This window comes from Rhopilema esculentum, chromosome 9 (assembly GCF_057945365.1).
Source record: "Rhopilema esculentum isolate cy_ngs chromosome 9, ASM5794536v1, whole genome shotgun sequence".
Taxonomy (NCBI): Eukaryota; Metazoa; Cnidaria; class Scyphozoa; order Rhizostomeae; family Rhizostomatidae; genus Rhopilema; species Rhopilema esculentum.
Window position 1 is genome coordinate 2,113,521 of NC_142823.1, and position 103,232 is coordinate 2,216,752.

Genomic DNA, 103,232 nt, shown 5'->3' on the forward strand with positions numbered 1-103,232 from the left:
CATTGCAAAACTGTCCTGCGGGTGTTGAAAATTTACACGTGAATTCACATGGTTCTAAGTTGACCTTTGAAATTCAATGAAAACGCAAATAACAAGAGTTTAGGATTCATTGATGCATTTACAGGAACGCCAGAACGACCAAGGGGCAAGTGGGACAGGCTTGAGTTAAAGGGCTTTTGAAAAGATAATGCTCAGCTATTAACAATTCCACCGTAACTGTCATTTTCTTTCGATCTCTTGTCGGTATCTTAAAAAACGGCTAACTTTTGGCATAAGAACTTTCTTTACAAGTTTTGAGAAATGTCGTCATAAATAAGGCACTACAGTCGAGATTTCATATGAATCTCTTTGCTTTCCTACAAAAGGCCGGCGTCAAGAGCACTTCTATGAAAGGGGCACTTTAGCCCCCCTTGTACCTCCTATAAAAGTGCAACAGAGGCGGTTGTCTCCCCGCGCCCCCCCCCCCCCTCTGCGGCATTTATCAATAAGATATGAAGCCTGCTGATGTTTCAAAATACAAGCCTTTCGACTGCACCGAGTTTTCGAATTCTAGGTGCACTCGAGTTTTCGACATATCTTTTTTTGCCAGCTTTTCTATTTGACAGTCTAATTGAATTGTCATCTATTTTCTAAGATTACAAGTAATAGTTTCGTCAGCAGGGAGATAAAAAATTCAATTTTTATTTTTCTTCTAATTGAATAGGTATTTTGATCAGGTGTTTGTGCTTTTATTGACCTGCAGTAGATCCCCCTCGTTTTATATACCTCCCAACGTCTGCCGCTTCCAAAATGGGAGAGGGGGTATTTTTGCCCGAAATTTTGCTTATCTCCTTACAACGGACAGAAAACTGAATCCACGGTTTCCATATTTGAGTTTTCGTACCGATACCGTCAACTAAAGACTGCTACCAGAAGCTTGGCACGTCCATTGTGACAAGAATACTGTTCCTCCCAAGAATAAGCGGAATAAGTCAGGTTTTTGTATTGTCTATTTGCCTACGCAAGAACAACAATTGCAAAAATTCAGTAGCTGGGAGATTTGTTGCAAATACACAGTCAATTATATGTCTGAAACCATTATCCGGCAGAAGATAATAGCTTTGATTTATAAAACAGTTTTTAAGTGGTTTTAATTTACTTGATTCAAGTCAATATTTTCAAAATTAGTATAGGTTAGGGATACCTTAACATTGAATTGTTAGTTAAGCTAAAAAATGATCACTAATTCGAAGCGTTGTCAGATTAGAAATAAACATAATAACTGCATACAGAATATGACGTTTCACAAAAGGATTGGAGCCACTTCAACAGATACCGTGATGCTATGAAAAGCGCACGTATCTTCTCCTACTTTAACTTAGCATGTTGTCTTTGAGGGGAGAAATTTACAGTGTTTGACGATAAAATTACATTAACTTGAAATGTTGGGGCTGTAGAAATTCATTGATGTTTATACTTGACAATGATGTGTAAATTGTCAGCGATGTGTAAAAAGAACTTCTACAGTCTCAAAGCAAGACAAGAATAACCCTGCATCGTTAATGGGCCACCATTCAGAGCGGGATGGCGAAGAATCACGGCAATAATTAATTTCGGGTTTAGATTTTTATTGTTCTCTACAGAAAAACGAATTGGACTCCCTCATTCTTGGAATTTTCGCTGCCTCGATTTTTTTTTGTTAGACGGCTGGAGTCCAAAAACTGTGCCTAGGCCCATTCTGATTTTCAAAGTGTAGCAATACACTTTGGAGGGCAATATCACGATGTATGCAAAGATAGGCATGACTTACTGAGGACTTAGAAATAGTGGAATTGGTTTCTTTCCTGATCTAATGTAACTGATGCCATAGATTTTCTCGATTTGGTCGAGTTTCGAATGTTGGCATTTCAAAATTTTCTAAAGAAGCTTTGGATGGACCCCATATGGTGTACTATTCTGGTAAAGAGTACAGAAGTATCGTTACCTAGACTGAAATATGTGCCAAGCACATTTATCTTGTAGGACTTATCATTAACTTTAATCTAAAGTACGTACAGATATGCGGTCTGTGAGAAAGCACCGTACACATAGTCACAACGATAATGCATGTTCTTAGAAGGTCCAACGTTACTACAGCCAAAACCATCCTTACAACTCGTAACGCCGATGCCAATGGCGTAATCGTCTGGAAAGCATGTCGCTGTTCGATCGCCAATACAGCCTATTCGTGCTATATGTGTTGTTTTGGGTGGCTTTTCGTTGGGATCGCCCTTTTTAGCGTCGCAAACGTTCGCTAGATTCAAACCACACCAGCTCTGTCGTAATATCGACAGGTCGCAACTTTTCCCAACTGCTTTCATGAATGTTGCAAAAGTGTATTGTTCGTCGGGTACAACGCCGAACTGCGTTGAAAAAAGTTTCGCCAATGGCATGTTGCGACTGTGCGTGAATGGCGCACATCCTGTGTTGCGGCCCGTAAAGCAAACCAACAACACGTTGCTGTTGAGCAGTACGTAGCCCATATTCTTCATTGAGGTCGTCTTTGTGACGTCATAAGCTGTTTTGTCATTGAGAGTTTGGTTTGAAGCCCAGTTTTCCGAGATTGGTGACCAGTCAGTCTCCTGGCCTTTAATCCGGGCTACTAGGGTCCAGCCCCCGGCTAATCCGGGCCGTCGATCTTCATCTGTGCCTCCACCTTTGATGAATTCGCACCAGGTCTAGTTAAGATAAGAAAAACGCGTTTTAATGTGCCTCACGTCTGATTTACTACGGCAAATGTACGTCGCGATTTCGATACCGGTTGGCAGGCCGAACCCTAGTAACCCGCTTGGATCGCCGATATCAGAAGCTTCTTTGATTCACGCTACGAAATTGGTGTATGTATCAGCTTCTCATCTCACGGAGTTGATTTCGCAAATACGGTTGGAACCGGGTCATCATTCGCAATCGGCAATGGAAGAGTCATAAGGCCACCTTCCCGCACTATCTCGCAATAACAAGCACGTCTTCTATGTTTTTTATATGGAGGTTTTCTGTTCAATGCTACTTAGCCTGTTTTATGCCATGTCATAACAAAATATTTTCCTGCTCAGCCACGAAACTTAGTCACAAATCCGTGATAAATTAGAGGCCTTACTGCCACTACTAAACAGTTTATATTTACATCTATTACTACAGTAATTCTAACAAGTGCACTGTCGCCACTGGCCAGCTTGTTCCAAAGGTTTCCTTGCAATTTAGAGGAATAACCAATCAAACAAACTTATTTCTGTACACCTTAAAATTCTATGACCCACCTTAATGTTGTCTAAACTACCTTGAAGGACCTAATTTACAAAAATAAACGCGGTTTGTGCAAATGCCCCGTAAATCGATGAACAAGCCCAGTGCATACTAGCTGTCTTAGGCCCGACTCTTCCACAACCGTATCCATCAAAGCAGCTTGTTACTCCGAGCCCAAGAGCGAAGTCGGCTGGAGTACACGACTTTGTAAATGATCCGATGCAACCGATCCGAACAATATGATTTGTCGGATTTAGATTCGGATTAATGTCCTCTGGGTGGCATATATTTCCAAGGTTTAGGCCACACCACTCTTTCCTCAATTGCAACGTTTTGCTTTTGTCCGGTGAAGAGATTGTATCGCACTTTTTCCCAAATGCTGCCAACAGCTCTTTGAATTTCCATTTCTCGTCAACTATAACCCCAAACTCATTTGTAAACAAACTAGTCAAGTCCTGCCCTAAATTATGTGTGAAGATGGCGCAGAATTTGCTCGGCCCGTCATAGCACACCTTTATTGCATTGTTGACGACCGTAAACCAGCCGTGTGTCTTCATAGTCGAGCGGAGATTAATGTCCCAGGCCGTCTCCGGACGTATGACGCTTGTGTCGGCCCACGTGTTTGAGACTGCTGTGAAGTGGTTCTCGGTACCGTTGACTCGGGCTACTAGGGTCCAGCCACGTTTTCCTATCCGGTCGAAGTCGCAATACGTCTGCATAATGAAAATTCAGTGTGCTTTGATTTTTCCTAAGCTACTCGGTTATTGATACTAGAAGGGCTATTTATTATATCTCTTTATTGCTGCTATTTATCGATTGTATCAAAAGCACATTCGATATTTTATTGGCTTCAACTCGAGCAAAAGTACTAAAGAGCTTCCTAGCTTTTTATTTGTCGATAATTAGTATGTGACTATAGGCTTATCGAAAGTACTGTAGCCAAAGTGGGATGTGTGACGCTCTTCCCAACAGTTAACCAATAAGGGGATGGGTAAGATCCTTTTTTCATAGATTCATTACATTGCATTGCATTGACTGCACTGCCAATTTCATTTGACAAGTATTCTCTAGTGTTAAAAGGATAGTTCTCTAGAATTTTACAAATTTTCTCCGGTTTCGATATTTTTCCAAGGACCCGCTTCTTGCCTGCATACCAAAAGTACGTGAAGTGAATTTAGGTGGGCGTAGTCTAGCAAAAATTGATTGCCAACCGCTGTGCAAGTAAGGAGGCGATTTTCATTAGGCTCTTAAAAAATCGTAATTAACATTCCCTATTTTAGCCGTTGCAACGCTGATATTTGTGTGTTGGTGATTGTGAGCAAAATATGCATGCTGCCAATATTCAATTTCTTGGATTTATTTTTGTAATTTTATTGGAAGTTATTTCGAGAAATGGGGGTTGGTGTGTTGCTCTTTCTTTGAGAAACGTTCAGAATATGCATGTGCTAGCCCAGGTATGCTCCCCCGGAAAGTCTCAGAAACCTGTACCCTTGTTAGAGGAATAAATTTTGTCAGGCATCATGATGATTTGTTAATCGATCAAGACTAAGTCAGGTAGGCTTGTTAATAGAAACCGATCAAAGGGAACCAACCTTGAAGCGCACGCCATTTACCATCAACCAATACGCCCCACTTTTTGCATCTTTATTCTTCTCGTAGATCGACTGGCAGCTTGGCATCGGATTGCCTGGCCTGAAATTAAGAATAATTTCATTAATATAAAATAAATAATATAACATGATATAATATATTTATATACAAGTGACGTATTCTGGATGGGCACGTGTTTGCAACAAAGTTTTGGTCTTTTATTTGTTTCTCATACATTGATACTATTTTGTATTAGAATTAGACTCTATAATTAGAATGGAAGTTTTTCGCACCTTGCATCCAATGGAGTTCAGCCATAGGGAGAGGGAGATGAGCGGGGGTTCTGTCTAAAAATACAGTTTTCTTAAAAAACACCGATTTGAGGTTAACAAGTTCTCGTTTAAGATATCAAAGCTCAGTTTACGCTTTCAAAGTTCTGGTTACGCTATCAGGTAGGCCAATTTTTTCGACAATAGAAGACCTGATTGATGCTTTTGCAAGAGAGACAGGGGTTTATGATGGGGTTTCTCGGACGCAAAGCATCGCAATTCTATTACTGTGTCTGCCCTTTCGGATTTGTGCCATCAGAGACGTAAACATTGCGTTTGTATTGTAAATTTAACTGCAAAAAGATTTTCGCATTCCCATGGACAATCCTTTCTCTAAATCTTTTCAGGCCGTGGTTCCAAAATATTTCAGATACTTTTTACAGCAACTTTTCCTTACAAAAAGCTATACTTTTCCACCTCCTTTGCTCGTTATCCACTTATATGAATTTTTACGAAGATAATCTTTTTCATTTTAGCTAACCACTTGAAAAAATGATCCCTTTATTTCCAGCCTTCTCACTCTGAAGATGCACACTGAATTTGAAACAACCAGAGCTCCGTCCGTTACCTCCAGGGATTGCAAGAGGGGAGATATCTGGCGTGAGTGAAACCTCAATGGTATGTGTTCTTTAAAATTGTTTTAGTATCCATCTAACGTTTCAGTCCGTGGTCTGGGCAACCCCCCCCCTCCCCCTCTCACTGTGGCCAATTAATCAATAAATCGATTTACTTTGAGAAGTGTAATTTGATACTTACTCCCCCTTTTCTCCTGATGGCTTGATTTGAGAAGTAGGAGCTTGCTGTAAAAAGAAAGAAAACAATTTGTTAGCCGTGCCCAATGTATTTCCAGTATTTTACTAGTTTTTGTCCCATTTTTTATAAATTCAGTGACAGAACACTTAAAGACAGATTTGATCAGAGAAAACCTAGCTTTCAACAGTTGAGTTCTTAGTTGCATATCGCTTAACGGCCTTTAAAGCTCAATCTGCAAATGTGCCAGCTGCTAGGTTTGTTAAATGGGCGAGGGGTATCAACATGGATCGCAGCTGCATTGGAAAATGCCGATTGTTTAAGGGTATTTATTGTACGGGGGGCTACCAACTGGAAATACGAGGCACTCTCTCTGATCAAAATTGATTTACCTATCAAGATTAAACGTTGATATAAATAGTGATACTGATGGCATCTATGCTACCAGTATAACTATTCTGTTCATGTTCTGAATCTTCGCTTGGTTAAGATTCTTGTTAGTAGGGATTGACAAATGTATTAACAGAAAATTACAGGACGGCTCGGCCAGTTTTGGGTCCTGTTTCTTTTATTATTTTATCATGTTTCGTTGCATTTGATCGCCTTATGATTCGATGAACAAGTAATATGGTATATTTATCGTCTTCCGAAACCATCCGTTCCTTATTGTACTGGTAGAGACATAAGAATTAGTATTACAACGTATGGTATATTTGAATTTACGTATTTGTTATTTATCTATTGTCTGAAAAATGTGTAAAAGCTGCCGTTATTAATTTGCGCTTCCTTTTCTTTAACCCTTATCCTTAGAGCTCCTAAAAGTTTTTGAGTGCTTTTTTTTGACTTCATCTTTTAAAAGGATGAAATCTACTTTGCACGTAGAGACAAAGCTTTAATTTTATTTCAAAGCCAATTTTATAAACTGTTTCACCTGTTCAAAGTTTGTTAGAGAATAACCTAAGCGTTACAAAAGAACTGGATCTGAAATAACAATTAAGGATTTTGAGTTTTCATGATTTTATTTTAGTTAAAAGCATTCATTTTTACAAGTTTTTTTGTTATAAGTTTTCAGTGCAAAATTGTATACTGCCATTTTTTTCCAAAGTAAGGTTCTACAAGCCACAGAAACAGCATTTCCTCAAAACCAACATAATCGACTTCAACTTAGCTGCTCATAACAGCCCTGAATACATTCGAAAAAACTGGTTTGGCACTTTTGCCCAAAAGGTGGAAGGATTGAAGGATTTCAGGACACCGATAAAATATTGCGACGAAGGAAACTACATCTAACACTCACAAACCCTTTGTTAGGAAGAAATCAGAACCACTCTCCTTGATGTATCCTATGCTCGTTAGAGAGACAAATTCTGACGAATGACCTACCCCCGTCATTGCATGGACAGCATGCGCATTGAATTCAATTCTTTTTGTTCTTGGTTTTTGGCGCAAAGACGGGGGTAGTCTCATTAATATCAAGTCTTCAGTTTATCCATCTCCCCAACAACGAAGATAACTCATTGAGAAATTATTGTGATCTTTTTTTTCATGTTTCAAAACAGGTTACTCTCAAACGCCTCAATTTCACGACTTCCATTTTCTCGATGTTTTCAATTTTACTTAAGTATTAAACTACAGTGGTAACAAACAGTGGTTCTAAAGCCAATCATCACTGAATCACTGACCCAAGAAGCTCACTTTTACCAAGTCATTCACAACTAAATTTGCAAATTGCCTTTTTCTTCAATCATACTTCATTTTACAGGATTAAAAAAATTTAGGCAGATATGCTAAAAAGCTTTGATTTAAAAATAGATACAGCAAATAGTAATGTTATCGAAAAATTTTTGAAATTTGTCTTGGTAAAGGGTTAATGTTGTCAGCACGACAGCATTTTGAATGCAAACTTCTAGATTAAACTCCCGCATGATCCTATGGCCTTTTTAGAAAACTTTCGACGCTTTTCCTTTTTTTCCATCTATAAAATTGTACACTGGGCAGCTCTATTTCTATTCCTCGTGTAATGGATGCATTAAGTCATGGCTAGGCTTGCTATTTTTTAGTGTTTACTTCTTTTGGAAAAAGGTCCGTCCCTATACCAGAGATGGCAGAAGACCAAAATCTTGACATTCCTTTCTTTCATTTAGCTCTATTGTTTTTGCTTTACTTTTTAATACTTGTGATTCTTAAATCTTTATCTGAATTTGTATATCCCGAATGGATATTTTTATCAATTCATTCTTTATAATTCTTCCATCCATCGATTGAAAAGCTAATTTTAAGTTCAGGCCCTTTGTTCTTGATACATTCTTACAGTTATGAAATTTTGCAAGCTGCAATTAACAATTTTTGAAATAGAATCATATCTTTGATGCAATTATGTTTGTTTTAGAAATCATCCACCTTCTACTCTTGTTTTATTCACAGCAACTTAAGCTAAATGACATTTATAGGTTTCTCATAACCGCTCCATGACCCCTAACCCTTCTGTTCCTCCTAGGGTGCACTATTACCCTTTCTCTAATGCTGCCACTTTGGGCTTTTTCTTGACTAGCATTATGTGCACGTTTGTCAAGTACCTTTTTGCAAATTTTCTCTAGGTAGTCCACTCTTGATGTCAAACTGTCGATTTCATCTGGTGTACATGTGTAGGGCTGGTGAGTAACCTGCAAAAATTGTATAGAAGGAAAAGTTACACTCAAGCACATTCAAGTAATTGTTCATTATATAGTTCATTATATAGTGCACATTTATATAGTTCAACTTCTCACGTCTCACCTTCTCACCTTCTCCCCTTCTCACTTCTCACCTTCTCACTTCTCACATTATTCATAGTTTGAGTGCATTCGTTTTAATAGGCAAGACAGTAACATTGAGCGCAGGAGACATGGTAAAAATTCTCAATATTTATGTCCTGGATTGCAGTCCAATCAAGTAACTAATTACAATTGAATAGGTATTTTGGGCTTTCCGTCCATGTCGTAGAGGTACACCTTGCTGGCTTTACTACATTCAATATACTGTTGAATGCCACTGAGAGAAGACGACATATGGAGAAAAGAGTACTGAGGTATATCCTGGCTACGAAATAGACAAATCTACTGAACAATAGGCGATTTTATGTTTCCTTGTGCATAAGATATCAGTAGGGGAAAACAATATTTGCCTGGTTCTGGATATGTCACCGATATACTGGAACAGAACGGCACAAGGAGTAAAGTCGAAACTATGTTTTGTTATCGATGGCAGATGCAAAAACCATTGACTGAATCCCAAGCATGATAATGATCGAGAGATCATTTTGGCTGCATTTGGCTTACCTGTTCTTTGCCACTCTTATAGATCATTTCAAGAAGTACGTTAAGGGATGGTTCAAAAAAGGAAGTACTGATTTTAGGAATTCATTTTGTTGAGGCTTACAACACGAGTACACGTATCATATTGACCTTATTGAATTTATCATTTTAGAATGGGCTTTTGAAAGGGCAAAAGATAAACTCACCTCCTTCGCACAGGTTCCAGCCTCTCCTTTTGGTCCCTGTTGTAAGAGAGAAAATTGTACACGTTTGAAAACCTAGTTTACAAACATCAGACAACACAGGTGAAATTGTCACAGCAAAATATTAAATACTAGTTAGTTGAGAAACCTGCGGCCTCTTGCATCAGCCACTTTTTTACATGATGTCCGCAGGCTAGTTCAACTTGCAATATTTTTTCATCTGTATGCTTTTCCTTCCAACTTTAACCAAAGTGATAAATGAGCAAACTTGGAATTTGTCTTGTAAACGGCTTTTAGTCGATCAAAAGATACAAAGAGAATTCTAACATACCTTTGGACCTTGTGGGCCAACGGTTCCGGGTGGCCCAGTGTGTCCCTGAAAGATTGAAATTGAAGTCAGATGTAAAGAGCCTAAATTTTGTGATGATGATGTTTGGAATTTATAGATGACTTCTTTAATGGGGAATACTTTACAAAAACATAATGTGTAGTGAAAAGAAGTGACATCAAATAACTATTGTAACTACCCGTTTTACATTACAGTCACATTATTGTAATCAGAAAAACCAAAACTCAATGTACCGTCAAAGTGTTAATTGTACCATGTCTTTTTTCACTCCATATCTTGTTTAATTTATTTTTCCATTTAAGTTTTAAACATCCATGATTATGTTTTTGAATTACTTGTATTTGGATCAGTGAGTGAAATATTTATCTCAAATTGTTTTGTTGATATTCCAATCTTCAGCTATTCTTTGCTTCTTCGAGGTGTTTCGTCGTTTCCATATTTGGGAGAAGTACAAAATAAAATAATTTATTAATTTGTCCTTAAGTTATCGCTACATGTAATCGTTATCATCGTTGCTGCTGTTATTCTTGCTGTTGTTGTTGTTGTTGTAGTAGTGAATCAAGAATGAGTACTAAATGTTACCTTTTGTCCTTGTTTGCCATCTTTACCGTCTTTTCCTTTCAGATGAAGATGGAGGATGTTGTCACCTGGAAACGGGCTGTATAGTGCTTGAGCCTTGAGAAAGAAACGATTTTGCTTATATGCCATGCTTATAGCAATTAAGATGCAGTGCATCCCATTCAATGAGAAATATTAAGGTTTGTGCTCGTTTAAGATATGTTGTTTACTTATGTCTTTAAACATATTAGTTTTTATCCGATTCTTATGAAATGTCGCTATTATGGGAGTGGTGATGGGGTGATGGAAGGCAAGAGATAGAAAGAGTGTTATCAATGTATTTATATACAATGTTCTATTGCGAGCCATCTGATATGACATCTTTGTGCAACTTATAGTGATTAAATATATATGCATATGCATATTTGATCGAGTTGCACGTAAAAAATATATCGTTTACTAGAAGATTCAAATAGACAAGAGTAATGTACTCCCCCAAAGACAGTTTTGCTTGTTTTCGACCGTAACAAAGAACTTCTCTCTGGCATACACACCAGTACGAAGATTTTTTAGAGCTCCACTAAGTCAAAAGCTGGAAACGTATAGAAAATATTCGATTCTTTTTGCCGCATGTCCCTGTGCAAAAGCTCCTCTCGGGTATCCATAGCATCTTATACTAAGAAAGGAAAGGTAGGAACAAAATAAAGAAAAAGCATACCAGAGTAGTCAACTGAAGCTGTTGTCTGTTTGTCGCTCCGACTGAGTTTTCCGGCTTTTTGGCAAGATCAGCTATATCTAAACCTCTTGAGATACCATTCTCTTCTTTTACTGGTACAAGCATCAAACCCCCGTCCGGTGATTGTTGCAAAGTGAATCTTGAGTGACCGTTTTTGGTATTATCACCTTCTGTTTCAATTTGCAAACCGGGTTGATCGATTTTATCCTCGTCTTTCTTTTTATTTGCGAGAAATTGCGCCATCGTATTCCCAGTATTGTCTTCCTCTTTTTTCTCAACATTATTTTCTATTCCATGTTGTTTCAACATTTCTGCTAACTGACTAAGATTTATACCTTTGATGCTATCATTATTTTTATTGTTCTCTTCGCTCTCCGATTTTTGAGCGTTTGCGCCAGGTGATTGCGACGTTACTTCGCCATTTGGCGATATTTCGACAGTCTGATCTTTCGGTTTATCGTTGCTCTGTTCTTTTTGTTTTGCTAGCAGCGCCCCTACATCAAGATTAACTGTGTTACCATCTTTTCCACCTTTCATAGCATTAATTAGCGATTGAAGGTCGTTAAACTCCTGTGTTTTGACCGACGTGGATGATAACGTTTGCTGCTGTGGAGCAGCATTGCTCTCCTCATTGTTCGAATTTTTATTTTGTTTATTAGCATTGACTGCTGCGAGCAAGTCATTAAGATTTAGGCCTCTTTTATCGCCACAACAATTGTCTATGATTAATGTCGCAAGAAGAACAGCTAGTATTCTGTGCAATGCCTTCATTTGGATAGTTCTTTCGTCGTCCCTCAGCTAGGTAAAGGAGCAGATATTCAACTTAACATTTAGACGAACATTTTTGGATCCTAAAGTAAACAATTTTGGATCCTCAAACGAATAACTGCGAAAAGCCTTCGCTTTTACGCTGCTCTCTCTGAAACAACGCCTTGGCTTTAAACACCAAAGTCTTGCTGCTAGAGAACCTAGCTAAAATTTGGATGGCTAGATGCGCCTTTTTTGGTACGAATTTAACATTACTTTAAAGGTCGTATATGTATTGCCTGACAAGACGATCAAATGGTTAACAGCGTATGAAAGGCATGCGTTCAAATGGATTGTTTCTGTATGGGTTCTTAGTATAATCTTCAGTATTTTTACAAGCTGTATTCAGAAATTCACTTATCTTCTAATTAAATCTTGAATATTCAGAATTTTACATATCATCAGAATAAATTTATATGATAAACTTCGAAATGAACAGAAATCATAAAATTTTTATGTCATCTTCTCAAATCATGTATTCTTTAAATTTTAATTTTCCCATCTTCAAAGTTAGGGCTGGAATTTAATTCTTTCCGGTAGGACAATATCTCTTTTAACGACTTTCGACTTACCTCCTTTATTTCTGGTATTTAAAGAACAGTTTTTGCTGTGCATCTTTTAATGCTACACTATTTTTTGTTATTTTCGATTCAGAGTATTCATTATTACGATTAACAAATCTATTATTGTATTGATATATTTCAAATCAAATATCATTTTTAAAATTTGTTCGAAAAGATTCTCAGTACTCTAAAAAATGAAATACTAAGTTTTGGCGAATAATGCCATTGATGTTTTCGGTAAATTTTAAAGTTAATCGAACTGTTTAGAGGGCGATCTCCATATCTGAGATGAAAAATAAAGCTTCATTGAAGAATTTATCTTTGGTTTCCTGGAAAAATGCGGTTTCGTCCTTACTTTGTCGTTACGAAATTATCTTCAAGTAAGCAAAATAAATCATACCTCGCTAAAAGCATTGAATTTCTGATTATACCAGTATCACACGAGCATTTCGCTGTCATGTCCATTCCATAACGGATGTTTTACGATGAAAATTTCTATTCAGTAATGTTAGGCCGAAATGTGATGGAATCCTAGCAATGACTTCATGATCGCACTGTTATTCGACGCATCGTAACAGGTGGCGATATTCGTAACTATACGCCAGAGAAGCAGGCGCTTAAACATTGAAAATGTTGGGTTCCTTAGTATAAATACTGTTAGTGATTAGAACAGTGAAGCGATATATTGCTTGATACTAGCTTATAATCCCAAAAGTTAAGCGCAATCAGTATTGCGATAAAAAGTAACACATGATTTGCTAAAACGGAACTAAGCTTGATAATAACTAACGTCCCACGCAGCTGAAATGAAATCAATTGTTTTACATAACAAACTGTTAGATGCAAAAAAATTATTATCTATATTGAAAATATGAAATTTGATTTTATCCTTGGATTAAATTTTGTGATTTTGGGTGTCGAAAAACAGCAGGTTGTCCCCAATCAAAGTTGTATACTGGTGGGCATTTATTCAAATGAATGTTATACTTGTAAGAATATCACCGTATATTATCTTTTTATGTCAATAGAATTCTTGGCCATCACTGCAATTTCAAATCAGTCCCTTTTGCTATAGGAAAGTGTTAGTCTGAGTGACAAGTTGGCCCGTTGTAAAAATTGTCTTTGAGGCTGGGATTTCAAATTTCATTGTACGACCCTATTTCCTTACGATCTCTCAAATTATTAGGCTTTTTTATTAGTCAGAGTACAAGCTTGATATTGTCTTGCTAGTTTAATTAGGTTTAATGAAATTCAAAGAAAAAACATTCAGTGAGGTGGCGTAAATAGAAAAATTCATAGGAGAGGCAAAACACATAGATTTTCCGACAAAAATTTATCAAGACTTGATATTTTTAAAAATAACAGAACGACATCAGAACTGAAATTTTTATATTTTGAGATATTTTTATGTTTATTCAGCTTAACAATCTTTCTTGTCAAAATGTTATTCTGCGTTGAAAAAACAACCATGTTAAATTTCCGAAAAAATAGCAGTTAAGCTTCATGGCGAGGGGGGGGGGGGTTTGCAGTTACTGACTCCCATTTATCAACGCTACTGTTTCAGTCTTAAAGTTTTGCTTTAAGCGATTCCGGTTAACGTAATTTCAGGGTTATGATTTGCTGGAACATTTCCGATGTCCTCAATTTGCTTAAATCGTAATATCAACAAGAGACTCCAAACTACCAAGTTTCAAAAGGCCTTCATCTAGTCACAGAATTCTTTTTCCGAAATAATCTACCCTGTGTTGAAATTCATAGTTGGAGTCATTTCGACAAAATGCCTTTTACAAAAAAGTTTTAGACTACCAAACAAGCAGCCCACCTTTGCAATCACATTTGAATGTTTCATTTTTCCATTAGCATTTGTTCAAAACTTGACAAAGTGATAGATAATGAAAGCCAATTCGAAAAATCTTACTTGTGGGAGAAAGTTAAATTCTTTTTTTTGTTACTGCAAATTAGACCACCAGATAATTGTGAACATTTTGTTTAATTTAGAAGTGTAGTTGGCTTGTAATCCATGCATTTCTAGCAAGTGTTTTATACACAAAGTTTGCATCGCAAATTGTTTCTTAAATTTGATTCCAAGGTCCTATATTTATTGGAAATATTGGGAAACGGAGGTTGTGAGACAATTGTAAAGAAAATCCCTACTTTTTCATTGGTATACTACACAAATTTCTCGGAAACAAGAACCCTGCCCTGACATGACATATCTTGCCCTGACAATGTTAGTTTGTGCAGATTAACAGTATCGTTAAACTATCCATGCTCCTCCAATAATCCACTCGCCCTGCCAGACTTAGTAGCTCACGAAGCTGTGTGTTTTGTGTGTTTTGCTGTAACATTTTCATTTACCTTAAGGCCAGAACAAGATATTCGATATGGAGTTAATCGGAGCCAGATTTTCCTGTTGAGCCTCTTTTTACATAAGTTGCTTGGATATCAAAGACAGCAGCTTTCTCGATCTCGTGTGTATGGAACAAGTGATTCTGCCATCTGGCAACATCGTTTAGATAACCGAGAGTGTGCCAAAGTCTATTTCAACGACATGTTTCAGATAATTGGCACAGCCCTGTCGTCTTTACATCTAGCAGTTTTGAAATCGATCGACATAAAAACTAAAAAGCTGCTGTGGTGTAGACAAAAGTAATTCGTTTTTTCTCTTGGACTCCAATGGTAATTTTCCCATTGGCACGCGGTACTGATTAGAAAAACATACCGATGCTCACGTTTCTGACTGGCCTATTTTGAACGACAACTTAATTGATATTTTCCATCTTGTTCTTTCGGACCCTTGATCGGACGTTTTATCATTTGAGGAGTGTCAGACAAAAAAGCTTCAAGTATGCTGTAAAATGATGCTTTTTCAAAGCCATTTTCAAATTTCGTACCGCCAAAATTTGCTAGGATACGTTGTCTAAGACTGAATCAAATTGCTCATCAATAGAATTGTCCAATGATCGCGAACTAATTCAAGAATTTGTGATGGTTAAATTAAGGAAATGCGCCACAATTTACTTTTAGATTCATGTATTACTGACACTCGTGCAATTTGGACTACTGTTCTTTCTTCAAAGATGTTTTTTAGAAAATTTTTATTTTTATTTTTTCTCATTGTTTGAAGTCATCTCTTGATAAGGGTGAATGTTAATGAGGTCATGGAAACGAGGTGTTTTTGTTTGTTGTTGTTGCTGTTGTTGCCGTTGTTGTTGATGACAATGATGTAGACTTACTCTATGAGCCTCTATATCGCTCTTGCCTTACTTGACGGACGCTGCAACAGAGACTCATAATCTAAAGTACTCAAAAACTAGCAACTTAAATTTTGTCTCGTTCTCGTTTTAGTTTCAAAAATTTTCAAATCCATTCCCCTAATTTGTACATTTACACAACTCTTTCATTCACATGTAAGAATGTTAATTTGTTCTTATGGACGTATTGCTGTAAACAGCATAGTCTACATACCTTTCAAAATCTGAACAGTTGAAAACTTAACTAATAAACATTAAGCGTGAAAGTCTGAGTTGCAAATTAGAACCAACCTGTTTTACTCAAAAGCTCGTCGTTTGTGATATCAAAAGCACTTAATGACTGACCACTGGAAAAGTAATCGTTATTAATTTATCAATTTTGATACATTTTGAGCCCCGATAGAGATAGCGGGCTCTTGGCTCTTTGAGAAATGGTATAAAGTTTACCTGTTTCATGTAACAAAAGCAGACTGAGGAGACAGAACATTCATATATACGAAACTAGCATCTTTATTCTTGATTTATACTGTATATACAACTTTCTAAAGCTTGAAGTGTTCACAGAACTTCTTTTTAAAAGCAGTTTAAACGTAAAGTTAGGACTGCCGTCTGTAGGTGACACCAAATCACCTAATCTGTGAATGTTTAAAAAACAAACGTTTTACATATAGATCCGTCTATTTCCAGTAATTGAATCAATTACGTTAAAAATTGTGTGATAACTGATTAAACAATCTGTTAAGTTTAATTCTAACTATGCATTAAAATTAAGATCAAACAGCTGTCGTTGTTCCTTTACTTTTTGGGGAGACGAACGCGAAACGCCTTCTAATGCGAGTGGCAACCCACCATCCCGGTGTCAAACAATTACCCTCAAATACAACTATGTTGGAACCAAAATATATATAATCCTTACTTATTGTCTCCACACTCCTTACTTACTTACTTATTATTACTTATTTGGTGCAAAGGGTCATTATTTTCAAAAAATGTTGAAAAAAATTGTTGCTTTGTTTTTTTATTTTCTCTCGAATCGTAGGCACTTATCCTATACTCAGGAGCGTTACTGCAAAATTTCAAGGGCAAAGCCAATATTACGTTTTCACTCAAATATCTGATGGGGAATATTACAATAGAACAAACGAATTTCCAAAGAATATCTTGTCCCTTTTTTGCCTTGACCTTGCTGTCCTACCCAAGCTCTACAGATATATTGTTCTAAATTTCGCAAGTTGTAAATTATTTTTAGAGGTAGAAATAATTCATTTATAGAGATAGTATTGTTAGAAAAATTAAAGTGTTTTTACACATGCGAGCTGCTTTGTTTACACGCTGTCTCCTAACAAATAGAGCCCACAGTGGAGTAAAGAACAGGTTCTCCATTTTTTATAGCGATAAGTACTCTATGTAACAGATCACTAATGATCAGCAGAATGTCAATAAGCTCCGAGGCTTGTTGTTTCTCACTGTTAAAAACAGTTCTATGACAATTACTCTTAAAATTTAGCTCAATGTTTCTTGAAAATTCAAGATTATAGTTTTTTCTTGCTGTCCGCTAAATCTTGAAAAGCTTTTGAAGCTTCGTTGCAGTTAAGTTGTATGACGTCAGAAGCAACCTCTGCTGATTTCTTTACATTTTAAAATGTTTATTTTTTCGCTACCAGGCTTTACCCTATGCTAAAGTTAGGCCAGTTCTCACTGACTGGTCCCCAATCATTTTTTGTGCCGTTTATCTTTAAAGGGAAACCACTTTGCTGTTGTGAAGTTGACTTGTTTTTGTCCGAAGTATTTTGTCTTTTTGCCTGTCCCTTCAAATTTTTGTCTTTTCCTGGTAATTTTCTTTTATTCATTCCTTTTCCTTTGCCTTTTAAATCGGCAGTTTTGGTTTTGGATCCTGTCGCAGCCTTGCTTGCTAGTACACTAGCATCTTTCTTTGGTTTCACAGAGGCAGTGGCTGCCTTCTTTTGCTTATCTTTCACCACCTTTTCCAACTTTTTTGAATCTTTTGTCTCTTTCTTTTTCTTTTGCGATGTCAATGCTGTTTGGGCAGACGATGAATTACTTTTATCTGGTTTAGCAATTGCAGCTGGTATTTTCTCATTTAAGCTTTTAATATTTTTCCCTTTAGGCCCCTTAGTAGTGTTATCACTTGAGGTGCCCTTTGCAAAGCCAACACTTTTAGGCCCACTTGAAAACGTGGATATTTTCTGCACCTTATGTGTTGTGGTAAATCGTATACCACTCTTGGCTGCTGCTTTTGGTTTGCTGTTACTTGCTTTCTTTATATCACTTTTCTCTTTCTTTTGTACCTCTTGCTGCTTTGTTCCTTTCACCTTTGGGACAGCTGAAGTCATCCCCTTTAATGTCGGGTTTGCTTTTCTGGCTTTGGCTGTTGGCAATTTTCTGTTGTTCTTCTTTTTATATTCAACCACTTTCTTCGTTTCAACGTGTACTTTCTTTCTGTTATCACTCCCTTTCGATTTTATCTTTGAACTACCGGCTTCAGCCTTCGCAGCAACCTTTTTGTGTAGCGTGCTGCGTTTGGCAGCCAAATTCAACAGCAATCCTGCTCCAGCTTTTATGCTAGCACTATTCGAAAATGTCTTAACGGCTTTCTTCGGCGTCAGGTTGATACTAACTTCATTTGATTTCAAATTGAGCTGTCCAGATTTAATTTTCGACAGTAGAGAAGCTATACCATTTCCTTCGGTTGAATTTGTATCTTTTGGCGAACCTCTTTTTCCTTCGGTGTTTGATTGATTCCCAAAATGCTTTGCTCCCGTCTCGTTGATCATGTTCAATATGTAGTTCTCTATAGGCGACATCATATCTGAAACAGCAGCTGCCTTTGAAACACCAGGAATTCTTTCCGACCGGAATCCCTCGGTCACATTCGATTCTTTATTCAGTGGCACCACCGTTGAATTTACAGTACCGTTGGTTGGAACAGTGTTCGGTGATGTTGTGTTTTGGACGGGTGAACTACTAATATTTTGTCCTGTTGTGTTATTTCCGGCATTCTCCAATACAATTGCGCCGTTTGTTGTGACATTGGCTGTTCCGTTGCTGCTTTTAGGCCCCTCAACTGCGCCTGTTCCGCTGCTTGTGTTGTTTTTGCCTGCGGCATTTGTTCCGTAATTTCCAGTGCCATTTGCAATATTATGCTCATCGGTACCACTATTTTGCGTTGCATTTGTTCCAGCTGCTGTGTCATTCAACCCCTCTGTGTAATGCTTGGCTTTTAAACCTTTGCCAAATTGATCATGAAAGGTTTTATTCAAAAACCCGACTGTCAAGTTGAGCACATTATTGATACTGTCATTTGAGACATCCAAAGTGTTTTTGCTACTGTCTTCATCTATACCTGCAGTTTTATTGGCTTTACTTCCGTCACCTATGTTCCTTGCCCCCTCTTTGCCCTTAATGTTTTCTGCATACAACGCATTTCCTGGATTTGTGCCATTTCCAAGGTTTGAGATCTTCGCGCCCGAATCATGAAAAGTAGGCTCGTTTTGGGGCTCGGTGTCTTTTGACGGCTCGATATCTCCTACTTGCGTGGGTATCAATTGCCTTCCTTTTGCTTTGCCAAAGCCTTTCATAGGCCGAGAAACTTTGTTTCGCTTCATAAATACCTGTGGGAAGAAGATTGTTCGTACTTTCTTGCTCTTTTGCTTCTGCTTCAACTCATTCTCATATTCATCTTCCTTCTCAACATTCTTTTCATCTTTTGTCTTTTTTGTATCTTTTGCCTTCCCATTGTTTCCTTTATTGCTGTTATTATCTTTTGCTTCTTTTCTTGGTCCATGTACCTTTTGTAATGGCACCCTCTTTTTTAGAGGGAGGCTCTTTTGTGTCACTTTTGAGACTCTTTTCTTAGAAGTTGGGTGGTAATTCTTGGAAGTGCCCTTGTGCACGAAACTTGTGGGCTTCGCAGTCTTTGTTTGTTTTCCTTTCATTTTCTTGATCTGAGCACTTGCCACAACACTATTTTTTGCTGTTTTTACTTTTTTGTCTTTCACCGTATCCTTTTCATTAACTGCAGAATCATTACCTTGTGAACTTGCTTTTCCATTTTTTTTGTTTTTTTGCTTGCCTCCACTGTTTTTTTTGTCACTTATTTTCTTTGGATCTTTCACATTTTCTTCAGGAATAACCAAACCTATTCTTCTGAGCTTCTTCAATTCTGCATTTTCACCTTTGCCTACGATGACAACTTTAACTGGTTTGCCTGTTCGTTTTGAATTATTCTTCATTTTCCTAACGTTATCTGCTTTCGTCAACTGTTTTTCATCCTTCTTTGTGACATGTATTCCTTTCTTTTCTCTATCTTTGAATACTTTGCTCTTTGACTTATTCCTTTTATTTCGTTGCTTGTAATGTGTAGTAGTTGTACCTGTTGGATGCCACCGTTTTGCACTTGTTGGTAGTTTCGTACCTGCTTTGCTTGTAGGTTTTGATGAAGACGCAACCTTCTGTTTAGCAGCTGGCTTTGTTTTCGTTGCAGAGTTTTCTTGTTTCTTTGATCGCATTTTGTTGTCGGTTTTTAGAATTTTTCCTCTTGCAATTCCATTGACGCCTGCCGTTTTGTTTTGGCCCACAGTTTTCGACAACCTACTCTCATTTTCTTTGCTATCAATTTTCTTCATATTGTAAACTGCGCTCAAAACACTGTTGTTGTTGATGTGATGTCCCACAAGGTTCTTTACTAGCGCCTCTGATGTTGAATTCTCGATGCTTTGGTTTGATGCCTGGGGTTTCACATTGTAAGCGGCATGTAACGTATTCTGCTCATCAATATGATACTGCCCAACATTTTGAACTGTTATTTTTTCACCGCTTAACTTCTGATCATCTATTTTCTTAACATTGTACACTGCATGGAGGATGTTATCGGAATCAATTTTATGCTCTGCAACGTTGCCTTTTAGCAAATTTTCTGGCTCGTGTTTGACTTTGTGATTTGTCTTGTCATCACTAGTAGAAATGTGATGCTTAATATCTGTTGTCTCGGGCATTTTTTTCATTGTGCCAATATCTGGTTCAAAAACCCCCCTATCGTCGTGTTTCTTGCTTGTTTCATTTCTTACTGCAGTGCTATTTTCACCGGCTATGTCCCCTGTCGTATTCGCTGCACTAGCATTGATCGCAGTGAAGTTCTTATCGGTTGCTTTTGTATTTTGTTTACTGCTGTTGCTTATTTTCTCTATATTCTCATTTTTCTCTTTTGCAGATACACTGAGCGTTCCGTTTTGATCCGTACCCTGTTGAACTCCTTCCTTGTTGACGTTTGTCAGCGTGACAGATTTCGATTCCTTTGCATTTTTAGAATCAGTGAATGATGAAACGAGACTGGCCTCGGAATGATTTCCTTTCACAGAGGTGGTCTTCTCTCCTTTTTTGTTTTTAAACATACTATTGGTTATACCACTACGGCTTGACGCTTTATTGTCTTTAGCCTTGTTCTCTCTTGTCTTTCTCTGCAGTTTCTTAGAATTCTGTTTGCTCTTAGAACTCTTTTCCTTTCTGATGATTTTCTGCCCAACTCCACTAGCTATTGACTTTCTTGACTTGTACGGCACTTTCTCTGGTTTCTTCCTCTGTGTTTTCTTACCAGACCAAGCATTGACGCCTTTTCCATCTTTCATCACGCTAGGTTTATTTCTTGCCTCTGTTTTATTTGCTTTTTCCTTTTTTCCAGCATTACTGCTTATTTCCTTTTCTTTTTTATCGTGCACATTTAACTTGATAGGAGCTATATCAGACTTGAACGTGAGTTGAGAATTGACACTATTTTCAATAGAGAAATTCGATCCCTCTACTGCCCCCATTACCTTCCCAAGTTTCTTCTCCCAGGACCTTTTGCGACCTACTTCTTTTTTACCATGAATAGGTATTGAGCTACGCTTTTGTTCGTCTATGACGTCATCAACACTGAGTCTTGGCACAAACGATTTAAAGGTCATATGAGTAGAGACTCCGTTTTGTATAGTAACATTTGTTCCTTCTAAAGCTTTCCTCAGCTTCTGAAGAGTTTCAGATTTTTTTGCCTTTTCCTCTATTTTGAAGAATTCTTTTGCTTTCTCACTCTGATGATGATCATCTGCATCTAATTTTTTCACCATACTTTTTTTATTTGTCCCTTTCTTGATATTTTTTACCTCTTGTTGTGTTTGCTTGTGGTTAATTTCTGATTTCTTCTTCCCATTCTTGGTGATTTTGTTGTCAACAGAGTCTTTCTGTTTGTTTGAAGTTATAACGTTTTTAGTGATAGCCTTTGTCTTGTCCTTTACACTAGCGTTGTTTTTCATCCAGTCGACTTGATCGGAGCCAGAAATCTGTGATTCAGGTATAGTGCCCTCGTCTCCATGCAATGAAACCATAGTCAATGTTGTATTAAGAACTCTGTCCCCTGTATTGGGATCAACTGGCAGCAAGCTTGTTGTTGTCGTTGTTGATTGGTTTGACACTGGTGAACTCACAAAGAACTGTGGATTGCTCTGCGAAGGTGCATTAAGGGGCAGAGCTGCCAATGGCAGAGCGTTGTTCACTGAAAACGAAGCTGGAATCTGGTGGATGTTACCAAAAGCCGTTGACTGCTCGTTCGAAGGCCTTGGAAGCGTTGTGTTGGCTTTTGAATTCTGGATGTTCTGTGTGTTTTGCAATCCCACGGGGCTAATCGCTGCTCCCTGATTGGTTTGTGGAACAATATTCTGAGCCTGTTTTGACTCTTCTTGCTGATACCCTTTGTCTTTAGCCTCCTTTTCGTTTTTCGTAGCATTATCTTTGCTTAATGCCTCGTGATACTCATGATTATCCAATGTTGTCGTCTTGTTCTCGATGTATTGGTAACTTGCTTTAGAATTCAACACATTGCTGGTGCTATTCTTTTGATCTTTTTCTACTTCCTTCTGTTTACTTTCATTAGAAACAGTTTCATTTTTGCTCTGCTTTGTGTTATCAGTAACACCTGTACCTTTTCCTTCACCACTGTTAGTGGTGCCATTCGTCGCATTCATCGACTTTGCAGCGTTATCTAACTTTGCTTCGTTCTTATCTTCCTTTCCCTCTCCTTTTCCTTCGGACTTCTTTCCTTCGTCTTTCTTTTCTTCATTCACTTTTGTTTTATTCTTCTCTGCTGCCCCACTTCCATTGGTAATTTTGTCGCTCCCTTTTTTGTCCTTGCCTTCGGTGGCATCTTTTGTGTTGTTTCTCTCAGCATTTTCCTTCGCTTTAGATGTGTCATTTTTCTTGTCTTCTCCCTCAGTTTTTCCGATCTTTTCAACTTTCTTCTCGTTAACTTTAGCATCGCTCTTCTCGTCTTCTTTCTTTTCATTTTTTGTCTCCTTTGCTTCCTTGTCTTTCTCCGCGCTCTTCTTTTGCGGTGCCCCAGGGGCTTTATCTCTTGCCCATGGGATATCTCCCAGTAACCCAAAGGCAGAGTCATCAACCCAGCTTGTGTTGTCTTTCTCAGCATTGTTCAAACCAGGTTTGTTTTTGCCTTCTTCCAGAGTAGGTGAGGCGCCATTATTCTTTTGCCTCTCTTTTTCAAACTCCTCCAGTGTCTCTGGTTTCTTCAATTGTGACAGAGTCGGCTTAAGCAGTGTTGTTGCACGCTTGGTAACTGCAGGTGGAGGTGTCGGCTTGCTAGGTTGTCTCGTAACGACCAAACCCGGATTTACAGAAGCTGAATTTGGTTTCAAAGTTGGACCTGGTTTGACAGTGTTGCTGTCTTGCGGATTAGGCATGAACTGGTTAACGATATTTCCCGGTTTCATTTGACTACCTAGACCTGGATGATCGAAAGGCAAGCTAAGATCTTTCTCGGTAGCTACGTTTGTATGCCCAAGTGACGTAATCGGTGGCGAGCTTAGCTCGATCATTTTGTCGTGGGTCATCTCAGGAACTTGGGCTTGGTTGCCCGGCCCTGGTAACTTATTCAAACCCAGGTCCGGTTGTTCTACGATACTTACAGATGGATTTAGTGGTGCTGGTGCTTTGTTCGGAATGTTGTTTCCCGGAGCCAATGCCGGTTTACTTGCTTGGGCCGCTTGACTACCTGGTTTGGCTAAATTATTCAGGCCCAACTCAGGTTGTTCAAGATAACCATCTGATGGAATGGAGGGGGCTGATGCTTTATTTGGAAGGCTATTTCCAGGAGCCGAGCCACTTGTTACCGGCTTGTTGACCGCTGCAGTCTGTTCGTTGTTGTCACCAGTGTCTGCAAATAGGTCCTCTAGACTATCGCTGTTACTTTGCGCGGGTGCTTGTTTTGTAATTGGAACAGGCTTACTTTGTGCTATCTCCTTGCTGGGAGCATCATTTCCTGCAGCGGCAGTTTTTGCTGGGACTGGCTTATCATTAACCGCTTGATCAAGTTTTGTATTTTCAACTAGTTTTATTTTTTCCGCCTCTGGTTTTTTCGATTCCGGTTCTTTTACATTTTTAAATCCCGCATTATCACCAGGTTTTTGTGCAATAGCACCTGGGTTTACAAGCTTTCCCGATGCCGGTTCCTTCTCGGCGTTTAATGATGCAGCAATTGGCTGGACATTTGAAGTTTCAGCTGGCTTTTTTTCCTTCAAGTTTTCTGCGTTATCACTTTTCACCTTTTCAGCTGATGCAGCTTCTTTTGAAGTTGTTGCAGCATCGTTCTTTGACTTTGCAATCTCAGCTGTTCCTAATTTCCCTTCTCCTGCGCTGGGTTCCTGCTTGGCCTTCTCTACTTTAGGCGTATCCTTAGTAATTTCTTTACCAGCATCCTTGTTCTCTATTTTAGCATTATCTGTATCTTCCACCTTTTTAGCAGGTTTATTTTGGGCGACAGAGTTACCGGATGTTTCAGTAGTATTACGGTTTTGTGCTTCTTTCGGTGCGTTACTTGTAGCAGCGTCACCCTGTTTAACAGCCACCCCTGTTTTTGCATTCACATCGTCTCCACTTTTTGTCGCATTCTTCTCATCTTTTCCATCATTTGCAGTCTTGCTTGCTTCCACTGTATTATTTGAGTTGGAACTCTTCTCTTCTTCTTTTGCGGACTTTTTGCTTTCACTTTTGCCAGTACCAATCTCTGACGCGTTTGTTGTTTTGCTGGTATTTTCTTTGACAGGAGCTGCTGTTGAATTCGTCCCGCCATTTTTACCCTGTGTCCCATTATTGGCCTCTTTGGTACTATTTTTTGTACCATTTGAGCCATCTTTTGAGGGTGCTGTTGGTGACAAGAGGGCCTGGTTTGGTTCTTTTGCGGGGATCAGTGGCTGTGGTGCTGGTAGTGGAGGTAGTTTTAAATCTGAAGAATTCTTTACTGCTTCATCGGGTAGGATCTTCGTAACAGATTCGTATGGCCACATTCCATCCTTCAGTTGGTCAGGGTCCTCTGTTAAGAAAATAATTTTGTACATTAGTTTGATAATTACGATCCTCAATTTTTGAAGATGATACTTATTTACATGTTAAATTTATAAATTTAGCAATCCGCAAAGATTTTACAGTTAAGCTTCTTGTCTATTGCAAGACCCGACTCTCTACAGATGTTTTGTCTTAATATCTTGTGAGACAGTGTATGTTCTAGCAAAGACATAAGACGTAAGCCGTAGAAATACATTATACACAGTTTAAAAATAGTAACAATACTTTGATATTTTACTTTCAACTTGCATGGCCCAGGAAATATATTAACTCGATTAAGAGTAACAGACTAATGTTAGTATTGATATAAGTAATTAGTAAAGACATAAAGACACCATGTTGAGCTTCGCTTCACGACATCTCCAATTCTATAGCTGTATCCTGCATAGTCTCGTTAATTTTATACCCGGAACCCTAAAACTTTGTGTGCTCATTGACAATTCAAATAAAAGTGATTTTTCATTTGAACCATGGATTTCTCGTTCATATGGGTTTGTTAAAAGACCTGAAAAGCTTGATTCCACCCAATATCTTACCTGGTCCAGCAGCTAGACCAGTGTTATTCCCCATTGTTAAATGATCGCCAACCACAGGATGAACGATAACTTTTGGTCCCTGCTGACCAGGATCCGCTTCGATTCCCGGAGGCGGTCCAGAACTGCTAAGCGTTGCTTGCCCTTCCTTTTTTGGCTTCCATTCTTTTCCCGAATCCAGGTTTGGTTTTACATATTCTACATTCTTTTCACAGAAAAGCTGCAGACAAATGAGAGACAAATTCAGATGTCTTGAAGATGAGGCAGTAAGCTCAGCATGGTGTCGCAATCCTAGAGAATCCATACCAATCTAACCGAATCCAAGAAATCTTGATGATGAGACAAAAATCTAGTAAGTACCCGCTATGTAAAGAAAACCAACAATGTTTATTATCTTTTTATCAAAATTTGTAGGATTCAATTAGAAATCGATGGATCTCTGTTTTGCCCGTTAGCTCCGTAATTTCGTGAATAAATTTACCCGGACTTTTGGCATCTTCATCGTGATCACATTTTAAACAAGCACCTTCTTGCTGATCAATTGGATTTTCACACATAACCTAGCAATTGATAGAATATTGAGTCTCGTTATGGCAAGCAGAATGTGCTAAAAACAATTATCAAGAGATCTTTACATGCACCATGATCCGAGTTTTGATGCGAATTCAAAAAATTAACAATGAAATATCTTAGTTGTAAACTAACAAAAATGCCCTGTGAAAAAACGTTAGTATTTATATAAAACAAGAACTGATTACGAAATTTTATCTACAAATGAAATAAACAAATCCCTGTTACTATTGACTTTACTAGTACGATCAGTGTTACGGCTGCAAAAATATAGTTGTTATAGGAGTGAGTGGCTTTCACTTCACAATATGTTGCAGCCTTTTCTCTCAAAATATAAACATGACAAGTTCACGATAAGGCATGAAAAATATATTGATGATAGGTATGCCAAACTTTTTATATTTGCAAGCAACGAATATTTTTACAGTCTTTACGCAATAAATAAAAGATCTTTTTGTTTTTCATAAATGAGTTTTTTCCAACATAAAATCAAGCCTATGGAAAGCGTGTATATTGCTGGGTTCGGGATGCCGTGTTTGCAGAATTTAGCTTAAGAATTCAGCTTGAAACTTGGCACTATTCTAGACACCAAAACATGCGCAGCTCTGTCTACAGGACATCGAACACTCTGCACAAGACTGGTTAACAGAAATCGTCATCATTTCTTTGCTTTCATTTAAGTTTCTGCTACATGTAGAATATAGTGACTTACCAGCATCTTTTCTTTGTGGTCTGCAGTTTGTATCCAATAACTTCCAGACGGCAGCTTTGGGAATTTTGTGAACAAGTCTGAGCAGCTCATTGCTGGGTTTCCTGGGGAACTGAGATGAAAAAGAGGTACGTTATTTCTGCCATTGAGTGCAAGTTATGATATTTTCATGTTTAAAGTAAAATTTAGAATCTAAAATACTTGTGTGATATTTTGTAATAAAGTGTAATTAATATTGCTTTAAGATCAGGAATTGATGATATTCAGGACAGCAAGAGTAGATCAAATAGTTTAGCCCATATACTTAAAGATTTTCTTCAAATGACTCTTAAGGGTATGATAAGAACTATAACGGATATCAGTCCTGTGTTTACCGTGGATTTGAGAAAATACGCTTTCCTTAACCTGAAAACAGACTTACAAATTATCGATGTCAATAATATGTTTAATTTGAAATTTTTTTCTGAAAATTGTATCCAATATTTCTATTGATGATAATAGTTCATTTTCATCAATTATGTAAATGACTGTTTCGTCATGTTTGTCTAGAATCAATTAGTTTTGAAAGAAAACCTGAATCATTTTTCCATAGGTTCATGTAAAAGTTTACAAGGGAAATATCATGAAATATCTTTTAAAGTTTATAGCTTAATGTTCTCTTAAATTTGACATGGTTGTTATCAATACGTAAAAACTAGATACAATCTGTTGGCATTGTGTCACAATCATCAATTCCTGTGACACATGTTAAGAATGAAGTACAATTGCACCTTCCATATTCCCCATCATCTTCAGGCTCTTTCTTTGCCGTCTGGTCCCGTTTTGTGGCATTTTCCTCCACTTTATTTTTTCCTTTTTTATTCTTTATATCCTTAATTATTGATTTTTTACCACCAGTTACGGTTACATGTTCCTTCGCAGTGTCTTTGCCAATATCCTCCTTTGATTTACTTCCTGCTTTTTCATTACTTCCTGCTTTGACATTGATATGTGCTTTTTTCTCGGAAGCTGAGCTACTCTTTGATGTGATTTTCTTTAAAAGATCTTCTTTGGTTATTGATGCTCCTAAGTCCTTATTTGGAGCTTCTTTGTTGTCACTTGCTTCAGAACTTACTACCGGCACATCTTTCCCTACAGTATCTTCAGCAATCGTTGCCACTTCCTTTTGACTCTCAATATCTGTTTTCTTAGAACTGAGTTCAAGTTTTTTTATATTTCCAAGCAGGAAGTTCTCCAGCAAATGCAGCGTACCCGACTCGTCTGCTTTGCCTAATTTCGAACGTTTGAAAATTCCCTCTGTTGGCTCAACGATATGAAACAGAGAGCCATGTTCTGATTTGTGTCTCGGTATGATCGATTTTCGTCCACCAACATGTTCCTTTCCCAAGCAAAGTCCAACAAGGACCAGGCAAATGAAAGATAATAGCCTTTCCATTTCTAAATCTGCAAAATAAGGAAAGCATTTTTAAAAGCATTTTCATTTTATAATATGGTCCCTGGGCAACAACAATTGAACCGTTTCCCAGCAACAAATAAGACATGTTGTGACATGTAGCCTAATTTAGTTAAACGATTCATAGTTGGGAATGAAACTCAAAATTACAACACAAAAATATACAAATAGTTGCATTATTCATCCATTACTGTTGCAGCAGCTACCATTGGGTAAAGAATTCTTTCCTGAAAAATTTAATCTTTTTACAACTGTCAATGCGAACATTCTACATCAATTACAACAGTTTTCTAATGGATGCATTAGTAAAGGAACACGGAGTTGCAACCTTTTGACAATATACCCTCCAAATAGCGATTGCTACGTTCCTCAACACCCAATGTCCTTACAAAAGGCTGAAATACTGTTTTATCAAGATTATCGTGGTCTTGCCGATACATTTTCTGTAGGCAACAGACCTCAAGTTTGTTTTGTGAACCGAGAATACAATGGACATGTTAGAAAGTCTGCTGTAGAGCCATTTTGTCTATACCAGGGCCTATCGGTACAGCTAGGCTAGATGAAGAATTAGGCTGCCTGCCTTTTTCACGTTGGTGACAGTATCAAATCAACTACGGTCAAACTGCGAAGAAAACGTATGATTCTTGGAGACCCCAACAGTTTTCCCCTGCACAATGCTGCTAAAAACAATAATCTATACCTGGTAGCATTTAAACTCTGAAAACACCTCAGTAAACATTGATTTTATTGGAATAATGGATGATTCATGGATGATTATTGGAAATATTCTTAGCAAACATGCATTTTGGAGGCATTTTGCTTTTTCTGCAGCACGAGATGCCTTTGCTAATTGAGGCCATTGTGCACGCTTCATTGCATTTGAGCTTTGTCTAACCGCATAGTTAAGTTCGCAAAATAATATCAATTGCGAATAACTTACCTTTTTTAGTTGTCTTTCACAACATATCAATACTTTGTTATTCCGTTGCTAGCTTAACTTTTATTCTTGATGTATAATCTGTTTCAAAATTATCTTGGTCTTGAAAATCCACGCAATCCGCCTCGCGTCTTATTGTGCACTGATTCTCGAACAGGTGGCCTATACAACATCGCATGTCAAAGATCATTTTTAACCAATTCAAAATAGCACTGATTCTAATTCAAGTATCTATTAAACTGATTAGTGTCACTCGTATCAAATTATGAACCTGATATTTCTAGACAAACATCAATTAACGAAAGCCATTAGGTTGTCTGATTCTGCAACACTATGTGAAAACTGTGTCATGTAACCAGAGCATCTATTCTCATCCAAACTCTAGTTTGATTTTTGGGTTGATTTTTCAACCTTGGCACTATATCAACCCATCTTTCAGCCTTTCAACAAAACATTATCCGCAAAGATATTTATAAGTGCATTTTCGAAGACTGAATTTTCTTTCAAAGCAATCCTCAGAGATTTGCTGTAATTGCTTTTTAGAAAACTGGATTAGCTACAGAAATTTTACAGTGATGAATATGATTTCATTGAGCAAAGACAGGGAAAGCTAAACGTTTCTTTCGCTGTTTGAATTCACCGTTTCTTTTGCTGTTTGAATTTAACGCTGAAGACTATTTTCAGTGTTCTTGCACATTACTAACAAGGTGAAAGTTTGTTGCAAAGACTTCGAAGAATCTGGACGATGCAAAATATATTGAATAACGCAGGCTGTAAAAGGGAGGGTTGGTTGAATTGAGAAAACATGTTTTACAGGTTGATACTTCATGTCTGTCTTCTATTTCCTGACGCGTCAAGCAAAACTATAATATTTCCAAATCGGCTTGCTGGGCGGAAGTATGAAAGCTTTGTTTATGTGTTTCAAAAGCGCAGAGCCGTGCAAGCGATATGACAGCAGCGTAAGTAGCTAGGCCTCCGACGGATCATTGGGCAGGTCATTGAAGCATGACTAAACTTGTTCCGTTGATGGCCTTTTGTTGCCCTGTTTTATTTGCAACCAGGAAACAGCGCAGCATTTTTGATAATATGTTGCTGTTCTTATCACAACTATCACATTTAATTGCTGTTACGATGTGAAGTTTAGGCCTACTGCTTCCTGGCGATGAAAATAGCCAAGGCTTTGTATGCAGATGTCAGGGTGTTTTGAAGTATCGAATCTAAAGCACTAACAGCTGCAACAACAACATCAGCAAGAAGCAGAATATCAACGAGTAGGTAGGTAGGATACTTTCCTAAGATGATAAATCAAAGAGTTAATTGATTTTAGTCTTTTGTTCATCATTTGCAAAGATACTTTCATAGTCTTGTTGTTAAAATTCAGAAACACTTTAGGGAAAGTTTGCAATACTTCTTAAACAGAAGGCAGATTCTCTGAATTATAATTGGTTGAATTTATTTTCTTTGGAAATTCATTACCATGTTAGCTGGAATTGTTAATTAAACTCAAAAAGTAACAGTATTGTCTGAATCACTCTGCAAAGTTACCCAATCTCCTTCTACAGTCATTAATATAGTGTTCTTTTTGCATTGCCAGAGCGTATAAGTTAAAACTCCCTAAATTGTATCCCTCCAAAATTTTTATGGTTTGCTCATACCACTTTCATCTCTACAGATTTTAATGGTTATTTTTTCTATCTCATGTTTAAGGATTTTGTCTCAGCTATTTTTTTAATGCTTTACTTACACTAAAGCATTTTTTTATTCATAGGCCTCACTATGGCTTTGATCAGAAGGGAGGCTATGTTGACATGCGGATTGCTGATATGGTTCATTCATATGGCGACAAGTCAGAATGATGAATCTATTCATAGCTCGTCAAAACAGAAGGGTCGTCGCGTAAAAGCCTATTTTGGCGAGTAAGTATACACCGTCAAGTACCAAATTAAAATATCTTGAGGACAGTTAGACAGTGGCCTCACAATGGTTCAGTTGCTCCGTCACTAAAAACAAAATTGATGGGTAAAGTGCTATTTAATTGGAGAAGGAAGTAAGCTTGGTTTGACCATGAAAAAAAGTGCATATAAAAGTTGCGAGAGCACATGAAAAGTTAGGGGACAGAGTCATTGGCAACTGCTTTAATAGCCTAAGCAGTTGTCCACAGATTGGAAAACAAAGTATATCTTGAAATGCACTTATAAAGTCTTAACGGTGTGCCTTCTACTATCATCAGGATAATTTGTGCACGAATCCTTAGAGACAAATAAACAAAGAATACATAGCGTTTGCCCCAGTCGACAAAGACTGCCACATTTATGCACTGTGCAATATTGATAAATATTCTGTCCAGACAGAGGGCTGGGTCTAGTTTGTGAAAATAATTTATGCAATGAAACCATTGAAATATTCCTTGAAAAATCTTCAAAGAAATATTCACGTTCAAGTTTTGCAAGGTTGGAACCGTTGACAATCTCAGCTAATTACATAACTTTTGCAGAAAGGGTTGCAGAAATTACCACCATATCTTGGTGTAAACTGCGGACAGGATATTTATCATTATTGCACAATCCATAAATGTGGCAGCATTTGTAAACTGGGGCAAAGGCTAAAGAATACCATTCTAACTTACAGAACGAAGCAGTAATATTCACATCCAGTTGCATGATTCTTGAGCCTATCTGCAAACTGTCCTTCCAAGCAGCTGAGATCTCGTCACTGAAGCCTAATCTTGAAGGCTTCAGTGCCTCTTCTCAATAGCTACGATAATATTGCGAATATGATGTGTATATTTTTAGGTAACATTGTATTAATAACAGAACATAAGTTCCTCTAAAATACAATACGGTTCTCTTTAAAGTATAAGCTTTTTGTAATAATCTCTTCATAATATTTGTTCTATATGGATCTCTTCAGAGTATTAACTGTTTTATTATACTATATGTATCTCTGTGATATACAGGTTCTTCTACAATATATTATGGGCCTCTTATACCGTCTGAATACACTCATAATTTACAATAAGTGGATTATTCAAACTTTAAAAGGTTTTATTTCTAAATTCTATTACAGTCGGCAACACCCTGCGAAGAGTTGTGCCGATATCTTCAAGCAGATGCCTAACCTCCCAAGTGGTGCCTATTGGCTTGATGTGTATGACTGGACAAGGAATAAGACTATCCAAGAACGGGTAAGAAGCATTTATCAGCTTCTCTAAAGATAGTAACCCGGTGATTGAATTGAAGCTAATAGTTAGGAAGGACGACAGTCTCAGCAAGAATCCATTCTTCGTTTTAACAGCCCTGATTTTGATTTAGCATGATGTCGAGGGGATTTTTTGTCATGAGCTTCTTTCATCAGAGCTGTCGGTTTTGTTCAAGAAACATGAATGTCTCAGGCTTTTTGCAGCTTATCGTTTTAACTTTTATTCTTCATTTTTACTACTTGTATTGGCGATCCTCGTATCAGGTAAAATATCAACAAAAGTTATGTAATAAAGCAAGGCTCTTTAATAGCGCGTCAAAAATTAGGTCGCTTGTTCATCTTAGATTTTTGTCTTTTCTGTCACAGGCCTATAACGTGACAAATATAAATATTTTGATGTGTCATAGTAGATATGTCATAATAAAAGAACATCGATGCTATAAGAATAAAATTTTTACCTCGTCGAATTTTAAACTCTTTTTGTACAGTGACCAAATTTGAAAACGTTTTTTCCCCTCGTACTCTCCTCTCCTATCGAAATGTTGTCCTGCATTGATGTTTTTCTAAATACAAAGCTCATTTCAATTTCATTTCTAGCTAAAATTCGGATAGGCTTTTGCTATGTTTGACTACCTACTTAAAGCTATCAAGGCTGTTTTCGTATTACAGCGATACTGTTTTATTTCTTAATCGAAAACTGTTTTATTGTTAATAATTATAAATCATAAATTACCACAGATGTTTGGATAATTAAACCGTAAATAATATTGAATAACTAGAGAATGCTTCTTGCTTTTTAGCATTATTGTCAAAATACGCTTTCAAATGAGACTAAAACTGGATTGAAGCTAAAAGGTCAACAAGGTGCCATTGGTGTTGAGGATCTGTCATTGGGCGAGCCCCCTCCGGAGCCTTTCGACTGGGAGGAACTTACTGATGGAAACTGGCCATTGCCTGTGACACCTCCGACGGAAGAGGAGATGAAAGAAAGATTGAAACAAGCAGTAACGGATTATAAAGAAAAGCTTAAAAGCAAGAGTGAAGGAAATACAGGATCTAACATAATCTTGAATCGGACTAGCGTTGGTTATAATAGTTTACCAGAGTCTGGTAAAATCTCAAATGGGGTTACTAGTGGTTTTGTTGTTCAGAGTCCAGGTTCCATAGGCAAGTCTCAAGAGTTAGGCGGTGGGGCTATTGAACAAACCAGTGGAAATGTCGACGCGGTTGTATTTGAATCTAATCCTGCAATGGATTCTAATGAAACGGCCAGCAACTATACAGCAGATTTATCCAATGGGTTTAGCTATAATTATTCGACAGAAAGAAACGCGAGTACCACCCAGCAAGGAAGTAACAATATATCTATTGCTACGGTGGATAATGATACCATTGCTACGGTAGATAATAATACCAATGCTACTGAAAACAATGCAACGTTCAGGCAGAATCCTGGATATTCTTCGTATATCCCCGTTTACAATGGTTCAAATCTTTATTGGCAGAATAACGAGAGTGACAGCCGACTTAGTCTAGATATGAAAAGAGTAAACTCTTCAAGCGACAAACAACAAGATATTGGCAATTTCGAAGCCACGAACACAACTGTGTATTCGTATTATCCCTATAAAAGCCCAAATATTGAAGCCAACAATAGTGTTGAGTATTATCCATACAACAGTACCACTACAGTTGTAACTAATAATGCTAGTAATAATACTGCTGATTGGAACAAACAATACAATAGCACAGTTAATTACACACTGCCTGCATATAGTTCCTCATTAACCACAGCTAGTATGGAGTATCCAAGAAATGACAGTCTTTTGATAAACAATGCCTCAGATGGGGCTTCGAAAAGCTTCATAAACCAGAACTTTGAGCAGCAAAGTCAGTATTTACCAATGAATGTCTCAGGAATAGCTCTAAGTACCGGGTCGATTGTTTTTGAAGCCGAAGCCAATGGCACTACTGCTTCAAAAGCTGATAACTCAACCCTTGATTCTATATACCGAAATACGATAGAATCTTCTGCTTCGAAAGACAATGAAACTCACAGTTTGCCTCCATTGTTGGGCAACACTACTTCAGAGATCCAGCTCATAACTTCTTCTAACGGGTCCTTGTTTCAAAATACAAGCCGGAGTGAACCGTCCGAGTCTGGTAACTCAGAGACTTCAAATGGCAATGTTTCAGTCGCTGTCTATGGGAATAGCAACGCATCCGGTTATTCAACTCTAGGTAGCATCTCCACAGATTCACCTGCTAATTTTTTCTGGAATAATTCGAATTATTACTTAAATATGCAAAACTATTCCACAAATGAAGTAACCAACACACCCGAGAATGCTAATTATGTAACTCAGCAAGATTACCAAAATAAGACAAACGATGTGACAGTTGGTTATGCCTCAACACCTTTACAAAACAATAGCGGGAGTATTTCAAGTAATGCAGAAGGGCTTGGTGGTACTTACGAGTTGACAAGGGAACCAGACGTTTATATGTCTCAAAAACCAGAAGCGCCAAAGTTGGACCAAATGGTATATACAAATGAAGATACAAGGCGTTCAAGAAATGGAACTAGTACCTCTGTCGACCATGATGGAGGAAATATTGGTGCTTCTAGATTTATTGAGAAATCTCGTAATTCACAAGAGCAAGTCGTTTTATTTTATGGTGGTGCCAGTCAGAATAGGTCCGATAATGCGGAATTATTAAGTGGGACACTTTCGAAGATTCTAGCCGGTACTGTAAAACGAGGCAGTGTTAATGCAAGTTTGGAATCAAGAAAAGAGAATTCAACTACGGAGAAATACTTCAATAAATCCTTAAATAGCAGTGATGTAGTCGGTTTACAAAACGTTAGCAGCACAGCAAACGACCATGCATTGAATAGCAGTGAAGCACAGTCGAATGGAGATGCTGCTAAAAATTCTAGCAAGATTCTGCTAAAGAAGGGAAATGATTTTCTCAGTGCAATGAACGAGGTCGAACAACTGAATTCAAGTCTGAGTAACCTTACAAACAATCTGGATACTTTAGAGGAGCAGTTTCATCTTTTCAATAGTGGCATCAACCAAACCTTAACCAGCTTGAATGAGAGTATGCAGATTGCAAATAGTACTCTTACAGATGATTATTTACCAGTTGAGTATAGTCAATCGAGTTTTTCGCCAGAACAGAAAGAAACAGATTCAGACGACAAGCAAGATAGGAAAGTACGTTTGTTTATGATAAATTGGAGAAAAGTTGGTCCATTAGAAGAGAAAGCCTCAGATACTGCTTCTGAAATGGGAAAGACAGAGAGTTCAACACAAAATGAAGTAAGTGGATCCAAAGAGAAGACTGGTTTAGAGAAAGAGCCAAGTAGGAAAATCAAAGAGAGAGATGGGCTGTTTGTCAGGCCAGGTTTAAACAGAGGTGCGTGAAAGCTTTTTTGTAGTATTGGCGGCTATAAGATAGTGAGGGGAAGACATAATTTTTTCGATTATAAATGGCAATGGAAAGACATCATTTGATCTAGATACCGTTAAGAATATTCCTTATAAAGCTACTTGTCTAAAATAAGTTTCTCTGCAGGTAGTTTTACAAATTTGCCTGTTACGTTCAATTTTATATTTCCATGTCCATAAAGCCGTTAAATATTAAAGTTCTTTATAATATACGTAAACATAGCAAATTATTGACACATTGTATCCCTAAGTCAATAAAGAAACTATTATCTAAATTTCCCCTGGTAATTGAATTGATTTTCCAGGCTCTTGCACCACTAGCAAATCTAATCGAAAACTTGGTCCAAGACGTTATATAGTTGTCTTTCTATAATAAATGAATACGAACTCTAGTAATCTTGAAACACAGCCTGAAAACGTAAAGATACTCTGGCTACGAATGTATCTTGATGTAGTCAGCTACAATGCGTGAAATCGTTGTTCTTTGATCCTTTAGGGCTGCATTAAGAAAACTTTAGTGTATCTGTAACCATGTTTGTAGCAAAAATTTATTAGAAATTTGTTTTACGTTTGACGTCGCTTTGTTTTACGTTTGCCACTATAAATCCTACAGTAACAATATATATGCATCTTACAGTGGATACTGTGCCTTTTATGGCAGTAAATCTATTTTGGTTGTGCTTGATAGGTAAAAGCTTGTCTGATTAATTTTATGAAGATTTTCGCGTTTTCAGGCTCTATTCAAATGGCTGTGAATAAAGACGATATAAACGCAACAAAGCAGCGAGATTTACTTGGGGTGGCAAGAGTAAAGATATCAAAAGGCCCTTTGGCGTTGAAAACAACAGGAACTGCTGCCAGCAAAGGGCTAAATCGCACGGGAGACGCCACAAGCAAGCGGGCTTCAAATGCTATGCTTAGGAATGCAACCCGAGCTACTGGTGATGCTCACACCCTAGAATCACTTGACATTCGGGGAAATCCAGCAGATAAATTTCTCAATAACACAGATCCTGATGAGTTGAATCAAGGCTTATGGACAGCTGAAGCGATGAACTACGCAAAGAAAGCTGACGAAGATTTTGCCAAACAGCAAAAGTATATCGAAACTGGTGGAGATAACGCTTTCAATAAAGTTATAAAAGAACATAACAGATCTGGTGGCCAGAATATCTTGCGTGATCCAAGCCGAGCAGATGCTACAAAAGAGAAGATGAAAGAATTTTATGATAGAAATGACGAAATAGTCCTTGGCAAGGGCAAAAATGGTTTTGGCGGTTTGCAGAAAGTTGACACGGTAAAGAATAGTGAAAAGCCTCCAGGTCTTTACAAAGCAGCTAAACCTGGTAACAAGACAAGCGATGCAGAATCTAAGTTTAAGATGAGCAGTTCTACCAGCACAAGTACAGGAAGCGAGACAGGTACCAACACTTGGGCTCAGGTTGGAGTGGGAACAAAGGTTGATTCAAGTGCTGGCTCACAGGAAGACGTTACAGAAGACCCAAATTTGATTTCAAGTGTCGAGGAGGACAGTGGGACAGCTGACGACAATGATAGCTGGGAATGGAATGATGAAACTGAAGAGAATGAGTACCCCGGCTATAATCGTCCCCAAGGTCTTGGATTATGGTCAGACTCAGGTACGGGTACAGGGGTTGGCGTAAGTATTGGTGCGAATGCTGGTGCAAACGGGGGTTCTGACACATCATCAGAAACAGATGCTACAACAGATGTTGGTTTGCCAACAAAGTGGTCCGATTTTGGATTCAGCAATGGATTTGGGATGGGTATGGGCACCAATGCAGGCTCACAGTCAGGAGCGGAGACAATGACAGAAACTAGTGTGAATATCAACACGGATGTCAAGACAGATAGTCAGTCAAAGACCGGGTCACAAGCTGGGTCTAAGTCGTCCGGATCAAAATCGAAATATAAATGGAAATCGGGTCCGAAGTCAGGGCCACAGTTGGTACCACAACCAAAAGCCAGTAAAAATGTGTACGATAAAACAAGTTATTTAGTACCAGGAAAGCAAATCCAACCGAGCGCAGGCATGGGACATCTGTCCAATGCTCTGTCTTTAAAAGAGTTGTCACCATTCAAGGCAGCACCACAGTTGGGAATACAAACAAACACACAAGTCAGTGCAAAAGTTCAAACACATTCAAATGCACAAGCCCAGTCAGGTAGCAATGCGAAAGTTGGGTCTAAAGCAAAGAATACGTCACATCAGAGACTGCATAAAGCAAAGCAGCGTTTAAGCGCTATTGTTAATGAGCATAACAATAGATTAGCGTCTGACACAGAGAACAATCCTCTCAGAAAGATGAAACAGACGCAAAAAACGCCGATGCAACTGAAGATGGAAGAAATTGCGCACAAAACGAGAAACACGCCGCTCGGTTCTAAGCCTAAAAACAACAATGGGGGCGAGAGAGCGAGCCAGGCTTCTAGTGGGGGTGTTGACCCGAAAAAGACAGAAGCATCAGTTGATATTTACTATGAAGGAAGAAATAATGATGGAGTAGACATAAACGCTGGCATAAGCATCAGCGATGGACAGAGACTGAGAAAGCAAAAGGCAAATGGCAAAATGAATGAGCAGATAGTAGAATCGCCATACCTCTGGTATGAAAGGTACCCTTATGACATACCTAGCACTGCAGACATCAATAGGAGGCTGGACTCGCTCCCGTATGCGTATTACACTCCACAAATGAGAAGCCTCCAACGCAGGGTTAGAGCAGCCCGCCAGAAGAAGTTGTAGTTTATCGAAAAAATAACAGAACTCAAAAGTTTAAGATTATAACTTTATGGGTTGGATATCAGGGTTCTTGAAAAAGCGCTTATTGAAGAGAGTGGCTTTCAAAAGCTGTTATCTCTCAAGTAGATTTGAACTTCGCTCTCATTTAAAAATGTCGCAATATCTCAGTGCAAAATGATTTTTTCGAAACTTTACGAATATTTGCGGGGTCAAAAAAGCAATTCTGTATGGTGTGAATAACCATTTTAATTTTTATTTCAACACAATAACTTTTTAGCTGCATTTTATAACCTCTATTTTTATTTGAGAGGCGTTTATTCAAGGGGGCGCTTATTTATATAATAGCATCATATCTGTTCGCTAATTCGAGTAGGCACTGACACGATGATCTATATTTTGATTTCTAATCCTTCATTTTTAGCTGTTGTAATATTGGTCAAAGACAACTATACATACTGAACTTGGAGTTTTAATGTTATTTAAACTATCAGTAAGGTATATTTTTACGAGTTGCATTTGCATATAGCTACGTTTGGAATAAGATTAATGGTATGATTTTATTATAACTTATATTTCCTCTAAATCCCGTTCGAGGACAGGTTAATGACTCTTGCTGCTGAAACTCGGAGTAGCAACTTAGAGCCATTATTTTCTTTATACCTAAATCGTGTACTGCCCTGCCTGTGCGGTATCGAGAAGTTTTTGATAGACCGGTAAATAGTGATTTTCATTGATATGTTTTATATAGAGTTCTGAAGTTATGACGTCAAAATAGATACGTTAGAATTTTTAAATTTCGATACGGAAAGCAAAAAAGCATTATGAAATACCTCTAAATGTGTAAAAACAGTTTAATATGTCAGGAATTGACTGAGATATGGCTATATTAACACTGGCTCTTTCCTTATCAAATCTCTGTAATTTGGTGTCTGTTTATAACAGTAGTCCGTTAGCAAAATTTAAATCTTTCATTGGCGATATCTCAACTGATTGGCCGATTATCATCCAATAAGATATTCCATTGCGTTAAGAGTGCTAAACAACTGAACTATTTTGAAATTCTGATTACATGAGAATGACCGGTTCAATTCGGTAACAGTTCTGGTCACTAAAGGAGGCCCAAAACGGACTTCAGTACTTTTCCTACTTTAACCAGAGTTTCGGTCTGGTACAGTTTGAGACAGGATGCCGGAACGACCAAGGGGCAAAGGGGCAGGTTCCAGTAAAAGGGCATTTAAAAAAAATTCTACTATTTCTTTTGCAACTGTCATTTTATTTCGATATTCTGTAGTAGACCAGGCGGAGAATAGGGGAATGGTCGTCCGAGAGCGAAATTTATGGAACCATGTGCTTCTGGTCAATTCAAGGGTGCTGATTTCAAAAATCGATGTTGTCGAAGACCGGGAACCATCAGTCTCTTTTTCGTGTTTGAAGTCTCGTTTTGTAATCAACGAGAAAACAGTTTAAATTGAAATAAATTACAAGTTTAAGGTTGTATAAGCATATTTCTTGCGCATAAATGCTTAAAAGCCTCGTTTTTACAAGGAAATTGCATAATCTTAAGATTTTTATCCCTGAGTAGCATCTAAAAAGTCTAATACATCTTTTGATGGGACTGATTTTTGAATTGTCGTCCATAGGAACTTTTCAGCGGTAATCATTACTAACTAATGAATAAAACTAATTGAAAACTAGTGGATCATCTAAACATAGTTTTATCCTTTCAATGCTCCTCAAGATCCTCTTCTGAGTCACTGCACACGACATCTAAATGAAAAACTGTTTTTTACTTCAGTTTGTTTTAGTGAGAGCTCCCAAATATGTTCTTTGTAAAAAGAATCAACCTGACGAACGAATCCTCATTAATCCCAACCATGACATATTTACTAGGAAGCCTAGCTGAAACATCAACCATCAGCTAGTCTTAAAATCATGGCGACAGAGTTTCCAAGCAGAATACGAAGCCCCGTGTTTTCTTTACATGGCGGCCGAAGACTGAGATCTATGATCTCTTTTTGTCTTACGAACTTCTGCACAAACAACTTGTGTCAGAGAAGATTAACTCAGGATGTCTTTTACTTCTATAAAATGAACGACAAAGTATAACTAGAAATATAGTTATAGCAAGAAAAAGCGTGCAAGCCATGTAATGCTTTCTTTTTCTAGAGCTTTATGATGTCAATTATCTTCCTTTGTTTTCCAGTACCATTATCTATGAGAATCTTGGTTCCACCCAATTAATGGGACAAGAGAACTTTTAGAATGTCGGTTGTCACTGGCCCAATTTTTTAAAATTTTAATACTCTGAAATTTGTTTCAAGTGATCTCTGTCCGGCTAAAGAGTTTACTAAGATCTTTTTTAATTGCAAGCTGAAATTGATTAAACAATTTCTTTTCTTTCTTCGTTGATATGGAAGTGGTTGAAGTCATATAGCACCTTTATGTCGCATCATCTTTATATGCTGTTATCCTTGTATTTGTCAAAGACAGTCACAACCCTTGTGTACTTGTTTTGAATGGTAGCAGTATTTCGGTCTCCATTTGTCTCTTGGTAGATCTAGGTCAAACCAAACATTTTGCTTCAGCAAGTTCCAAATTGTACCTGTTCAATTTATCCGCACGTTATAGTTATTCGGAGCTAACATTGGTCACTTGTGCCAGTTTCATACAATTAAGCCCAAACAGTCCTTTTGATGGCACCATCTCCAGTACTGAGAGCCATTGACATAGGATACAATAGCGTTGTCTCGAGATCAGCACCTGCATCGTGCTTGTTCGAGTGCACAACTTTAAGGCCAAGAATGTCTCTCTTAAAATTGTTTTTCTCTTTCTTTAATCTTCAGCTTAATTTCACTGACGAACCCTTGAAGGTTGCAACAACATTGTTCCCATCCTTTTTGAAAATAGAAGGCAAGTTTTTTCGAGGGCACTGTCAGACTTAAACTCCTCTCAGGTCTCACAAAATAGAAGACAATTCCGACAACACTGTCAGATGTACCCAAGCACATTCGGAAGACCTCTGCTAAAGAGCTGGGCTTTGGAAGAAGAGGTACCTTTTCGAATCTGGTAAAATCACTTAAAAAGGTGATTTGGCTGCAGCAAGGTCTTTGCTAACAATAACACAGGATCTCAAAAATTCTTTAGAAAGAGCATCATCTCACTTTGATTCAATGCAACGTATGTATAGAGGTCAACTTATAATAGAAATGTTGGCAGTTTTGTTTTACAATGTGTTCTTTTTTCACTTATCACTTTAAAATTAAGAATCATATAACTTGACAGTACAGTTAATCAGCCTTGTACAGTAATTACAGTTTTAGACAAAATAGTGTGACAGAATCATAGTGTAGCAGAGCAGGAGCTCCTGTTCACTTTCTTTATTTGTACCAAGTCTAGTATTATATTTAACCCTGTCCAGACCGGGCTTTTGAGCTGCTATAAGACTAAGAAGGGGCTCATTCAGCCCCCTACCCTAAAATCGTTGTTCCTTGGTCTATTATGAGAAAAATCACCAAAGACATAGCAGAGGCTATGATGTATCATTTTTTAAAAAAAGTTGTCCAAAAAGAGAAAATGACGTCATAATTGTTCAAGACATAAAGACAAAAGTACATAAAAATGACGTCATAGTTAAAGTCATGTAAAACACGACTGAACTTTTGTACATAGAAAAAATACCATTCTTATTATGAATGTAAGAGGTAACAAGGATTCCATAAAATGATTATGAGATGAACCTGAGTTAAGTGCATCAAAAGATTCCTTAAATTTTGACCTTGACCACTGTGAAAAAAACAGCCATATTCCCCCCAATTGAATTCTTTTTAATTTTTTTTAAACAAATTCACACTTGATATTGATAAAAACTAAAAGTAAAAAAGCATCGTGCTAGTTGAGTCTACAAATGTGGAGCACTGCTTGATTATGTAAGTTGGGGGGGGCTGAATGAGCCCCCCCCCAGTCTGGATAGGGTTAAGTAAGAAGGGTATAAATAGTTCACATAGAAGTCAGAGGAAATGATTCTTTTTAGATCACTTGGATGAGCCTGGGTACACAACTGATTGAGAATGGACAAGCCGGGCAATGATAAAGCGAAGTTTGTCGTGTGTTTTATAGAAATCTAAGAAAATCTAAATTTTTAGTGCAGAAGTTCGAAAGACAAAAAAGAATCATAGATGTCAATCTCATGCCACCATGCAAAGAAAACCCAAGGCTTCATATTATGCATGCAATCTAAATCGCTATGTTTTTTTTTGGTAGTTTGGTGCTTCAGCTGTGCTTCCTAGAACAAAGATTATGGTTGGGATTAATGGGGATTCTTTTGTCAGAGTGATAGTTGTTACCAAGAACATACCTGGGAACTTTCGAAAAACCAATCTGAAGTAACAAAGGAGCTTCCAACTCAGGTGACGATTTTGAGGAACTTTGAAACAATTAAACCAATTTTAGATGATCCAGTAGTTTTTCCATTTGTTTTATTTATCAGTTAGTAATGAATACCGCCGCTGCATAGTTCCTTTGGACGACAGTTGGCCAAGTCAAAGATGTGTCAAACTTTTTAGATGTCAATTCCAGGATAAAAATTTTATGATTACGCAATTTCCTTGTGAAAACGAGGCTTTCGGCCTTCTTTAAAGACAAAAATTCAATTTTAAGAATTTATGCGCAAGAGATATGCTTAACCAACTTTAAAATTGTAATTTATTTCCTTTTGAACTGTTTTTTCATTGATTACCTTCATATACGCGAAAATGAGACTTCAAACACGAAAAAGAGGCTAATGGCCTCCCTTGAACTGACCAAAAGCACATGATCCAATAAATTTCGCTCTCGGACGACCATTCTCCGCCTGATCTATAGGCATCTTGTAAACTGTTATAAGGGAGTTATGAGAATTTTGGCCATGAGTAAGGCACTACAGTAAGTCTTTCATATGAACAATTTAACGATTACAAGAGGTCAATGTAAAGGGCATATTTGCTCCGCTTGCCCCTCCTATTCAAGGGTAAGAGAGGCAGCGGTTGCCAGCCCCCACTGGGCTCGCATCTCCGTCGACCCATGTTTGAGACCAGTTTTCTCTTGTGCAATCGCTTTCTTCGGTCTCAGATGGATTCAGAATTGAATCGATATTGATTTTTGCGTCAGCGCAGATTTGTTGGTACCAAATTTCCGTTGTCATTGCACCCGAAATTGTTTTAATCTGATTGCTGTAGCAGAGAATACCACGCATTATCGTTTTGCCTGCACCGTAGGAAGTACTAATTTCTGAAGGATGGGAAGTTGTATTGTTTCTTTTCAATAGGAAGGAATGCCTTTCTGGTGTGAAAGGCCATCCGATAGAAACTGGGTCCAAAGTCGTTTTAATGGGTCTTTACTGTAATGTAATAAGTAGGGAAGAATAGTGTCAATTGTTGTGTGGAGGGAAGAGTTGTATTAAATATTGTTTGTGCCCTTACTTCGGAAGAACGGTTAGAAAGAGATACACCGTGGTTCAGAATTGCCAGAATTCTGTTTTGTTGATGGATTTCTTCAATATATTTTTTGCTTTGCAATCTCTCTCAAACCTCTTCTAGGTTGATTTTTACGAGGGGCAAATCACTCTAAGAAAATCTCGTACACCTTTTATGAAAATCCTATTGTTTTATCTCAAAATCTCCAGAAATCATTTTGTTTTAGGCAAAATCTCGTACGCTATTTGCAAGAGTGAATCGCCCCTGGATTTTTACTGCAGTTAAGAAAGATTTTGAGGGGAAGCCCTGTTTTGGGACCATAGTTCCTCATCACCAATGAACGGCCCATTACAAGCTCAAAATAACGCGAACTTCACCGGCAGAAAAAACTAAAAAATATTTTGTATATAGAATATTATTTATTATAATTACCAAATCTATAAGGCAAAATATTTCAAGAGCACTAGGTAAGCAATCGTAGAAGACAACAATTTGTTGGATTCTCCTCTACCAAGTTATCTCGATAACAAAGATTGTTCCTCCTTTTGTTTCAAAATCAAACCAGCTCAACTAATTTGTCCCTGATGAATATTTTTTGAATAATCGAGAGACAACAAAATTAACTGTTTTCTATAGATGCTTACGTTTTTTATTATATCTGAAGTTCAATACCATTGGAATTCAATGACTTGTTGTTCTGTTCCTTTAACTACCCAAAACCTATTCTAAGAGTGCAGTCTCCAGTCCAACGGGTTGAAGGCACGAAGTATTTGGCTGACGCATCCTAAAGAAAGAACAAATTTCAAGCACTTGCAGCACAGCCAGCATTCCCTCTCGTTCGAAAGATGGAGAAAAGAACGGTAACCATCTTGCTGTTGGTTTTCTACTTGAGCTGCTTCGTGAATGCCAAGACAAAAGTGCGCCTTCCGCAAGTTTACAGTATGTTATATACTGATTCTCTAACTGATATTGGCTTCAATGCTATAACCTAACTTTAAACGTTTTTTGCATCGAATGTTTTCTAACAGTAATTACATGTTTGGTTTTTTGCTCATTAACATTTAGCTCTGCAATTACCGTAAATCCTCGAATTTGCCCCCCTGGGGGCTTATTCATTTTTGGTATTTTTGGATAGGGGCTTAGTCGAGGGGGGGGGCTTATGCGAAGGGGGCTTCTAGAATTATTGTAGACATTAAGAAGACATTATTAAAAGACTTTGTTTATTTTAGTAGAAATGTCTTTATGAGCATTCAATTAATTACTACCAAAAGTATGAATTTGTTGTGGTAATTCAATAAAACGCCATAGTCAACCTCAGATGGCAAAAATCATCAAATAGAGGGGTCAATTCGAGAATTTACAGTAGCAGTGGGGGCTTATTCGAGGGGGGGGGGCTTAAGCTTGGTTCCCACTAGGCGACTAAGTGCATTCAAGTGCATTCATCTCTGGGCGTTCAAGTTAAACGCGAAGTGTGAATGCTCCGGGCTTTTAACTTGGAGGAGATTAACGCACTTGAATGCTCATAAAAGTTAAACGCCAAGATCAAAAAATTTTGATCTGAGCGTTTAAACATAAAAGAAGCCGAAAGATTCAAGGAATGTTTCATTCATCAACCAACAAGTAAGATGCAAACGTAAAGCCAAATAAGGCAATTTTTAACCGCAGCAACGCATGAAATCGATTACGTGACTGTTAGCACCTTGCGATCAATAAAATATTGCCAATTAACAGATTTCTGCTATACAATCAGGATTACTTGAAATGACTAACGAGAGAACGTAAACTGCAAGCATAGAACACCTACAATGTAAACGTAAAAGAATTGCGAAATTTGTGCCACGAATATTCAAGGGAACTCAAGTTGCGATCCTGTTCCTCTTGCGATACTTGATCGGATAGTTTGGCTAACAATGGTCTTTACATAATTTTCAAGAGAGGGTTACAACATCTTACAATTGCATAATTCATAAGTGATAAAAAAGCAAAAAACATAGTTATCCTGTCGCTGTGTACGAAGAATGCCGGTTCTCTTTTGATGCTTTGTAGGTAGTTTCGTAGCATCCGCTACGTACGCCCATGGGTAGTTTTACTTCATACTTGAGTTGCTTTTTGGAATGGAAACCGTTACAAAGTTTTCAATATTAACTGATGTGATGATCTTGAAACCTTTTTCCTACAGCACCTAGGGACCTGGGGACCTGAGTCCATTCATGTCTTTTCAGACGGTTTTCAAAACATTTTTCTCTCTCTTTTGAGCAAGGATACCGACGCCAGTTGGAATTTGGCTCCGACACCAGTTGAAACGGGGGGTTTGTCTGTTTCCATGTGATAAGTTTGTTTTCATGTGATCAGCAATCAGCGATGTGATTTGTCGAAAGCGAAAGACATTTGAAAAGCCTTTGTGGCATTTGAAAGGTACAAATGGGGGAAGAAGTTTTGAAATCTTTTTTAGAGAGCAAGATAAAAGAGAGAGAAAGAAAGAACCTTTAGAAACGGTGGAACAAAGAGCACTTACAACATCGTGTGTGCAGTTTGCTTGACAGCCAATCAGATTAGCGAAGCTATCATAATGACTCAGCAATTTTTGCAATTTGGGTATACTCTTCCTTTTACCATGATTCACTGCCTTTAAGTGGGTCTCGATGATATAAAGATTAAGCATTTGTTATCGTCTTCACCCACAATAAATAATGTCGGATACTTAATTAGAGGGCAGAAAGAGACCCCTTTTAAGGCGAAGCTTGCAAGTTATAAGGAGCCAATCACGGAAGGGGCAGACTGCCTTTCAGCAACTTTCAATCTTTCCTCAATATTGCAGTTGTAATTCATTAAATTGATATGCATTTCATCCCTACCCTTTTGAATAGTAATGTAGTTAAATCACAATCTCAAATTATAAACAATTTGCCTCAAAAACGGTTGCCAAGAAATGAAATATTACTTGGTGCCCGATAGAGGCTAACTATCTAGAAAAACTCGTATTCCAGGAAGTGGGCTTGCTAGGTGCACCAGCCCTTGTACTGCCTGGAGAATACCGATTTCTAAGGTCGGTGTCACCACTGGGAACATTTTCCCGACTGACGACTGCCCATAAGACGAAAAGGTCTTCGGGAAAAGAATGATAATTAGAAGATTGGAAGAATAAGCAGACAAAGAAAAAGAGGCGGGTGGGAGGGGACTTAAAAATTGAATATTGCTGCAGCGGCAAACAACCGTTTGCAGCATTCATAGAACTTGCAGAGGGGGCGTAGCACTCGTGCATCGCTTATAAACCTACAAATGTCCCGGATGTCCTAGGATAGCCTGCACGTGACAGAAATTGAAAGCGAGGTTAAATGATAGCAACAAAGGGGTGATTTACTCTGTTCAAAACAGGGTTCTAAACAACATATTTCAATGAACGGAAGACTAGCCTCGCTTATGAAGCCTTGTTGATGAAAACCTCCAATCTCGCTGGTATCAGAATAGAGAACCCAAGAGCAGAAACATGAATCCAAGAAAATACAACTATTTGCTTTACATCTCCGTCTTTTTCCAAATCTCAAACGATTACAACACTACGACGACTCCTGCGTCGAACACTCTTACTCTTTCCAATAAATTTGTGGAATATATACGTTTACTTACGTTGCTAATTAGTTTTGAATCATGAACTTTTAATTATAACTACCAATCAACTTGCATATATGTTAGTCAGGAGTTTATTCTGGATAAGCATAATAACTTAATCAGCAGGCGTGGTATAACTATTTCCAATAACCTCGGACGGATTCAGCTTAAAGCGAGGTTTTGACGCAAATGCTACAATAAAATAGCAAGAAAAAAAACCTTACATGACTAACAAAGAACCCGATGAAATCAATGAACCAATTTTTGAAATACACGTGCTTGATGCAAAATGGCGGATTCCCAACAATCTGCAACGCGGGCACCCGATAGGCTTGCTTAGATTAGGAAGATTAGGCTCGAAAAGACAACAGTTGTATTTACCTCTCGATTTGCAAAAAAATTAGCTCCGTACAGGTCAGGTGATGAAATATTGCTTGCACTCCTGCTCATTCTATCGCTAGGAAAGGGGTTGCCTGAGATAGAAATGGGAGCATGAGATAGAAATAGTGCCTAAGTTTTTTAATCTTCAATTTCATTTCTTTCATTAATTAGATAATTGTTTATTCATGTTATCATTAATTATTCATTCTTAATTTTTTTTATTCTGAATTTTTGTACAGTAGGCCTAAATTAGCTTGTACATATATTATACATAGTTAGCTATGTCATACCACCCTACTGTAAATAAATTGATTATATTATAATATATATTGATAGTATATTATGTCTAGGCTGTAGTATATACAATGTCTTCCAGACTAAGTGGTTCATGCCAGTTATCAATTCTGACCTAGAATTCAATGTAACTCCCCCGACAAGAATTAGATACATTCCGATTACTTTGTATTCGTGAGACGCCAAACCTGTATTGTATATGCTATTTTCTTTGAAAATCAATTTTGCCAAAGAAATAATCACCACACTCTTTTGAATTGTCTCATTGATAGCGCCGACACCCCAGTGCTATTTCCTTCCTTGCTCTCCCCCCTCCCCCCTATCATTTGCTTGAACACATGGAACTATTTTGCTATTGCTGCGAGTCACTGAATCATAAGAATTTGATCTATAACTTTCTTCTGTGCTAATATTGATTACAATTGTTATAATGATTCAGATGGTGCATTTTCATCGTAGTTCATTTGCAACGGACATTTTCAAGTTTCTTTAAATTTGTACTTCCTTGTGAGGAACTTATAGCAGATCATCGTGACATTAAAGAATTTCGTCTGATCTACTTGGCATCAACCCTTTATCGATTTCTTCAACTTAAGCTTTTTTCACTCTTAAGGCAGAAGCTGTCCAATATCAATATGCGAAGAAGCAAACAGCTATTGCGGAAGAGTCCGCGACGGGAAACTGAAGATGCAACGAATGTTTTACAAGCTGACAAAGATGATTTCGAATCCAAGTGCAATTCAGCTTCCTATGCCTCGTCTAGATCAACCCATCAACGCAACGATGCAGTATTTCATGATTGACAAATTTGACGCCCAATGTTTCAATTTGATTTTTCTTGTGCTGGGAAAAGCACGAGGAGCTGTCTCCAGCGCCGCTATGAAGCAATTTCAAACGCAGAGATTCACTACCTTCCAACAATATGATGCTATTGGCGAATTCTTCAAAAAAGGCATCGGGGTAGGTAGCTGTGTATTTTTTGGTTGATGGAATTTGTAGGAAAATAAGCAATGTATTCTGAGATCATATATTTAAACATTTTTTTTGATTGTATGGGTATGTGGCAACTCTGGCTCCCGTAATGATTAGCTACCATGAACAATACACAACTTGCTTTGGCTGGCCCAGCTACGGTAGCGGACGACATTTGAAACTGCGAGCAAAAAGCTATCGGAAATGGCGAGAAGATTTTATTACTGGAATTGAATGATGATAATGGAAGCATTTCCTTTTTGCTGTTAGCATATCTGTCGCACAAACCAAATAGGGAACAAAATTTTTCTAGCAGCAGCTTCACTACAACGGCCATTTGATTCAACACAGCTATTTGGTTCAAAAGCTCTAGAATCAAAGTTGTCTCTGATTGGTTTAAATTGTTTAATTGTCGATCAAGCTCAACGGAGCGTGAATTTAACTTTTGTGAAAATAAAGTTAAGCACAATAGGGGACTGACTGCCTTTAAGCATGTTCAATCAAGTTAGAATTAGGTGTCGGTTAATCTACGCTACATTTCCCCCCAAACGATTTTTCGGAGTCCTTTTGTTAAAGTGAGGAATGTTTCCTTTTCCTTACAGTTTGTAAACTTTATTTTCAATTTTTTGCAATCAGAAAAGCTAAACTTTTTTACTTAAGTTTGAGTAATTTTGATATTGAATTAGATTAACTCTTGTTTTAACGTTTTGCAGATTTACAACCCGATGTTATCAAGATATTTTAGAAGCCCGTCATTGAGTTATCCTTTCATGAAAGACCTTCGTAAAGGAAACTTTTTTCTATCAGACGAATATTTTGTTCAAGGACGACTTGCAGGGATGAACGTCATGACTATTCGTCGTGTAACGAGAAAAGGTAATGTAGACCAAATAACAGGAGTTTGGTAGGGAAATAGCCTTTGCTTTTGTTGGCAAATTTCAGCTAATTCGTAGCAAGTTTAACTGATAATGCACACATGATGCTCTTTCAGGTTATGGGATCCAAATTCATAATTTCGTGAGATCGTCAATTAAAATCTCGATAATAATGGACATAATTGATGATTAACTCAACACTTCAACTTTTGAAAATCGGCGATTCTTTCTTTTTCTTTTTCGAAATCTTTTCACTTCTTCAAAAGAAATCGCCATAAACACAAACATACTCGATTTTCATACAAAAGCAAAGCTTTGGTTGAATTTTCTCTCTTATTTGTTTTACAAAAAAGGAAAGATTGGGACAAACGTCAAGACACTGAAACAAAGATTAAATCCAAATTTCAAATGGGCAAAAGCAATTTCTTCGGTTACTAGAAGAGGTTTTTGGCAGGTATGATTTTAAATTGTCTTCGCAGTGACTAACTGATTATTGGACATTTTTGCATTTCTGGGCTAGCGGATTATGAGAAAGTTTAATGGATATTCTGATTAGGTATCTTGATTTTAAAAGTTTGCAAGTTTTGTAAGAATGTTGCTAAGGATTTATGAATAGATTCTGAGTCGAGAAATTGCGGCTTACATTTTCGATATTTCGTGGATTTTAGGTTTTCTTTAGTGAAATTATTTGACACATATAGTTTTTATTGTCAATGATCAACTCATATTTAAAAACAGCTACATTCCTTTTTGTTGAATGTTTTCAATATTTTTTGAAAAATTATTGAATATTTCTTCACTGGTATGGTAATTTTTGTCAATACAAAATGATTCCAGAACCGCGCAAGCAAGGAGGGTGATAGGGGGCTTACACATCCCAAAACTTTCCAAAAATATACTTGCAAATTGAGTTTTTCGTCTATTGTATGTTTATCCCCCCGTGTAACTTTTTAGCCCTCCCCTCCCTTTTATCATGAGACGCTACCATGTCCCTGTCGTATAAGATTCTGATTAACAGCGATAAACATACTAGTTACCATTTTTCACTGTTATTACAATGGTTCCAACTCTCTAAACTCTCTCCCACATTTTTCCTTAGTCAATATCAGCAAGGATGGTGTATGTTTCGGAATTCCCGTTGCTGAGCGGAATGCAGAACATCCCCGATCCTTTAGCGAAGTACTTTCCACCTGGTGTCAAGGTGATCCCCCAAACCAATCCAATCGCAATATTTGCAAGTCGGTATAATCAAAGGAAAAGACGATATGAACTAAAACCGGTGGCCATTCAGATAGATGACAAGCAACGTAAATAACTCTGCTTTCTTACCTAGTATTTTTTCAATCGGCCTCACATTAAGGGGTAGGGGGCAGACTTCTTAGGGTCCGTAGCTAAAAGAAGGTCCACAAAATTTTAGCGGCACCCTAACAGCAAAACGAACGATAACAATCACACATTCAATGACGTCATTACGGGTTTCATCACTTTTCCTGTCCCAGGCCCCAGATAAACTTACAACGGGCAGATTCCAACCAATTGCAAGCTCCTGCACCACGGTAAAACATTTGAATGGATCTTCTTAGGATTTAGAATCATGCAATATATGAATGAGAGCTTTAAGAGCTCGGGCTGGGTTTAAAAACTCCACCAACACCCCTTTCTCAGTAATCATCATTGTTTTACTGATAGAGGTCACAAGACTCAGTAATGGAGTCTTTTGTTTACCTAAATCTTTCCTTCTTTCAAATTGCTTAACGGTTCTTACAAAATGACAATCTAGAAAAGCTAGACACAAACAAAAGGCCTATAACATGATTTATATATTGCAAACCAAGAAAAATATGAGCAGGAGACGGAATACTACTTGCAAGAAGCATTACATTACAAAGTCTTATTTGAATTATTCTTTTCGGGCTGTACTTCAATTTTTTAGAGAGTGGGAATTTATTATTAATATTATAAATATTATATATTATTGTTATTATTGTTAATATTATATATTATTGTTATTATTGTTATTATTGTTATTATTAAAAGCAATAAATGGGTCTTCTCTCTACGCAGATTTACCAGGCTTTCTTTCCCCTTCTATCATAACTGGAGATCAACTACGCCCTGATGTACTTCTCAAAACTAAGGGAAACTGTCTGTACGTTTTAGAGCTAACCATGGGCTTTGAAATAAATCTCACCTGCAATGCTGTCAGAAAGTCAGAGAAATATGCCACCCTCGTATCTGAGTTAAAACATCGGTTTCAGTCTGTTTCATTTATCAATCTTTCCATCAGTTCACTTGGTATTTTTGGCAACTCCTGCAGCTCATTCATCGACATGTGTGACTCTTTGTCCATTGATCATCAACAGAAACGCTATCTCATATCCAAACTTTAAAGCATCTCCATTCGCACCACATACTATATATTCTGCTGTAGAAACAAAACTTGGACTAATCCAGAGCTACTCCCCTTTTAACATTATTTTTCCAGTTCCAAAAACTCAAAACTCAGTTAACATCTCAAGGCTTTATCATTTCATTCCTGTTTGAGTATTCTTATACAAAGTTAACCTCACTCTGGTTTGCAGTTCAAAGTAAACCTCCAAAAAAAATCTTCAACTTTACGATAAGGTATCTCAACAACACACTAGCCACAAGGAACAACCTCTGCTTATGGAAAATTAGCTCTTCTCCAGATTGCTCATTCTGCCTTCAGCCTGAATCACTTTTTCATGTCGTAGCTGGATGTAACAAATACCTTGAGCAAGGGCGTTTTATTTGGAGGCACGACTCTGCCTTGCACTTCATTGCATCGTCATTTCACTAGCCTGCGTGCAGGCTGTATCCGAGATGCATTCATATATGCTGACATTCCCGCTCTGGCGATTTGTTTCGTCGCAACATGCTTATCAAAACTGCTTCTAACTGTCTGTATGTCATCGAATTAACTGTTGGGTTCGAGACAAACCTGGATAATAACGCTTCGCGCAAAGCTGAGAAGTACCGTTCCCTTCTAAAGGAACTACGCCCTAAGTTCAAAAAAGTAAACTTTGTTAATCTATCCATCAGCTGTGTCGGTATCTTTGGTAACTCCTGTGACTCATTCATCGATATGTGTGACGAACTAAAACTTGACTACCAACGCCGTAATTTCATAATTAAAAAACTGTCAGCTATAATTACACGCACATCCTATCATATATTCTGTATGCGCAATAAGACTTGGACAAACCCTGAACTGCTCTCCTTCTAAAGATTCTTTGCACTCATATGATTTTATTTAAATGTTATATATTTTGTAAAATTAGTAGACTTGTCACCAGACAAGCCGATGGTAACTACCTGTAAAGTGAGGCTACTGTTGTAAGTAGAAGAATAAAAAATAAAAATGTTTTCATTATTATTATTATTATCTATTTTTTGAAAATAGGCGTATAATAATAGCTACAATATAATAAAACAAATAGAAATAGCTACAATATAAATGCTAATTCAAGCCTACTATAAAGTAAAATTGTTTAACAATAAAAGAAATAAAAATACATATATGATATATCTAACATAAAAAATAATTAAGTATAAATACACATATACATATTTTACAATTTTTTTCGGCATTTTTAACATTTACAATACAATACATTTATTCATTCAAGAACCCAACCTGAGCCACGAAAGGTCTACACAGTCTACAGTTGCATTCCTCTCCTTTCCAAGATTTTATTCTCCTTTTAGAGCTGGAAAGGGTATCTGATTGTTTGATGTTATTGGGAAGTGCCTGCCACAATCTACTCCCTAGAAACGGTATCGTCTCTAAGCCATAGCACGTAGTGCGCGCTTGTGGCAGTAGCTGATTGTGGCAGCTTCTCAATCCATACGTACCCTGTTTTTCAATAAAGATATACTTCTTGAAAGTAGGATTGAGCTCCCATTTTGTTTTATAAATTTAAATCATCTATAGTTGTAAATTCATGATGTAGATTGGGGCCGCATTGTCTCTGCGTAACATTGTGTCAAAATCTGATTTCATATCTTTTTAATTTATCCGCAATGCCCGTTCGTGAATACGATTAACTTAACTATTAAGTGTTCTATCGCAGAAAATCCAAACAAGAGCACAGTAATTGAACTGGTACAAGATAAATGCCTTCATTATTCTCTTTAGTTGTTCAGTATCAAGAAAGTGAGAGATTCTCGATACAGCTGTAGCTCTTGCCCAGTCTTTTTTCAAATGGACCTCAATTGCTTTTTAAAGCATAATGTTTTGTCCAGAATCACTCCAAGCAGCTTTTCTTTTGTGCTCTCTTTTATCCTGACATTTCCAATATTTAAAGAAATATCATTACTTTTATTCCCAAAGACCATTAGATGACATTTGTCCTCATTCAACTTCATACAGTTGTTCGGAAACCATTCTGCAATTTTAAGGGCATCACTCTCTAATGTTTCAATGGTACTATCAATACTGTTGTCACAAGCATAGATAGTTGGATCATCTGCCTAGTTCAAATTTGAGCATCATTCACAAACATGAAGAGATCATTGAGGTAAATGTTAAACAGAAGAGGTCCCAAGACCGAAGAAATATTGCACTAGTTAGGTTTTATGTCTCCTTTTTAGCATTTGCCTAAGAAAAGTACCAGTTATATGTTCTATCTTAAATCTTTCTGTAGACAATGTTTAATGAGCCCCCATCCCATTCCACTCCACCGGAGTTGGTGCAACCATTGTAACTGACACACACTAAATGAAATGCTTTCGCAAAGCTACTAACTGTTTGCCACTCGATAAGCGTTTAAGTAGTATTACGTCTATTGAGTGGCCAATTATTGGCTGTCAGATTACTTGAGTCATTCGAGCATATTCGGTTGACTCTAACACGACCTTTTTGTATGCTTAGATTCAAAAGTTTATACCCCAAGTGATGGATTCAATTGGCAAGTAGCAAAGGCGATGCATCTACTCACTGAAACTTTTCATGGACAGTTCCACGAGCATTTGCTCCAAACCCATTTGAAAATGGAGCCAATCTGCGTCGTTTTAAATCGGCAAATCTCCGAATATCATCCGCTGCACGAACTCTTGAAATACCACTGTCGAGGAATGCTGCCTCTTAATGCCAACGCGGCACCATCTTTCTTTGGAGAGTCGGGTTCTGCAAATGTCATGTTTGGCTTTGGGGCTCCTGGAGCGATAAAGTTGGTGCAAAGAGGGTACAAGAAAATGACTTGGAATGATATTGACCTCGAGAATAATCTAAAGGTATGTTGCCTTCAGGGGTGGTGTTAAGGCTGGTTTTCATATATCGTAATTCGTCGGCAATGATCCCCGATGCAGCTTCCCGACGGTCTATGACAGTCTGCGATGGTTTATGACATATGAAAACCGGGTCATAGGGAGCCATCGGCGATCATCCCCGACCATCGCAAAAGTCAAAATAATTTCACTTTCCTGACGCTTCCCAACGAACAATAGCAAAGAGAACAATAGATCAGGAATGTTCTATCAAAAGTGAATTCATTTTAACTAAGCGAGGGTGATTGTTTCGCGAAAAAACTGGAATGCTTCTCGGTAGTGCAGGAAACATAAAGGGTGCTATTTGATTCCTAGTCACCCCTTCGACCCCCAATATTTCGGCCTTTTTCGTTAAATTTTGTTTCATTCGGTAAAAATCATTTGTTAGTATTCAGTAGTAGCAAAGAAACGCCAAAATCTTTCTTTGTTTATTTCCTTATCAGTATTTATCTTCTTATCAGTAGCGCAGCGGGGGGGGGGAGGGATATTCTGAAATGTATTTTAAGCTAATCTCAAGGGCGTCGTCGCAAAAATTTTCTGCTGTCTTTTTGCAAATGACATTTTTCTTCATTTATAGAAAAGAGGTATGAACGACAGAAAAAAGGTCCCTTTTTACCCATACCGTGATGACGGCAGGGCTGTCAACAGGGTTCTGAAGAAGTTTGCAAGACAGTTTGTAGATTTGTACGTGAATTTTCTTTTTAGTCTTTTTCGTTTGATTCTTTACATAATTGTTTATTAGGCTCTCAGAGTTACAATCTGATACTGCCAAGTACTACACATCAATGTGCGGCTTCTAGATTCATATTCGAACACTTTTTTATATTTAAGTGACCTTGGTACATTTGTTGTTCTGATACTGATTCGTTCTAACATGCTGTCTATGTCATATTTATATTTCGTTATTGAAGGTGTTTCTATTTGTTTACTGCAATTTTTAATATTTTTATTAATTTCCTGTCTTTTGCTATTATTGTTCAGTTCTTTTACTACTTTACTAATTTTTTAGTGTTAAATTCCTTACTTATGATGGACCTATATTTGTCCTGTTTGATATTCAAAATGTCACCCATTTGTGCTGTACTTGAAAGAACAAGTATTTTCATACATCTCTTTATGAACTTCCAACACCCCCTAAAAGGCTGCTTTTTATATAAGCATAATATCGAACCTTTGCTACAAAAATCTCTTTGTTGGCAGTACCCATTAGTTTTATTGCTATATTGTTCAAATGTTTAGCAAATAACTTGACTTTATAGGTATTACGAATTTGATCGAGATGTTTTTGAAGATCAAGAGTTACAGAACTTTATAAATGAGGTGTCTTTGAAAGGAAAGAAGCCCCCAAATAATGGAATCGGTGGGGTAAGTTTAAAACAATTGTGTTTGTTTACTTGTGAAAATAAAAGTAAATTAACAAAGTTAATGTATTCTTGTAATCACAATGATTTCAAAGAAGTGGATTAAAAAAGAACTGGTCTTCACGTCGAATCGGTTCTCCAATTGGTCAAATGAGTAAGTTTTCAATCGCATGTTGATATCTTCTGCAAAAAATCCTATCAGAAACTTCATACTCTAAATTGCAGATCAACATTTGTGGATGCTCCTCAACCAGCTCTGGCAATGACTTCTTTTTTAATGTCTCATTTTAGTTATTACCCAATAATATTGATGTTTCATGATAAAAAGGGGAAACAGTGAAACAAAAAAGATTCAGAGCATTGTTGGTGATGACTGCTAACTCTAACTGGCAGGCAACTAACTCTTATCTAGAATCGAAAACCTTCTTTTTGATAACCTTGATTTTGTATGAGTCGTGCTTGAGTTAGTCCACTTGGCTGAGTAACTACTGCTATGGTTTTGCGCTGACACTGCCTTGTCACTTGCATCCGTAAAATGATGTAAAATCACCTGAGTTATGTCTTCAAGGTATGGAGCAATTGTTCTAGGTACCTCTACTGATTTTTAATTTTCGCGGCCACCTGTCCCATTTTTCTTTCAACTCGACTCTAATCTCTTTGTCCCAACCTTTCTTTTCATCCACTGCTTGTCTGTATTAGTGTTTCCCTTTTACCAGAATTGGACCGATTAGTTCGAGAGAGTTATAAATACTTGCTAAATACTTCAACATCAGCCTCTTTGTTACAATATGCATTTCCTTTACATCTAATTTTACAGTAAAGTTGTCTTGTTATTTCTCCCATCCTACTCCTAAAAGTCTAGTTTTCACCTTTAACACCTTTTAGATTAGATTCCCATTTTGTCAGAGGGAATCTCCCTTTGGCCATGATTTTTGTTACTCATCTTTATATACTTCTGCTTCCTTTTCGTTATTCACCAGCCCCATAACATTGTCCACGTAAGTTTTTTCTTTCAATTGTTCTTTAACTACACTGCTTCTGGTCACTTTATCTAAGTGGCTTTGGATTACTCCCCCCCCCCCAAGGCAAAAGGAGAACTTTCCTATCCAAAAGAACCCCGCAAAATCTGTATCTTTTCTCTAGTCCTTCTTTGTCTTCTCTGTGGTACCCTATCTTCAATCCATTGTATCTTGACTATGTACTTGCCATCTTCTTTCTGCTGAATATTCTCAATAAACTCTTGTCTTATCTCTTCTTGATCAAATTCTTTTCTGTCTTCGATTCCAAGAACGTCCAGACAATAGAGCTTTTCATAATCTTCACTTGTTGTCTGGGTATAGTAATTAAAATGCATATCACTTTTCTCTCCATGCACTGTCCAACCAAATAAAGTTTCATCTGCAATTGGTTCACCGGCCATACTTTTCTTGCACTTCCCAGTTCTGATTTCTGTAAAGGTCTTGTCACCTATTAGTAACAGTACTTCATATCTTGCATCTTTACCTTCTGGAATGTACAACCCTTTTAAATGAACATATATTGCCTTTAATTCTTTTATGGGTAATCTTTCTACTTCTGATCTAGACCAACTGCTTCAAGCTCTAATTTGTTTCCTGTGAGAGTATGAGTACTTAGTACATAAACAGGTCTCTTTACTGATTCCCTGCTCCTTTTGCAGTTCTTAAACTTGCTGTTTCCCATCTGATTGGCTTTAAATTGCATCTTTCAACAGCTTTTCTGCAAACATAGTTTTTTGAAGAACCTGTGTCTAAAATTCCCCAGAGCTCTTCCCTTTCAGTTTCAATAGGGATAAGTGGCAAAATACATTCATCAGATGGTGTATAAACAGTTAAACTTTTTGCTCATTCCTTTTCATCTCCTCGTGCAAACTGCTGTGATGAATACCTTTGCAGAAGAAACAACCTCTTTTATAAAAATCTTTCATCAAATGATTATCAGCTTACTGGAAACAAAAGCCCTTCCTTTTGAGCAATTCCCTTCTTGCTGTTACATCTTTAACTATATTGCATTGATCTGGCCAATGCCTATTAGGGCAGTAGAAACAATGGACCCACTTTTTGCTGCTGTCAGAAATGCCCTGCTTGAACCTTTTAACTCTCTGTCATATTCAACTCTATCCTTGTTGTTATTCAATTTGAGCCACTTTCTCAGCTCTTTCAGTAATTCACTAAAGCCCCATATTTCCCATTCTTCGTCATTTCTGGTCAAATCTGCTTCAATAACTGGTAACTTATCTAGTGTAGATAAAACCAGCCCTTCTACTTTAGTATGGCCATCCATTGCTTCATAGTTAGTGAGCAGCTTTTCATAGAAGTCCTTCACCACTTAATTCTTTTTTGCCTTTTACCACTTGTAAGTTTATTATCTCCTTAGTTTGTGATGCAATTACTGTCTTGTTTTGGTCATATTCCTCCTTTAATAAATTTATTGCTCTGTTATAGCCATTTTTATTGTTGGGTATTTTTCCTATCAGTTCATGACAGGCCCCTCTCATGCACTGCAGAAGATATCCTAGCTTAATTGTCTTACTCACAGGCTGGCTGTCTACCTGGGCTTTGAATTGATTTGAAAACCTTATCCAGTCCCTAGATGTCCCTTTAAATGGAGCAATATTTAATGCTGGTTGGTTAGCATTTGCCTCCCTAGCCCTTCTGTCGGGCTCTAATTTCTTTTCCTTTATCTATAGAACAATTCTTTGATGTTCCATCCAGACCTCACTTTCTTTAGCTAATTTCTCTTGCCTGTCGTTTTCTTCATACAGTTTCATTTCATACCTTTCCTTCTCCTTAGCTCTCGATTCTTCTTCACGCCCTTTAGTCAGGTAACTTCGAATTTCTCTTCATTATATCTTATCATCTCCTGTCTACCACTTTCAAAATTTGTTTTGGCAGATTTCATCCTTACATTGTCTACCCAAACCTTATACTCCTCCATGTTTCTTTTTTCATCTATAGTTAGCTTCCCGATCATTTCCACCAGCTAATCAATTTCTTCATTTTTTTGGAAACGTGACTTCACACAATCGTTGTACTTTCACAAAATCCTTTGCCATAACATTTTCTGTAATCATTTCTCCGTACATATCCAGTTTCATTTATTACTTTCCACTGGTTTTTTCACTGAGTCCGAATTCAATGCTGTAGGTGGAACTTGCCCCAAAATTGTTTCTTCCATCCTTTTCCTGACCAACGGCAATAGGCAAAGATCAATAACAAAGCGCTCTAAGCTGTCCTTCGTGTTCGTCTACCGACGTAAAGAGCTTCACTATAAAAAAGTCCAATTTTACGTTTTTGGTTATAGAAAAGTCACAAAAGACAATTCATTGGACAACGATTACCTTTTTTATTCTTCTCATTTATTCCCTTTCGAACGCGCCATCTTTCTTTTCAAAGTCCCGTATCTAAATCTCCTTCGTAGGAACGTCTTTCAGTATAATATATGCTGCTTGGAGTTCAGGCCCACCGGTTCAAGGTATTCAGAAGAGGGACTTGTGAACCCAGAGCTCATCAAAGCGTTGTCAAGTGAAAAGGCAGTCATATTTGCATTTATGGACAGGAAGCTAAATAGAAAGGAGGGTTTTTCCCCCTGCTTCATTAAACGGGAGCTCTTAAGAGAAATGGGGCTTTAAAGAAAAAGGGGGCTAAATACTAATACTAAATCCCAGGCAGTAGGCTGGATTTTTCTGCTTTATAAAGCAATCATGCCAGTGTCACTAAGATATGTTAGCTTCTAATTTTTGCACGTATTCATACTGATAATATGCTTTATTTCAGGTAAAAGGGCTGCCTTCACATTTTGCAACGAAAAATCAACTCGCTAGATTTCTTGCCGAGGTTCTCTGGATACAAGTTCAGCATGCTTCGATAACTTATCCACCAATGGTTTATGGGGAATCGGCGTCTCTAGCTTCGTCAAGACTCTACCATGACCCAATAGGGTATCACAAGAAGAACTTGGCCTATTTGCTTCCTGGTCCAATCGGGGCTATTGTAAGTAGCTAGCTAGTTAAGCAGCTTTGCAAAGTCGCTACTCGTCTCAATATTGATGTTTGAACAAATTTAGCATCCATATACTTTTTTTGTTAATTGGATTAAACTTTTTTTTCCAAAAACAATTTTCGTTTTACCATTTCTAACAACATGATGATTTGGCATAGTACAGATGGTGCAAATGAATTTCTGGCTGAGGGAACGCTAGGGTGTTGGAAAACTAATTTTTCAATGTTATCAGCAAATTTCTATATCAATAATAGTCATGCTATCTTAATTTCTGAAAATCTTCTTTACTCACCTGCAGCGCTTATTGCAGGAAAAAGAGAAAGTGATGGAATTACTGCTTTTTAAGGTTTTTTTCTATATAGTTCCTATGCTAGAAACCAAACGTAGTGTGTGGTAAATTATTTTATTAAAGCCCCGATAAGTATAATAGACCGACTCATTGGCATTGAAAATTGTTCATGGCTTATCGGGACTCGGGAAATTTCCTGGCAGGCCCCTTCAAAAATGGTGTGCCATTATAAACTTGATTTTCCCGGCCAAAAAAATTCCTCATTCGCCCTTTTTCAACCATTACAAACACCATTTAATCTACATTGTTCACGTTCTACCGAAAGAGTAAAACGTATTGTACGGATGTGCCCTCGTTTTATCTTTAAGGTTCAAACGAGTGTAACAATGGGTGTCGGAGCCTATCATTATGACAATCTGTTTGATTATGGCGATGAACTACGGGATCAGCCAATGAAAAGACTGGTAGCAAAGACATACAGGGAACTAATGGAGAGGGTGAAACCACTGCTTGATAGAAGAAACGAGCAAAGATTGAAAAGGGGGCATGTCTCATATCCATTCTTCGTTCCTGGTTGGGTTACAAATAGCATCAGTACATAGAAGATAGCCTTACTAAACAGGCTGGACAAATACATCTGAAGTTAAAATGCACCAATTTTTCATATAATCATTTTTATAAAAGATTTTACTAGTCACATACTGTTTTATTTTTCGAATTTAAACTTACTTGCGCATTGGAGGATTTAAGGGGGGCAACTAGGGGTAGTTCCCCTACCTCGCCGAGTTGAAGCAAGTCTTTCGCCCCTTTTTGGAAATGGTGCGCCCTTTTTCAAGAATGAGTAACAGGTGAAGAAGTTTCTGAGGGTTTTAGGTTAATTTTTTTCAAGGATTACCTCAAAGTATACAACAATTATTGTGGAAACTCCCTTACAAAGTGAATGGAGAGCCTTCTGTCAGTAATTGGGGTCTGAAATTGTTGTATTCTGGGTACACTTATATTGTTTATTGTGAATTAAATCGCCGAACATGAGTCTTACATGTGACTCATTACTTTTAATACAGTGTCTTTGCTTTTCCTTTTAGTGCACTCTATGAACTACCAAAGGGCAAGGGGGCAGGTTCCAGTAAAAGGGCATTTGAAAAAAAATCTCAGCTTCTACTATTTCTTCTGCAACTGTCATTGTATTTCGATGTTCTGTAGGCATCTTGTAAATGAGCTAACTGCTGTCATAAGAGAGAAATTTTTCCATCAACAGGGCACTACAGTAAGACTTCCATATGAACTATTTATTAATTTCGATCTCAGATGAACGCTTTCTTCGGTCTCAAATGGATTCAGAATTGAATCGATATTGATTTTTGCGTCAGCGCAGATTTGTTGGTACCAAATTTCCGTTGTCATTGCACGCGAAATTATTTTCATTTCGATTGCTGTAGCAGAGAATACCACGCATTGTCGTTTTGCCTGCACCGTAGGAAGTACTAATTTCTGAAGGATAGGAAATTGTGTTGTTTCTTATTTATAGGAAATAATAACTTTCTGGTTTGTGAGGCCATCTGATAGAAACTGGGTTTCAAAGTCGTTTTAATAGGTCTTTAATGTAATGTAATACCTAGAGAAGAGTAGTATCAAATGTTGCGTTTATAAGAACCAGTAAATTTAAGATCAGGCTGACTATTCTTAATTTTTTCGAAAATCTGAGGCTGGATTGTTCTTAATTAAATTAAGAGGGTGTAAGCAGTGCTATTGCTAGCTTTTTCGCTCTAAGGAGGTGTTCAGGCCTCATTTGCCAACAAAGTGACAAATTTGAATATTCACCGAAAAACACCCACACATCACTAAAAATCCTCGATTTTGAGAAAAAGCGTTGTTCAAAATTGCATTTTGCAAAAGCTCAGCCTCAGCTTGTTCTTAATTTGCTTAACTTTTGACCAGTTTTGAGGCTCGTGTTGTTATAAAAAAAAGAGTGTAAATATTTTACGTGCCCTTACTTCAGAAGAAAGGCTAGAAAGAGATACACCGTGGTTAAGAATTGTCTAGAGTATGTTTTGTTGATGGGTATCATCATTACATTTTTTGCTTTTGCAATCTCTCTTAATCTTTTTTCCACGTTGATTTTTACTGCAGATAAAAAGTTTTTGAAGGGAAGCCCTGTTTGGTGACCATAGTTCCTCATCACCAATGAACGGCCCATTAAAAGCTCAAAATAACTCGAATTTCACGGACAGAAAAAGCTAAAAAATATTTTGTATTATAGAATATTATTTATGATTATTACCAAATCTATAAGGCAAAATATTTCAGGAGAATTAGGTAAGCAATCGTAGAAGACAACAATTTGTTGCTTTCTTCTCTTCCAAGTTATCTCGATAACAAAGATTGTTCCTCCTTTGGTTTCGAAATCAAACCAGCCCATCTAATTTGTCCCTGGTGAATTTTTTTTGAATAATCGAAAAACAACAAAATTAACTGTTTTCTATAGATGCTTACGTTTTTGATTGTATCTGAAGTTCAATACCATTGGATTTCAATGACTTGTTGTTCTGTTTCTTTAACTACCAAAAACCTATTCTAAGAGTGCAGTCTCCAGTCCAATGGGTTGAAGGCAGGAAGTATTTGGCTGACGCATCCTAAAGAAAGAACAAATTTCAAGCACTTGCAGCACAGCCAGCATTCCTTCTCTTTCGAATGATGGAGAAAAGAACGGTATCCATCTTGCTGTTGGTTTTCTACTTGAGCTGCTTCGTGAATGGCCAGACAAAAGTGCACCTTCCAAAAGTTTACAGTATGTTATTCTCTATTGATTCTCTAACTGATAGTGATTCTATTTGCTTCAATGCTTGAACCTAACTTCAAATTTTTTCTGTATCAAATGTTTTCTAACAGTAATTACATGTTTGGTTTTTTGCTCAGTAACATTAAGCCCTTGTTTGTCATCAATTCTTAATCGACCCTTAACATCTTTTCTCGAAACTCTCTTACTTGCGTGTGAGATTGCGGATTGTTGTGCGCATCCTTCACTGAAAATGCACCTGCTTGCCTTGGTTCGTGGTATTGTTCTAGACCGAAATGACCCCTTGGACCAATTGACCCTGGAGTCATGTCGGTCCAGATCAATATGACACCAGGGTCATATCGGTCTAGGGAGGGTCATATCGGTCTGGGCAAGAAAAATAGAACTCAGGGCTTTTGCAGCGGTTATCATGACACCGAAGGCGCTCGTTGTATTTTTCGCGGGCAATGTGAATGAATGTGTTCTGATCACACAACGAAACGAAGAAAGGAAGATCAGAGAGAAGCGCACAAAAAAGCTTCAACCGGTGGTTGTTTGACTACACATCGCAAGGAAAAACGTCTTTGCTATCTTGGGAATTACACTTGCTAAAATTCGATAAAACTATGAAGTGTAACTTAAAACTTCGTCTGGTCAACATCCAAAGGCATTTTGCAGGAAGTTCAAACTTAAAAACAACCAGAGAAATTTCATGAAGATAGTTTAATATAAATAAAGGATAAGATACTAGATAAAGGCTGTTTCCCTATTATTTCGGTCCAGAAACATCTTTAAAACAGATAAAAATTTCTCCAAAATTAAAATCTTTATTTTGTTGATAAACAATGAACATTGATTGATCTACAGGAAAATTTTCAAATCTCAATGCTGTCGTTGCAATTTACGCAGCTTTTGCCCCATTTCGCAAAAACGGGCAAGTATTTTTCGCTTTATATCTTTTCTAAAATAGATTGCAAGCGAGGCTGGCCGATTGAGAGGGCATACTGGTCCAACCAGAGTTGTCTGGGAGTCATATTGGTTCGAAGGGTCATATTGGTCTAGAACAGTATTACAAACCAAAAAAGACAAACTGCCTCCGTGGGGTCTGACAAAGGGCATCTCCGAAAATCCTTCGGTCTTTTAAAAATACACGTTTTAATTATTTTGAAATGTTTATGTCAAGTAAATTACAATTATTAGGCAGCGTCTATAAAAAAACATAACTTTAGGGCCAGAGCTTCGCTGCGACTTTGGGAAGAAAAGGTGCCATGAGATGAGCCCTGCAAACCCTTATCGAAGTTTTGGTCTCCAGCATTTGACACGGTCGAGTCATTATTCTAAAAATTCACCCCAGCAGTGTAGTGCCAAAAATGTAGAGGGAGTTTTTTCATAAACATTTCAGAATAATAAAAACGTGTGTAAAACGATTTAAAAGACCGAAGGTGGTCAGGGACGCCGGAGAGGGAGGCGAAGGGGGCAGCCGCTCCTCTTGACCTTTGATAGGAGGGGCAAAGGCGGCCAAAGTGCCCTTTTATAAAAGTGCCCTTGTTTTTGGTCTTTTGTTATTATTAAAGAGATTTATAGGATTTATTATGACAGCAGTAAGCCCATTTACAAGATGCCTACGGAATATCGAAATAAAATAATAGTTACAAAAGAATATGTAGAAGCTGGGAATATTTTTCAAATGCCCCTTTACTGAAGCCTGTCTCCCTCTTGCCATTTGGTCGTTCCAGCGTCCCTGAAAGTAGTGGAAAGCTTTAGGTCATTCCCCTTAGATTGGAAAACTGTCTAATCTAATACAAGCCACTTTTCTTTGACAAGTTGCTTTTGCTTGTGTAGAGACAAGATCAGAATAGTACGTATAAAACGTTATTGATTGAAATGCGTTTCCCATCATTAAACCAAGATGCCTACTTGCCCAATGGCCTGCCTCGCCTACAGCGTGACCCGTTACTTTCATTGATCCCAGAACTTTCGGATATGACGATTCTTATAAAATAATTAAAGGTAGAGATTTGCTTTTAATAAATGATTTAGTGATTTAAAAATTTTTCTATTTTAGAAATTGTAATTTATTTCACCAGTGAATTTCTTGTAAATACCTTTATTTTTCTAAAATAACAGCATCCCCTTGATTTATTATAAACGTGTATTGTAAGTAATAAATAGAGATAAAAACTGCAGTATATGTATTGCACAAACCTCTCACATTTTGTGCCGTATATATCTCTTCTATCGAGCAGCAATCAGCAAAAATCTTATATCCAGAAACAAGATTCTATGCTAAGTGAACCTACTGAACCACATTTCTCTGTTTTACCTGTGAGCGCCAACCCCTTTAAACATTTGGGTTACAATTTGGCCTAAATCTGTGACATAAGGGTTACAATTTTCTCAGGTACTGGTTGATTTGATATGGAATGACCCAATTTGTCCAAACCTGTCATTTGATAAAACGTAAGGATCTCGGAAGAATTTTCTGAATCAAGGCCATATTGTAACCATAAGACACTCGAAAAAGAGAAGAGATTTCTTATATGTCGACTTTTATATTAGAAGTCTACAAGCGAATGGTCTAACGAACAAAACAAAGAAAATAGAAGGTAACAGATGGTAGGAGGTTGACGGGGGTAACTTCACCCAACATTCCTCTCCATCTCACTAAATGAAGGCTAAAGACTGGTTTAATGCAGCGTAAATAGTGTCAATGGCCAAAACTGTTCCAGGGGATACTTCCCTCAATGGCTCTTTGCCGGCGATGTCGAAGCGGATATCTGCGATTGTTTTCAGGTGTTCTGTCTTGAATTCGTCTGAGCTGCTGAATGTATCATTTGCAGCTCTTTCTGTTTGATCATTTTCCCTTTTCGAATGCTCCCTAGCGGTTTTATTCTTTGGTTTTGTTGATACTATAGGCCCTTCCTCCTTTTAACCGTAAAAATCTTGAGCAGCATGAGTTCTAGAAGGGTTCAGCCGATTATGGTGAACAACGTTTCAATTTGGAAGCTCAGTCCATTTGGCAGCTTTTCGCTTATGGTCCATGGACCATTTCTCGCTTATGGTCCATGGTTCAGGACCAAAACGCATGCGACGATCTGTGCACGATACTATTGGCCTAATATGTACTCTTTTTCTTTATTGTACCTCTTTTTCTCTATTTTACCTCTAACGAGAAATATTTCTCTATTTTACCCGGCTCGCGACCAACATGAGTGGATCTACTACATAAGCATCAACACTTTATCGATTTCTTCAACTTAAGCTTTTTTCACTCTTAAGGCAGAAGCTGTCCAATATCAATATGCGAAGATGCAAACAGCTATTGCGGAAGAGTCCGCGACGGGAAACTGAAGATGCAACGAATGTTTTACAAGCTGACAAAGATGATTTCAAATCCTAATGCAAATCAGCTTCCAATGCCGGTTCTGGATCAACCCTTCAACGCAACGATGCAGTATTTCATGATTAACAAATTTGACGCCCAATGTTTCAATTTATTTTTTCTTGTGCTGAGAAAAACACAAGCAACTGTCTTTAGCGCCGCAATGAAGCAATTTCAAACGCAGAGATTCACTACCTTCCAACAATATGATGCTATTGGCGAATTCTTCAAAAAAGGCATCGGGGTAGGTAGCTGTGTATTTTATTGTTGATGGAATTTGTAGGAAAATTAACAATGAATTCTGAGATTTTATATTTGAACATTTAATGGATGTAGCAATTCCGCATGAAGGATGTTCAATCACGTTAGAATTAGGTCTCGGTTATTCTACGCTACATTTTCCCCCAAACGATTTTTCTTTTGTTAAAGTGAGGAATGTTTCCTTTCCCTTACAGTTTGTAAACTTTATTTTTAAATTTTTTGCATTTAGAAAAGCTAAACTTTTTTACTTAAGTTTGAGTAATTTTGATATTGAATTAGATTAACTCTTGTTTTAACGTTTTGCAGATTTACAACCCGATGTTATCAAGATATTTTAGAAGCCCGTCATTGAGTTATCCTTTCATGAAAGACCTTCGTAAAGGAAACTTTTTTCTATCAGACGAATATTTTGTTCAAGGACGACTTGCTGGGATGAACGTCATGACTATTCGTCGTGTAACGAGAAGAGGTAATATAGACAGGAGTTTAGTAGGGAAATAGCCTTTGCTCTTGTTGGCAAATTTCAGCTTATTCGTAGCAAGTTTAACTGATAATGCACACATGATGATGCTCTTTCAGGTCAGTGGCGGATTTAAGGGAGGGGGGCAACTAGGGGAAGTTGCCCCTCCCTCGACGAGTTGAACCAAGTCTAGCGCCTCTTTTTTGAAAATTGTGCACCCATTTTGAAGAAAGAGGAACAGGTGAAAAATTTCTGAGACCGATAGGTTAATTTGCTTCAAGGATTACCTTAAAGTTATGTTGTTTATTCTGAAATTGTTGTATACAGCGTACTCTTGTCACCAATTTTTGGAAATTTTTCAGTGCCCCCACTAGCAACTGCCCCTCCTTCAAATTTTCTCTGGATCCGCCTCTGTCTAAGGTTATGGGATCCAAATTCATAATTTCGTGACATCATCACTTAAAATCTAGATAGTAATGGACATAATTGATGATTAACTCAACACTTCAACTTTTGAAAATCAGCGATTATTTGTTTTTCTTTTTCGCAATCTTTTCACTTCTTCAAAAGAAATCGCCATAAACACAAACATACTCGATTGTCATACAAAAGCAAAGCTTTGGTTGAATTTTCTCTCTTATTTATTTTACAAAAAAGGAAAGATTGGGACAAACTTCAAAGCACTGAAACAAAGATTAAATCCAAATTTCAAATGGGCAAAAGCAATTTCTTCGGTTACTAGAAGAGGTTTTTGGCAGGTATGATTTTAAATTGTTTTAAATTGTGTTTATCCCCCGTGTAACTTTTTAGAACCCCCCTCCCCCTCCCCTTATCCATGAGATGCTACAAAGTCCCTGTTACATAAGATTCTGATTAATAGCGATAAACATGCCAATTATCATCTTTCACTGTTATTTGTTCTAAAATGGTTCCAATTCTCTATAATCTCTCCCACCCTTTTCCTTAGTCAATATCAGCAAGGATGGTGTATGTTTCGGAATTCCCGTTGCTGAGCGGAATGCAGAACATCCCCGATCTATTAGCGAAGTACTTTCCACCTGGTGTCAAGGTGATCCCCCAAACCAATCCAATCGCAATATTTGCAAGTCGGTATAATCAAAGAAAAAGACGATATGAACTAAAACCGGTGGCCATTCAGATAGATGACAAGCAACGTAAGTAACTCTGCTTTCTTACCTACTGTTTTTTCAATCAGCCTCACAATGATTATAAGATCATCAGGTAGATAACAGCAAAAGAACACCCCAAGACGAACTTCAATACTCCATTTTGTCCTAGAACATAACAAAACGGGCGCATGCCCAACATAACACAAATACGAGGCTAATAACGTCACAATAATGGGCAGGGGGCAGACTTCTCAGGATCTGTAGCTAAAAGGGGGCTCACAAAAAGGGTTCTTACAAAATGACAATCTAAAAAGGGAGACACAAACAAAAGCCTAGAAAATGATTTACATATTGCAAATCACGAAAAATATGAGCAGGAGACGGACTACTACTTGCAAGAAGCATTACGATGATAAGTCCTATTTGAATTATTCTTTTCAGGCTGTACCTCAATTTACTAGGGAGTGGGAATAATGCACTAGTTAGGTTTTGGGTCTCCTTTTCAGCATTTGCCTAAGAAAAGTACCAGTTATATGTTCTATCTTAAATCTTTCTGTAGACAATGTTTAATGAGCCCCCATCCCATTCCACTCCACCGGAGTTGGTGCAACCATTGTAACTGACACACACTAAATGAAATGCTTTCGCAAAACTACTAACTGTTTGCCACTCGATAAGCGTTTAAGTAGTATTACGTCTTTTGATTGGCCAATTATTGGCTGACAGATGACTTGAGTCATTCGAGCATATTCGGTTGACTCTAACACGACCTTTTTGTATGCTTAGATTCAAAAGTTTACACCCCAAGTGATGGATTCAATTGGCAAGTAGCAAAGGCGTTGCATCTTATCACCGACATTTTTCATGGACACTTCCACGAGCATTTGCTCCAAACCCATTTTAAAATGGAGCCAATCTGCGTCGTTTTAAATCGGCAAATCTCCGAATTTCATCCGCTGCACGAACTCTTGAAATACCACTGTCGAGGAATTCTGCCTCTTAATGCCAATGCGGCACCCTCTGCCTTTGGAGAATCAGGTCCTGTAAATATCCTGTTTGGTTTTGGGGCTCCTGGAGCGATAAAGTTGGTGCAAAGAGGGTACAAGAAAATGACTTGGAATGATATTGACCTCGAGAATAATCTAAAGGTATGTTGCCTCTCGGGGTGGTGTTAAGGCTGGTTTTCATATATCGTAATTCGTCGGCGATGATCCCCGATGCAGCTTCCCGATGGTCTAAGACAGTCTGCGATGAAAATTTTTGCGACCACGCCTATTAGATTTGTTAAAAATAGATTGCAGAACATTTTAAAGCATATTTTTGGTACGTTTGATTAATTCTTTCTTAAAATGGAATTCATTTATTTATGATGCTTCCTCCCCCCCTCCCCTCTTGGCGGTCCTGATTCCAATCATCAATCGAGAGTCATTCTTCTTTTCATCTTCATTTGATTCTTCACAATGTGTAGAGAACTGAACGATCGTTTTGAGATGTGATACGAGGGAGCGCTTACTGAGGTACTCTGGATATCAGAGCCGCAGAATTCGATAGTGGAAACAGAAGATTGGAATGATGAGGCGGAAGAGTTATTAAGGATTGTAATGATAAATGGATCGATAGATAGATGGTGACTACAGAAGGGTGAAACACAAGGGCCAGTTGCAAAAAATTTGGAATTATTCGTGTCAATTTTTTCTGTATTGTTCGTGTCGTGGAAAATGTCGAAGCTAGTTTCAAGATAAGCTTTTAGAAACACTGCAGTCCTTTTGCATTTTTCTTGCTTTATAGAAAAGAGGTATGAACGACAGAAAAAAGGTCCCTTTTTACCCATACCGTGATGACGGCAGGGTTGTCAACAGGGTTCTGAAGAAGTTTGCAAGACAGTTTGTAGATTTGTACGTGAATTTTTTCTTTTAGTCTTTTACGCTTTTATTATATGCATAATGCAACATTTTTTGTTTTGATACTGATTCGTTTTGACTTGCTGTCTATGTCATATTTATCTTTTTTTATTGAAGGTGTTTCTATTTGTTTACTGCAACTTTTAATATTTTATATTTGTCCTGTCTGATATTCAAAATGTCACCCATTCGTGCTGTACTTGAAAGAACAAGTATTTTCATACATCTCTTTATGAACTTCCAACACCCCCTAAAAGGCTGCTTTTTTATATAAGCATAATATCGAACCTTTGCTACAAAAATCTCTATTTTGGCAGTGCTCATTAGTTTTATTGCTATATCGTTCAAAGGTTTAGCAAACAACTTGACTTTATAGGTATAACGAATTTGATCGAGATGTTTTTGAAGATCAAGAGTTACAGAACTTTATAAATGAGGTGTCTTTGAAAGGAAAGAGGCCCCCAAATAATGGAATCGGTGGGGTAAGTTTAAAACAATTGTATTTGTTTACTTGTGAAAATAAAAGTAAATTAACAAAGTTAATGTATTCTTGTAATCACAATGATTTCAGAGAAGTGGATTAAAAAAGAACTGGTCTTCACGTCGAATCGGTTCTCCAATTGGTCCAATGAGTAAGTTTTCAATTGCATGTTGATATCTTCTGCAAAAAATCCTATCAGAAACTTCATACTCTAAATTGCAGATCAACATTTGTGGATGCTCCTCAACCAGCTCTGGCAATGACTTCTTTTTTAATTTCTCATTTCAATTATTTCCCAGTAAAATTGATGTCCATGATAAAAAGGGGAAACAGTGAAACAAAAAAGATTCACTAACGTACACTTCGAATCACACGCTAGGTTTTTATCAATTTTAATCTTAAACAAAATCATTTGAACAATCAAGAATATCATTAACTGTTCTTAATCGAGATATATAAAAACATCAATTACCTGAATCCAACATTAATGGAAGAAGTTTTGTTGATAGAAACGTAAAATTTGTACTTCGAGCAAGCAACATCATTATTTTGTATAGTGCAAGAGGAACAACATTTAGCACAGAGCCCATTAGATTTTTGCCAAATATTATGGCAAAGGTTTGCCTTAAGAAATTTTAGAGTCTAGAGAAATTTAACACTGGCAAATAAAGATAAATGTGCCGTAAGAATGTGCAATTGCCGACTGGGCAGTTTTATGAAAAACAGGCAATGACACAACCGAAGCAAACGCAAATTAAATGGAAAAATCGAGAAGGGCCTTCGACATAGCGATATTGATAAGCATTGAATGAGAGTTAGAAATATGAACGAAATATATAGCAAAAAGTAGTTCTCCATAGGGGTTATTCTAAATATATGCTGCAATTTTTTTACGCCCACCGGCTCAAGGTGTTCAGAACAGGGACTTATGAACCTAAAGCTTATCAAAGCGTTGTCATGTGAAAAGGCAGTCATATTTGCATTTAAGGACAGGAAGCTAAATAGAAAGGAGGGTTTTTCCCCCTGCTTCCTTAAACGGGAGCTCTTAAGAGAAATGGGGCTTTAAAGAAAAAGGGGGCTAAATACTAATACTAAATCCCAGGCAGTAGGCTGGATTTTTCTGCTTTTTAATGCAATCATGTCACTGTCTTACGGATATATTAGATTCTAATTTTTGCACGTATTCATACTGATAATATGCTTTATTTCAGGTAAAGGGGCTGCCTTCACATTTTGGAACGAAAAATCAACTCGCTAGATTTCTTGCCGAGGTTCTCTGGATACAAGTTCAGCATGCTGCGATAAATTATCCATCAATGGTTTATTGGGACTCGGCGTCTCTAGCTTCGTCAAAACTCTACCATGACTCAAGAGGGTATCACAAGAAGGACTTGGCCTATTTGCTCCCTGGTCCAATTGCGGCTACGGTAAGTAGCTAGCTAGTTAAGCAGCTTTGCAGAGTCGCTACTAGTTTCAATATTGATGTTTGAACAAATTTAGCATCTATATACTTTTTTGTTAATTTGATTACACTTTCCAAAAACAATTTTACCATTTTCAAGTAGTTAATCATTATTTTAAAGGATTTTTTCTAAATGATCCATATGCTTGAAAGCAAACGCATTGTGTGGTCAATTAATATTTTACAATCCCTAAAAATAATTTCGACCGACTGATTGGCATTGAAAATTGTTCATAGCCCCTTTTTATTATATGATATTTTGTTTATTACGGTTAAAGTAGGAGAAAATGCTAATGTTGTCCCATAGTTTTATAATCATCGGAAATTTAAAAATTGGGAGCACAATTTACAATCTTTAGGCCGCTATAACGGTACTGTCCTGTTTCATTTGGCTCTTATCAGCAAAGCTGATGCCCCAGAAGTAGTTTAAAAGAGTTTACTTTAGCCCAGGGGCGTGGTTGCCCACCGGGACTCGGGAAATTTCCTGGTAGGACCTTTCAAAAATGGTGTGCCCCTAATAACATGATTTTCCCTGCCAATTAAAATTCCCTACACGGCCTTTTTCAACCACTAAAAACACCATTTAATCTACATTATTCACGTCCTACCGAAAGAGTAAGACATATTGTACGGAGATGCCCTCGTTTTACCTTTAAGGTTCAAACGAATTTTGCAATGACTATTGGCTCCTATCATTATGACAATCTGTTTGATTATGGCGATGAGCTACGGGATCAGCCAATGAAAAGACTTGTAGCAAAGACATACAGGGAACTAATGGAGAGGGTGAAACCACTGCTTGATAGAAGAAACGAGCAAAGATTGAAAAGGGGGCATGTCTCATATCCATTCTTCGTTCCTGGTTGGGTTACAAATAGCATCAGTACATAGAAGATAGCCTTACTAAACAGGCTGGACAAATGCATCTAAAGTTAAAATGCACCAATTTTTCATATAATCATTTTTATAAAAGATTTTACTAGTCACATACTGTTTTATCTTTCGAATTTAAACTTACTTGCGCATTGGAGGATTTAAGGGGGCAATTAGGGGCAGTTCCCCTACCTCGCCGAGTTGAAGCAAGTCTTTCGCCCCTTTTTGGAAATTGTGCGTCCTTTTTCAGAATGAGTAACAGGTGAAAAAGTTTCTGAGGCTTTTAGGATAATTCTTTTTCAAGGATTACCTCAAAGTATACAACAATTATTGTGGAAACTCCCTTACAAAGTGAATGGAGAGCCTTCTGTCAGTAGTTGGGGTCTGAAATTGTTGTATTCTGGGTACACTTATATTGTTTATTGTGAATTAAATCGCCGAACATGAGTCTTACATGTGACTCATTACTTTTAATACAGTGTCTTTGCTTTTCCTTTTAGTGCACTCTATGAACGACCAAAGGGCAAGGGGGCAGGTTCCAGTAAAAGGGCATTTGAAAAAAATCTCAGCTTCTACTATTTCTTCTGCAACTGTCATTGTATTTCGATGTTATGTAGGCATCTTGTAAATGAGCTAACTGCTGTCATAAGAGAGAAATTTTTCCATCAACAGGACACTACAGTAAGACTTCCATATGAACTATTTATTAATTAATTATTTATTTATTTATTAATTTCGATCTCAGATTAACGCTTTCTTCGGTCTCAAATGGATTCAGAATTGAATCGATATTGATTTTTGCGTCAGCGCAGATTTGTTGGTACCAAATTTCCGTTGTCATTGCACCCGAAATTGTTTTAATTTCGATTGCTGTAGCAGAGAATACCACGCATTATCGTTTTGCCTGCACCGTAGGAAGTACTAATTTCTGAAGGATAGGAAATTGTGTTGTTTCTTATTAATAGGAAATAATAACTTTCTGGTTTGTGAGGCCATCTGATAGAAACTGGGTTTCAAAGTCGTTTTAATAGGTCTTTAATGTAATGTAATACCTAGAGAAGAGTAGTATCAAATGTTGCGTGGAGGAAAGAGTATTACACTCTTTTCTTTATAAGAACCAGTAAATTTAAGATCAGGCTGACTATTCTTAATTTTTTCGAAAATCTGAGGCTGGATTGTTCTTAATTAAATTAAGAGGGTGTAAGCAGTGCTATTGCTAGCTTTTTCGCTCTATAGAGGTGTTCAGGCCTCATTTGCCAACAAAGTGACAAATTTGAATATTCACCGAAAAACACCCACACATCACTAAAAATCCTCGATTTTGAGAAAAAGCGTTGTTCAAAATTGCATTTTGCAAAAGCTCAGCCTCAGCTTGTTCTTAATTTGCTTAACTTTTGACCAGTTTTGAGGCTCGTGTTGTTATAAAAAAAAGAGTGTAAATATTTTACGTGCCCTTACTTCAGAAGAAAGGCTAGAAAGAGATACACCGTGGTTAAGAATTGTCTAGAGTATGTTTTGTTGATGGGTATCATCATTACATTTTTTGCTTTTGCAATCTCTCTTAATCTTTTTTCCACGTTGATTTTTACTGCAGATAAAAAGTTTTTGAAGGGAAGCCCTGTTTGGTGACCATAGTTCCTCATCACCAATGAACGGCCCATTAAAAGCTCAAAATAACTCGAAATTCACCGACAGAAAAAGCTAAAAAATATTTTGTATTATAGAATATTATTTATGATTATTACCAAATCTATAAGGCAAAATATTTCAGGAGAATTAGGTAAGCAATCGTAGAAGACAACAATTTGTTGCTTTCTTCTCTTCCAAGTTATCTCGATAACAAAGATTGTTCCTCCTTTGGTTTCGAAATCAAACCAGCCCATCTAATTTGTCCCCGGTGAATTTTTTTTGAATAATTGAAAAACAACAAAATTAACTGTTTTCTATAGATGCTTACGTTTTTGATTGTATCTGAAGTTCAATACCATTGGATTTCAATGACTTGTTGTTCTGTTTCTTTAACTACCAAAAACCTATTCTAAGAGTGCAGTCTCCAGTCCAATGGGTTGAAGGCAGGAAGTATTTGGCTGACGCATCCTAAAGAAAGAACAAATTTCAAGCACTTGCAGCACAGCCAGCATTCCTTCTCTTTCGAATGATGGAGAAAAGAACGGTATCCATCTTGCTGTTGGTTTTCTACTTGAGCTGCTTCGTGAATGGCCAGACAAAAGTGCGCCTTCCAAAAGTTTACAGTATGTTATTCTTTATTGATTCTCTAACTGATAGTGATTCTATTTGCTTCAATGCTTTAACCTAACTTCAAATTTTTTCTGTATCAAATGTTTTCTAACAGTAATTACATGTTTGGTTTTTTGCTCAGTAACATTAAGCCCTTGTTTGTCATCAATTCTTAATCGACCCTTAACATCTTTTCTCGAAACTCTCTTACTTGCGTGTGAATTGCGTGTGAGATTGCGGATTGTTGTGCGCATCCTTCACTGAAAATGCACCTGCTTGCCTTGGTTCGTGGTATTGTTCTAGACCGAAATGACCCCTTGGACCAATTGACCCTGGAGTCATGTCGGTCCAGATCAATATGACACCAGGGTCATATCGGTCTAGGGAGGGTCATATCGGTCTGGGCAAGAAAAATAGAACTCAAGGCTTTTGCAGCGGTTATCACGGCACTCGTTGTATTTTTCGCACAACGTTCACACAACTGATCACCCAACGAAACGAAGGAAGATCGGAGAGAAGCGCACAAAAAAGCTTCAACCGGTGGTTGTTTGACTACACATCGCAAGGGAAAACGTCTTTGCTATCTTGGGAATTACACTTGCTAAAATTCGATAAAACTATGAAGTGTAACTCAAAACTTTGTCTGGTCAACACCCTAAGGCATTCTGCAGGAAGATCGAACTTAAAAACAACCAGAGAAATTTCATGAAGATAGTTTAATATAAATAAAGGATAAGATACTAGATAAAGGCTGTTTCCTCATTATTTCGGTCCACAAACATCTTTAAAACAGATAAACATTTCTCCAAAATTAAAATCTTTATTTTGTTGATAAACAATGAACATTGTTTGAGCTACAGGAAAATTTTCAAATCTCAATGCTGTCGTTGCAATTTACGCAGCTTTTGCCCCATTTCGCAAAAGCGGGCAAATATTTTTCGCTTTATATCTTTTTTAAAATAGATTGCAAGCGAGGCTGGCCGATTGAGAGGTCATACTGGTCCAACCAGAGTTATACTGGTCGGGGAGTCATATTGGTTTGAGGGGTCTAGAGCAGTATTACAAACCAAAAAAAACAAACTGCCTCCGTGGGGTCTGACAAAGGGCATCTCTGAAAATCCTTCGGTCTTTTAAAAATACACGTTTTAATTATTTTGAAATTTTTAATGTCAAGTAAATTACAATTATTAGGCGGCGTCTATAAAAAAAACATAACTTTAGGGCCAGAGTTTTGCTGCGACTTTGGGAAGAAAAGGTGCCATGAGATGAGCCCTGCAAACCCTTATCGAAGTTTTGGTCTCCAGCATTTGACACGGTCGAGTTCATTATTCTAAAAATTCACCGCAGCAGTGTAGTGCCAAAAATGTAGAGGGAGTTTTTTCATAAACATTTCAGAATAATGAAAACGTGTGTAAAACGATTTAAAAGACCGAAGGTGGTCAGGGACGCCGGAGAGGGAGGCGAAGGGGGCAGCCGCTCCTCTTGACCTTTGATAGGAGGGGCAAAGGCGGCCAAAGTGCCCTTTTATAAAAGTGCCCTTGTTTTTGGTCTTTTGTTATCATCAAAGAGATTTATATGAGATCCTGACTGTAGTGCCTTTCTCATGACAAAATATTTCAAACCTTGCTTGCACAAGGATTTCTTATGACAGCAGTAAGCCCATTTACAAGATGCCTACGGAATATCGAAATAAGATAAAAGTTACAAAAGAATATGTAGAACCTTTCGGATATGACGATTCTTATAAAATAATTAAAGGTAGAGATTTGCTATTAATAAATGATTTAGTGATTTCTATTTTAGAAATTGTAATTTATTTCACCAACGAATCTCTTGTAAATACCTTTATTTTTTTAAATAACAGCATCCCCTTGATTTATTATAAACGTGTATTGTAAGTAATAAATAGAGATAAAAACTGCAGTATATGTATTGCACAAACCTCTCAGATTTTGTGCCGTATATATCTCTTCTATCGAGCAGCAATCAGCAAAAATCTTATATCCAGACACAATATTCTATGCTAAGTGAACCTACTGAACCACATTTCTCTGTTTTACCTGTGAGCGCCAACCCCTTTAAGCATTTGGGTTACAATTTGGCCTAAATCTGTGACATAAGGGTTACAATTTTCTCAGGTACTGGTTGATTTGATATGGAATGACCAAATTTGTCCAAACCTGTCATTTGATAAAACGTAAGGATCGCGGAAGAATTTTCTGAATCAAGGCCATGTTGTAACCATAAGACACTCGAAAAAGAGAAGAGATTTCTTATATGTCGACTTTTATATTAGAAGTCTACAAGCGAATGGTCTAACGAACAAAACAAAGAAAATAGAAGGTAACAGATGGTAGGAGGTTGACGGGGGTAACTTCACCCAACATTCCTCTCCATCTCACTAAATGAAGGCTAAAGACTGGTTTAATACAGCGTAAATAGTGTCAATGGCCAAAACTGTTCCAGGGGATACTTCCCTCAATGGCTCTTTGCCGGCGATGTCGAAGCGGATATCTGCGATTGTTTTCAGGTGTTTTGTCTTCAATTCGTCGGAGCTGCTGAATGTACTATTTGCAGCTCTTTCTGTTTGATCATTTTCCCTTTTCGAATGCTCCCTAGCGGTTTTATTCTTTGGTTTTGTTGATACTATAGGCCCTTCCTCCTTTTAACCGTAAAGATCTTGAGCAGCATGAGATCTAGAAGGGTTCAGCCGATGATGGTGAACAACGTTTCAATTTGGAAGTTCAGTCCATTTGGCAGCTTTTCGCTTATGGTCCATGGACCATTTCTCGCTTATGGTCCATGGTTCAGGACCAAAACGCATACGACGATCTGTGCACGATAATATTGGCCTAATATGTACTCATACATCATTGTACCTCTTTTTCTCTATTTTACCTCTAACGAGAAATATTTCTCTATTTTACCCGGCTCGCGACCAACATAAGTGGATCTACTACATAAGCATCAACACTTTATCGATTTCTTCAACTTAAGATTTTTTCACTCTTAAGGCAGAAGCTGTCCAATATCAGTATCCGAAGATGCAAACAGCTATTGCGGAAGAGTCCGCGACGGGAAACTGAAGATGCAACGAATGTTTTACAAGCTGACAAAGATGATTTCAAATCCAAATGCAAATCAGCTTCCTATGCCGGTTCTGGATCAACCCTTCAACGCAACGATGCAGTATTTCATGATTAACAAATTTGACGCCCAATGTTTCAATTTATTTTTTCTTGTGCTGAGAAAAACACAAGCAACTGTCTTTAGCGCCGCAATGAAGCAATTTCAAACGCAGAGATTCACTACCTTCCAACAATATGATGCTATTGGCGAATTCTTCAAAAAAGGCATCGGGGTAGGTAGCTGTGTATTTTATTGTTGATGGAATTTGTAGGAAAATTAACAATGAATTCTGAGATTTTATATTTGAACATTTTATGGATGTAGCAATTCCGCATGAAGGATGTTCAATCACGTTAGAATTAGGTCTCGGTTATTCTACGCTACATTTTCCCCCAAACGATTTTTCTTTTGTTAAAGTGAGGAATGTTTCCTTTCCCTTACAGTTTGTAAACTTTATTTTTAAATTTTTTGCATTTAGAAAAGCTAAACTTTTTTACTTAAGTTTGAGTAATTTTGATATTGAATTAGATTAACTCTTGTTTTAACGTTTTGCAGATTTACAACCCGATGTTATCAAGATATTTTAGAAGCCCGTCATTGAGTTATCCTTTCATGAAAGACCTTCGTAAAGGAAACTTTTTTCTATCAGACGAATATTTTGTTCAAGGACGACTTGCTGGGATGAACGTCATGACTATTCGTCGTGTAACGAGAAGAGGTAATGTAGACAGGAGTTTGGTAGGAAAATAGCCTTTGCTCTTGTTGGCAAATTTCAGCTAATTCGTAGCAAGTTTAACTGATAATGCACACATGATGATGCTCTTTCAGGTCAGTGGCGGATTTAAGGGAGGGGGGCAACTAGGGGAAGTTGCCCCTCCCTCGACGAGTTGAACCAAGTCTAGCGCCTCTTTTTTGAAAATTGTGCACCCATTTTGAAGAAAGAGGAACAGGTGAAAAATTTCTGAGACCGATAGGTTAATTTGCTTCAAGGATTACCTCAAAGTTATGTTGTTTATTCTGAAATTGTTGTATACAGCGTACTCTTGTCACCAATTTTTGGAAATTTTTCAGTGCCCCCACTAGCAACTGCCCCTCCTTCAAATTTTCTCTGGATCCGCCTCTGTCTAAGGTTATGGCATCCAAATTCATAATTTCGTGAGATCGTCAATTAAAATCTCGATAATAATGGACATAATTGATGATTAACTCAACACTTCAATCTTTTTGAAAATCGGCGATTCTTTCTTTTTCTTTTTCGAAATCTTTTCACTTCTTCAAAAGAAATCGCCATAAACACAAACATACTCGATTATCATACAAAAGCAAAGCTTTGGTTGAATTTTCTCTCTTATTTATTTTACAAAAAAGGAAAGATTGGGACAAACTTCAAAGCACTGAAACAAAGATTAAATCCAAATTTCAAATGGGCAAAAGCAATTTCTTCGGTTACTAGAAGATGTTTTTGGCAGGTATGATTTTAAATTGTTTTAAATTGTGTTTATCCCCCGTGTAACTTTTTAGAACCCCCCCTCCCCCTCCCCTTATCCATGAGATGCTACAAAGTCCCTGTTACATAAGATTCTGATTAATAGCGATAAACATGCCAATTATCATCTTTCACTGTTATTTGTTCTAAAATGGTTCCAACTCTCTATAATCTCTCCCACCCTTTTTCTTAGTCAATATCAGCAAGGATGGTGTATGTTTCGGAATTCCCGTTGCTGAGCGGAATGCAGAACATCCCCGATCTATTAGCGAAGTACTTTCCACCTGGTGTCAAGGTGATCCCCCAAACCAATCCAATCGCAATATTTGCAAGTCGGTATAATCAAAGGAAAAGACGATACGAACTAAAACCGGTGGCCATTCAGATAGATGACAAGCAACGTAAGTAACTCTGCTTTCTTACCTACTGTTTTTTCAATCAGCCTCACAATGATTATAAGATCATCAGGTAGATAACAGCAAAAGAACACCCCAAGACGAACTTCAATACTCCATTTTGTCCTAGAACATAACAAAACGGGCGCATGCCCAACATAACACAAATACGAGGCTAATAACGTCACAATAATGGGCAGGGGGCAGACTTCTCAGGATCTGTAGCTAAAAGGGGGCCCACAAAAAGGGTTCTTACAAAATGACAATCTAAAAAGGGAGACACAAACAAAAGCCTAGAAAATGATTTACATATTGCAAATCACGAAAAATATGAGCAGGAGACGGACTACTACTTGCAAGAAGCATTACAATGATAAGTCCTATTTGAATTATTCTTTTCGGGCTGTACCTCAATTTACTAGGGAGTGGGAATAATGCACTAGTTAGGTTTTGGGTCTCCTTTTTAGCATTTGCCTAAGAAAAGTACCAGTTATATGTTCTATCTTAAATCTTTCTCTAGGCAATGTTTTTTGAGCCCCCATCCCATTCCACTCCACCGGAGTTGGTCCATCCATTGTAACTGACACACACTAAATGAAATGCTTTCGCAAAGCTGCTAACTGTTTGCCACTCGATAAGCGTTTAAGTAGTATTACGTCTATTGAGTGGCCAATTATTGGCTGACAGATGACTTGAGTCATTCGAGCATATTCGGTTGACTCTAACACGTCCTTTTTGTATCCTTAGATTCAAAAGTTTACACCCCAAGTGATGGATTCAATTGGCAAGTAGCAAAGGCGTTGCATCTTATCACCGACATTTTTCATGGACACTTCCACGAGCATTTGCTCCAAACCCATTTTAAAATGGAGCCAATCTGCGTCGTTTTAAATCGGCAAATCTCCGAATTTCATCCGCTGCACGAACTCTTGAAATACCACTGTCGAGGAATTCTGCCTCTTAATGCCAATGCGGCACCCTCTGCCTTTGGAGAATCAGGTCCTGTAAATATCCTGTTTGGTTTTGGGGCTCCTGGAGCGATAAAGTTGGTGCAAAGAGGGTACAAGAAAATGACTTGGAATGATATTGACCTCGAGAATAATCTAAAGGTATGTTGCCTCTCGGGGTGGTGTTAAGGCTGGTTTTCATATATCGTAATTCGTCGGCGATGATCCCCGATGCAGCTTCCCGATGGTCTAAGACAGTCTGCGATGAAAATTTTTGCGACCACGCCTATTAGATTTGTTAAAAATAGATTGCAGAACATTTTAAAGCATATTTTTGGTACGTTTGATTAATTCTTTCTTAAAATGGAATTCATTTATTTATGATGCTTCCCCCCCTCCCCTCTTGGCGGTCCTGATTCCAATCATCAATCGAGAGTCATTCTTCTTTTCATCTTCATTTGATTCTTCACAATGTGTAGAGAACTGAACGATCGTTTTGAGATGTGATACGAGGGAGCGCTTACTGAGGTACTCTGGATATCAGAGCCGCAGAATTCGATAGTGGAAACAGAAGATTGGAATGATGAGGCGGAAGAGTTATTAAGGATTGTAATGATAAATGGATCGATAGATAGATGGTGACTACAGAAGGGTGAAACACAAGGGCCAGTTGCAAAAAATTTGGAATTATTCGTGTCATTTTTTTCTGTATTGTTCGTGTCGTGGAAAATGTCGAAGCTAGTTTCAAGATAAGCTTTTAGAAACACTGCAGTCCTTTTGCATTTTTCTTGCTTTATAGAAAAGAGGTATGAACGACAGAAAAAAGGTCCCTTTTTACCCATACCGTGATGACGGCAGGGTTGTCAACAGGGTTCTGAAGAAGTTTGCAAGACAGTTTGTAGATTTGTACGTGAATTTTCCTTTTAGTCTTTTTCGTTTGATTCTATACATAATTGTTTATTAGGCTCTCAGAGTTACAATCTGATACTGCCAAGTACTACACATCAATGTGCGGCTTCTAGATTCATATTCGAACACTTTTTTATATTTAAGTGACCTTGGTACATTTGTTGTTCTGATACTGATTCGTTCTAACATGCTGTCTATGTCATATTTATATTTCGTTAATGAAGGTGTTTCTATTTGTTTACTGCAATTTTTAATATTTTATATTTGTCCTGTCTGATATTCAAAATGTCACCCATTTGTGCTGTACTTGAAAGAACAAGTATTTTCATACATCTCTTTATGAACTTCCAACACCCCCTAAAAGGCTGCTTTTTATATAAGCATAATATCGAACCTTTGCTACAAAAATCTCTATTTTGGCAGTGCTCATTAGTTTTATTGCTATATTGTTCAAAGGTTTAGCAAACAACTTGACTTTATAGGTATTACGAATTTGATCGAGATGTTTTTGAAGATCAAGAGTTACAGAACTTTATAAATGAGGTGTCTTTGAAAGGAAAAAAGGCCCCAAATAATGGAATCGGTGGGGTAAGTTTAACACAATTGTATTTGTTTACTTGTGAAAATAAAAGTAAATTAACAAAGTTAATGTATTCTTGTAATCACAATGATTTCAGAGAAGTGGATTAAAAAAGAACTGGTCTTCACGTCGAATCGGTTCTCCAATTGGTCAAATGAGTAAGTTTTCAATCGCACGTTGATATCTTCTGCAAAAAATCCTATCAGAAACTTCATACTCTAAATTGCAGATCAACATTTGTGGATGCTCCTCAACCAGCTCTGGCAATGACTTCTTTTTTAATTTCTCATTTCAATTATTTCCCAGTAAAATTGGTGTTCCATGATAAAAAGGGGAAACAGTGAAACAAAAAAGATTCACTAACGTACACTTCGAATCACACGCTAGGTTTTTATCAATTATAATCTTAGACAAAATCATTTGAACAATCAAAAATATCATTAACTGTTCTTAATCGAGATATATAAAAACATCAATTACCTGAATCCAACATTAAGGGAAGAAGTTTTGTTGATAGAAACGTAAAATTTGTACTTCGAGCAAGCAACATCATTATTTTGTATAGTGCAAGAGGAACAACATTTAGCACAGAGCCCATTAGATTTTTGCCAAATATTATGGCAAAGGTTTGCCTTAAGAAATTTTAGAGTCTAGAGAAATTTAACACTGGCAAATAAAGATAAATGTGCCGTAAGAATGTGCAATTGCCGACTGGGCAGTTTTTTGAAAAACAGGCAATGACACAACCGAAGCAAACGCAAATTAAATGGAAAAATCGAGAAGGGCCTTCGACATAGCGATATTGATAAGCATTGAATGAGAGTTAGAAATATGAACGAAATACATAGCAAAAAAGTAGTTCTCCATAGGGGTTATTCTAAATATATGCTGCTTGGAGTTTACGCCCACCGGTTCAAGGTATTCAGAACAGGGACTTATGAACCTAAAGCTTATCAAAGCGTTGTCATGTGAAAAGGCAGTCATATTTGCATTTAAGGACAGGAAGCTAAATAGAAAGGAGGGTTTTTCCCCTGCTTCATTAAACGGGAGCTGTTAAGAGAAATGGGGCTTTGAAGAAAAAGGGGGCTAAATACTAATACTAAATCCCAGGCAGTAGGCTGGATTTTTCTGCTTTTTAATGCAATCATGTCGGTGTCTCTAAGATATGTTAGCTTCTACTTTTCGCACTTATTCATACAGATAATATGCTCCATTTCAGGTAAAAGGGCTGCCTTCACGTTTTGGAACGAAAAATCAACTCGCTAGATTTCTTGCCGAGGTTCTCTGGATACAGGTTCAGCATGCTGCGATAAATTATCCATCAATGGTTTATTGGGACTCGGCGTCTCTAGCTTCGTCAAAACTCTACCATGACTCAAGAGGGTATCACAAGAAGGACTTGGCCTATTTGCTCCCTGGTCCAATTGCGGCTACGGTAAGTAGCTAGCTAGTTAAGCAGCTTTGCAGAGCCGCTACTAGTTTCAATATTGATGTTTGAACAAGTTTAGCATCTATATACTTTTTTGTTAATTTGATTACACTTTCCAAAAACAATTTTACCATTTTCAAGTAGTTAATCATCATTTTAAAGGATTTTTTCTAAATGATCCATATGCTTGAAAGCAAACGCAATGTGTGGTCAATTAATATTTTACAATCCCTTAAAATAATTTCGACCGACTGATTGGCATTGAAAATTGTTCATAGCCCCTATTTATTATATGATATTTTGTTTATTACGGTTAAAGTAGGAGAAAATGCTAATGTTGTCCCATAGTTTTATAATCATCGGAAATTTAAAAATTGGGAGCACAATTTACAATCTTTAGGCCGCTATATTGGTACTGTCCTGTTTCATTTGGCTCTTATCAGCAAAGCTGATGCCCCAGAAGTAGTTTAAAAGAGTTTACTTTAGCCCAGGGGCGTGGTTGCCCACCGGGACTCGGGAAATTTCCTGGTAGGCCCTTTCAAAAATGGTGTGCCCCTAATAACATGATTTTCCCTGCCAATTAAAATTCCCTACACGGCCTTTTTCAACCACTAAAAACACCATTTAATCTACATTATTCACGTCCTACCGAAAGAGTAAGAAATATTGTACGGAGATGCCCTCGTTTTACCTTTAAGGTTCAAACGAATTTTGCAATGACTATTGGCTCCTATCATTATGACAATCTGTTTGATTATGGCGATGAGCTACGGGATCAGCCAATGAAAAGACTGGTAGCAAAGACATACAGGGAGCTAATGGAGAGGGTGAAACCACTGCTTGATAGAAGAAACGAGCAAAGATTGAAAAGGGGGCATGTCTCATATCCATTCCTCGTTCCAGGTTGGGTTCCAAATAGCATCAGTACATAGAAGATAGCCTTACTAAACAGGCTGGACAAATGCATCTAAAGTTAAAATGCACCAATTTTTCATATAATCATTTTTATAAAAGATTTTACTAGTCACATACTGTTTTATCTTTCGAATTTAAACTTACTTGCGCATTGGAGGATTTAAGGGGGCAATTAGGGGCAGTTCCCCTACCTCGCCGAGTTGAAGCAAGTCTTTCGCCCCTTTTTGGAAATTGTGCGCCCTTTTTCAAGAATGAGTAACAGGTGAAGAAGTTTGTGAGGCTTTTAGGTTAATTTTCTTCAAGGATTTTCTTGATAGTTGTAGTTATCAGTTTCAAATGTTATCCTTCAAACTTTCCTTTTTCACTTGCCAGCAAACAAGTGAAATAAGCTTTAAAGTTCTAGAACCTGAAAGAAGTTGTTCATAAATGAATTGCCATTGAGAACTTTATCATCGAAAAGACTATAAAAGCATGTTAAACAAGCACGATAAAAATTATATTTAAGACTTTACAAAGACGTTCAAGACATATGGACATTAGTATTTTCCGGGCAAAAATAATTTGAGTAGCCCTCTCCCCCCTCTTTAGACTAAGCCCGTACGCCTATGCTTTACCGGTTTTTTTTTCTTTTGCTTTTTTCAACTTATGTTTCATAGAAGTAGGAACAGGGGCATTTTAAAGAAGTGAGCTGCAAACCATAGTATCTCATAAGATCGCTCTAAAGTTCAATAAACGGCTCGAAAGCTAAACATTTAAAGATGGAGTGGAAATGATTTTTTTAGACGAAGAAATTCCTATCTTATTTTTTCGACAACAAAGTGCAATCCAAAAGCTAGCCCAATCTGGAAGCGAGTGAGATCTTCAATTTCTAGATTTACGCTCAATGCTGAACGCAAGTTTCCACCAAAAGCAAAATTTTCTTAAAAACACCATTGTAATGCATAAATTAGCAACGGAGAATACAAAAGCCACTAAAGAGCTTCATCTTTTAAAGAAATGCCTTTATCAATCATACTTCATGATCATGCTTTATCAAGCAAGTTGATACCATCAACAATCCTCTTTATGAAAGGAATGGAAAAATTCGACTCTGTTGCTACAGAAAAACTCAATATTCTTTTCTATACTAACTTTTGATACAAAAATATCAAAGAAAATATTACGAAGACATTCAAGTAATTCGAAAGTTTTGATAACATAATGATAATTTCGGTATTCTTTTTCTAGTTAAAAATGATTTTGGTTAAAGATTGTGTTATGAATCAACAGTTATTCAGCACTCAGTGATAAGCACAATATAAAACTAAGCGCATCAGAATCTTTTCAATTGCTTCAGATCATTTTCAACAGCGACAAAAGAGTCTCAGATTGGCGCAAAAACAAATCTGATGGCTCACTCATCACATTCCTGTGCATTTATATAACATCATTACTCTAATCATGGTTGCCAGATGGTTGAAATGGTTGGCCACCAGAAATTTTCAATTTCACAATTTACAGTCCAATTAGGGTAGTCAAACAAATAATTCACAAATAACCAAATTTTGGCAAATTCTGTGGGATTGTAGATTAATAAAAATGGCTTTGGATGTTGAAGCAACATATATTTGGTTTTTTCCTATTGTCTGTTATCTTTCACTTTGTTTCATGTTTCGTCAATGGAATTTTTAAGATTTTTTGACATGCTGCTACCCACCACCTGTTGAAAAATACCTCTTCCTTTGTATTTTTGAATTGCTTTGCTTTGTTCTTCACTTGCAGCCAAATTTCGGCCAACTTCTGCTTTCTCGAATAAATTTTGTTAGCCAGGGGCTTTGAAGAAATTGCTGTAAAGTGAATCCAAGCTTAAAAAGTGAAGAAATTTCGCAAAAGAGGCAAAAAATCGTTTGACACTGACAATCCAAAATAAGCGCATAATTGCATTGTAGCTTAAATTGCATTTTATTTTCGTAAACTCTCTATTAAACTAGCATCTTGAAACTAGATAAGTGAAAAAGTGAACATATGCATGCAATATTTAATGCGTGTGATTTTCAACACACATGGAAATTTCTTCATGACGAAGAATTGATTATTTGTGTCGAAGCTTTTTCTACTTTTAAAAATATGCTTTTAGAATCGAATGATGTACCACAATCCTTTTGCCAATGACATCTTTCTTCTTTCGTAGCAAAGAGAATATTTATAAGTTTCCTTTTTACGTCATGATGGTAGAGTTGTAAAGAAAATTTGCAAAGGGGTCGCTTTAATTTCATATTCTTGATTGCGATGGCAGTGACCATTAGCTCTATTGCTAAATTGTCAAAAAGTTTAGCAAGCAACTTGACTTTGTAGGTATTACAAACATGATCAAGTTCAGAAACTAACCGACGTTCAAAAGAGAAAGTACCAGACACTATTACTCTAACATTAGTTTCTATTTTGCATTCGAGAACGTATCTTTAAGGACATCGTTGAGATGGGAGCTTAATAGAGAGAGATGGTTACGGAGTGAATTGTCCACCAAATGTGTTTCGATTTTTATTTGCAGACTTTCATTATCTTTATATGCATATATCACGATACTTCTATCAACGAAGGTGATTTATCATTTCGGATTGAAACGACGCTGAATAAGGCCGTCAATCTTTTGACAGAATAAGCCAATAAACCAGGGGTGGGCAGTTAATTTTGAGAAGGGCCTCATGATAAACCTGAACTGAATTTGAGGGCGTGGTAACGATTACATTATTCTGCGGAATACATTTTCCCCAATGTAAAATAGAATCAATTACACTAAATTTTAGCTCTTACCGGTAACCAGAAAGATAAAGATCTTACTTAAATGTTTATATAAAATATGAAATTGTAGTATAGATCAAGCGGGAAAACACACCTAGACATTTTAATGTTCTGACATATAAGCTGAATGCGCCTTGGTGAATGCGGTCGAAAAAAAAGGCCAAGGGCTGAAGGGTTTAACCAATTTTAACCACTTCTCAAACAATTAGGTATTCTCAATTTCAAAGACAGTTTCAATCTTGAATGTGCCAAATTTATGCATGAAAATAACAATAATAGCCACAACTTTATATTTAGTCTATTTTTTAAGAAAGCAACGTCTCGACATGGATATCGAACCCGCCAAGCAACAAAAAAGCATCTTGCAACTCCACAATTAAAACAAACTTTAAAAAATTTATAACGTATCACGGTGTTAAAATTTGGAATAACATACCCCTTGTAATAGGAGAAAAAAAAACAAAACTCTGTTTTGCAAACTTATCCGCAAATTGTTATTAGAATAATTTCAGAAACGTATATCATCATATCATCATATTTCATTCGTACACTAAACCTTCTTCTTTCTTATAGCCTGAATTGTTTTTACTTGTGTTTTGAACTTTTTAATAAGAACCACGGCGAATAAAAAATCCATATTGTTGAAACAGTCGACAACTTCTTGTTAAAAATCAGATAATTATACAAATCCGGTATTCATACTGACAACTTTTACTAAATTCTCTTGCCAATTTACATCAAGAAATTCTCGTTATTGTATCTTGATTAATAATATTTAGTATTATTATATATAACTTGTTATTATATCATACTGTATACCCTATTCTATGTAATTTTGCTACTTAAATTGTGCCCACTCCATTGGAAATTGTCTCGATTCTCTCAGCATTCTAGGCAACTGTACTAAAAGAAACGTTGTTATTTTATTTATCTTGATATTTTATACATATCTAATTAAATATCAAAATAAATTGTAAACCAAAATTGCTGTTCATAAATTACATGTATTTGAATTTAGATTTGTTTAGCTGAGTTGTAACATTCTTATTTTGATGTCAATTGTCATGCTTTCATTCTTGTATTGAGTGTTTTTGTGCTGTTTTTGATGCCTTTGGGAACAATAGAGAAGAAGGAATTCAGTAGTTCGGGCTTCTGCACGAAAGTGTCGGTCCCTTGACTCAGATGAGTGTTTTTTGCCTTGGGTCAGGTTTATCGTGCTTGTTTGGTAGGCTCGTTCCACTCTATTTTCTTCTCGCAAATGTTTTGACACAAGCTTGCTTATGAAATGGTGACTGACGAAGTATGAGCTACTCTACTGGCTACCAGGTATGTTTACCAGGCCGTTTAAAGAATGGTGTGTTATATGTAGCTTGGTCTTATGCAGTGAAATTTAGTTCTCCTATGAACTTGAGCATTCCCACTTCTTTCGAGAAAAATTTTAACACTTCGTGTCTGTTCCTTCTTTCTGGACTTTCCCAGTCCAAACATATGGTTACAAAAATTTGTTGGTATAGTTTCACAGTGATTTGTCTGCTAACATATTCACTTGAGTGGCAAGTTACCTGAAATCATTTGTTCTGACCAGGGCCTATTCTATAGAAATTTTCAAAGACCACACTTTCAGAAAAGAAGCCTAATTACGAAGCATGGAATTTCAAAATATCGACCGTTGCCGTAGAAAGCGTTTTTCTTTATTCGTGTAAAACAAAAATATTCAACATAACACGATTACAAATATGTTTCTATTATAGCCTATTCTTTATGGACTCCGACAGTAACAGTAGTTAAAGGTTAACATTGCTAGAAGCTCTATAATTCAAACTTATTTTAATATTGAAGGACACGCTGAGCCAAGAAAATTTAAAAAGCGCGGCTGTTTCTAATAAGAGCAGGGGGCTATAAGATTTTTGAAAATTTAATAATGGGGGGAGTCCATTTATTGGGGGCCTTAGAGAGTAAGCTGGCCAGTTTCAATTATTTCAGGTTTCAGAAATCAACTTAGTGACTGTTTGGTCGCCATTGTTGTTACTGTCGCTAGATTCAGGGGTCTTTTACAAGTTCTGATTGGCTTTTACATCATTTGAGAGCAAAAAGCTGATTGGCTTTAACATTTTTCGCTCTTGTTGGACCAGATAAATCTGGACCAAGGAACTTGCGCTACGATTCAAGGATGTTTTTTACTGTTCTGTTATGTTATAAAGTTTCAAAACTCTATCAACAGAAAAACATATTTATAACAAAAATATAGCTAAAATGAAAAAGCCCAATCCACAATTTTGAATTTCCAAGAACACATTTTGGAGTTCCAAGACCCCAAAATGTGGGAAAAACCGCACTAAAATAGGCCCTGGTTCTGACTTGTACCGCGTTTTGTACTCTTAGGAAGCTTTGGAACTCTTTGAAAGGTTATCTTTAAACTATGCATCTTTACTAGATGTGAACGACAGATTTGTTTTTGAAACAGTCTGTTAGACATTAAAATTTCTTAAAAACAAAGAAAAGCTCCGATCTTTATTCCACCATTATCATTATATTATGACTACTCAGATGGGTTCACAATGTCGATTATTTATCTTTCTTGTGGTAAGACTTTTATTCAAAATATGTATACCAAAATTTTAATTCATAGCTTTCCCAGCAAGGAATCAATTGAAGGGTCATTTTAGGCGCCTTTTCGTCAGCCTTGCTGTTATGACATTCATGTTACAATGCTTTTGTTTCCATTTTTTCAATTTTCTTGAATATAAGGCCTAAACGGCTGAGTTAGACATTTTAAGTCTTTTTTGGGCAATTGCAAGAGGATTGTAAGACTTTGCAAGAAATTTCATGTCCCACGAAGTTGTTGTTTTGTCCTATCAAAAGACAAGTCCATTTTGCAAAGTTTGCTTTGATAATTAGGAACAAGTTTATTTTGCTCTTAATAGTTTGGTTACCACTGATGTCGCTTGTGTGTTCCTTTGCAATCTGTGACCATTAAGGTGTGAGTGTGGTATTTTCACGGATGAGTGGCGCAAGCATAGTATATTGTCCAGTATCGTTGTCAATGAAATAATACTTAATGTTGTCAGGTTTTTCATAAGGGCCCGTTCGCACTATGCTCTGACATTTGTTTGTCAAAGTTGATAATCTCATGGTAATTAAGGGAACATTTTCAAATCTGCTAAACTTTGTAAGATTTTCGTTCGCACTGACAACTACAGTGTCATGAATTATATAACATCACGCTGTCATTCGAGACATTTGATGGATGGCAGTCTACAAGCTTTTACATTTCTATTCTGTTGTGACTCTGATCGATCATTAATGTTGGAATGGACGCGGAAAACTTTTTACATTTAGGCTGGCACTTAATCCACTTGCTTCTGTCTCAAATGCAGTTTAATTTAAAAATCAACAAAACAATCTAATCAGAGCCGTTACTAGCGGGGGGGAGGGGGGTGCGGGGGGCTGCGGCAAATTTTCTAAAAGTAGAGTTTTGTCGGGTTTTGCTTTCAAAGTTCCCAAAGCAATAGCTTTAGCAAACAGTTGGGATAAGATGAGGATGTAAACTAAAAAGTATTGCCCAAAAGCCCTCAGCAATTCAAAACAGGAAAATATAGCGCTATGGGTGTCACGGAGGAGCAAATGTCCCCCAAAAACTTCAAATGACTCCCTTTCGGCAGCCGGAGTCTAGTATCTAATGTCCAATATCCAGGGCGACCTAATTTCTACCTAAAGTTTGGGGTTTAGGGAAGGGTCAAAGTTTGTTGAAAAACTCTGAACTTTGATCCTAGAGGTACTGGAAGTAACTGTAAGCAGGGAAAGGGGGCAAAGTGCCTCAGGGCCTTAAGGTCGAGGGGGCCACAAGTAGTAATGAACTCCATTTTAAGAATGAAATCATTGAAATGTAGGTATGCCTAAAAATAGTTAGAAGTTCTAAACGATTGCAAGAAATGACTGCAAGAAATATTCTGAAATGCATTTTAAGGCAATCTAAAGGGCGTGGTCGCAAAAATTTCCTGCTCGCTCCGTTCGCAGGGGGACCTCGTCTTTCGGTTTTGTTTCAAGGTCTTCAAAACCTAAGTACCCACAGTCACTCGAAAATTGAAGCGATGATTGACTAACGAGAACATCCTCTTTGATAAACAAAATCAATTGCGTCAAAATGCCACACTCCCACATTGAAATATCTTAGGCCATGCCCTATTTTCTCGGCAAATCGGTGACTGGCACCCCCCTATGTGAAAGTGCTTAGCGACGGCCCTGAATCTAATTGTGGCTTTAACATCGTACAAGAAGTTATAAAACACACTAGTTTATCGAAGACGCAAAACTACAAAATGAAGCAGATCCAAAGTCTTTTGGAGCTTCACTCAGCCCGAAGCATCCCTTTTGTAGAGCACACAAGATAAACGAATATCTGATTTAGAGTTCAAGAAAGCTTCAGGATTGAACAGAACACATTTTGGATCATTCCAAACATTGTGCCAATATCATTAGTTTTTTTTAAGAAAAACAGGCGATTGTTTTGTTGCATCTTTTCTTGAATGTTTAATACACAAGCACAAAATCGCAAATCCGACAGACACGATGGCCCTATTCGCACTGCATCTAGAAACCTGACAATGCTAATCCCTTATTGTTCTATCTTCAAAGGCGGTGAGGGTTTGTCAGGAAGTAGTTTAATTGGTAATGTGCAGACAGCAAAATCTGAAATCTGACAAATTGTAACGTTATGACTAATTGGTCAAAGGTTCCGTCGTAGAGTTCTGGAGCACCACAATCTTGTGAAAATCTATGATAACCAACGGGTGACTCGACGGACATGCCAGAATTATGTTAACATCAATAAAAAAGCCCAGGGTGCTATTTGAAATCATGTCACAATTTAAAAAGGTACGATTTCTTAATGGCAACCTGATAACGTGTTAGATAACAATACAACATCTCAGAAAACTGCCTAATGCGAACAGAAGTCTGACAAACTTTGTCAATCATGAAAAAAAATTTATAATTGGTCTGAGAATATCGGCTTTGACAAATATTATCATGTTTGCAGTGCAAATAGGGCCGATGGCACCTATATCCCGTTTCATGCTGGTTAATTCTTGATTTTTATAAAATTATGCTGCTTCGGGGCTCGGGTTGTCTGGTGACAAACATACTTTACCGTTCGCACTGTACCAATTATACAGTTTCCTAAAAATCTTATGCCGCCTTTGAAGATAAAACAATAGGGATTAACTTTGTAAGGTTTTGACTCTGTAGTGACTAAGTTTTTTGGGTCAGCATTAGACCGATCCGATTTTTACGTCACAGGTGTTGCCACATACAATGCATTCTGATAATTGTAGTTATGCTTGCCGTTGCTATCCATCTTGTTTGCTGTGTTTCTCACTGCTTCGCCTGTTATCAAAGTATTTATGTTGAAATCATGAACAAAAATGTTGAAAATTAGGTAGATCTTATTAAGAAGACATCCCTAGTTTTTGTTCAAGACTTTGCAAAGAAAATTGTCCTACTAACATTACTGTCAACGGAGTGACATGGAAACGTTTCTAGGCCTATTGATACAAAAGAAAGTAGGCCTAAAAAACGCAACGGTGGCAAAGTTGTGTACCAGACGGTTTTTTTTATTATTTTTGAATTAATGTATGGAATACAAAAAGAAAAAACTGTTTATCAACTGCTTGATTTCATTTGATCTATTTACTAGCTTATTTAGGTTTATTTCTATTATTTGTTTAATATTTCTATCAATTCAGTAGATAACTTTTTGTATCATACCAATTTCTGCATTTTCGATGTGTAAATGTGACCTATTGAAAATGCTTGAGATAAAGAAGATGCACATTTCTGGTCAGGATGCAAAATTTTCTCAATCAATTTTTTGTTCTTGGAGTGTTCAGTCTTTTAGAAACGATGGGCAGCACGTTCTCCTGTGGGTTTGCATTCATAGTTCGGTTTACTCCTCGGATAAAAATATGAAAAATGGCAATTTCCCCTACGAGTTTCTGCATCTATTTCCACATAGAAGACGTATTGTTGCGCCACAGAATTTGTTTTGAATCCAGTTTTGGCGCCGCCTTAGCCTATATTGAGCAAGATTAAGTTATTGGTATATTATATATCTATCATTCTATGATTGTATTTCGTTCATGTTGAACAGTAACTGTGTTGCTTCCATTGAGAGCTGGTATTAAAGGGTGTGTTTGTTCATGTTGAGCAAGATTAAGTTATTGGTATATTATATATCTATCATTCTAGGATTGTATTTTGTTCATGTTGAACAGTAATTGTGTTGCTTCCATGGAGAGCTGGTATTAAAGGGTGTGTTTGTTCATGTTGAGCAAGATAAAGTTATTGGTATATTACACATCTATTTTTCTATGATTGTATTTTGTTCATGTTGAACAGTAATTGTGTTGCTTCCATGGAGAGCTGGTATTAAAGGGTGTGTTTGTTCATGTTGAGCAAGATTAAGTTATTGGTATATTATATATCTATCATTCTATGATTGTATTTCGTTCATGTTGAACAGTGATTGTGTTGCTTCCATGGAGAGCTGGTATTAAAGAGTGTGTTTGTTCATGTTGAGCAAGATTAAGTTATTGGTATATTATATATCTATCATTCTATGATTGTATTTCGTTCATGTTGAACAGTGATTGTGTTGCTTCCATGGAGAGCTGGTATTAAAGAGTGTGTTTGTTCATGTTGAGCAAGATTAAGTTATTGGTATATTATATATCTATCATTCTAGGATTGTATTTTGTTCATGTTGAACAGTGATTGTGTTGCTTCCATGGAGAGCTGGTATTAAAGAGTGTGTTTGTTCATGTTGAGCAAGATTAAGTTATTGGTATATTATATATCTATCATTCTATGATTGTATTTCGTTCATGTTGAACAGTGATTGTGTTGCTTCCATGGAGAGCTGGTATTAAAGAGTGTGTTTGTTCATGTTGAGCAAGATTAAGTTATTGGTATATTATATATCTATCATTCTAGGATTGTATTTTGTTCATGTTGAACAGTGATTGTGTTGCTTCCATGGAGAGCTGGTATTAAAGAGTGTGTTTGTTCATGTTGAGCAAGATTAAGTTATTGGTATATTATATATCTATCATTCTATGATTGTATTTCGTTCATGTTGAACAGTGATTGTGTTGCTTCCATGGAGAGCTGGTATAAAATAGTGTGTTTGTTCATGTTGAGCAAGATTAAGTTATTGGTATATTACATATCTATCATTCTATGATTGTATTTTGTTCATGTTGAACAGTGATTGTGTTGCTTCCATGGAGAGCTGATTGTATTTTGCTTACGTTCATGAATTGCGGTTGATACCTGATTGCTTTACTTTTCAAGTTACCTCTAGGCTGAAAATAATCAGATTTGCTCTTCCAATGCCGAATCAGACTTTTGGTTTAAATGCTATTTAGTCGCTTTGTTGTATTGATGTTCAGGATTTGAATACTAATTTCGTGGAATGGTGAACCATTTGCTTAGGAGTGATCATTTAACCATTAAAGATAGCGGATAACAAAGTAAAGGGGCAGTAAAACAATGTGAAATTTCTCAAAGCACCCGAATAATGTTTTCCAGACGCTGAAATTGACTAACTGTGCATTTAAGTCATTCGCCAAGTCGAAATACTCCAATTTAAGCCCTGTTTACACTACACAAACTAACACTAGATCGCCCCAGGATAAAACCTACCAAGGTTAGATTTTGTATCGTAAACGCAAACCCGACAGCCTCGTTTTGATCTTTTGTTGCAAGAAACCTTCCTAAACGGTCACACACTTGAAGCGCGTTTCTGTTTGATACCAACAGAGTAAAAAACCATTCAAGAAGAAATATAAAAATTTTGATCGAAGGGAAACTGTTGGCGTAGCCTGGAACATACCTGAAAACATTGCAACTGATTGATTTGACCTATTAGGCAGTAGTAAGCCCGAACGTATGTTTAGGCCCAACAAATGTTTCATAAAACTTGCCGCCTGTCTTTTTGTCAGAATCAGACGTTACTTCTCTGCTGATGATTCGAATAACATTAACATATTCTATGTATTGTATTCTGTCAGTTTCTGGCATTCCTTGGACAGACGTACTTTCGACATTTGCTGTTTTTAGGGCCGGTCTAACATGACCATTGGCTTGCTGGATAGCTTCGTCAGAAATGATTTTGAAAATATCAAGCACACGTTGTAAAAATTCTATATTGCTGGTTCAATGGTATCGCGCTTGAGAATTAAAATATCGCTCTTTCGTTTCCTTTGGAACGCGCCCTAAGTCTTGCGGAATACTACACCTCTTTTTTAGGCCGACCAGCCATTACAGCCGAACCCAACTGTACAGAGATCAAAGATATCACACATTTCGAAATCCACGCTCTTGTGCTTGATTTTTCAAGCGAATTATTGGCAGCCAATTATTCAATTTGGGCATTAAATTGCGACAGTAAGACTTCAAACGCTTGAGTGGCTGGATGTGTTTTTGAGTTGGAAAACATAAAACTCTTTGCTATGGTATTGTCTCTTATTATCAAAAACTTGTCATCTAAACTAGCAAGACGCTTTTCATTATATTTTTCTTCAGCATTGGATAGGGCCCACACCACCAAGAAATGCAGGATTGCCATACCCACGTTTTTGGGAAGGAAAAATGTTTTCAAAGAGGCCCTGAGGCAAAGAGGTCTTAATGTTTTTATTTTCTGTACTATGTCTATTCAAGTTGTCCTTTGAAAATGCCCATTGTCTATTCTATGTCAAATGTCAAATGTCAAATGTATATTCAAATAACTGAAAATGCCCATTGACTTTTTGTTTTGATTTACTTAAATAATTGTCGTCGCTAATATCGTATAAAGAGAAAAGAGAGCAAGTTGACGCTGGCCAAATAGTGTAGCCATCTGATCCAGCGAATAGCATCTTTAATGCTGTGCTGACATATTTCTCATCATCTAAGTTCCTCAAACGCCTATAAAATTTTGAAATATTTATATGTTTGAGGAAATAATTGGGTAACGTCCAAGCACAGCATATACAGCGTCAGTTGTTGTTGATGATTCAACTCCTAATACGTATTTACAGGCTGACACATACAATCTTTCTAATTCTTGCCAATCATCTCTTCCCTAAATTTCAAAGGCATAGTTTAGGATCGGCATGATAGTGTGATCGAAAAGATAAAGAAAAATTCGGGGTTTGAATCCTCCCCACTCTCTTCTCTTGGCTAACAGAGAAAAAAAGATTTTCTACCTTATCTTCAATTTTTTTCAATATGCTCAGAGAAAGAGCCATTTTATTTAATTGTAACACCTAAATATTTTTATATGCAACACTTATCTATACACTTTTGTCCTAGTTTCCAAACAATTCTATTTTCCAATTTACCACAATATTTTCGTTCTTTCACAGTGTTTTTGCCAAGAATTACTTTCACATTGACTTAAAGAAATCCGCCCCTCCACCTTAGAATTCGTTGCGTTAGCCCTGTTTGACATTCCTAATTCACATTTATGCATTTTTTGTTGAGAATGAAAATGTCATACAAATGTTCTCAAAAACTTTGCTAGCAACTTCGAAAGTTTCTTGAAAGTTTCAGACTTGCGTCAAGCCTCTTTTTACTATGAAAACAGGTTTAAGTTTCTTGTTAAATTTATGGAAAAGACCTTATTACAAACAAGATTTTTATGTAGCAAGGAAATCTTTTTACAAGATTAGAAGCCTTTTCAATATCCAATTACTGTATTTAACCAAATTTGAAGATGGCGCGAAAAAGCAGAAACATAGCATGTTATATTTTTAAGGTAAAAAGATAAAAATTTTTCTCGTCTCTTATGTAAAACCGATTCCAAAAAGGACTTTAACAGTTTCAAAACCATATTACGAATCATTTTCAAACTAACAAAAAAAAACAACTACTGTATTGATCTTCATCTCTTAGACTGGGTCAAAATGACATCACAACACCTTCTGGTAACAATTGAAGCTAGAAGCTGCCGTCCCCTGGAATGGAGTATGTCCAGCTTAATTTTTCGCTTTATAAAAGTTGAAAAATTTCAACTTCTAAGGTAATTTGCCAATTCCACTGAGTGGTTGTACGCTCGACGAGTTTGGTGACGAAACTGGCCTTAACAAGCTCGCAGTTTGTGGTTATCCTCAAACTTGGCTTATCGAATCCTTTAAAAAATGTCAAAAATGGTTTTTAATTCTAAATTCTTCTTTAATCAAATTTAAACCATATTAACACAGAAATTTAACAGACTGCTGCATGTATTGTTCATTTGAATGTTTAAAGACTTACCTAAGAAGAAACATCCTTATCGGTCTATCTGACTGGTTCTGGTTATGCGCAACAGATCGACCTTATAATTCACTCGCTGGAATCATCTGTGAATATCAGTTATCGTCGTTGCAACTTTATGCTTTTGAGTAGCCTTGAGTAGGCTTAATCATATCAAAGTTAACGATCAATTTATTCGCTATCCGCTATGGGCAAATCTCCAGTTGGAAGTCTGATCCTCATTTGCTATTTATGTAGCGTTACTTTTGGTATGTTTATTTTACAAATATTTTATGCCACATCTTAATGCAACATAGTCAGTATTTTCTGTTACAGAATTAAGGTCCAAAATTGCAGCAACAGCAAGGGAAATCAAGGAATTTTACGCTTTAAGAACCGTCCAAGTTACAACTTTACTCCCAATTCAAAAAATAAAAACTTTTATTCCTAGCACTCTTTTTAAGACGCATTGAGGAATTGGATGGGTTTGAATAAATTCTTGCATTTGCATGTGCCGTCATTTTTATAAAACGTGAAGGCTTCACAAAAAATTTTTTTCTATTTCAAGGTGAGCTTTGTGAAATATCAACACGTGAAGAATCAAGCAGCTATTGCAGGAAAATACGCGATGAAAGTCTAAAAATGGAGCAAGTCTTTTACAAGCTGACAAAAGAGATTTCGATTCCGGGCCCAGCAGATGCACCCATGCCCCTTCTGGATCAACCTCTAAACGCAACCTTCAAACACTTCCTTACAGACAAATTCGACGCCCATTGCTTCAATATCCATTTCATTGTACTTCAAAAAATGTTGAATGGCATATCTCAGGCAGCATTGAAGCATTTTGCAACCCAGAACTTCACAAACTTTCACGAATATAACAATGTTCCTCGGTTTTTCAAAAAATCTCTAGGGGTAAGTACCGTTTATGTTTGGTACCATAGCCAAATAGAGTTAAAGTTCGAAACCTCTCTCACCCATTAAAATGTACACAGCTTTTAGCAACTAGGAGGGCTGTTTCATCGGTGAAAAGGGATTAGAGAAATGGGGGTATGTTTAGAATTTTGTGGTAGAAGAAATTTATTGTCGTGTTTCAAATATCAAGGACAGATGATGTTCAGTTTTTGTACCCCCTTCCCCCAGTTCAATTTTGATATCTTTACTCCAACTTGTAATAAAGGGGCTAGGGATGTAACACAGGCATGCTACTGGACACATGTTAATGGGCTTGTCTCAACCGCTCTGTCCAAAATTGTAGATTGTCTGGAACATCTAATTTTCAATGTTATATATCAGGAAACGTCTTCTAATGCAGGGAACAAGTTCTTAAAGGCTCAAAATTGTTATATTTTAACGGATCACTCTGTTGATAAGCATGTTGTAAATACGTTTCAACAAACACAAACTAGACAACAAATACCGACAGTAAAAAGAGATTTGCATCACAATTTGCTTTCAAACAACTCTTGAAAAAAGAGGAACTTACTAGTGCGGTAAGTTGGGATTCGTGGGGCAACTAGAAGGGAACTTCTCTACTAGTCTGTATGTGAAAAGGATGCCCTGTGCAAGACAGCATTAAAGCAAAGACACTGGAAAATACTGACAGTTTATCAACTCTAAAAGGCAGAGACATTCGACTGCATACTGTGAATCACCTTCAGAGAAAGCCAGTTTAGAGAGAGCCAAGCCCCCCCCTTGGCCCCCGTTATCTCGGTCCTTGATTCAGGACACGTGAATGAGTTCGTTTAATCTGACAGAAGCTATCTTAATTACTAAAAAAATAGCTTCAATAAGTTCATATAATCAAAGACTTTGTAAGGAAAGAGCCGCCATTTCTGTGTTGTTTGTGATTTATAGCCCCACGTTTCATCGCCACAATTGATTTATGTGCTCCTACCTTGAAGTTGCCTTCACAAGCACAATACTTAAAGGGGCGTGGACAACCAGTAGCCTTTGCGGGCGTAAGCCGGGAAGGCGGCCATTTTCGTGGTCCATTAAAATGGTGGAAAGCTGTTAGCACAAGCTGCGCGCAAAACGAAACCAAATAGAAGCTGTTCCCATCCAGAAATTTCCCATCGAATTTTCCTCGCTATTTTTGTCTTGCATAGAAGAACACAGTTAGAAAAACAAAAAAAAGCGAGCGCGAAAAGCCTGCTGGTTCCACAGGCCCCTTTAATGAACGTCCAAGCACAACCCCGAGAGCGTCCAGGCAATACCGTAAAAGTCTAAAAAGCACTAAAATAAAGCCAGATTATCCAACTTTAGCGGCCACGAAATGATGTTGACTCAACTTCATTACGAAGCCAACAATGCCAAGAAGTATTGTATGATTGCCAGAAGGGAAGTTGGCACGGCTTTTCGCGAAAACAATCAATCCTTTGTGGCATAAAGTGATTTAAAAAACTGATATAGTGGCAATAAAAGTTTTGTGTGAGGAGGAAGAACCGCAGGATAGGCTGTCCGCCGGATTCTGTGAATCTTGCAATGAGATATTAAAATGAAAGATATACAGGAACAAAGCAATACGGCGACGAGAATCCAATGTCACGAAATATAAGTTTCAAAATGAATTAAATTTGAAGAGTATACTAATATTTCGCCTCGGCATACAGGGCTTCATCAGAGTAAATGATGCCGGGGCGAAATATTTGTATACTCTTTAAATTAAAGGACAAGTGACACGCTTTTGGCGCCAAATTTTTTTTTTCTTTTAACTTAAAGTAAAATGCTGTATGAGAGTGTTGTTGAAATATTTTTCCTTTCTGATTTCATTTTCCCACTTAAAAACCCATTTGAAATTATGGCGGGAAATGAATCACGTGACACCGTGACGTATATTGTGATAATTTGTTATTGCTGCTACTGGTATAGAGTGCAATATTAACGTTAACAACACGCTTGTAAACGAATACAGTTCGTCTGGACCTGTCGCGTCGTGTTTCGTAAACTCTCTATCAATTACAGGAAAATTCTGAGTTATCACAATGTACGTCATAGGGTCACGTGATAAAAAGCAAAATCGCGCCCCCTGCGCCCCCTGATTAGAATTTTTGGTTCCAAACCAGGAAAAACTTACTTCTAAAAGATGATCTATAAGTTAATGAAAAGAAAAGATAGGGTGAAAAGTGTGTCACTTGTCCTTTAAATTTATTTTGAAAATTTTATTTCGTGACATTGGATTCTCGTCACCGTATTGCTTTGTTCCTGTATATCTTTCAATAAAAGTTTTGATTCCTTTAAGTGTATTGCTATTGTCTGTTTTGCCATTGTTTTTCTTCGCATACCAGAGCCCTGTGCTCCTATCTTGAAGATATCACAGCACGTACTCTAGCGCTCCAATGTGCATAGAGCTGTGCACTTCGCGACTGATAAAGTCTTACAAATCATGTCACCTAAACTAATACTTTGCAACGTAATAGCACCACAATTTCCAATTAAAGCAATTTCAAATCCAAAAAGCAAGTGAACAAATTAAAACCATCTCTGTCGCAACAAACAGCTAAATTTCGCAGCACGGCGTTTCTTACCTCAGGTCCCCAGGTCCCCAGGTGCTGTAGGTGAAAGGTTCGAAGATCGTCGCATCAGTTAATATTGAAAGCTTTATAACGGTTTCCATTCCAAAAAGCAACTCAAATTTATGAAGTATAAACTAACCATGGGCGTAGCGGATGCTATGAAACTACCTACAAAGCATCAAAAGAGTACCGGCATTCTTCGTACACAGCCACAGGATACCTATGTTTTCTCTTGAACTCAAGTGGTTGTTTTCTTTACGCACGCAGCACTGATTGGCCAACTTCGCCGGTCATGTGCTAGCATTTCTCTGATTGACCTTTTTCGATAATCAACTGGGAATACATTTTCCATTGTTTTATTTCGGACCCTTATTTTGTCATTTTATATCCTGATAAATGTAATGAAAAAGCTTTAAGTAGCATAATGTGAATTGTTTGCTTTTCTCAAAGACATTTCTAAGTTCATTACCACAAAAATTGTGAAATAAATGTAGGGTCGTTTTCTAGCATTGAAGGTAGTTGACTTCCGTGATGTAGAGCTATAAGAACTTTCATCCATTGTATTTTATATAGCAATTAACAAAACATTAGTCATAAAATGCGCAATCCCTTGAATTTGTTGCTGTTTTGTACTAATGTCAACAACGACTTAGC

At 37.2% G+C, this 103,232-nt stretch overlaps 7 protein-coding genes across 10 annotated transcripts in view; 5 read left to right on the forward strand and 2 right to left on the reverse strand.

Moving 5' to 3' along the window:
- Nucleotides 1-456: 456 nt before the first annotated feature.
- On the reverse strand, nt 457-13,000 carry LOC135688898 (uncharacterized). 2 transcript variants are annotated; one of them, XM_065205954.2, is made up of 9 exons: nt 12,840-13,000; nt 11,052-11,867; nt 10,358-10,450; nt 9,758-9,802; nt 9,430-9,465; nt 8,507-8,593; nt 5,937-5,980; nt 4,854-4,953; nt 457-2,696 (listed from the first exon to the last, which is right to left on the reverse strand). In XM_065205954.2, the coding sequence occupies exons 2-9, from the start codon at nt 11,838-11,840 to the stop codon at nt 2,022-2,024; spliced, it is 1,869 nt and encodes a 622-aa protein (XP_065062026.2). In that variant the 5' UTR covers nt 11,841-11,867; nt 12,840-13,000; the 3' UTR covers nt 457-2,021. The 2 variants fall into 2 exon arrangements, with proteins under 2 accessions (XP_065062026.2, XP_065062027.2); XM_065205955.2 differs by having other exon boundaries at nt 2,554-3,974.
- A 3,187-nt stretch (nt 13,001-16,187) lies between these two features.
- On the reverse strand, nt 16,188-29,441 carry LOC135688891 (uncharacterized). 2 transcript variants are annotated; one of them, XM_065205945.2, is made up of 5 exons: nt 29,304-29,441; nt 27,681-28,353; nt 26,914-27,022; nt 25,635-25,851; nt 16,188-25,066 (listed from the first exon to the last, which is right to left on the reverse strand). In XM_065205945.2, exons 2-5 carry the CDS (start codon nt 28,343-28,345, stop codon nt 17,361-17,363), a joined length of 8,697 nt encoding a protein of 2,898 aa, XP_065062017.2. In that variant the 5' UTR covers nt 28,346-28,353; nt 29,304-29,441; the 3' UTR covers nt 16,188-17,360. The 2 variants fall into 2 exon arrangements, with proteins under 2 accessions (XP_065062017.2, XP_065062018.2); XM_065205946.2 differs by lacking the exon at nt 25,635-25,851 and adding an exon at nt 26,113-26,191.
- Nucleotides 29,442-29,690: 249 nt separating this feature from the next.
- Nucleotides 29,691-41,668, forward strand: LOC135688893 (uncharacterized). 2 transcript variants are annotated; one of them, XM_065205949.2, is made up of 5 exons: nt 29,691-30,575; nt 31,069-31,216; nt 32,367-32,484; nt 33,299-35,921; nt 36,688-41,668. In XM_065205949.2, the coding sequence occupies exons 2-5, from the start codon at nt 31,077-31,079 to the stop codon at nt 38,718-38,720; spliced, it is 4,914 nt and encodes a 1,637-aa protein (XP_065062021.2). In that variant the 5' UTR covers nt 29,691-30,575; nt 31,069-31,076; the 3' UTR covers nt 38,721-41,668. The 2 variants fall into 2 exon arrangements, with proteins under 2 accessions (XP_065062021.2, XP_065062022.2); XM_065205950.2 differs by having other exon boundaries at nt 29,691-30,571.
- A 3,216-nt stretch (nt 41,669-44,884) lies between these two features.
- On the forward strand, nt 44,885-61,953 carry LOC135688998 (uncharacterized). The gene is made up of 10 exons (XM_065206093.2): nt 44,885-45,106; nt 49,065-49,411; nt 50,137-50,299; nt 50,652-50,752; nt 51,398-51,605; nt 55,193-55,554; nt 56,165-56,271; nt 56,847-56,952; nt 60,743-60,958; nt 61,625-61,953. The coding sequence occupies exons 1-10, from the start codon at nt 45,013-45,015 to the stop codon at nt 61,856-61,858; spliced, it is 1,938 nt and encodes a 645-aa protein (XP_065062165.2). The 5' UTR covers nt 44,885-45,012; the 3' UTR covers nt 61,859-61,953.
- A 1,874-nt stretch (nt 61,954-63,827) lies between these two features.
- Nucleotides 63,828-74,097, forward strand: LOC135688999 (uncharacterized). The gene is made up of 10 exons (XM_089110099.1): nt 63,828-64,044; nt 67,312-67,658; nt 67,982-68,144; nt 68,793-68,893; nt 69,103-69,310; nt 70,052-70,413; nt 71,054-71,160; nt 71,543-71,648; nt 72,859-73,074; nt 73,767-74,097. Exons 1-10 carry the CDS (start codon nt 63,948-63,950, stop codon nt 73,998-74,000), a joined length of 1,941 nt encoding a protein of 646 aa, XP_088966225.1. The 5' UTR covers nt 63,828-63,947; the 3' UTR covers nt 74,001-74,097.
- A 1,917-nt stretch (nt 74,098-76,014) lies between these two features.
- On the forward strand, nt 76,015-86,122 carry LOC148959534 (polyunsaturated fatty acid 5-lipoxygenase-like). Its single transcript, XM_089110100.1, has 10 exons — nt 76,015-76,234; nt 79,235-79,581; nt 79,905-80,067; nt 80,718-80,818; nt 81,029-81,236; nt 81,978-82,339; nt 82,977-83,083; nt 83,569-83,674; nt 84,886-85,101; nt 85,794-86,122. The coding sequence occupies exons 1-10, from the start codon at nt 76,138-76,140 to the stop codon at nt 86,025-86,027; spliced, it is 1,941 nt and encodes a 646-aa protein (XP_088966226.1). The 5' UTR covers nt 76,015-76,137; the 3' UTR covers nt 86,028-86,122.
- A 12,959-nt stretch (nt 86,123-99,081) lies between these two features.
- Nucleotides 99,082-103,232, forward strand: part of LOC135689074 (allene oxide synthase-lipoxygenase protein) — an 8,937-nt gene continuing 4,786 nt past the window's right edge. Inside the window, exons 1-2 of the mRNA XM_065206188.2 lie at nt 99,082-99,332; nt 99,632-99,978. Coding sequence (XP_065062260.2) covers nt 99,272-99,332; nt 99,632-99,978 — 408 coding nt within the window. The 5' untranslated portion in view covers nt 99,082-99,271. The remainder of the gene's footprint in view (nt 99,333-99,631; nt 99,979-103,232) is intronic.

What these genes read in the sequence shown, in the direction of transcription:
- LOC135688898 (XM_065205954.2), bottom strand. Translation starts at nt 11,840, where the DNA reads ATGAAGGCATTGCACAGAATACTAGCTGTTCTTCTTGCGACATTAATC. An exon ending in ATGGCAAACAAGGACAAAAG is followed by an intron (nt 9,803 to 10,357) that starts GTAACATTTAGT and finishes TCAATCTTTCAG; the next exon opens with GGACACACTGGGCCACCCGG. An exon ending in TAGAGAAAATTTGCAAAAAG is followed by an intron (nt 5,981 to 8,506) that starts GTACTTGACAAA and finishes TTCTTTTTACAG; the next exon opens with CAAGCTCCTACTTCTCAAAT.
- LOC135688891 (XM_065205945.2), bottom strand. Translation starts at nt 28,345, where the DNA reads ATGGAAAGGCTATTATCTTTCATTTGCCTGGTCCTTGTTGGACTTTGC. An exon ending in ACCACAAAGAAAAGATGCTG is followed by an intron (nt 25,852 to 26,913) that starts GTAAGTCACTAT and finishes ATTTGTCTGCAG; the next exon opens with CTTTTCTGTGAAAAGAATGT. An exon ending in TGGTCTAGCTGCTGGACCAG is followed by an intron (nt 25,067 to 25,634) that starts GTAAGATATTGG and finishes TTTTCTTAACAG; the next exon opens with AGGACCCTGACCAACTGAAG.
- LOC135688998 (XM_065206093.2), top strand. Translation starts at nt 45,013, where the DNA reads ATGGAGAAAAGAACGGTAACCATCTTGCTGTTGGTTTTCTACTTGAGC. An exon ending in CTAGAAGAGGTTTTTGGCAG is followed by an intron (nt 50,753 to 51,397) that starts GTATGATTTTAA and finishes ATTTTTCCTTAG; the next exon opens with TCAATATCAGCAAGGATGGT. An exon ending in TCAGATAGATGACAAGCAAC is followed by an intron (nt 51,606 to 55,192) that starts GTAAATAACTCT and finishes TTGTATGCTTAG; the next exon opens with ATTCAAAAGTTTATACCCCA.
- LOC135688893 (XM_065205949.2), top strand. Translation starts at nt 31,077, where the DNA reads ATGGCTTTGATCAGAAGGGAGGCTATGTTGACATGCGGATTGCTGATA. An exon ending in GTAAAAGCCTATTTTGGCGA is followed by an intron (nt 31,217 to 32,366) that starts GTAAGTATACAC and finishes ATTCTATTACAG; the next exon opens with TCGGCAACACCCTGCGAAGA. An exon ending in CAGGCCAGGTTTAAACAGAG is followed by an intron (nt 35,922 to 36,687) that starts GTGCGTGAAAGC and finishes TCGCGTTTTCAG; the next exon opens with GCTCTATTCAAATGGCTGTG.
- LOC148959534 (XM_089110100.1), top strand. Translation starts at nt 76,138, where the DNA reads ATGATGGAGAAAAGAACGGTATCCATCTTGCTGTTGGTTTTCTACTTG. An exon ending in TCGTCGTGTAACGAGAAGAG is followed by an intron (nt 80,068 to 80,717) that starts GTAATGTAGACA and finishes TTTACAAAAAAG; the next exon opens with GAAAGATTGGGACAAACTTC. An exon ending in GCAAGACAGTTTGTAGATTT is followed by an intron (nt 83,084 to 83,568) that starts GTACGTGAATTT and finishes TTGACTTTATAG; the next exon opens with GTATTACGAATTTGATCGAG.
- LOC135688999 (XM_089110099.1), top strand. Translation starts at nt 63,948, where the DNA reads ATGATGGAGAAAAGAACGGTATCCATCTTGCTGTTGGTTTTCTACTTG. An exon ending in CTAGAAGAGGTTTTTGGCAG is followed by an intron (nt 68,894 to 69,102) that starts GTATGATTTTAA and finishes CCTTTTCCTTAG; the next exon opens with TCAATATCAGCAAGGATGGT. An exon ending in CTGGTCCAATTGCGGCTACG is followed by an intron (nt 73,075 to 73,766) that starts GTAAGTAGCTAG and finishes TTTACCTTTAAG; the next exon opens with GTTCAAACGAATTTTGCAAT.